Source organism: Curcuma longa, chromosome 16 (assembly GCF_044706935.1).
Source record: "Curcuma longa cultivar G26 ecotype Majalengka, Jawa Barat chromosome 16, ITB_CL_G26_1.1, whole genome shotgun sequence".
NCBI lineage: Eukaryota > Viridiplantae > Streptophyta > Magnoliopsida > Zingiberales > Zingiberaceae > Curcuma > Curcuma longa.
The window spans coordinates 339,787-483,965 of record NC_133876.1 but is presented as its reverse complement, the minus strand read 5'-3'; the positions used below and the strand labels follow the sequence as shown (position 1 = coordinate 483,965).

Sequence of the window (144,179 nt, the reverse complement as noted above, 5' to 3'; positions counted from 1 at the left end):
ATTTTTGTGTTTACAAAAGTATGGTAGGTAGTTTATTATGTCTATTTGACAATAGATCAGATATTCTATAATTTGTTAATTTGATGTCAACATTTATGTGTGTTCCAACAGTCACATTTCAGAAATGAAAAGAAATTTGAGGTATTTGAGAGAGACTGTTGGTTTAGGAGTGATATACCCAAGGAAAGAGAATGTGAAACTAACAGGTTTCACAGACACTAACTATGCTAGTTCAGAAGACGACTTGATGAATACATCAAGTTATTGCTTTATTTTGAATTTTGGAACTATTTGTTGGAGTTCAAAATGTCAGTGTTAGCCCTTAGAGTCAATTATGAAATGATTGACAAGAGAACTTTTGTATCATATTTTATTAATAAAAAATAAAGTTTAATTGACCTGCCATGAGAATGTTTTATGGATCATTATATGAGTGTCGTAAACATTCTCATAGTGACTATTAATATAAATAGTCTTTAGATCTGAAGTCACTATGATTCCCAACATAAGGAGTTGTGTAATTTAGTATCGACAAATGTCACTTGTAACAAAGTGGACTATAAAGTCAATCACTGGGTATGCAATTAGTTATGCGGAGGGATATAAATGATGTAGATGGAATCTATCCCTTCTATATGACGGAAATGATATCTATGGGCCCCTTGATTAAGTAGAACTACTAAAATGCATGGTCATGTTCAAATAAGTCAATATGAGATATTGAACTTATTTGGTTAAGTGAGTCTACTTGGATATCAAGAAATACAAAGATTGATAAGGGAATGACACGGTCTATGCCTCATGAATCAATCTAGATATCAAGAATAGATGGACCAAATTATACAAGATAATAGATACAGAAAGGTTAGGTCGAATCTCGATATTCTCATCACTTGAATAGCAATAATGCATTGCTAGATGTCACTCATTGCTTATGTATCTAAAATATTATTTTAGATACATTGCCAACGTTATGAAAACTTATTGGGTCACACACAAAGAACATGTTGATTTTGAGATGAATTTATTTTAGTTTGACTAAAATATGATGGACCCTATGATTATAGGGTTAAGTCTAATCCGAGTTAAACTCAAATAAATTCAACTATTGGATTATTGAATTAAATCTTACCCGAATTAGACTCATTGGATTAGACTCAACCACTAAAAGGATTAATGCCCATTAATAAAGATTAATGGAGCATTAATGAAAAAGAGAGCAAAAGGTAAAAACTTTTTGTATTCATTGGATGACCTTTTATATTCATTGGATGACCTTTTGTATTCATTAGATGAGTACAAAAGATATTTTTGATGCATTTTCGTGGATGATCATTCTTTATAGTCTCCTTTTCTTCTCTTAGCCGAACCATCTAAGTTGCTAGCACAACGAAGGTGGTTCTTCTCCGAAAGCTAAATTCGTGGGATGAACGAAAGACGTGTTCATGTGGATACCGAAAAGGCTCGGCCATTCTAATCGTGCTGAGATTTGCCGAATCAAAGTTGCTACCGAGATTGTTACGTTCACGTAACAAAGGTGATAACTAGATAACAAACATGTATACTGTATTCACATGAATCTCTGGAGGGATCGATTTTTTCACTGCGTTTATTTTTTATTTTTCGCATAAAATTACTACACAGAAGCAGGAAATTCTTGCTTATTCTACTAAATATGTTGAATATACTTGCTTATTCTACTAAATATGTTGAATATACTTGCTTATTCTACAAAATAGGCTGAATAATGTTGCAACTACCGCTACTGATCATGCTATTTGGTTCAAGAAATTGCTAGCTAATCTGAGATAAGAACAATCAGAAGCTATTTAGCTCTTTTGTGACCATGAAATTGCTATTGTTTTAGCTAAGAATCCTATCTTTCACACAAGGACAAAGAAAATCATGCTTAAGTATCATATTATGAGACTTGAAGAGAAAGATGGTGAGATTGTGTTGAAGAAAATATTTCTGAGGAAAATCTTGTTGATATATTCACCAAAGGCTTGCAGAAGGCAAGGTTTGGATACTTGAAAGAAAGACTTGTAATGTGCAGCATCGTTGCCAAGGAGGAGTGGCAAAATTATGACAACAATGATGCATAAATTTAAGGGTTTATATCATTTAATACTACAGTAGTCTAATGTCGATTTTTCTTAGCAGTTGATAGTTACTAGAATTGGGAGGTAGTTTCTTTAACTACCCAAACTTTCTATACTCTTCAATGAATTGGCTGATAGTTTGGTTGATTTTTTTTTTTTTTTTTTGCTTCTGTTCTTCTTATTCTTCATAAAGTTTGACAATAATTATAATAACCTAATGACTCTACGACATGAATCCTTATTAACTTCTCATCATTTGTACCAGTTCTAAATGGCCGTAGAGGGACAGACCTACTAGGCTGATATTTGATCAATGTTTATACAATAGGCTTTTTTACTAAGTCTCCCGGTCAAGCTTATAAAGAGCCTTAGGAGAATGTAAAATGCAAAACAAACAAGAAATGATGGGAAACTACCACAATGGAGATAATGTCTTGTAATGATGTACCAAGAAAATTTATCACTACAAGCAATCATCAGTAATCAACTAGAAAATTTATCACTACAAGCAATCATCAGTAATCAACTAAGTAATAGAATCCCATTGTGTATTTAAGAAAGCAAGCAATACCATCTCACTACCATAATACTGCACTATATTTGGATGCTGCAACCGACTCAGAAGAGATATTTCCTGTCAAAAGAAAACGACACAAAAGAGATGGTTGAAAATGAAAGAATAATAGACACACTGGGAGGATGGGAATTTTAATATAAAAAAGGTGTTCACCTGCCCTAAGTGTTTTGCGCTTTCCTTTGACTTGGCATCATCCATGAAGAGGGTAACCTCCTTCATTGCGCACATTTCACCACTCTCACTATAAACAGTGACATAAAAAATAAAAAACATGGAAAGTAAAACATGCCCATAGAAGTCTGAGGAATCAGTAAAATTCGTATACAAGGTAAAGATAGAAAACCAACAAAAATTTTAGGATGTTTGAGAAATTATGAGGATTTACAAAATGAAACTATTTTTTACCATGAAATAATTCCAAGGTGTTTCCATTGGCTCTACAAGTTCAAACTTACATGCAAAGTTATCCTTCATCAAACTAGTGGTTGATATTCATGAATGATCACCAAACACAAATATAAAGGTTTCCCTCAGTTTCAAGGTTGTCTGACCTTAACCCATATCCCTGACCCTAGTAGTAGTACTCCCCTTTGACTCAAATAGACTACTTGATTAGGATAGACTTGCTTTAAGAAGGTAATGGCTACGCTCCTTCCATATTCAATTCCATTACATCCTCTGATATGGGGTTACCAATAGATTTGCAAGGACAATTATATGAGCATCAGATTGTGAATGCATGTGGAAGTGTTTATTTAATAGACATGGGAAGAAATAGACTAAAAGGGGCAGTAAATGATGCTCATCTCTCAACGTTTATCTAGGACAGAAGTACGCTAATCTGTAATTGACAATAGAGGAATTAGCTTCTCACATAGATCTCTGAGCCTATTGAATACTAGATGTCTATGATCTCAAACCAAATTGTTCGCTAAAAGTTATTGCCAAAAATGTTGCTAATGTAGTCTAAAACTTGACCTCGGCTGAGAAAATATGTTGTATTTCAAACTAAGATCTAACTTTGAAGTTCCTTAATAATGACTGATTAATGGTACCTGTATGCAAGTAAACAGTTTAACTTCAATCCAAATTCAATAATAATATAGCTCAAATATAAAAAATGTCAACCAAATAATCATCCATCAGCAAGTATCGTATTAAAGAACTTTTTTACAAGCTTAATCATGGATGATGGCAGGTCTAATCAGAAGAATTTTAATAAGGTACAAGAAGTCAAAACTTATACCTTAGTTAATAGAAGGATATTACCTGTTAAAACCAGCATAAACATGTCCAAATGTACCACAACCAATCAATTTTCCCTTCTTCCACCGTGATCCTGGACTTGTAGGATTTTCTGTTTTTCCAGGACTACGAGCTATTGGCGTAGTAACAGCTGAATTACTTGGAGAGAAAGGAGAATTGCGAGAAACATTTATTGGTGGGAGAGGCAGTCTATGACGTTGTTTCTTTCCATCATCATTTCGACCTGTAGGTGATTCTGGTGCAGTTCCTCCTGCCCGTGGATGAAGTGGAGAGACAGTTCCACTATGTATCCTAGAACTCGGACCGGGACTTGTCATTCTTGGGCTAGGTATGGGAGAACATTCTGGACTACCTCTACTATGTTGCCAAAACTGCCCCAGCATATCTACACCCACAGAATTATGCCCAGATGTCTGCCCTGAGCCTGGGCTTGAGCACTGGCCAGATCCATTGAATGTTACATCATTAACAGTCTTTGTTGGTAAATATGATGATATTGGAACCAGATCAGGGCATAAAACCCTCATAGGACTTCTTGAAGGACTTGACATAGAACTATCTGGGGCACTTCCTATAGCACTGTTATGAGAAATTTGCAAATTAGACCGACAACTATTTGGAACACCCCACATGGGTGAAGATGTTTGGTTTCCAAATATAAAATTTGTTGGCTTAGTGATCTCTCTTGGGCACTTTTTCCTTGCAGAAAACTGATCCTTTTGCAGCAAACTTCAAAAAGATAAGCAACATTAGGTTGCATAGAAGTTGAAATAACATTAGCTAAAATTGAAAATCAAAATGCAGATGTAATACCACACCTGAAATGATTAACTACAATAGTTTTGTTGGAATTTTCAAGGTCATTGCCTACAGGACTTTGAAGTTGAGAATCGCATCGATCATCGCTATCAATCGAGCAATTACTAGAAGCTGAAGCAGTAGCCAATTCTCCATCAAAATCATCAAGTCCTTTTGGAATGCGATGAGGCTTTGGAAGTGGCAAACACAATGGTGGTTTTCCACGTTTTTCCAAGATTGGTCTTGGATTATGAACTTCAGAGGGTGTGCGAGTAATGCCTGACTTTATATCTGGAAGAGGAAGTGGTAGGGCATTTGGCCTACCAGCAAAACTTTGACAACGAGACACTTGTGAAGAGGGTGATGTAGATTGTGATTTTGAACTGGATCTGCAGTTTTTCTCTGAAATTGCATGGCTGCTATGCTGTTTAATCCTTCTTGAGCCTTCTTTATGCTCAGCTGGACTTATAAAACGATGCAATGTATCAATGAAATTTTCTTTCACGGTCTTCTTTTTTGCATCTTTAGATGAAAATTTCCCCCACAACGTAGGCATTTTGATTGAAATTCCTCGTTTGCTTGAGGATTACAAAATAGAAGCCACTATAGCAGAAAATTCCAAGTCATTAGCAGGTGGTTGGCTTGCCTCAAATAAAAGCCTCAATCTAATTGGTAGAATTCAGAAGAAATGGGCTTCTAGTTGAAGGAGGCTGGCAAGAGAAGTTTACTCGGAGATCAATACTAACTTTAAATAGAATCAACAACATCAACTACTACAATAATAAGTCTATGCCCCATTTAAACAAAAAATGAAATTTCAATACTGGAAACTTATAACCAAGTAAGAAAAACAAGAATTGCATTTGAAAAAGCTGCGTCCAGGTTGACAAGGACACTGTTCTTTAGCCATTTCAGGCATACAGACACATGAATTGGATTCTAGATTCATTGGTAAGTTGTGCCAAACAGACAGTATGGGAAGATAGCTTTAATATCAAAACAAACTAAAAGAGAAATTACAAGAAAATGAAAGAGAAACTTTAGGAAAAGCTTACCTGCTCCAATGAAATATGTGTTAGTGACCACAACAGCCTAGGTAGAATGATACTCCCAGGACAACCCGACCCAACTGTGCAACCCACAATGTGGAGATGAATCCAAAAGGAATCAGAACAAATCAAGTAGGATTATCATAGCTAATCACGTATGAGGATCAAAGTGAATCAAGTAGGACATTAAGAATAATATCCCATCTTTAACACTGCCGTATCTTCAGTTTGCATCGAGCATGGATGATGACCGTTAGACACTAAATGTTTTCAAATTACTGAACCTAGATCAAATAGCACACTTGGCCTAGAATGATCTACAAGCTTAGGGATGACGAGATATCTATGACATGTCCATGGACCCTGAATTATCACCAATGTTGATCAAATGATCTGTATGGTTCACAGATGATCGGCACATATGATAGGATGACAGGATAACAAAAGGAATTTTCAGATGATGCATGCAGTGGATATAGACTAATGCTTTAATTTAACAAAGAGCAATGATGGTGATGCAGATTGTAGTGACCTAGGGAGTCTCCAACGTGGCAATGCCAACTGCAAGGGAAACAGGATACAGGACCATGCATGGCACGAGTGATGATAAGGGATACAAGATCATGCATGGCAAGGATAGCCTCGGGCTCAATGCTAGCAACCAGTGGTTTTGTGATGGAAGAGGGCACGAAAGCGAATGTTGAAGAAGCCTAAGTGGGAGGTTGTAATGGTGTCAAAAGGGAAGGGAGCTGGTGTTGATGACCTCCTCTCGATGTCAATCTCTTGATTAAAAATTTGATGAGAGTCAGTAAATAACTATTGTATTTGATATGTTATGATGATGATATATCATTCTTCTTTTATATAGATGATAACATAATTATATGATTAGTAATTAACATAAATGGATAATATAGGGATGGTATTGTATTACAGCAAATCATCAAAAAAATATGAGGTTGATCAGGAAACAATTGGAGACAAATCCAGTAGCGATCACATAGAATCAGGTAGTAGGATTGGAGCGAATGGAGTAGAAGATTAATAATAATCTTCTTTCTTTCACAGCATTCACCTCCATCAAATTAGTAGGGTTGGAGAGAATGGAGTAGAAGATTAATAATAATCTTCTTTCTTTTACAGCACTCACCTCCAGCAAATTAGTAGGGTTGGAGAGAATGGAGTAGAAGATAAATAATAATCTTCTTTCTTTTGCAGAGTTCACCTCCATCAAATTAGTTAACTAGAGAAGAGGATGCTTGTTCCTTAAGCAACAGTAAAAAAAATTTATCCAAATGACTTACAGTAACAGACAAACCTGAATCCAATATTGAAAATATTTACATGAACGCCAAAGATGGGAAGAATAACACTCAAATTAAGGAATTTCACAAAAGAGCTCACAAAAACTAATATAATGTATGATGCAAAGATTTAAAGTAAGGTTAAAAATCGGCAACAAGAAAAAATCAGTGAAATCAGTATCTATAACGAAAATGTAAAATCAACAATCTTACCCTAAATTCAGGATCAGTGAGTTAGATAGCTGCAATTTAAATACTACAACAATTATATTAGTTCATTACGAAACCAAAGCACAACTTTCAAACCCCTACAAGATCTAAAAGCTCAGTTTTCCACTAGAATCAAGAAACCCCGAAAACCCAAAACACCGAGATTCTCACCACAAAAGAATTCTCTTACTCCGGTAGCTGAACGGATCCAGTTCGAACGAGATCCTCTCACATTTATCCAGTCTAGATATTTTATACGAAGAAGCCGGAGCTTTTGTACTTTCAATGAAACAATTCCGCCGAGGATTCGTTGCTCACTTCTCCCTCGATCCTCACTCACTCTCTAAGCTCGAGCTCACGCTGGATAGGAACCAGCGTCGGAGGGCACTGGAAACCCTAACAAAGGACCAGAGATCGCACCAAGGAAAGAAGAGGAGAACCAGAATCGGACGACGAGAGCGGCGACGGAGAGGAATCGATATCAAAAAGCAAGGCGATGAAACGCCGAAAAGGGGGTTGCACTTTGCAGTGGTAGCTCCTCCTCTCACTAAAAGCTAACAATAATAATGACGCGTCTAATTTGAGATTTGAAAAATCATTTAAGTTGCGCACAACTCATTAATGAGTTTCGATCCAACTTTTATTCAATAATTTTTTATATATTTTTTTCATCGTAAAAAAAAACTCTGATCTCTATTAATTTTTTTAAAAAAATAAATAATTCAATTTTTTTACTTTTTACACCGATCATATTTAGATTTTAGACGTCTCTAGGAAAATATTTAGATCAAGACCTCTCTTATTTATTTGGGATGGCACTAATAATTTTCTTATACTTTTCTTCTCATTTTGTCTATATTAAAATTTTAAAATATTTAAATCATTAATAAATTTTAATCAAAATTCATCATAAATCTAGATAAGTTCAATTTAATCCAAATCTTATCCAATATATTCCTTTTATTCAAAATTCATCATAAACCTAGATAAGTTCAATTTAATCCAAATCTTATCCAATATATTCTTTTTATTCTCACGAGTCTTATCATGTCAAAAAAAATTTGATTCATAACCTCTATCAATTTTATAAAAAAATATTTTAAAATTTTAATCTTCTTTACATTTAACACGGTAACCAAAACATTTTGGATTTACTCTAAAATAACACTCTTCTAATCATGGCGTGTTAAAGTTTCAAAATTTTAACCTAGATAAGTCAATTTAAATTCAAAGTTTATCCAACAGATTTCTTTCACTTTCTTGAATTTCACTAAAACTCTTGATTCATTGTCCTTATTAATTTAGAAAAATTATTTAAAAAATTAAATCTTCTTTACTTTTGATAGAGTATCATATCTAGACATAGATATTTTTATTTATAATAAAACAACATCAATAATTCTCTTATACTCTCTTGATCTTGTTCATACTAAAATGTCAGGATTTAAAAAGTATTTAAGTTATTAATAAGTTTTAATTAAAACTCATTAATATGGATCAAAAATAAAAGAAGACTACATTTTTTTGAAGACCAAAAATCAAAAGGGTACTCATCATTTGCATTTTCTTCAAATGGGCATCCCATTTCAATTTAAGTCAAATGGGCACTCCATTTAACATGAACTATCCAAAATACTCTTATATTATATGATTATTCAACTATGTAAAAGCGAACAACTAGCTTCTACAACAGTAACTTTATATCATTTTGATTTTGCTTCTCTAAGTGATGACCTAGTTAACATACTATTTCAATAAGCAAAACAAACAATGTGGATTTCATAACACTCACTATATTTTAAATGAATATTATTTAATCATGATCGATTATGTAAAAGATAGCATGCAACTTCTACAACATACAAAAGTTAGTTGAAACTTAGTTACTAGCTTCTACCACATATATAAGTTAGTTGCTAACTTCTACAGTAGTAACTATATATCATTTTAATTTTATTTTTTTGAGTGGTAATTTGATTAAAATAATATTTTAATGAGTAAAACAAATAATAGAAATTCTGTGACACTCATAATATTTTAAATGAAAAATCTAATTATGATCGAGCATGTAAAAGCTAGCATGTAGCTGTTACAAAAGAGTAACAGTAAAGGTAATTCAAGTAGTTCATGTTAGATGGGATGCTCATTTGACTTTAATTGAAAATTGAGTGTTCATATGATTTTAATTGAAAATGGGGCATCATCTTGATTTTTATCCTTTTTAAAATAATTTCTCTAAATCAATAGAGGGCATGAGTTTAGAGTTTTAGGGAATGGTGAGACTCAAGAGCATAGAAAGAATCTATTAAACTAGATTTAGACAAAATTTGACTTATTAAAGTTCATCAATGAGTTTGAGTCCAAACTCATTAATAGCATAAATACTTCTAAAATCTTGTCATTTGAGTCTGGACAAGATTAAGAGAGTGTTAGAAAAATATTGATGTTGTTCTAGAGTAAATCAAAAGTGTCTAGATATGACACTGTGCTAAAAGTAAAATAATTAGATTTTTAAATAATTTTTTTTAAATTGATAAGAGTCATAAATTAAGAGTTTTTTAATATAGTAAAACTCAAGAGAGTGAAAAAATCTATTGGATAAATTTTGGATTGAAATTGACTTTGTAGGATCGAGTTAGAGTACTGCTAAAAGGGGGTGAATAGCGTTTTATCATTTTTTTACTCTTAATCAATTCATGCATAAATCAGAGTGTGGAAATGTGTAAAAACTAGAAAGTGCAACAGAAAGAAGAAATAAGAACACTTTTATTTTTACTTGTTTCACAACCACAGGCTGCTACTCTAAGGCTCACGATCCGTGATCATTTTTGACAGGCAATTCACTACGAGAAGGAGTTTGTCGCTTTACAAAACGTGTTAAAATCGATAAACTTATACCATCCTAAACTCTTAAGTACAAAAATCAACAAAGTAATAGTTACCGACTGAGAGTATTAATATTGTAGTTGTCAGTGCAACTCCTCGACGTTACGATGGCATACTAAATCAGATGTTTGCTCTCAAGAAGTTGTCGTAGTAGCGTAGTAATTTGATATTAGGGTTCCTCCTCGCAGCTGCTTATAAAGCTTGATCCGAATGCCTAGAAGTTCTTTCGGGCGCCTCTATGTCATCCCGCTAATCCGCTTCCAACGCTGACTCGGTATCTTCCAAGCGCCTGTATCCCTTTCGGGCACCTAGATGCTAACGTGGAGGTTGCGAGATCAACTTTGACTTTACAATACCTTATCTAGATCTGGGCACTTGGAAGCTCTCCAGGCGCCTGGAGGCTGAGGTGTCCTGACTATTGGGACTCTATCACCTCATCCGCTTCGCTGGCCCGTTCGACTGACGTCTGATCACCTGGATCCCTTTCGGATGTCTGGACCATCTGATCATCTAGATCTAGATAAGGGTGCCCAAAATACAAAGTTTCAACTCCTCCTTTCCTGCATTACAAGTTAGTCTAGAACCAAAATAAACATGAAGGAAACAATTTTGATAAACTATTTGGTCTTGATTTTAAATTTTCATTGAAATCCTAGGTTATACCGATGCCTACTATTCCCCTCACCGAGAACGCGTCCTCATCCACTCTACTCGAGAGAAATTATCTCTTGCCATTGCTTGTCGCCCCCCACCCGCTAAACGCCGTTGTCACCTCCGACTCCAATGAGTCTTCCATATGAAGGCTATCAGTGTTCTTGTGCGGCTCCACTCATCGCCCACTGCCCCGCAGCTCATTGCCAGCCCAATGCTCGTTGTCCGCGCAAAGGGGCATGAACGACGCAGATAACTTCGGAATAGACAAAAATCTAAAAACATCGAAGGTAATACAATTCTAGACTTAATTTTCTAATTGCTAATGTTTCATGATGCGACAAGAATCAACGATTACTCGAGAATTATCTATAACCTAAACCAAATGAGGTTTTTATTGATAACCTGAGATGGATAATCAAGATTATCAAAAATAACCCTCAATTAACCGCCCTTTGAGTATAATGACATAAATTTAAAATATAATTAAACTATTTAGAGCCATGACTTTTGATTCAAACTGATTCATAGATTTTAAAAACTAAAAAACTAAAAATATATAAATAAATTAAGGAGGCTATTCGAAATAAATAATATTAATTTAATATAAACTTTAAAATTTTAACATCGTTAATAATTTTTATGATACAGTAACTAAGTTTTTATTTCATTTTATTTATTATTTATTTTCTTTTATTAATTGCATTTCACTTTTTCTTATTCTTATAATTATATATTATAATAAGAAATAAAAATGTATTTAAAAAGATTTTTATTAAGCTTCTTCTATTTGTTATTTGTTAATTTTTTTAAATCTAAAATTAAAAATAAAAATATGGATAAATTTGCGGAATCATAGTGAGTTTAATTACGTATTTTTTTTAAAAAAAATTGAGCGCTTTAGTATTATAAATGTCTTTGAATGAAAGATGAAATAATTAAATTTTTATTTTGATCCGGTTCGATTTAAATATTAAAAATAAATTTTTTATTTAATTTAAAATTGAAATAGAAGGGGAAGGATATTTCTATTTTTAAAAAAATGCAAATGGTGCATCTTTCGATAATTCTCAAAAACTGAGCACACCCTTGCACAAAAATGAGTTCAGTCGCAGTAGTAACCAATTACAAGAAGGTACAGAGTAAGTAAGAGAATTTTGGTATCTTAGACAATTAGAGGTCCCCCCGTGAAAATAGACTAAGACAAGAGTGGCGTTTTATGAGGGAGACTGAGAGAGGAACCCGGAAAAAACACATGGATGGTGACCCTACAAATAGTAAATGAGAGTGGCAATAATTAGAATGGTCAGACACATCAATTTATGGGACGGATTAACTTGTCAAAAATCTAATGATAAATCTCAATAAATCTCATGTACTCAATCTCTGAGGGTGACTGATCCGGTTCCACGAAAATTTTCCACTGACCACCAGAATAAATCGGGAAGCGCATATGGTGGCCAATCCAGATGCCCAACATCCTTTGATTGCGTTCCTCGTTTGGAATAAACTTGTCAAAAAATCTAATATATAATAAGATAGGATGGATTGACTTATCAATTTGACAGATTGAAAAATTTTCAATCTAATCCAAGATAAGTTGCGGGCCAATTCATGGACCTATAAAAAAATTATTAAAAATTTTAAATTTAGATTATAGTTTAAACGAGTCAATTTAAAATTTTTAAATTTGAATTATAATTTAAACGGATTAAATTAAAATTTTTAATTTTAAATTACGATTTAAATGGATAAATCCAACAATCCATTTAATTTTTTTATTTTAATTTTAAATTTAAAAAAAAATTTAACTCGCGAGCCAATTCAAGTCCACTATGGAGTGCTCTATGTGGATTATGAGTTTAAGTGGATCAATCCATCTGAATTCATCTTAATATACATAAAATTTAAATTCAATTTGTTTATATTATTCGATGAGATCGATTAATTTGATGGAGTTAAGTGTGAAATGAGTCATGCGTAATATAAATGAGTGGAGTTGGAGTTAATTAAAGCACTTGCAGTGCCTGCGCAGCAGTAACGTGTCTTATTTTTCCAATATTCTAAAAAAAGGGCAAAAGGCAAGACAACTCTTTTTTTAAATTAAAACGAGTTAAGGTTCAAATTTTACAAAAGATAAATAAATAACTTTTTAAAAAATCATTTTCAAAATTCTTTCAATTTTTTTTACTACTAGTTCATGGGATTTCTTTAATGGATACCAAACTCATTATCAATTGATAATAATTAACGGTTTAATAAAAATTTTGACAAAGTTGGTCTATAATTATTTTTTTCTTACAAATCCAACTTATTTCTAGAGGTGCACGACCCTCTCTTTTAGTTCATGTACTAGATAAATTTGAATATGCTAATAGTTAACCTCCTCCACTATAGAACTATATATGTTTATTAGTTCCTGGGGCAATGGTGCAACGGTAGGACATCCAAACTCAGGGATTCACGGTTCGATCCCCAGCTACGGTGTATTTGTAGGAATTTTCCTCCAAATAGGGAACGCAATCAAAGGATGCTGGGTATCTGGATTGACCGCCGTATGTGCTTTCCGATTTACCCTGGTGGTCGGTGAAAAATTTCTGTGGGACCGGCCAGCCACCTCCAGCGATTGAGTCCATAAGATTGACTGAGATTTATCATTTTTTTATATATGTTTATTAATTGTGTAATCGAACCAGGCGTTGTCTTATACAACTGCTCTATTCAAACGTACAGCTAGATTCAAAACTATCTGAGATTGATTGGCAACTAAATTGATATAATAAATTAATTAATTTAAAAATATAAATAAAATAAAAAAGTATGTGAATATTAATTTTTAAAAAATATGAAATAAAAATATTTAATCTTCAATACATTCAAAAGTATAAAGTAAAAATATTATTAAAATTGTGCTTTTTAATTTTTCTTTGAGTCAAACTCATTAATTATTCTATCATTATCAATTTTTTTAATTAACTCCCGTTCAATATAGATGATCATAGAATTAGTTAAAAACTCTTCTTCCATCTCGTTACACATAACTGTTTTAATCAGTTTCGTAGTTGAAAATGTTTATTTTGTTATTGCTATAGAAACGGGAAGAATTAAGACAAGATGAATCAACCTGTCTAAATAAATATATTAGATTCAATTTATTGCTATAGCAACTTTGATATCAATTGACAAGTGCCCTCGGGGCATAGTTAAGTTGGTTACGACGCAGCAGAATTGCAGAAGAGAGCAAGGGTTTGAATTCTAGAGAAGCTAGGCAATACCATCCTGCATCGTGATCAACTGCAGTTTCTTGATTTACCTCCTCACATATGATTGTGGGGCCGACCGTGTGGGGCTGCTAAGACGGCGGATTCCACTTTTGGCAGAAGACAAATGTCATCATAACATCATTTAGAAAAATGATATTTTGCTTTGATGTTCAGTAGTCTAGCAGTAGCTGATAATTAAAAATGACCGAAGGAATACATTCCCACTTCTCTTTCACTAGCATTTAACATGTCATATAATTTCTGGATTTCAAGTGTTGATGTTTCATCAACATATCTATGATCAAATGCATTCATCGTATCTAAATCATTGACTGCATTTATTATCATTAAATGATGATTCATGTTGAGCAAATGATAATTCCTATTGAGTAATATAACCATATGACGAAGCATCAGAATGTCCAATTGGTTAGATTTTTTTAGGTCTTAATAAGCGCCTTAATTGCTGAAGAATGTCCAATTAGCTCAAACACATAAGGTTTTACATGACAGTACCAGTTGTAATAATTTGGAATAAATTTATTTTTACCTAGATACACTTTTACATTATCCTCATCACAGAAAGTTATATTTCTACATTTGCAATGATTACACGGACACTGTAATTGGTCACCATTCATACACTCTAGATGATGCTTAGCAAATTCTATAAACTCTTCAACTCCATCGAAGTAATCTTCAGTAATAAATCTATTTTCTAATCATTATACATCTAAGCTTTATTCATATACATTTTAACCTAACGAGAAAACATTTACAATATTAATAAATGTGTAAAGTAAACATGCATTTAGACATACATAAACTTAATTAAATCATAATACCACTTAAACATAAACTAAATAAAATATTCTAAATTCAAAATTAAAAATACCACCAACAGAGTAGATCGTAAATAGACAGGAGATAATGCTCAGAATATGCAGTATACCCAAAGATAACAAAATAACATTACAAAATTATCATCAGTCACATTACATAATGTCTTAAATATAACAATTAAATTATTTCAATATACGCCTGTTTGTGCACCTCATCTCCCAAGCAAGATTGCACGTGCATTCGAACACGGTTGCACCTGTGTTCAACAGCAAGCATTTCTGCTGAGACCTATCTTACAACAGCCACGTAGCAGCCCTAATACGATATCGCAACGAGCCACATGGCTAACCCCCCCCCCCCCACAGCTCCGTCAACCACGTAGCCCCACAACCTGTAGGATCGGTGGACACGCTAAAGGGGAGTGAATAGCGCTCTTGTCGTTCGTTTATTCTATTAAAAACTACAGCGGATATTAGAATCACAAGCATAAGGGACTGACGAATTTACTTGGTTCCTAACCCTCAGGGTTAGTACGTCCAATGCCTATGCACGGGAAGACACCCGTCCACTAATGGTTTCATTTCCAGAACTTTTTCGAAGGCAGAGAAATTCATCTTACAGTCTAAAATATATAAATAAAAGTACAAAATGTAAGATTAAAATGAAATAACCAAACGTTCGTGTTAGTCGATTCAGAAGTCCTGAGTGCAATGCACCCTTCCTGGAGCTTCTCCAATCGCATGAGCAGGATTCGTTCACGTTCATCAGCACCATAGGATGAAGAGTATGGAAAATTAGAGATATCTTAGTGCTCCATGTTGAGGCTCCTTATATAGACACTTCTAGGCTCTTTAATTCAATTTGATCTCTTTAGTCTTTATCGGGGTCAATTCTTTTTGATATGAGCGCTTGGACCATCTGGGGCGGTTAGACCATCCGGATACTTGGAGTAACATTCAGGCACTGAATCTAATTAACTCATTTTTGACCTAAGTTGACCCGGGGATTGGTTCGGCTGTTTCGGTTTACTCCTCTTATGATTCTTAAATCTTGCTTCTTGCTCTTAGTTCCTGCAAGATTAGCATACAAACAAACAAACAATCTAAGCCTACCTGTAGTCCATCTGACTTACTAGGCTTACCTAAGCCTTACCCTATAGGTCTAATTTACTAGGCTTACCCTTGTCTAACTTTCAATTAGGACTAACCGCTTCTATAGATAGACTTTCAACTTGCCAAATATTCAATCACACTTGACCTTCTTGGATTTTCCTTTACTTAACCTCTAGTTAGAACTAGTCATTTCCATAGGTAGACTTCCCACCTGCTAAACATCAGGTCACCCTTGATCCGCTTGGACTTTCCCTTGCCTAACCTCCAGTAAGGACTTCATTGTCCAGCTTCACTCACTAGGACTTCTTGCCCAGCTTCATTCATCAGGTCTTCCTTGCTCAACCTCCAACTAGGACTTTCCTTGCCTAGTCTCCAACTAGGACTTCTCCTGCCTAGTCTCCAACTAGGACATTTTCTGTTTAACCTTCAATTATGACTTTCCCTGCCTAGCCTCAACTAGGACTTCTCTTTTGCCCAGCCTCAACTAGAACTTCTATGCTAGTCATCTGGTCAAACTGACTTGACTAGACTTTACTCATATTCAAATATTTGGTTCTATTTGGATCAACCCTTGGTCAAACTAATTAGACCTAGGTATATTGTCAAATATCAAAACCCTCAGGACAAACTAGTGCTCCTTGCACCAACAATCTACCTTTTTTTGATGTATAATAATTTCTTATGTTAAATCTCGATCAGGATTTAATAATTTGGAAGAATTCCAAATCATTAACTTAGGTACCATTCTCCCCCTTTTCATACATCAAAAAGTTATTATTTTACACCAACAATAAGAGTTTTCCCTGTGATCACAACTAAGCATATATACTTCTTGAAAGACCATAATAGATTACAAAAATAATTTTAAATAATTTTTAATTGATTTTTCAACACCAATTTTAAAAGGATTTTCAAAATAGTTTTACAAAGAAGTTTTAAAATAAAATTTCAATGTATTTCAAAAGAGCTTTTAAAAATATTTTTCAAAGAATTTTTAAAATAGATGTTTTAAAAAAATTCATTATCCTTTCATTATCCTTTTACCTAACACGTCCTTAGAACTCTTTGTTAACCACAAAATAACCTCCCTATGTGTCTTAGGGTTTGACCCAAATCAAAAAGACTAATTTAAGATAATTTTGAATATATTTTTAAAATGGATTTTCCAAGTATTTTTCAAATATTTTATAAAAACTAATTTTCAAATATATTTTGCTCTATTGATTTGGACCTTCTCTCAATCTAATACTTTCTTAGGGCTCCTTGTGACCCACAAGGCAAGCTCCCTATGTGTCTAAGAGGTTAATCCAAATCAATAGGATAAATAACTTATGATTATCGCCCACCAGCCTCAACACCAGTTACTTTCATAAATAAACGAATATACTGGAATCACATCGCCTAATTTCAATTTTGTCTCATTCTTCACTTTCTCTGGGCTCTACTTTTTGTAGTGTCCGCGTTTTTGCACTTGTAGCACATGATGTGTTTTTTTGTATTGTCAGACTTCTAACATCGATAGCTCCTTTGCCACCAGCGATGTCGTTTGAGTCTTACGAGTAGGGCACTGATTTTTGTAGTGCCCTCTCTCCCTGCACTTAAAATAAATTATATGTAATTTTTACAACGAACGTTTAAAATTATAACTTTCTCCCCCTCCATCTTTGCCTTCTTGCTCCCGTGGCGATTTGTCCTATCGAGAGCAGGTCTGCTCTGATACCAATTGTAGGGCTGGTGGGCAGACCAGAGCGGGGTGAATAGCGCTCTTGTCGTTCGTTTGTTTTATTAAAAACTCGTAACGGATATTAGAATCACAAGCACAGGAGACTCGCAGATTTACTTGGTTCCTAACTCTCCAGGGTTAGTACGTATAAAGCCTATGCATGGGAAGACACCCGTCCACTAATGGTCTTCTTTCTGGAATATTTTCGGAGGCACAGAAACACGTCTTACAGTCCAAAATATATAAATGAAAGTACAAAATGTAAGACTAAAATGAAATAACCAAACATTTGTGTTGGCCGATCCGGAAGTCCTGAGCATAACGCACCCTTCTTGGAGCTTTCTTGATCACACAAGCAAGATTCGTTCACGTTCACTAGCACCACAGGATGAAGAGTATGGAGAATTAGAGTTATCTTGGTGCTCCAATTCGGCTATAATATAATTTCTATGCTTAAAAACTGAGATTTCATGCTTAAACTTGGAATAGAGATTTCTAATAAATCTTAAAAACAAGAAACATGCCAAATAAATTCTAAAAGCATGAAAACGACTTCGAAACTACTCTTACTGCAGGTGAGCAGTACTTACCTTGCGTTCTTGGACTTACAGATGAAGATCTCTCTCTAGACTCTTAGAAACTCGCGATCTCTACGACCCGTTCGCGCCTACTCGTTCTCCTCGTCGTCGGGAACGCGAATCCACGAAGAGACCCTCAGAAAATCCCTTCCTCGGCCGGCCACATAGGGTTCCTAGCTTCTCTTTGGTGTTTTTCGCCCAAGGAGGCGACGGCGACGGCTGGGAGAGGATTTTAGGTCGTGGAAAACTAATTACCTCTTTAACTTATCATATTTATACTAAGGGGTATTTTCGCCGTTTATCACATATAACAATAATTCGCTTCCTATTCTTTCAAGCATACCCCTGCTGGGGCTCCTGGCTAGCACAAACTGCTTAAGGTTTATATCTGCATAAAGGTCCTGGGTTCGAGCCTCGGCTCTGTCTTTTTATTCGCGATTTTGTTTCTTTTGGTAAAAATACCAAACGACCTCCAAAAATTGCATAAAAATACTCTAAAAATTTCTAAAAATCTCTAGAATATTTCTATGACATTTCTAAATATTTTTAAGCACTTTAAGGACTTGAAATAAAGAAATTTGGGATGTTACAATTTTAAAGTAGATGAATTTTAAAAAACTATTTATTATCCTATTAACTAGGATCTCCCCCTTTTCCTGACACGTCCTTAGGACACTTTGTTAACCACAAAATAACCTCCCTATGTGTCTTAGAGTTTGACCCAAATCAAAAGAACAATTTAAAATAATTTTAAAATGGGGTTTTGAAATATTTTTTAAATATTTTTCAAAATTTATTTATAAAAATAATTTTGAAATAGGCTTGCTCTATTGATTTAGATCTCCTCCCTCAATCTGACACTTTCTTAGAATCCTTGTTACCCACAAGAAAAGCTCTCTATATGTCTAAGAGGTTAATTTAAGTCAATAGAACAAATAACTTATGATTTTTCAAAAGGTTTTTCAAAATATGAATTTTTTTATTGAACTTTCTCCTAAATCTGACACTTCCTTAGGGTTCCTTATTGACCACAAGGCAATCTCCCTATGTGTCTTAGGGGTTGTTCCAAGTCAAAAGATCAATTTACAAAATAATTTTATGAAACATGAGTTTTCAAAAGATATTTTTAAAGAGTTTTCAAATAAATTTTAAAAGGTCTTTTAAAAATAAGGTCTTTCAAGAATAACCTCCCCTCAACTAGACACTCTCTTAGGACATCCTTGTTAACCACAAAGAATTTCTACCTATGTGTCTTAGGGTTCTAGACATAGTGTTAACCTAAAGGTTTTGTGTCTAAGTGTTGGTCAACCAATTTTTCAAATATATATAGTTTTGAAAACCTTATAATATAATTACACACAACAATTATGAATTCTTAAGTAATTATCAAATTTTTGAAAAATAATTTTAGAAAATAGTTTTAATAGTTTTTGAAAATATTTTCAAAACTTGATGATTTAATTATCCTTATCATCTCACCCATTTTAAGTGTCTCAGTACATGACATACAAGGGTTGTCTTATGAGTTTTGTGAGATGTTTTGTCAATTTTATCTTTATTTATTTAAGTTAATTCTAATGAGTGTTTGACCTTGTGTTAGATTTAGGTTTAACTGTCAGTTGGTTAAGTCCACATTTCAAAAATCAGCTTTCAGGTCATGATAAGGCAGGGGCCTTCTTGGTTATCAGAACAACGACCACTTCCTTAGACAAAATCTTTTTAAGAAATTATGACCTTAATCAACTTCTTGAGAAATCCTGGTCTAACTAGTCTAGGATGTGGCGAGGTAGCTTCAGTTAGGTCGACTTAGCTAAGCAGACCAAGCAAGGTACTCCTTACTCCACTTGACTACCTAGACTAAACTTTCCTGATGTACTATCATCTCGCCCCACCCTAGTACTATGTTGGACAAGTGTCAAACAATCATTTATCCTTAATTAACCGTTCTACATTAAGCAATAAGTAAACATGATGACATGATATTTATGTGCATATAAAATAAAATATATGCATATACATGTAGGTATGCATGAGTCAAACAAGTCAAGCAATTTTTAATTTCTAATAATGTATCAAATTCTTAATTTGATACATTTCGTGTGGACTTGTGAATGTGTCAATCCACTTTGACATATTTTGAATTTTATTAATTTTTTTTTTGTTAGGTAATATTTTAATTAGTTTCATAATTATAAGTATTTTATTATTAATTATGTTTATGAATTTTAATTATGTTTTTTAATTTTAAATTATTAATTTATTTTTAATTTTTTTAATTATTAATTTTATTTTTAATTTATTTTTGATTTTCTAAGGATTTGATTTAATTTTAAATTTGAATTAAGTTATGTTCCATAATTAAATATAACTTGATGATAATTAATTTTATTATTTAAAATTAAATTTTTAAAATTTAAATTTGACTTGTTAAAATTTATAGAATTTATTTTCTTGAATTTTGAGATTTAATTTTAAATTTTTTTAGATTTAATTTTAAATTTTTAAAATTATTCATTATTTCATAATTAAATGGTACATGATTGTAATTAATTTTATTATTTAATTTTATATTTTTAATATTTAAATTTAAATAATTATTTTTAAAGTTTAAAATTTTATTATAAGAATTTTTAAGATTTAATTTTAAATTTTTATTGGTTAAATTATTAATTTTAGAATTTTTCTTGTTAGAATTTAAATTTATCTCATTATTTATATTATCTTGATTATTTAATTCTGAGTTATTAATTAAATTTGAATTATTCAAATTTTCTTGATTATTATGAATTTTATTATTATTAATTTTTAAATTTATTAAATTAATTAAAATTTGAATTATTTAATTATGAATTATCTTGATTGAATATGTTAAAAAATTAATCTAATTTTTTATTTATTTGAATTTAATCTAGATTATTTAAATTTAAATTATTAATGATTGAATTTGTTATATTTGAATTATTTAAATTAGAATTTAATTCGGATTTATCAATTGAATTTGTCAAGTTAGATGAATTTTTATTATTGATAATATCTAAGTTTAAAATTTTAAATTATTATTATTATTTAAAATTTTAGAATTAATTTACTTTTTGAAATTAATATTATTAATTATATTTAATTATGAATTTTTTGAATATTTGAATTGATTAAATTATTTAAATTTAAATTATCTAAATTTAAATTTGTTAAAGTAGATCATTTTGAATTTATCAAATTATTTACATTTTTATTAGTCAGGTTTAATTGATCAAATTATTTAAATTTGAATTATCTGACTATAAATTATTTAAAATTTTTAAATTAATTAAGTTTGAATTTTTTAAAATTAAAATTTTTAAAAATAGTTAAATTTAAAAATTTTAAATTGATTAAATTTGAATTTTATATGTTTAAATTTTTTAAATTTATTTTTTGAATTATTTAAATTACTAGATTTTGAATTAGTTAAATTAATATTTTCTAAATTTATCTAAATTTGTAAAAAAAAAATAACTCTATCATGTGAAACCCTAGGGGCATTTTCATAGATAAATGAAATTACCGAATCGCATCCCCTAATTTTGATTTTGCCTTCGTCTTCTTCTTCTCTGGGCACTGATTCTTGTAGTGTCCGCGGTTTTGGCACTTGAAGCACATGATGTGCTCTTTGGCCAGACTCCTAACATCGTTTGCTTCTTTACTGTCGATGGTGTCGTCCGAGTCTTACGAGTAAAATACTGATTTTTATAGTGTCCTCTCTCCTTGCACTTAAAACAAGTTATGTAAAATTTAAAATGAACTTTTAAAATTGTACCTTTCTCCCCCTCCATCTTCGTCGTTTTGCTCCCGTGGCGATTAGTTCTATCGTAAGCAGACCTGCTCTGTTACCAATTGTAGGATCGATACATGCGCTAGAGGGGGTGAATAGTAATTTCATTATATTGTTCTTTCATTCGTTCTTACTAACACAAAGGCTGACAACGGATATTAGAAAAATAAGCATAGGGACTCACGGATTTACTTAGTTCATAATCCCATGGTTAGTACGTCCAAGACCTATGCACGAGAAAATGCTTGTACACTAATGTTCTCATTTTTGAAACTTTTTGGAAGCAGAAAAACCCGTCTTACAGGCTAAATAATATATAAAAATATAAAAACAAGACAATAAGACTTTAAAAGAATTAACTAAATCTCGAGGAGGCTGATCCGGAAGTCCTAAGCGCAATGCACCCTTCCTAGAGCTTCCTCAGTCACATGAGTCTGGCTCCGTTCACGTTCAGTCGCACCGTAGGATAATGAATGAGGAATAGAGAAGTTTTACCTTGTGGTGCACGTTATATACCCTTATATAGACACTTCCGAGCGCTTAGATTCTTATCGTGGCGCTTGGATCCTATCCGATACGATCTCTACGATCTTTTTCAAGGGTTGATTCTTATTAATTCAGGCGCTTAGACTGTCTAGGGGCACCTGGACTGTCCTGGCGCTTGGAGTAACATCCGAGCGCACGGATTAGTCAACTCAGATTTGACCTAAGTTGACTCGGGACTTGGTTCGGCTGCTTTTGTTTGCTCCTCTTATGCTTCTTCAATCTTGCTTCCAGCTCCTGGTTCCTACAAGATAAGCATACATACAAATAAAGCAACCTAAGCCTATCTATAGTCCGTCTGACCTACTAGGCTTACCTAAGCCTTACCCTGTAGGTCTAACTTACTAGGCTTACTCGTGCCTAACTTTCTGTTAGGACTAGACAATTCTATAGGTAGACTTCCTACCTACTAAATATTCGATCAGCCTTGACCTGTTTGAACTTTTCCTTGTCTAACCTTCAATTAGGACTAGTCACTTTTATAGGTAGACTTTTCATTTGCTAAATATCCAGTCACCCTTGACCTGCTTGGACTTTCCTTTGCCTAACCTCCAATTAGGACTTCCTTGCACAGCTTTACTCACCAGGACTTCCTTGCCCAATCTCCAACCAGGACTTCCTTTGCCTAGGCTCCAACTAGGACTTTCCCTGCCTAACCTCAACTATGACTTTCCTCTGCCTAGCCTCCAGCTAGGACTTTCCTTACCCGGTCAATCTGACTAGGACTTCCTTGTCCGATCCAACTGACTAGGACTTCCCGCTAGTCTTCTAGTCAAACTGACCTGACTAAACTTTACTCGCATTCCAAATATTATATCATGTTTGAATCAAACCTTGGTCAAACTGATCAGACCTAGGTGCATTATCAAACATTGAAACTATGGGACAGACTAATACTCCTTGCACCAACAAAAAAGTCTATATATGGTCTGAAGCAAGCGTCAAGATAATGGAACATAAGATTTAATGAAGTCATTTTATCTTATAGTTTCGAAATGATTAATGAAGTTCATTGTGTTTTCTTGAAAAAGAAAGAAGGAAAGTTTTCTATTTTATCATTATATATTGATGATATGTTAATAGTTGGAAATGACATAAGTTTGTGATAAAAGTCAAAATGTGGCTTTTATAATAATTTGATAAAATATATATGAGACAAGTTGAGTACATCTTAAGAGTGAAGATTATAAGAGATCGATCAAAAAGACTTTTGGGTTTGTCTCAAGAGGCTTATATCACTGAGATGTTATACCATTTCAGCTTGTCTAGTTGTAATATTAAATAGACACCTATAACAAAAGGTATTATTCTTAACAAGAGTTTGTATCCTAAGACTCTAGAAGAAATAGACAAGATGAATAAAAAATCATATGTCAGTGTCATTGGTAGTTTGATGTACACTGTGTTGTGTACATGTCCTGATATCAGTTATACTATTGGCTTAGTTGGTCATTTACAGTTAAACCTATGATTGAGACATTGGAAAGCGGTGAAGAGGATATTAAGATATCTTAAAGGGACAACAGATTATTGTCTCTATTTTTAGGGATCTAATATGAGCTTGAAAGGCTATACAAATACAGATTGGGTAAGAGATCTTAATAATAAAAAATCTACATCTGGCTATACATTCTTACTAAATGGTGGTACCATCTCATGGAACAGCCAGAAATAAGCTTGTGTAGAGCTGTCGACAATGGAAGCTAAGTATGTAGCTTGTTCAGCGGTTATGCAAGAAGTCGTCTGGTTAAGAAGATTTTTGAAGTATTTGCAGATTGCTAAGAACAGTGGGAATTCTGTTATAGTATACTGTGACAATCAAGCTACTATAGCTTTTTCTAAGGATCCCAAATATCACAGCAAAGGCAAGCACATATCTATAAAGTATAACTTTATAAGGGATATAATTACTAAGAAAAAAATAATTCTTGAGTATATCCCTGCACGTGCTATGCTTGCAAATCCTTTAACTAAGTTATTGACTAGAAAGTCATTTTAAGGACATGTGAAGTCTTTGGGACTTCAGAGAATATAATATATTGTAAGACAATCAAATATTGTAAGATGATTGTTTATGAAGTGTTATGATATATTCAGTGTATATATCTTTGTGACAGTTTAGATAAATTCTCGGTAAGCATGTTGGCAGGTTGAGATTGGTCCTCTCACATGGACAATCATTTTTATTTGTTAAGTATAAATAGATGTAAGACTATACTTATGAAACAGCTAACGAAGTTATAAATGGAGACATACCTGTAAGTTGGAGTCACCTTGATAGTTGTATTAAGATGAGATTATTTATGAATTAATAATGATCGAAGTAGATGAACCCACCATTTACTAAACCTACAAGAAGTCAGATTAGAATTCATGAGTTGAATTCAGGATTAGACATTGGGATAAATCAAAATTTGTACGATGTTTGAGAATAAGATGCGCTATTTATTAGTAAATAGAATAATATCATAACATGTGATTCATACACATGTACAATAGCGACAATAAAGGTAGTAGGAAAATGAATCCTACTTCTATACTATGTGAGATCTTTAAGATTATGAGTTAAGTTCGATTTTATCCTAAGTGACTATTTAGTTTTCTTCTTGAAGTTTTAATCAGGATTTGTTACTTTAGCATATATCCTATTAACTATGGATGATTCAATCTATGGAACATGACTAGGAAAGTGACTGATTAAAATAAATATATTTTTACTAAAAAAAGGATTAAAATAGATTTACATCTATGATATTTATTTACTGGTCGATCAATTATATTTTTATTGAGTACATAAAATATTTATGAATAATTATATTGAATGAAGATATTGTGAACATGCTCTTGACATAATAGTCATTATGAGGGATTAGAGATGTTCTTGTTGATGTAAATGATTTAATCTAGGGTAAATATAAAATGTTAATGTCTTCAATTTATTTGGAAGAGCAGTTATGTAAGGTGTAATAACTTTCTTAGTATTAATAGCCCAGAATGCTTGCTGTCGCACAAACTATTTTTTCTGATGTATGAATTAGATGTTCTATTTGATCTTTGTAACTAATTAGTTTTTGTGGTTATATTTTTATCTTTATGACTTAACTTGAATGAGCGAAAGATATTGGAGTCACGTCTGCACAACGTGCAAACGTGATAACCGCTCACATCTACAAGTTGTACAGATTTGGGGGTTATTTTTTATTGCCTTTAAAAAGGTTGCATTCAATCAGTACATCCAAGTGAAAAAGGAGCATAGAGAGTGAGGAAACACTGTAGAATTTTTTCAGAAGCTATGTGTTTTGCGAAAATCTCTCTAGAAGAGGAATGCTCATTACCGATAGGGATTTGGTTCGTGAATAGTGAAGGATTGTTCGATCCGTAACATCCTTCCGACGACAAATATGAAGAACAAGATCGACAAAGAATCATTATAAGTATTTATAGTTTTATTTTTTTATTATATAATTCATGCATTCGAAATAATACTCTCTCCTTTCTATCAGTGGTCCTTTCTCTCTCTGTCCTTAGTGTGGCGGAGACGACAAGGCCAATATAACAGACTCGATTAATACAGGAGTTGCGTGATCATGCTTCAGGACTTGATCAACTTAGATATTCAGGACTCGACCAACCTAGATATCCAAAATTTAGCCAAAGTAAATATCATCAATCTTCGACCGAGTTGATATGATCGACCAAACCGATCCGACCTCCCAAGCCGATCCGACCAACTAAGCTGATCTGACATCCTGACCTACAGCGCAGAGCCGACTTGTCGACCTTCCGACTTGCCAATATTGTGACAATTGTGATTCGCAGCTAAACCACAAACTCACGATAACTTGGCCACAATTTGTTTCCAGGCCAAAGACACCACTATTGAATATAGTTACTGATATATGTTTAGTCCCACATGGAAAAGGAAGGAGAAATTTGATAGGCTTATTAAAAGATGTGTATCAAATTAATTGTATTTGATTGGTGGCTAAGTGAATCCACTTAGCTTAGCGCCATATTATGGCCTTGTGCTATCCTAGATTCACAAACACTTATAAAAAATTTATTCTCAAAGGAAATTTGTCGATCCATTTTTATTACAATGGAAGCCACAGGTTCAAAGTCTGTTTTCGATGCATTCAAGTTGGACCATTTCAATGGGACGAACTTAATTCACTAGAAGGACAAATTGTTCTTCTGCCTCACTAAATTGGGTGTCGCATATCTGCTGTTGCACTATCTGCCCATGATTCCTGCACCAACTGATAAGGATACTGATGAGATCGATCAAAGCAACTCGGAAGAAATGGGAAGAGGATGAAGTTCATTCGTTGTAGAGGATACATCCTAAATGTCTTATCAGATATGTTGTATGATCTCTTCCGTTTGATCAAATCCCCACAAGAAATCTGGAACGCCTTGGAGAACAAATATATATACATCTGAAAAACAAGATACGGACAGATTTCTAAGCATGAAAATTTTTCGAGTTTCACATGGTTCATAATATGTCTGTCATGGGTCAAGTCGATGAATTGCTTGTCCTAATTTCTAGAGTCAAGGATCTGACAATAGAAGTGTTTGATCCATTGCAAGTGGTTGTCGTAATTGCAAAATTGCCAACCACTTGGAATGGCTATAGAAAGAAATTGTTACATACTTCTGAAGATTTTACTATAGACCATCTCACAAAGCATATTCGAATTGAAGAAGAAACTCGCATTTGTGAGACAAAATTTACTTTAGAGTCTGGTTCTAAGGTTAATACCGTAGTTGAGTCTAGCACTAAGAAAGTAAGATATCGTGGAAACAAGAGAAAGTTTGCTAACATTTCATCCTAAAATTTTGCTAACAAAAAGAAAATCAAGACATGTTACTTTTGTGGAAAGAAAGGCCACTTCAAGAAAGAGTGCAAGTTTTACAAGAAACTAAAGGCAGAGGGAAATGTTATATAAAGAATTAACTGTGAATGTTTTTGAACATCCACCAAGTGCTCCTGATATTGTTTCTATGGTTATTGATCTTAAAATAAGCATGATAACTGAATGCAACATGGGAACAAATGAAAATTTTGCTGATTGGTGGTATGATTCTGGCACTTCAGTTCATGTTTGCAATGAGAAAAGTTTATTACATGGACTTAGACATAATGTGGTAGATAAATGTATCTACTCTAAATTTCCCAAAGTTGTTGGTGTCATTATATATCTTTACATTGATGACATGTTGATAATAGGAACGAATATACAAGGAGTAAATGAAACTAAATCTTATTTATCTTCTTAGTATAAGATGAAATATTTAGGAGAAGTTTACTATTTTAGGAATAAAAGTGATGAAACATAGTGGGGGGGTTTGCTCTTAATCAATCTCACTATATAAATAAAGTTCTTTCCAAGTTCAAACATCAAGGAATAAAAGAAGCTAATACCCCATTTAATGTTTCGAACAAATTGGCAAAAAATTCATGTAGATCAATTAGTCAACTAGCTAGACTATGTAAGTGTTATTAGAAGTTTAATGTATATTATGCATTTTACAAGACCCGACATTGCTTTTTCTATTTGCAATCTTGCAAGGTATGCACATAATCCTAGCACCGAACATTGGAGAGTGATTGGAAGAGTTCTTGGATATTTGAAGAAAATAAAGTCTCTTTCCTTGTTATATAATAAGTTCCCATCAGTGCTAGAAGGTTATACAATTGCTAGTTGGACAACTAGTATCACTAATAATAAATTGACATCTGGTTGGATTTTCACTTGGATAGAGGAGTTATTTCATGGGCTTCGAAGAAATAGACTTGCATTACTCATTCTACAATGGAATCTGAATTCATTGCTATAGCAACCACACAGGCAAAGAAGTCGAATGGCTAAGAATCATGTTGATAGACATAAAGTTATGGCCACAACCAATGCCAGCAATTTCTTTGCACTTTGATAGTCAAGCAACTATGTCTAGAGCACTTAGAGATTTACAATGATAAATCTAGACATATTGCCTTGAAGTATGAATATATTAGATAACTAATTTCTGATGATATTATAACAGTTGTTGTCCAATCAAAGGATGCTGGGCATCTGAATTGACCGTCGTATGCGCTTCCCGATTTACCCTAGTGGTAGGTGGGAAACTTCCGTGGGACCGGGCCGGCCACCCCCAGAGATTGAGTCCATGAGACTGACTGGGATTTATCATTTATCATTTTTTTTTTATAACAGCTGTTGTCTGTGTTAGGTCTAGTAAGAACTTAGTTGACCCATTAACAAAAGGACTCTCGAGAGATATGATAAAAAGCACTACAAGTGCAATGGGTCTAAAACCATTCTAATTTTTCATTAACAATGGGAACCTTACCTTTATTATTGCACAATAATTTTAAAGGTTTAACTGGTAACAATAAATTTTTAGTGACATGTAGCAAGTACTAGGATCAATACAGTACTTATAGAAGAGAGGTTGAATATAACGTATTCTTAATGAAGGTTTATGTTCGGTTATGAACAAGAAATCTCAAATGAGATTTAAAGGTCTTTCACCTATGCGAACACAAGAAGGGGTGCCGCTTCTATCAAAAGTTTGAGAACAAGACATTTGTAAGTGTTTGTGAATCCAGGGTAGCACAAGGCTATAATATAGTGCTAAAGCTCATAGTGAGCACATTAGAGAAATCAAAACTTTTATGTGTATGATATTTCCAATCTTGTCATATAGAAATTATGGTTTAAGTTAATTAACTACATAGATTTCGATGAGATTTTGAAATATTTATACTAATAGTAGGTTTAAGATGAAAGACACCTTGTACATACATATAGAACTTTGCATTTGAAGCACATATCACTAAGTGAGGGATTGTTGAATATAATTAGTGATATATGTTTAGTCCCACATGGAAAAGGAAGGAGAAGTTTGATAACCTTATTAAAAGATGTGTATAAAATAAGTTATATTTGATTGGTGGCTAAGTGAAGGGAAAAAATATTTATATTTAATAGTCAAAGATATGCCCTTGGGTCACAAGGGGCACGAAAAAATTCTCTAAATTGTCTTGGGAGAATTTATAGATTTATTGTTTATAAATTCTATTTTATTTTGAGTATCTTGGAGGGAATTTGTCATTAAACCCAACAACAAATATAGTGGGGGCAAAATTTCCTATTCCAACACGGCTACTAGCTCATGACCGCCACAAGCAATTTGTGATTATCACAAGAAAATTTAATATTATACTTAAAATTACAAAGTAATTAATAACATAAAATAACTAAATAAGTATATGAAATATTTTATATTCTGTAAATCATAATTTTCTATTCTCAACTAATTATTTAATTTATTTGAAGATATTTCATAAGATAATCTTCTAATTATGTGGCAAAAGGTGATAATATTCATCTCAAGTGCTTCTCCATTGTCAGCTCCACAGCATGTTATTCAAGGGATTGTGGGATTGTTCCCTCAAGATTCTCATATGGCAATCTATCACATGAATTCCAACTTAATTATGGGCGACAATCTTCTTAATTATGCATGTATGCATTGTCCTCAATTAAAAGACATATGCCCAAAAAAACAATCATTTTTATGTAACAATGTTATTTATTTAATCAATATTTGATAGGCATATAATCATAGGCTCTCGGTGAATAAGAGTTGATGATGTTAGATATCAAGTTTTATTTGTATTTAAATTTTATATCTTAAATGATTGTTTTAAAAATTTAGATGGCAGATAAATAATTTGAATCAAACGAAATTTAATTTGTTGGTTACGTTTTGAGGTGGAATTGAAGATATTGGTTGGGTTTGGAAGCTAAGGAACCAGATGAGTTCAAATCATGATATCAATTGAGACTCTTTTTAGATTCAATTAGTGGAATTTTTAAGTAGTATATATTTCTCCCTCATTTGCTCGATATATCCCCACTCTTAATTCGATCACCTGACTATCTCTCTTCTTCTCTACAATGTTTATTTGTTTCTTTATGAATTTTACCACTGTATGGCATATAGATCGATGATAAATTTTACTAAAACATCAAGTCTATCTAGTGGTGCAGAAATACTCAATTACATGTCAAATAAACATCTATCTGTGCTGGTCTTAAAATAAAAATTTATTGTCCCCGGGGCAATGATGATGCGGTAGGACATCCAGGTTGTCACACAGGCACCTACGGTTCGATTCTCGATCCTGGTGTACCGTCATGGCGTATTTGTGGAAATTTTCCTCCAAATGAGGAGCGTAATCAAAGGATGTTGTGCTGGCCGCTGCGTGCACTTCCTGATTTACCTTGGTGACCGGTGGGAAATTTCCGTCTCGGCCTTCCTGCATTGTGTGTCAACCTCCTGCTCCACTCTAGGCATGCTTCCTGCATTGTGTGCCGACCTCCTGCTCTGGTCTCGACATGTTTCCAGCATCACATGCCGACCCGTGCCACTAGCCCCGGTGTTCGTGTGGAATTCTTATCTTAACCTTATCATAAGGAAGATAAGGCTCCCATATAACTAGAGATCACAGGACCATCTCTTCCGGAAATATAGAAACATATCCACCAAACTTTAGCAAACTTATAAAAATTGAAAAGATCTTTTTAAATAAAAATAAGTATTTCGGAATGTTTCTTAAAACCAAATCTAACATCAATTACTATAATGGCTCATATCCATGGACACAAGTAAGCACACATCAACCTTAACTTGTCAAAGTCATTAAATTAATTCCTTAAATTCTTCACGCCAAATCCTAATTTTAGCATCGAAGTGGCTTCTCGGGATCCATCCCACATCCTTCTAACCTTCCTTTTTGAGTACTTTGCAGGTTCCTTTTTCTCTCTCTGCAACCCCATCTCAAAAGCGTGCACGTCGACAATCCTTAAGCCGGTGTTGAAACTATCCACAATGTATTAGCCGGAACAGCTACAAATGTGATAAGCCAATCTTTGGCTAATGCTAGTTACGTTAATCTATAACAACTGCGAACTATCGCGTGCAAAGGTTCTTTCGATCCACTTCCTTGGCAAAGTTGGCGGGAATGATCCTAGAAGCATAAGGATAAAGATCTTTGCATGCGTTCTTTATGGTGCCTTCTGCCACCCCAGTTGCCAGTGATATATCTGCACACAACAATAAAATAAGCAAATTATGACTCAAGATTTAATCAGCTAGCTGCATGCAGAACCTTTGAGGCTTTTTTTGTCATCATATTTCTGAATTATCATGTAGATAATAGCAGCTGCAATCGAAATGGGGCTCCTCCTGCACAATTTGCAATGTTAAAACGTTAAAAGAGAACATTAACCCGGATACAGTTTGTGCTACACTTTCTGGAGGATGAGAGCACTAAAGTTGAGTTTTAGGATTTAGTGGGAAAAAATAAGACTCATGTTTGATCAGCAATTTCTTTCATATTGCCAAAAAATGCTTTTAATTATTCTTGGATAAGCTAGCAAAACATGCTAATAGGAAGCACAGTCCCTTACTGTAAATGCAAGCATCTACCACTAACTTTTGGAAGAATGCAAGCAATTCAGCTCTAACAAGCCATTCTCAAGGAAGTATATATATATATACCTTATGTCAAGTTCCTCTGATTTTCGAACTGCTTCTTGAGCTTCTTTAACTATCTGATTTGGCATACCGAGACGGGAACAAAAACGTCTCTATAACCACATAAAATACACATCGATCGTCAATCCAGTGTTTTCAATTTGGTAAAGAAAAAAACAGTAGAAAAGATATATATGTGTGATGCTTTGACAAGGAATTCAAAGGTAATTAGCAGATATGTTCAAACTAACCAAGAAATCTCCTGCATGAATTGTACCCATCTCCATGGATTGTCCCATCTCAACTCCAAGCTGTTTTACGATCAACTCCGTAGCGCGTCCTATTTCCTTCTTTGTAGCTCCATTGGCAGCAGAAAAAATTTCTAATTGAATTGTAAATACATTAGTCGATCAGCAATGTGTGTTGGTGAAGAAACCAGAATGCAGAAGAAATTACAGGAAGATCACATACCCTTAACAGTAAGAGGTTTGTTCTCTTGCCGACAAGCAATATATAGACAGGCAGCTAAAATTGCATCTTGATTTCGCCTTCTAACAGACTTTAGGTCTTCAAGTTTCTTAAATATCTCATTGGCACGATCCTTTTAAAATGACAAAAGGAATTAAATACTTCAACAAATTAAAGGAACAAAAACATTCACAGATAACTGATTAAATTGGCATTTAATTTTAACTTATTAAGAACAATAATCATTGATTATGGGCTTGCTAAGAGTTATTCACTGTCGTCAACATTATAGACTGGTCAACTAAAAATACAGACAATCGAACATTATATTATGCAGAGCAATACATACGAGAAACAAAGAAAATCATGGTCTGACTATTTTTTTTACGAACTAACAAAGCATGCATCACAAACACAAACATCTTGACTTGTGTTATCAAATTTCAATATCTAGTGTTTCAGTCATTAGTGCTAGATGGTACTGCATAAGTAGTTGTGAAGCAGTTTCAAATATAGGAAATTATATATGTACCTTTATAGAGGCCACCAGATTCAACCTGGAAAAGAGATCACAACAAAACTTGCATTAGTCATCGATCGTGTTAAGTTAACGAAGCAGTTTCAAATATTATCAGGTGACAGCACATGCATAATCATATATATTCGTGGAAGAGGAGAAATATTGACCTGTCAGCCATGGACTCGATGCCCTTGAAAGCGTTGATGAGGTTCCGACCGGGGTCGGACACCCCTCGCCCTCGGTGCTGCCACCGTTCCAGCGAGGAGGAGAGGAACTCGCCCTTGGCGCCGTTGGGGTTGGAGATGATGGTGTAGAGACCGCAGGAGGCGAGGAGGGGATTGGTGGACTCGCCGACACGGACAGGGTCGTTGTCGCGGGACTCATCGGCGAAGGTCCTCCACTCGGCGGTCTCGTCGATGTAGTGAGACTCGAGCACCAGCCCGCACTCGGAGCACACCATGTCCCCCGCCGAGTGGTCGAACACCACCTCCGTGTTGCACTTGCAGTCCGAGCAATATGAGTCCTCCATCTCCCTCGATCTTGTTCCTTCTTTCCAATCGACTTGTCCAATTCCTCTCGCCGGCGCGCAAGAGCTAGCTGCTACTCGAGATCGAGAGATTGTAATTTGGTGAGTTAACAACGCTTATATTATATATATAGATACTTTGGTAACGGAATTTAGTGTTGATCGGAGAGAAGATCGAAACAGTATTCTTCCCTTTTATAAATTATTTTTCAATGAGTGGAACGGCATCAAGTTTAAGATATAAGAAATTTAATATTTTTTATGAGATATTTTTAATATACTAGAGGTTTTAGGAGATCTTTTACCATTGATTATGGATGCCTTGCGCAACAAAGAGGGCTAGAGATATTTCAATTTTTTTATCACCCAAGTTTAATTACCCTTCTTACTATCGGATTATCTCTTGAGGATATCTATTCGGTCCCACAAAAATTTCTTACCGATCTGTAAGGATAAATCCAAAAAGTATAGCAATAGTGCTCTGGCAGTTTTGCTTGTAAAGACAAACTCAGATTTTTTTCACCCATGTCTACTTTAGCCCACAGCCACCCAATCCAAATTTTTGCCACTAAATTTAGTGTCAACGTATGTCTCAGCAGAGGATCAAACTGCTACATTCTAATGTGCACATGTATCATTTTACCATTGAGTCTCATGGACTCAATCCCTGGGGTGGTCGGTCCGGTCCTAAAATTTCCGCCAGACCACCAGGGTAAATCAAGAAGCGCATACGGCGACAAATCTAGATGCCCAACATCCTTTAATTGTGTTTCCCATTTGAAAGAAAATTCTTGTAAATACGCCGTAGCTGGGGATCGAACCGCGGATCTCTAGATCACAATCCAAATGTCTTACCGTTGCACTATTGTCTCGGGGACTCTGTATCACTTTACCATTGCATCAAGCATGGGGCGCCAAGAGATATTTCATTGTGGCAAAAATATGAAATCGTCACGACCCCTCTAGAGTGGTCCCGCACACTCTGGAAGGGAGATCGATGCGGGTATAAATCATGAAGGATTCCAGAGTGATGGATGGGGGTATAAATCATGAAGGACTTTTGCCGTAATCCAGCAGCCCTTTTACATGAGAGAGGTCAAACACTCAATAAGGTATTTTGCACTTAAGCCCGAGGGCAACAAGAGATATTTCATGGCGGTACATGATGTTGATAAAATTAAAATTCCAACAAAACTTGTTTATTTGTCTAAGCTCACATTCAAGTCGATTTTACAAGTAACTAAACTATTCAATTGAATAAGATTCACATCTAGTTGACTGAATCAAATCAATGATGTCTTCTTCACTCGATTTATACCCTCATAAACTTTTGTAAAATCTTAGGGTCGAAATAAGTCATAGACTATGCTCTAGACCTATTATTCCTTGGTCGGAGTTTAATCAAGTCAGTCTTTTAACATCATCAATGTCTCTGTTGCCCTCTAATGGAGTTCTTTTCACTTAATCTACCTTTTTCTATTTAAAAGCATATCCTTGGATAATTTTGCTCGAAAACAAAGACTAAGATTACCATCACTCTTGTCATCTATCAGACCTTTTTTTTTTCTTATTGTCTTTTAACCTCATCAATGTCTCTGTTGCCCTCTCATGGAGTTCTTTTCACTTGAATGGGCTCCGATCCTCTCTCTCTTCCTTTGGAGCTGTGGTAGCGTGGACCCTTTGGTGTGCTCTGTCGAGGTCTTGCGAATCAAAACATGTTAGTCGAAGGCCAACGTTGTCTGCGTGACCCCTTTGACGATCATGCCAACGATGGACTAAAGGGAGAGCCTTGCATGCGTGCACAAGAGAGTAAAAGAGCTCAAAGAAGAAGAAAAAGTTGTCTTTGCGTGAGAGAAGAAAAATCATCCTTTCACTTGCCTTCGCAAAGGCTTATATATATAACAACGGAGGTGGAAGGTCCACGAAAGCCTTGAGCGAGTTACATGAACGATTGCACAAGCAAGGCCCCATCCATCAACCAACCACACGAGCAAGGCCCCATCCATCAACCAACCACATGAGCGGGCGTTGTGCCAAAGGTGACAGCCGTTGGTTCGTACCACTAGTTCTGTTTGATCGTTAGCCTGACATAGAGGTGAGCAACTTCGCTAGGGTCAATTTTGCGTCAAGGACCATCAAAGGTTGAGGTCAAAGAAAGCTCGCTCAATTGAGATTCCTCTTTGTTCCAGAACCACTATGGTCGTATGGGTAGAGGGAGTCCGGGCTTGATGGGACCCTACTGCTATGGAGGATGTCGATCGAATATACAAGGTTCTAGTAGGGAGATGACCCAATCGGGTTCACCAGGACTGCATCACATGTCCCCCCTCCAAGTTAAACTAAGGAGCAGAGTCAAATGAAGTCCAATAAGTCTAAAAAGTAGGATATTGTTAGTGAACATAAAAGGAGGGGAGTAGTCTTCCCGCCCGAGTATTACACAAGATATAAAACCTCCATTAAATCATATAGTCAAGAAGAGACGGATCTCTAACCGATCCGAGAGAGGAGCTAGATCTCGTGGCCATAAAGATATTAGTCCAAATGCCCAAATTGCCAACAGAATGCCTAGAATACCAGAAGTCCCTCCTGCCTTGCCTGGGGAGGAGAACTCGATCCCTTGATCATAAGAATATTGATAATAACAACAAGAGGTCAAGAATACCAGAAATTTGATCATGTCCCGACTAGGGAGAGGAGCTCAATCGCCGGTCGGGATGACGATAATAGAAATACTAAGAATTCTTGAAGTCCAATCTACCCCGACCAGGAAAAAAACTTGATTCATCAATTGTGAGGATAATACTAAGAATGTTGAAAATTCCAAGGGAAGCCCAAAATATCATAAAAAGTCCAAAATACCATAATGTTCATTTAGCTTGGACCATGGGGAAAGGAGCTTAATCCTGCAGCTAGAAACAATAATAAGAATGTCTTGAATACCATAAGTTCAATCATGCCCCTGACCGGTGAAAGGAGCTCGATCCCTCGGTTATGAGGAAAATAAGAGTGCCAAGAATTCCAAGGAAAAGCCCAGAATAGCATAAGAGAGATAAGAATATACCATAACGTTCACTTAGCTTGGATTGGGGAGATGAGCTCAATATCATGGTCAAGAACAATAATAAGAATGTCTTGAATACCAAAAGTTCAATCTTGTTCGACAGAGAAGAGGAACTCGATCCCTCAATCATGAGGATAATAATAAAATGTCAAAAATTCCTTGAGAAGGTCGAGAATACTAGAATATCTATTGAATATGGACCGAAAAAATGAGCTTGATTCCATGGTCAGGAAAATAATAAGAATGTCAAGTTTTGATTGGGCAAATCTAGCCTCGACTAGGGAGAGGAGTGATCCAACGGTCGTGAGGATTGTACTAGAATAAGGCATGCCCCACTTCGATCGGAGAGAGGAGCGATCCCGCAGTTGTGAGAATTGTAACAGTATAGGACAAATCCTATCCCGATCAGGGAAAGGAGTGATCTCATGATCGTGAGGATTGTACCAAAATAAGATAAATCATATCCCGACCAAGGAGAATAGTAATCTCACGATCGTGAAGACTGTACATAGGATAAATTCTGCTCCAATCAATGAGAGAAGTGATCTCATGCATGGTCGTAAGGATTGTACAAGAATATGATAAATTCCGTCCCGATTGAGAAGAGTAGTAAGCCCATAATCATGAGGACGGTATCAATTTGACGTCTCGTTATGTTGAAGACGTGGTTATTAATGATTAATTTCTCCAGAAGATGAACGTGCCAGCAATTTAACACGCGGAAGAGTGAAAATGCATTTGATGCACTCTCAAGGTCCCACAAAAGCCCAACAGCCGCAACGCTAACACTATCTCACAAGAGTTGAGGGAGATGGCCGAGGTGGCAAAATTGGAAAGAACACGATGAAGAAGCTTTTGTCAAAGGTCCACTCGAATTTATATTTAGCTATTCGCTTGAAGGATGGAATATACGACGGTCATTTCTGTAGAAAGTAGAAAAAAAAAAAGGATAATGCTCAAGCGGCGGTAGCGCATTACTTGGCAAGTAGTTTAGAAGACAGTTGGAGAGCATCGATCAAGAGGCCAACAGAAAAGAGCAATCAAATTTACTGAGAGGAGGGCACATATCATTCATCCACCAAAGCAGAACAAACTAACACAATGCCCATGAGTGGCAGCAGCATACATCTAACCAAGCTGTGAGGGCCGGGAGATCTTGGAGGGCAGTGAAACTTTATATGCAATTTGATCAAGAAGTCAATGTCGAAGGTACCAGAACTTCACAATTATATTTGGCTCAGTGGATGTCAACTTGGAGGATGCATAAATGAGACAAGGTTACTCTTGGGCAAAGTCTTTCTTGAGAATCAAAGTCACTGGCATATCATCTTTTCAATTGTGATATTAACTAATGAAATATAAAGGAACTATCTACATATAGCATGAAGAAGTTTAGGGGCTATGACCAATTTAGCTAAAACATTCATTGTATTAACTGCTGCGAGCTCAATTGCATATGAAATAAACATCTAATAGATTTATTTGGCAAACCATTTTTGCAATTCCTTCATCTTACTCAGACCAGCCTTTGCTCGTCTAAAATAGAAGATTTTCTGAGAACTGTTTTTCCCTTTAAATGTATGTGACAACTTGAACTTATCAGAGAATAATTCTCATGAACAAATAAGAATTGAAGGCTAGAAACGTGATAAGCCAATCTTTGGCTAATGCAGCATACGACAATCTAGTCAATCTAAAAAACTTCAACTCCTTTGTTTAATAACTTAAACTATGGACTGCAAAGGTTCTTTAGATCCTCTTCCTTGGCAAAGTAGGTGGGAATGATCCTAGAAGCATAAGGATAAAGATCCTTGTATGCATTCTTTATTGTGCCTTCTGCCACCCCAGTTGCCAGTGATATATCTGCGCACAACAATGTTGGCTATATAAGCAAATTTTGACAGAAGATTTAAACAGACTACAGAACCTTTGAGGGGTTTCTTGTCATCATATAGCTGAGTTATCATGTAGATAATAGCAGCTGCAATTGAAATCGGGCTCCTCCTGCACAATTTGCAAAGTTAAAACGTTAAAGGAGAACATTAATCTGGGAAGAATTGTCCATCTAATAACATTCAATAATCAATGATAAACAGTTCTCTGTACCCAGCTATACCAACATTTAGTGAGACCTTTAACTTCTTCCTCAAATAAGATACAGTTTCTGCTACACTTTCTAGAGGATGAAAGCATTAGAGTAGTGTTTCAGGATTTAGTGGGAAAAATCAAAACTCATGTTTGGTTAGCAAATTCTTTAGTATTGCCAAAATTTGCTTTTAATTATTCTTGGGTATTTTCTTCTCCAGAAAAATTCCTAAAAATATTTTTCTAAGATTTTGTTTCCTGTGTTCATAACAATTCAAGCACAAGTTCCAAAACAGGTTATGCACTCTATAGAAGCATGGAGTCAATAACCTAGCAAAGCATACTAACAGGAAGTGCAGTCCCTTGTTGTAAATGCAAGCATCTAACAACCTAAGTTCTAACTTTTCAAAAGTATGCAAGCAATTCAGCTCTAACAAGCCATTCCCAAAGTAGTATACCTTATGTCAAGTTCCTCTGATTTTTGAACTGCTTCTTGAGCTGCTTTAACTATCTGATTTGGCATACCAAGATGGGAACAAAACCGTCTCTACAATACAATATAATACAAATTGTCAACCCAGTGTTGTCAGTTTGTAAAAAAAAAATAAGGAAAACAGACAAGGAAAGCAATACACAACATATATATATATATATATGATGCTTCGAAATCAAATTGAAAGTTAATTAGCACATATGCTCAAACTAACCAAGAAATCTCCTGCATGAATTGTACCCATCTCCATAGATTGTCCCATCTCAACTTCAAGCTGTTTTACAATGAACTCCTTTGCACGTCCTATTTCCTTCTTTGTAGCTCCATTGGCAACAGAACAAATTTCTAATTGAATTTAAATATACATATCAGCAATGTGTGCTGGTGAAGCAACCAAAATGCTGAAAGAAATTATAGAAAGACCACATACCCTTAACAGTGCGAGGTTTGTCCTCTTGCCGACAAGCAATATATAGACAGGCAGCTAAAATTGCATCTTGATTTCGCCCTCTAACAGATTTTAGGTCTTCAACTTTCTTAAATATCTCATTGGCACGATCCTTGAAATGACAAAAAAAAATGGCAAAGGAACAATACCTTTCACAAATAACTGTGTAAATTGATATTTTAACTTATTGAGAAAAGTAATAATTGATATTGAGCATGCTAAGAGTTAAACATTGTCAATATTATATAATGGTCAACTAAGAAAACAAAAAATTGAACATTAAATTCTGTAGATCATATTGTGTCATCAAAAGCAACATATTTAAGAAACAAAGAAATCATGGTTTGACTATTTTTTTACTGACAAAGCATCGTTTCAGCAAAAGGTGGAATCCATCACCCTAGCGGCCCCACACGGTCGGCCTCACGACCATCTGTGAGGAGGTAAATCGGGAAGCTGCAGTTGACCACTACGGGGAAGGGCATTACCTCGGTTTCACCGAGAACAAAACATCATAAACATAGGCAACTTGTGTTATAAAATTTCAATATCTAGTGTCTGAGTCATTAGTAATAAATGGTTCATAAATTGTGAAGCTATAAAGAAAATGCCTTGCTGGTGGGGTATGTAGATCACATTTCAGGGGATAGCTATATAGCTTTGTGTTTCTTTCAATATAACTAAAAAGTAGAATATCAAAATCCTGCAGGCTGCAGCGTGCCAATATGATCATATAAATGAATGACAACTCATAAATTAAGTGAAAATATCTAGGAATTGTCACTTGGCCATGAAATCAACACAAGAAATGAAGGCCCCTAAAAAAAACTTGACAAGTTGATGTCATCCACATCCATTACTAAAGTTTCAAAAACTTGGAAGACTTAAAACTTTCCACTATTTTCTCCTATATCATGATTTCAAAATTTTAATACTGTAAGATCCTGTTATTTTCAAAGAAAAAAATAACAAAATAAAAAACAACGTAAGGAAATTATGTACCTTTATAGTGGCCACAAGGTTCAACCTGGAAAAGATAATATTAAATCTTGCATTAGTAATCATTTCCAAATTAATGAAGTTTCAAATATTTTCAGTGCATTTAGTTGCTAAACTGCCACTAGCTGTGCATCTGCAATTTTAGAAGTGAAAATCTCTACACTCTATCTGCAATATGAGAACAAAAGGTAGTTGTAGAACAAATTGCATCATCCCAAGCATTTCATTTCAAGCACCTAAATAAATCCACCAAAAGGGCATATTCTTAGTTTTGAGGTAGGCAAAGAGGGAACCACTATGTCTATATGTATACAAATGCAAATATTCACCAAGACATTTGCTCTTAAAATTAAGTTATTGTGGTTGTTGAACACTACATATTGTCATGGGTTTAGTTTTAGCACCACTTGCCCATCCATCATTTAGACAACTTATCCCCGGAAAGTCTAAAAGTTGCTAAGTCTAACTCACTGAAAACTCACACAAGAGAAGCTAAGAGAGATTGAGAGAACTTTAGTAAGTAAAAAGTGCTTATTATTAAGGATGATTTATAAGTGAAGAAAAGGGAGCTATTTTTAGGCATTGTCCTCCTAAATAGATGGTTGGGACCATCCAACAATGTACATTATCCATGGTTTAAAATCCCATACCATATTCGAAACATCCGAAACATATCATTTCGATACATTACCGAACTTCAATACCACTCGGCACATACAGTGTCACCTTCCTATGCTTCAAAATTTTCCTCCTTTAACCACCAATCTGTCACCAACATCATGTATCGGAACATTGACACAATACCAAAATAATAAGATTTAGTCAAAGATCAAAACTTTGACATGGCTTAAGATTTTGAACCTTGACATTATCACGAAATATGTAAAGTATTCTACAAAATATCTAGATATTTTCAAGATGAAAAGATTCTATAGAAATATGTAGAATGATCTTAAGAAAGATTCTAGAAGAAAAGTCATAGATTAAGACCATAAGCCAAGAGAGTGAGTCAAAGGGTAGACCAAGAATCTCTCTTAGGCTTAAAATTAGGTGGGTTATGATATTTTACCTCACCCAAGCTCGCAACATCCTTGATGCAGTCTCTTTCTTGTGGCGCTTGATATGCTTGGTGAATTGCCATAAGACATTCTCTCATTCCAGATTTATCTTAATATTCAGTGGATTCTTCCACTTTATCAAATATTTGATCTAGTTTGGATTCCTTTTCCTTCAAATGATTCAATTCTCAAGAATGAACTCCACATCTTTATTGAAGCAAGTGACAACAACTGTTGGTGCATGATTGGACTTATTCCTACTTGGGTCATAGATAAGGCTTGAGAATGCTCACATGGACTTGAGCTTTAGCAAAAGTTGGACTTAGTAAAATATCTTGCCCACACATTGGATGATTAGGAAGGAGGAACCTTCATATCTTCTTACCAACCCCTTGTACACTTTCTGTAAGAACTTGAATTGCTAAGGTAGGAGTTTCACAAGTACTATGCCGCCTTTGTTGAATTCTACATGTTCTCACTTTGCACCTCTGGTTATTGCTTCATGTTCTTCTTAGGCTTGTACTTGAGTTGGAAATCAAACTCTGTTAGAAATCTTGCCATCGAACTTGGTTAGGACAAGTTTCTTTTGAGTCTAAAAATAACTTGTGGCAATGTTATCGATCACGATGATGAAGTGAGAACTCATCAAGTGATGGCATCGCGTGCAAAAGTAAAGTATAACATTAGTCATTTCCTCCTCTTGCACTGTGTAGCGCCTCTCGATTCCATTCAACTTTCGGCTTTGAAAGACAATGGGGTGTCCCTCTCATAAGTACACTACCAATAACAAAACATCGGTGTGTACCTCAAATGAGTTGGTATGGTCGAGCAATAGCAACATTAGTTCCTCCAATGATAGCCTTCCTCAATTCCTCAGAAGCTTAGTGGCACTTTTGTCTATTGCCACGAGAGTTTCTTCTTAAGAAGATCAGTCAGGGGTGTGACTTTGGTAGAAAAGCACTTGATGAAATGTTGGCACAGTCTACCAACCTAAAGAATGATCTCAACTCTATAACCTTAGTATATGGTTGTCAGTCTTAAATGGGTTTAACCTTGGCTTAATCCATTAGAAGCTTCCCATTGCAAATTCTATGGCCAAGGAACTTCACTTCTTATCGAGTAAATGAGCATTTCTCCCTCTTGACATACAACTCATTGCCACGTGGCACTTTGAAGACTTACTTAAGATGTTGCACGTTATCTTCAAAAGTTATGCTATATACTACAATGTCATCCAAGTAGACTACCACAAAGCGGTCAAGATTGCCTTAAGTTCATCCCTTGTAGCAATCCACACTTGATAGGATCCTAACCGCGGATCTAGTTTGGAGAAGTATTGAGCTTTCCCCAACTAATTAAAAAAATTAGCTATCAAAAAAATAAGATTCTTGTTTCTTGATAGTAATCTTGTTAAGTGCTCGATAGTTGATGCACATGCAGAGAGACTCATATTTCTTTTGAAACAATAGTGGAGGACCGAAAGGAGTTTTAGAGGGACAAATATAACCTAGTACTTGTTTCTCTAACTCAATTTGGTCACCAAACTTACAATGCCACCACATGTGCACAATATCTTATAAGTAGATGAATGCACCATTGATTCTCAAAGCATCATCTCGTATGCCTTTAGAGTTGAAAAATCACAAGCATCATTGTAGATGGTTATTGTTGGTGATGAGATATAGTTGAGGTTGTTGGCACTTGAACACGTTGAGCTAGTCCCACATGTGTGCCTATGACTCTTCTCATGTCTGTGTGCTTCCATTTTAACCCGTAAGTCCCACAACTCTTTTCTTCACAAACGCCTTGAATTCGGCAAGCTCTTGAGTGATAGCTTGCAGTTCCATGGTAAACATTTTGCAATCAAGAATGTTCTTGGTGAAAACACCCATAATACTTTAATGTTGAATGGTGGGAACTTGGCTATGATATCAACTATTACAAGCTTAATTTTAGCACCACTCACCTCTATGACACTGATAACTTATCCCCGAAAAATTGCTAAACAAGCGTAACTTGTTGGAGACCCATACAAGAGAAGCTAAGAGAGATTGAGAGGACTTGAGAGATTAATAAGTAAAGAATACTTATTATTCTTGAGGATTGTCTACAAGTGAAGGAAAGGGAGCTATTTATAGGCATCCTCCTCTTACAAGACAATCGAGATCAATTTGATCCAACGATGTACACTACATGTCCAGAAATATAATATTATCAAACAAAATATCTATATATTTTCACAATAAGAAGATTTTATAAATATATTTAGAATGATCTTAAGAAGGATTCTAAAAGAAAGGTCATGGGCTAAGATTATGAGCCAAGAGAATGGGCCAATGGGTGGAACAAGAATCTCTCTTAGGCGAAGTTGGGTAGGTTATGACAATATGCATATATTATCAAGCATTAGCTTCCTATTGCACTTACAGAATTCACAATGTTGTTATCAAGAGATGATGAAAATGGACTTTTGCTTTTAGAGATGAAAACCAAACAGTCTTTTCTTTAGATTCTCCCAAGTTTTCTGATTCAAAAACTTTATGAAACTCAATGATCTACCTATCTAGCATCATAGAGTTATGCAGACAAGCCCCTTACCGTCCATAAAACCGAAGCCTTCCTTGATGCCCTTCTAATTGTTATCAGTTATTCATGTAATACAATTTCTTTCTAGATTACCCAAAATGATATAGGAAGTTAGGAACACCCCCATAAGAGAAAGGTTTTCTCCTGAAAAGCCAAGTATATACCAGAGAACAACAAGAAAGAAAAAAATAAAAAATCTAAAGCCCCCTTAGGAATCTATGTGAAGATCCAATTTTAGTTTTCATGAGAGGCCTTAAAATTTGATCATCAGGAGCATCTGATTATCCTGCAACCAAAGGATCGTTCCTCACCCAAGATTTGGCACCATTACCTTAAGAGTGAAGAAACAGCCAACTCCCTATTGATAGTAGGAAAAAAAAAATATGGAAAAATCTTCTCTGTTTCGAACACATTATTTCTCCTGTGTAGGAAACCTATATTACGAAATCGTGGGAAAGTATCGTGCAGGCCTTGGTTAAAGGACACAATCATATCCGCAGAAGAGGAGAAATAACCTGTCCGCCATGGACGCGATGCCCTTGAAAGCATTGATGAGGTTCCGATCAGGGTTGGACCCTCGGTTCTGCCACCGTCCCAGCGAGGAGGATAGGAAATCGCCCTGCGCGCCGTTGGGCTTGGAGATGACGGTGGAAAGACCGCCGTCGGCCAGGAGGGGGTTGGTGGGGCCGCCGACACGGACCGGGTCATTGTCGCCGGACTCGTTGGCGAAGGTTCGCCACTCGGAGGTCTCGTCGATGGAATGCGACTCCAGCACCAGCCCGCACTCGGAGCACACCATGTCCCCCGCCGAGTGGTCGAACACCACCTCCGTGTTCCGCTTGCAGTCCGAGCAATATGCGTCCCCCATCTCCCTCGATCTCGTTCCTTCCGATCGACTTCTTCGATTCCCTCTCGCCGGCGAGCAAGATCTGCTACGAGAGAGACAGAGTAATTGTAATTTGGGGTTGGTTTGGGTGAAAGGCAACGCTTATATAGAGGGAGAGTCACACCAGCCACACAAATTGGATCTCAACGCATAGATCGATTCCAGTACCGCATGGTCGAATTATGTGTCTCATTGATGGTGATAAAGAAGAACGACGCTGACCGAAACCGACTCGTGTTTGTTTTATGTTATTGACATGGCCAGATCAAATACTCCCAAAACTGATTTCATTATTTCTTCCTTTGCTATTTTATTTATTTATTTGAGAAAAAAATTTAAAAAACGGACGTTCTAAATTAAACGAAATATTAAATGAATATTTTTTAAACAAAATTAACTGATGTCTCAATAATTTTATTTTAAAAATACTCTTTATTTCAGTATTATTATAGTAATTATATTTTATCTTAAAAATACTTTTTATTTTAATATTATTATAGTAGCTATCGATAACTACTATAATGAAAGTCCGAGTAATTATTAAATTATTATTTTTTATTTTAATATTATTAATTGCTATATTGTGTAATACTTAATATAATACTATTATAGTGTTGAGTAGTTATTTCTATATTTTAATTAATTTAAAATAATTTTATTGAAGTTTAAATAATTTTGACTAAGTTTATAAAAAATATTTTTAATATAATATTATTTAAAATTTAGGATTTAGATTTTAAAATTTTTAAAATTTAATTGTAATATAATATGTAAAAGTTATTTGGTATAGTTAATTTTTATGAGATCTCTTTAATGTATTAGAGTTTTATTTGACTTTTCCGTTTGAATAGTTGAGCATATACGGATGCCTGGCATTACAGAGATGTCGCATGACAGCACATGATCGATGTTCATAAAATTAAAATCAACTCCACGGCACAGCGTTCACGGTAAATTTAAAAGTGTTTTGGATGCACACTAAAGACTATAATTTGATTATCTACTAGCTAGGGCATGAGTTAGTGTCAAATTTGATGAAAAATTTGTGTTAGGTGGTCTCATATAAATGTGCGAAAATTAAAAGATTGAAAGTTTATCTTCATAAATAAAATATTCACTTTAGTATTGGAATAGTTTTCTAAGGGCAGTTAAGACTGCGAAGATCAATTATCGATATATTACTGTGAGCTTTTTAGATGTACTTATAAATGGCAAATCAACAGAGAAGACCACCCATATTAAAAAATAATTGAACAAAACTTAAACAAGATTATCAAAAAAAAAATTTTAAATCAACTGTTAGATGAAGATATTTGAAGAGAAAAAGTGATGTTGAGAAATGTGTCCCCAGTACTAGAGATAGAGAAAGAAAATGAGCCAAAAAAAAAAAACAAAAGGGCGAAGAGCTTATATAGTGAAGAATTTGAGTGGAGTTTCTCAACGCGAAAGAACACAGAGATTGAACAAGTACTATTGCCAGCGGAAGGTTGCCTTGTTAAACTCTGAAATAACATGAGGCATCTAATAGCAAAGTAAATGCAGCGGAAAAGATTGTTTTACCTCTTGCCATCGAGTCCCTAGACGATTACCAGGCTGCGAGAAAATCTAATGCTTCTGGCTTTTGTCTCCACTTGAACTATGATGGTGTATTTTCCTCTCTAAGAAGAAGGCAAGCAGAGCAAAACCAAGGACCAAATTCGTAGCATCCAAAACTCCCCAAAAACTCTTCCATCATCAAGTTATTGGAGAGTAATATATGGAGTGGAGTCATGGGTGGTAGTTTTAAAACTTCCAAAACATGGACCACAACATGGAGTCATGGTTGCTCCATGGCCAATGAAGCCAAAATAACCAACATTCTCCCACTTGGTCTATGTATATCCACCATATGACGACAATAACATATGGATCATGGCGATAGTTCCTCTAAATATGAGTATTATCTTCCATGTATCACAATATATTACGCTTCTCAATGTCAACTCCAAACAATTAGAAATAAACCATATGTTTATTTGTGGTCCAAATATAATGATATTTCTCAAAACAATAAGTATATATACATTTCAAAAGGAGAAATATCTAAACTGAATAAGAGTTTCATTAAAGAAATATTACATTATGGAACCAAGTCTCATTCGCGCTACATGATCCTTGAAACCCTTTGGTGGCATGCCCTTAGTCAGAGGATCCGCGATCATTAATTCAGTGCTAATGTGTTCAATAACCACTTTCTTTTCTTTAACACGCTCTCTTATGGCTAAGTACTTGATGTCGATATGTTTACTACGACTACCACTTCTATGGTTCTTAGCCATAAATACAGCAGCTGAATTATCACAATACAATGTCAGAGGCTTTGAAATAGAGTCCACAACTCTAAGCCCAGATATGAAACTCTTCAACCATACACCATGCGAGGTTGCTTCAAAACAAGAGACGAACTCAGCCTCCATAGTGGAAGTAGCAGTCAAGGTCTGCTTGGCACTTTTCCATGACACAGCCCCATCGGCTAACATAAACACGTAACCAGATGTTGATTTACGTGAATCAATACAGCCAGCAAAGTCTGCATCACTGTATCCAATGACTTCCAACTTCTCAGTCCGTCTATACATGAGCATGTAATCCTTGGTTCCTTGAAGGTATCTCATAACCTTCTTTGCAGCCCGCCAGTGGTCAACACCTGGATTACTCTGATATCTCCCAAGCATTCCAACAACAAATGCAATGTCAGGCCTAGTACAGACCTGAGCATACATAAGGCTTCCAACAGCTGAAGCATATGGAATGGTTTTCATTTGTTCTTGTTCGAGCTCATTTTTAGGACATTGATTCAAATTGAATCTATCACCTTTCACAATGGGTGCTACACTTGGTGAACAATCCTTCATTCGAAACCTCTCTAGAACTTTGTTGATATAGGTCTCTTGAGACAAACCTAAAATGCCTCTAGATCTATCTCTATGGATCTTTATGCCAATGACATAAGATGCATTACCCATATCCTTCATATCAAAGCTCTTTGAGAGAAATTGTTTCACCTCATATAGCAAACCCTTATCATTAGTTGCCAGCAAAATATCATCCACATATAGCACAAGAAAGCAAATCTTGCTCCCACTGACCTTCTGGTATATACAAACATCCATGATATTTTCTTCAAAACCAAATGAAGTAATAACATCATGAAATTTCAAATACCATTGACGAGAGGCTTGTTTTAACCCATATATGGACTTATTCAGCTTACAAACTAAATTCTCACCATTACTAGAGGAAAATCCTTCTGGTTGTTTCATGTAAACCTCTTCCTCTAGATCACCATTAAGAAATGTTGTTTTCACATCCATTTGATGTAGCTCCAAATCAAAATGAGCTACCAATGCCATGATTATACACAACAACAACAACAACAACCAAGCCTTATCCCACTAAGTGGGGTCGGCTATATGGATTCTTTTACGCCATTGAGCTCTATCTCCTATTATATCATCATTTATATTTAAATAAATTTTATCTTGTTTTATTGTTGCTAACCAAGTCTTTTTTGGTCTACCTCGCCCTCGTTTGATATGCGTATTTGTCATAGTTTCACACCGCCTAACTGGAGCATTTATCGGTCGTCTAAGTACATGTCCGTACCACCTTAAACGTGTCTCACGGAGTTTTTCCTCAATAGATGCAACTCCAACTTTCTCTCTAATGCTCTCATTTCTTATTCTGTCCATCTTCGTATGTCCACACATCCATCTTAACATCCTCATCTCCGCAACTCTCATCTTTTGCTCATGTGCTCGAGTCATAGCCCAACATTCAGCGCCATATAACATGGCAGGTCTAACTGCCGTTTTATAGAACTTTCCTTTAAGTTTTAGAGGCACTTTACGATCACATAAAACACCTGATGCTCTCCTCCACTTCAACCATCCTGTTTGTATTCTATGTAAGACATCTCTCTCAATCCCTCCATCGGCTTGCAAAAATGATCCTAAATATTTAAAACTCTCAGTTCCAGACAACTCATCATCTCCTATTTTAATACTTGTCTCATTACGTTCAATATTGCTAAACTTAAATTCCATATATTCTGTCTTTACTCTACTAAGCCTAAAACCTTTCTCTTCTAGTGTTTCTCGCCAAGATTCTAATTTAGCATTTACTCCCTCACGTGTCTCATCTACCAATACAATATCATCTGCAAACAACATGCACCATGGTACGGTATCTTGAATGTGTCCAGTAAGTTCATCCATGATTAGTGTAAAAAGATAAGGACTTAGAGCTGACCCTTGATGTAACCCTATCTTTATTGGAAATGCTTCAGTTAATCCGCCTGAAGTCTTCACTCTAGTCGTTACTTCCTCATACATATCCTTAATTAGGTCAATATATACTACGCTAACACCCCTCTTTTCTAGAATTCTCCATATAATTTCCCTTGGGACTCTATCATAAGCTTTTTCTAAATCAACAAATATCATATGTAGATCTTGCTTTTGCCCCCGATACTTTTCAATTAGTTGCCTGAGAAGATGTATAGCTTCTATTGTCGACCTACCAGGCATAAACCCAAATTGATTAATTTAATGCCCCTATAATTTGTACAATTTTGTACGTCCCCCTTACCTTAGCTATTTTATAAATGTCTTTTTCTCCTTCTTTTGTATCCAATTTTCGATATAACTGCTCAAAAGTTGTATTTTTAACTTCATTCACTGCTTTTTTAGCCTCTTTCTTAGCTAATGTATATTTTTTTAAATTTTCTTCATTCTTGCAAATATATAATTTCTTATAGGCTATTCGTTTTTCCTTCACTTTTTCCTGTACTTTCTCATTCCACCACCAAGATTCTTTACTTGGTGGTACATGCCTCTTTGATTCGCCGAGTATACTCTTGGCTATTATTTTCAACTTTGATACCATTTTATCCCATGTTGTAGTAGGGTCACCGTATACTTCACCTAATACTTGTCTTTCTACCTTCTCCTTAAATATGTTTTGTTTCTCATCCTTCAACTTCCACCACTTAATTTTAGGAGTAGTGGATATTTTCTTTTTATGGATATGAAGCTGAATGTTGATTATGAAGCAAACGTATGAGCAAAAGATGAAATTCTTAGAGATGAAAATATTAAGGTGGATATACGAATATACGAAGATGTATTGATAAAAAATAAGAACTTTAGAGTGAAAGTCAAAGTTGCATCTCTCAATGAAAAACTCTGAGATAGTATGGATATGTACTTAGGCAACTAATAAATTCTCCAACGATGTGAGACCTAGACAAATATTCACATTAATCAAGAAAGAGGGAGACTAAAGAAGATTAGGTAAACAACGATAAAACATGATAAAATTCATTTAAATATAGATGATGATATATTAGGGGATCAAGCTCAATAGTGTAGGAAGATCTATATAGTCGACCTCAGTTAGTGGGATAAAGAGTTTGTTGTTGTTGTATTGATGTTACTTCTAAGGAAGACCAATCTTTTTCTCTTAGGGGAAGTTTAATTCTATTAGGGAAGATAAGTTAAAACATATACTCTTCCTTGGCCTACCCATCTCACAACCTTCTCATCTTAGTCCAAGTTAGAACCTGATGTTGTATAAGTCCAAAACTCCTACAGTTGAAAGTGAGGTATGCACTAATCCATTTTCCTCTCTTATTCCATGATTATGCTTTACATATTGCCTTAAGAAAACGGGATAAAAGAGTGCACTAAACATATAAGATATCTATTGGCTAAATTAGTGTTTTTTCATAAATTTCTCCTCATAGAAGTTTCTTAGCCAATTTAAATGCTATCCCAATTCTTAATATCTTATTTGAGGCTTTATCTGATGGAAAGTGGATAGAAGCTATGGCAGTAACGATGGAGGCACTTAAGAAGAATAAAATATAAAAGTGGAGTTGCCACAAATAAAAGAGCAGTGGGATGCAAATGAATATTTGTTGTGAAGTACATATCAGATGAGCACTAGAGAGATACAAGGCGAGGTTAGTTGTTAAGGGCTACACACAAACCTATGCAGTGGACTATTGATGTGTGTTAACCGCAAGTACATGGTTGTCGTCAAGTAATAAAATATCATTTCTGAGATTGTGTTGTTGACTACCAGTTTACGTACAAAGAAGGCTATCTAGACGAATCGAATTGAGGGGATTGCTGCGAAATCAAAGCAAACTAAGAAAACTGAATGGAAATGATGGGAAAATCTTATCTTAAGACAATTCTAGGATTTTGGTTTCACCGCGATGAATGTCGACAGTATAGTTATGACTCCCTCTGTTACACGTTAGATTATTCTTAAAGGTGATTTGTCCTAAGGTAATCGATGTTTTCTTTCAAAATACAACGATGTATCTATCTTAATGCAACTCCTAATCTCATGGTAATTGAATTAAGATAGACCCTTTACGCTCTGTAACAATCAATGTTATCTTCGAGAGAATTCAAACTACTTTCGTGATCAAAAACTTAAGTTCAATTTTATAGGTGTGAGATTAAAGTTCACCTCTCAGTTCATCCTTTAATCTCTAATTTATGCAAACGTACGCTAATACATTCACAATTAAGTATACTAAAACTGAATCAAGAAAGATCATATTATTAATAAACATCAATTGTTAACTCATCATCGGGCTACTCCCTAATCCTAGAATAAGGAGACTACTCCATAACGATGAAGATACAAACCATTGTCATAAAGAAAGCATTTTACAATCGAAAAATAAGATTAAGTTGTAGAAAGAACTCGATTGTAGATGCTATCGATATCTTTGGAGGATCTCCATGTGCTTTTCGATGTCTAGAATCTCTTGGCTCTTTGGATGTCTAGGAAACAACTCTCTTGTAGGTCTCTTATCACGAGATGTCTCGTAACTGCCGCCCTTTGCTTCCTTTTATAGGTCTCAAACCCTAACAAAATTTTCTAAAAATTAAGGCAGTGGCATCAAATAAACTCACGATCCATGGTCGTGGAACGCGCCACGAGCTGGTGATGTGCGAATATTGTAAGTGCACGGTCGTTGTCAAGTAATAAAATATCGTCCTCTGGGACTCGTGAAGTCTACTAGTTCACATGCAAAGTAGACTATCTAAATGAATCAAAATCGAGAGAATTTTATTATGAAAGTGAATGAAGTAAGAAAGCAAAATGAGAAGTTGCAATTCTAGGACTTCGGTTTCACCGCGATGACACTCTAATTATAATTTCCTCTTTTACCTCAGTGTTTGATATACTTGAAGGTGGTCTATCCTAAGGTAACCAATATTTTCTCTCAGACAATAATGATGTATCTACTCAAATGCGACCCTTACTTTCATGATAGCCATACTAGAGTGACCGCTTTCTCATGGAGGCTCTTGTTACGATATCCCACGATCTCCTAGATTGTTATCCCTTATTTTGTGAGGTTGAATTGGGGTAAACCTTTTACGCTCTGTGATAGCCAATGGTACATCCGAGAGATTTTGGATTACTCTCGTGAATAAATCCTCAAGTCCGGAATTTATAAGTCGGAGAATTATGTTCACCTCTCGGTCCTTCTCTTTTTTCCTATGATATTTTAATGTACGTTAGCATCGTTAACATGTAACCATACTAAAATCGAATCAAGTATAAAACACATCATGCGATAAAAGATAAGATTACAAAATATAAGTGTCAACTTTACATTGGATTACTTCCTAATTCTAGAATTAAGGAAACTACTCTATGGAGATGGAGATATAAGTCAAAGACATCGAATAAAACATTTTACAACTCAATGAAATAGAGAAGAGTAAAGGAAGCTCAATCGTAGATGTCGATATTGTCTTCGGAAGATCTCTTTGTCTCTTTGGCGGACGGAATCTTTTGCAGTTCCTTAGAAGACGACTCTCTCCTAGGGGTCTGCCATGGGGAAACCCTTGATAAGGAAGAGGAGATTTCCTTGATCTCAGATACCTTAAATTGATGCCCATTGGTTGCTTTTATAGACAAAAAAATTACCAAGTTATAACAATTTTTTTTTATTTTCCGCAGGGGCATCGCCAACCAACCCTAGCCCGCCACGATTGTGGTAGGCACCATGGCCTAGCCGTGGTGAGCTCTGGACACCTCACCAATGAATAGAGGGGAACACAACCGTGGTGGCCAACACGGCTTGACCGTTTTTCTTGTTGAAATTTTCGGACGATGCTCTGATGCTAGTTCTGCCTTCAAGGGTGATGCATGACTATGTTTGGAGACATAGTTGGTGCATCATGCTGGAACATGTGCTTCCAAGATTTTCGTCTTAAATGAGTTCCAACTTCACGTCCTGTCAATAAAACACACAAAGTGCAATTTCTCAAACTAAAATGATGAAAAGAGTACGAAAGTTAGGAAACTATGCAAAATATGCTCATGTAATATAGTAGATGAATGCTAAATAATATTGAAAATATATGCATGAATTACATACATTAGCTGGCTGTGGATGGTACTGTGGTGAATTTCCTATCTACTCAGTAAGATCCACGACCATGGTGGCTACCACAGCCTAGTTGCAGATCATTCTGCTTTTTCCCGGCTGATGCTCCGCAGACTATAGATATCTTGGATGGTCTACAGCCGTAGTGGCTATCATAGTCTGGTCGTAGATCATGCTGCAATACTGTTCCTTTAACTTTGCGTCTCCAAACATGCTCCAACATCAAAATTTTCACGTTCTGTCAATATAAAACATAAAGAACAGTTATCCGAACTACAAAGATAGAAAATGGATGCAAATACTAGAAGTTAACACAATCAGGCTCATGTAATGCAGTAAATGTATGCTAAATAAGACAGATAACTTATGCATGATTCACACACATCAACTATCAAGAGACATTTGTGCTGGTGGATAAGATGAATAAAGTGAGGGTTTTATTGTCTTTGGCCATAAATTTCAATTGGGATTTACAACAATTTGATGTGAACAATGCCTTCATGGTGACTTAGAGGAAGAAAGATATATGGAGATTCCATTAGGCTTTAGAGGAGAGATATAATGAAACAAGGTTTACAAAATGAAAAGGCATTATATGGACTCAAATAGTGACTGAGAGTTTGGTTTGGTAGGTGTACAAAGGTGATGCTCAATCTCGGGTATAAGCAATATCAAGGTGATCATGCATTATTCATTAAACATACGACTTTTGGAGGAGTTCCTGCTCTTCTTGTATATGTTGATGATATAGTTGTTACTGGGAACGATGAGAAAGAAAAGGAGGCCTTAAGAAATTGGTTGACAAAGGAATTTGAGATAAGACTTGGGAAGATTGAAATAGAAGTAGCTCGATCTTGGCAAAGTATCTTCATTCCCAATAAAAGTATGTGGTTAACCTCTTGAAGGAAACTAAACTAGTAAATTAGCATGTAAACCTGCTTCAACTTGGATTGATCCCAATCATAAACTTGGAGAGCTGAATGATAATAAGGCAATAGATAAGGAAAGGTTCTAGAAATTAGTATATTTGTCACACACTCGGTCGAACGCTGCCTATGCTATGAGTGTGGTAAGTCACTTCATGCACAACCATAAAGTTCACCTATAAGCTACAAACTAGATATTCCACTACCTAAAAGCTAATACACGAAAAGAAATTTTATCCAAGAAAAGTGAGGAATTGATTCTTGAAGCTTACACTGATGTAGATTATGCAAGATCTCCGATTGTTAGATATTCCACTTACTACACGTTCTTAGGTGGTAATCTAGTCACATGGAAGAGGAAAAAACAAAATGTGGTAGCTCAGTTAAGTACAAAAGTAGAGTTCAAGATTATAACTCAAGATGTGTGTGAGCTATTGTGGTTGAAGATCATCCTTGAAGTTCTCAAGATCAAGTGGGAGCAACCTATGAGACTATATTGCGATAACAAGTCAGCCATTGATATTGCTCATAATCTGGTATAGCATGATAGGACAAAGTACATCGAGATCGATAGACACTTTATAAAGGAAGTTACACAACAAGTTGATTTGTACTCCCTATGTGCTTATGAAGGAACAACTTGTGGATGTGTTTACAAAGGGACTTAATGGTCATGATTTCTTGATGATTATAGCCAAGTTGGGAATTGATGATCTTTGTTCACTAACTTGAGGGGGAGTGTTGAAAAACTGCTAACTATTTTAGGATAGTTTCTGATTATTAGGAAAAGGATAATTAGTTGTGGAAATCCCTATGGGGATCTAGTTTAGGAATAGAATATTTTAGTTTTATTCTTTTTTTTTTTATTTCTATACATGGTCAATGTCAATGTATATATACTTATTATTGTGCATAATGAAAAAAGTGAGAGAATTTCATTCCACTGACATGCTGATTGTTTTTTGTTGATTTATGTTGTGAAGTTGGTCTCACAAAGACATGGCACTCATCAACTTTGATCAAGGGTTATATATTTATTAGCAGCAGGCGTTGTCCTATCTGAATAAACGAGTGAGTGTAATTTAATTCAAACTCTGAAGTCCTCTAAACATGACAATAATAGCCCATAACTCCTTTTACATAAGCTATAATTCATTAATATTTTAATGTATTTATAATTCAAATTTCAGAATAGCTTAAACAGGAAGAACAGACATGCTTCTACTATCCTAACACAAATTCAGTTTTGTTCAACTTAAATTATTTGCAGTCCTTATAGATAATGTAGGTATGGATTAATTGTCCACTAATGTTAATGCATAGTTAGGTTATTTCTCTTGCCTTCTTACATATATGTACCACTCTATTTTCTTTCTAAGAAGCTTGTAGAAGAGAGGTTTAACTTGAAAGTTTCTGGCTCCTTGCAATTCCCACAGGAAGGATCTTGCAAATATTGTGAGGCGGAGAGGATACAAGGCAATTACAGAGCTTCTCCTAAATTCTAATAGAATAAACCATTTTGATAAAACTTCAGAAGGAAATAAAGATGGTACGTTTTTGGATTCATTTCAATCTGAAGGTTTGCAAATATTTTCAAAGTTCACTTTGGTTCTTAATATAGTTGTAACACTGATGTGATATCTGAAACTTAGGATAAAAGAGAGAATCATAAAGGTGTCTCCTGATCCTGACTTACCGAATCATTAGGCAACCATTCGCCCTTCGATTTGGTTAAATCAAATGGTGTAATACTAGTTGAAAGTATGGTTTAAAATCTCGATCATTTTGGAATTTTAGTCTATGATTGGAACGATACAGTTTTGATACCATATTGTATTGTGCCGATATGATTTCGATATTTTTTAAATATAAAATATATTAACTAAAAATAAAAAATTTAACCTATATATTTAAAAAATTAAAAATTAAAAATTAAAAATATATATTTTTAAAAGGAAAAAAATAATATGGGATCGCGTCCCATATAGTAAATAAATAAATAAATTTATTATATATTTTCTGAATTAAAACAAATAATATATATATGTTACCCTGCGTGCCTGATCCTACGCGCCTCGTCTACGATAGAAGATTACGGGTGCTCGAAAGCATTTCGGGCTTCCGAGTGCCCAAAATAGGAACAATGCCATTATTTATTTATTATTTATTATTTTTATTTCTGGTTAAGTCATTTAAGATTTTTCCTTTTAGGGTTTAGGGATTGGGTTATAATATTATGCACAAAAAATTTCAAAACGAAAAAAATTTAGTTGCTCACGGGGTGTGTTGGGTTGTTATCCTGCACACCCAGTGAACAACTAAATTTTTTTCGTTTTGAAAATTTTTTTGTGTTTGATATTATAACTTAACCCCTAAACTTTAAGGGAAAAATCTTAAATGGCTTAACCAGAAGTAAAAAAAAAAATAAAAATGACACTATTTTTATTCCGGGCACCCAAAACATTTTCAGACGCTCGAAATCTTCTATCGCGCACTGCACGTTCAGGATCAGTCACGCAGGGTAACAGAATGCTATATATATATATATAGGGACCTGATATGTTGCACATCTTATGCTAGACATCCCGTGAGCACCTAATATAAAATATATATATTTAAAAATTTTCACTTCCTTTAGTTTAAACACTTAATCCTAAACCCTAAATCCTAAATCCTAAAAAAAAAAAATTTTTATACTAGGTGCCTCACGAGGTGTGTAACATATCATTTGTGTATATATATATATATATATATATAAGTTAATGAGATCATTTTATTAAGATTTAATTTAAACCTATTTAGATTATCCCTATTATAGATAGGAGTTCATTGAAATTATTAATACCTAATTTCAAAATTTATAATATCGAGTCGTGCCGATATAGTTTTAGTATTTTTAAAGTATAAAATATAAAATATATATAATTAAAAATAAAAAATTAATCTAAATATTTAAAAAATAAAAAATAAAATATTTTTTAAAAAATAATAGGATAATTTTATGAGACTTTAATTAAGCTTATTTAGATTATCTCAACTATAGCTAGGAGTTTATTATTAAACTAAAGTTAAAAAAAAGATTTCGTGACCGCGACGGGGCATGGGTGGCCGCGCGACCAGGGCGGGGTACGACAGCCCGCATGACACCTTCGGAGGCGTCATCGAGCCTGCGCGCCTTTGGACGCCTTCAGACCCGCGTGATGCTCTGGAGGCGTTGTCGGACCCGGGAGACGCCTTCAGACGGTATCCCGTTCGGAATGTTGGTGCCGATGTTGATGGAATGAAAAATTTTGCCGGTATCGAGCGAAATGGCTTGAGATTTCAATCTTTGCCTAATTTTAATTAAAACCTAAATTTCCTGCCTCACCCGCGTGCCCGCAATGAAAAATTTTGCGCCCCCTTGCCTAATTTTAATTAAAACCTCGTCCCACTGCCAACACCACCCTTCTGTTCATGCGAGCAACAATGCACGTCGGCGCCACCTTCCTGTTCCATGTCGCTAGTGACTGCGTGGCTCGTGTGATGCCTTTGCAGTGGTCGTGGGGCTTGCGCAACTCCTCCGCGGCGGCTGTGGGGCATGCGCGACGCCTTTACGACAGCCGCGAGGCTCACACGATGCCTCTGTGCCGGCCACGGGTCGTGCCGGTGTTGGTGTCGTGTTGGTCAACGGGTGAAACGAATGTTTTGCTCGTGCTGTTCGATATGGTATGGTACGATATTTTAAACCATGTACTTGAAAGTCATCTCCCACGATGTGAAGATTCAGAGTCTTCAACAGATTCCTTGCATCTAAAGGCAATAAAATATTTACAAACTCGAGAATTAGATACAGTAAAAGGTAACTATATAAGGTAAATTTGCTCGTTATTTCCAATTATAACTATATGAAAAAAAATATTGTAGTCATTAAGAAAATAAACAATAATATAGATTTTCACTAAGATTATAATAAAAAAAATACTAATATAATAACATCTAGGATATTTATATAATTGTTAGTATCATGAAGTTCACAATTCGTATCATATGATCCGTTACAATTCATATGTAAAAGATATGATTTTACATATAATTGGAATTTAAAAGAATTACTATAGTTTGGTTTGATCCAATGCAATTTGATATGCATTTTGTTTTGGGTGTTTCTATATAAGAAAAAAATTATTAAAAGTTAAATTCAACCAATTATTTAAGAGTAATTTAGCCTAAACTGAATGAATTAGAAATTAAACCTAAGTAATCATACAACAAGAAAAAAAGAATAAATCTTATCTTATATCATGGAACAATAAAGGTTGAAGAGAGTAGAATCTCAAGGTCAACAATGACAGGAAAAAAAATATTATCATGTGACAACAAAGTTGTTGGTAGACAGAGGCAGATTTAATGTCTAACAACAAAAAAGAACAAGTTTTGGAATGTCGAAAACAAAATAATGATTTTGGATGCCATGTCGCATTCCCCTCTTCGCTTTGTATGACCATTGCTTGCTTAAAATAATGATGATGTCTAACAACAAAAAAGAAGAACAAGTTTTGGAATGTCGATAAACAAAATAATGATGACTTTGAAGTCATGCCATGTCAAAATCATCTTGCATTCCCCTCTTCGCTTTGTATGACCATTGCTTACCTCTCTCTGTTTAGCTGTGTGAATGCTACTGGTGTTGGGACATTAGTTTTGAAATATCAACATTTAACCTACACCAGATATTAGAACCAAAATGAGACAAATATAAACTCAACAAAATTTATAAAAGACGACAAATTAGAAGGATAATCTTTGATTTTTGTATCCACAATCTCTTTAGATCTAATAAATATACATAAGCCAATAGTTGATCAAAATCCTGGCAGTGCAAAAATGTTGCTCTCCTAAGGAGTGTTTTCTGTTCCATACATGTCAGTTTGGCAGAAACCAACACCTTATGGACACGACCGGATCCCCTTTGTGGACATGACCATGAGGAGTGTGATACAGATTTCAAGTTCCATGTCCAGCAGCACCTAGTGTAATCAAATATAAATATGATTTTAACACGAGAATAATGCAAGAGATAATAATATGAACCCGAGAAATAAATGAGATTTTTCTAAGTATTCCATGATACCTCTCTTTTAATCACTAGTCATTATTCCTTTCTCTTAATTCCATCTCTTCTCTGATCCTTTTTCTTCTCTATTTTATACCTTTCTTTCTTTCTACTGAGAGTAAGCTTTTACAGAGCTTGGTCAAATAGAACTAATTTTACCTATTAAATATAACTAATTGAATGCATTGAAATTTGGTGAATTTGGAACACTAATTCAAGTTAACAAAAATATCAATTATACTTCTAAATTTTGATCCACCTAATTAAAGATAGTATGGAATTGGATAATTAAATATAATTATTTATTTTAAGTTTCAGTAACAATTGTGACTTTAAGTCTACAATGAGAGTAGAGTTTACAATAATTTCTCTATATTATAAGCATTTGGCAAATGAAACTTTCCTTTCCTTTTTGAACTGAAATAAATTTAGAAACTGAAAAAGGGTCAAACAGTATGGTGAAGTTGACATCAAATATTGATTAATTTTAAATTTGGAGATTAGTTCGAGTTAGATTTTATATTCGGAAACTGATTGCTTCCAATCAACTTATGAAATATTGTAAGTTTACACCAAAAGATTTTTATTTATTTTTATCAGTATGAACATGGAAAAAATGTCTTTTTTTTGGATAAGTAAAAATTGTATAGCTTGTATCAAAATGTACAAAATGAGGCTTTAGGAGCTATTCACGTTGTATCAGATCTGAATAGAAAAAATGTCTTTGTTGTTATGGTCCTACAACCATTGTCGTTCCTAGTCCTTATCCTGACAATTGGCAATCTAAAGTCCATATGAGTTAGACCTCTGTAGATGTTCCAGGAGAATGACAGTTATTACAAGTACGACAACTATGACAGGATTTGCAGCACTATGTCCTTTGTCACAAATGAGTTGCAGTGCATGTGTTTGAGCTGTGACAATCAACATCAATGCTTCGAGGAAACTACCTAAAAGCCCATACAACTGTAAGATGGAATTCATGACTTTTGTTAGATGGATGATACCTCCTGATGTTGTCAAATCTGTGCTCATCCTATCTCTCATCTACATGATTAATCAAGCACCTTGATGCTGCTTTAACCTAAAAAGAAAAAAAAACACCTAGTTGCATGTACATTCAACACAAGATGCTGGTAGGTCACTCTTGATTGGTTCCACTTATAATGTATCCACCAAAATGCAGTTTGGTGAGACCTACTGTTGTTTGATGGTGTTGACAATCTACAAGCATATACGTGACATTAATCTCTCTCTCATACATCATAGGCTAGTCAAAGAAATCCTGGGAGTGTATCCAATCATTAAAAAAGTAGCAGAAGCTGTATGACTTGATGCAATGACTAGGCAAGTAGGGAAAGATGAGAAGGAACTTTTCTTTCTCAGTAGAAAAGTGATGCGCATGAGGCGGTCAAGCACTATTCCACCGCAATGTTAGCATTTATATTTTTTTGGGTTGATGAAGAAAATGCTAGAAAGAAGTTGAAGAGAACTAGGTGATCCAGGTAACAAAGAAAATTGTTTCTAAATTTAAGAGCATTATCGAACTGCTAGTACAAGATGAGCACTTATGGTTTCAAATTTCCTTCTTTGCTGGTCGGCACAAGACAACTTGACAAGGCCATGAAAAGCACTCTGTCTTCCTCCTCCATGAGTGACGAAGTAGAATAGAATTCCCATGCAATAAGATTTCTTCTTTCTCTGTTTTGTCCACCTCCTTCTCTACCTCATACTCTTCTTCCTTGGAGTGACCAGCAACGGAATCATATTGGTCTGAAACAGTGTCATTTGTCTTGGGCTGAAACTCCAAATCAGAAGACTTTAAACTATGCTCATGCTAGTGTTGCTCGCCAATGACCTTATTACACTTAAGGTGATGAACAAGTGACAAACTATTACTGGCTTACAGACATTAAGTTTATTTTCTATGTAAACTCTCATTTACTTTTACTTGCTGATGTAGTTTCAGGGTTCTTTACCCCCATACATTGAGAACAGTGCAAGGACATTGGAAACATCACTTCCACCCCTTCATTGGGCATCCATTGGTTGATGGAGTTTGATTGAAAGTGTAAAATAATTTGGTGGTATAGATAAATTAGTTGTTTGAATTGATGCAAAATCTATGTTCACTGCAAGCTTTAAATTTTGTCAAAATCCACATTAGGTACATAATGTACATGTATAATTTTGTCTAAGCTTTTGATTTCTAATCAAAAGCTTACTAGTTTCTGCTTGTTTAGACTTAATATGGAAGATATAATACAATCATCAATTAATGAACTCTTATTTGATAAATGATTCCTCAGGTGAAGGCTTTGCTTTTAATAGGGCTTTTCCTTCAGAGGTTGTTCCTTGTTATCTATACTCATATACCGGTAGTTTAGTATCCATCCAATTGTATAATTGTTCTATTGTGTCCTTTAGGCTATTGAAGGAGACAATTTCAACGACATTAATCATCTAAAGAGCTTGATGGTAAAATATTAGCCTGTTTCCTGCTTAAGCCTTTTGTTGTGTTATTATTTACTCTGTACTTGTATTGTCGTAGTGCCAAAAGGAGATGGAACTCTCCGAATTAAAGAAGCAAATTGAAGATGAAAAGGTACTAATGATTTTTTCTTTTGATAATTACAAACTGATGCTTATTCCAGAGAATAGTTTCAACATTTTTCCGGGAGTCATATTTGTCAAATTATTTAAAGTTGAGTGTTATTTACAACCAAACATTCTGAAATTCATTGCTTTATAACACTATCAATGTGAATTATAAATTCTTTAGGTATGATAAAATTCTCAATGGAGTACATGTTAAGTGTTTAAAGATTAAGTTATACAATAAACATATGACACTTGAATGAGATCATGGTTTAAAATTTCATACTATGTTGGACGAATAGTCAAAATTTATCATTCCGCTTGTTGTCCGGCATTGACATTGTGAGCCGCCGGGGGGTCACGAAGGTGTCGTGATCCTATGGCGACCTCCGTTGGGTCATGGATGTGTTGCAATCCCAGGGCGACCTCGGCGAGGCCATGAAGGCGCTGCGATGGGTCGCTGTAGCCTCTGTGACCCTGCGGAGGCGCCGTGATGGGTCTCTGTAGCCTCTACGACCTTGCAGAGGTCATTGTGGGATCGCGACACTCCTGCGAGTTCCGGAGGTGGCTGTGTGGGCGTCGTGATTTTGTATTTTTTTAAATTATTTTATTATTTTTAGTATTTAGATTAAAATTTTTATTTATAGTTAATATATTTTATATTTAAAGAATATTTTTTTAGATAAGTAAAAGTGGTATATCATGTATCCAAAATGTACAAAATGAGGTTTTAGGGTGTATTCATGTTTGATGTAGTATCAGATCTGAATAAATATCTAAATACCTATATCTATATATATATCTGTATGCTCCTGAATATCCTTTTAACATCTAATCGACCCTCACAAAAAAACTACGATTTTGGGCCCTCCACACATGTTGTGATTGTGCTGCAACAATAGTAAAGAATTCAACGAATAAAACGCAAGAGAATTGAAAAATCAGAGAGAGAGTGAGAGAGTGAGAGAGGAGAGAAGGTAAAGTTTAAAGTGGTTCGACGATGTGCCTACTCCACAAAACGACTAAGAAGACTCTAATTAAAATTCTCTATATATGTTTTAGGGTCACAATGATCCTATTTATAGAATCGAAGTAATACATGGTATTTGGGATAAAAAATACCAAGTAATAACAGGAATCCCACATTAGTCGGTGCCTCTAGTATTGGACATGGTCTGGCTGTGTCTAGGAACACGATCGTGTCGAAGCCACGCCGGAACATTCTGTTTTTTGCTTTTCCAAGAAATAAGGTTATCTCCGACAAATATACAAAAATCATAAGTAGATTTCTTATCAATAGGAGATCCTGCCCAATCTGCATCAGAATAGCCTACGACTTGAGTATGCCCTTTGTCTCTGTACAAAAGACCTTTTCCTGGAGCACCTCTAATATATCGGATAATGCGTGTCACAACATCCCAATGTTCCTTGCATGGAGAGTTGAGAAACTGACTTACTACACTTACTGCAAAAGAGATATCCGGATGAGTAACAGTAAGATAGCTTAATCTCCCTACTAATCGTCTATATCGTTCAGGATCTGGAAGAGGCTTCCCCTGATTTGGCATGAGCTTGACATTATGATCCATAGGTGTGTCAATTGTCTTTGAGTTTAACATGTCTGTTTCTTCTAGAATATCCATTGCATACTTCCTTTGGGATATGATAATCTCATCTTTGGACTGTGCTACCTCTATCCCCAAACTATATTTGAGTTTACCGAGATCTTTTGTCTGAAAATGTTTGAAAAGATACTGTTTCATCTGTGAAATCCCGAGATGATCACTACCTGTGATAACAATATCATCAACATAAACTACTAAGTAGATGCAACCAGTAAATGAGTGACGATAAAAACAGAATGGCCAGCCTTACTCCGAGTCATGCCAAACTGTTGAATTACAGTACTAAATCTACCGAACCATGCTCTGGGAGATTGCTTGAGGTTATATAAAGATTTCCGCAGGCGACATACAAGACCAGAAGACTCCCCTGAGCAACAAAACACGGAGGTTGCTTCATGTAGACTTCCTCGAGCAGGTCACCATGTAAGAAAACATTTTTGATGTCCAACTGATAAAGAGGCCAATGTCGAATTGCAGCAATGGACAAGAATAAACGCATAGAGGACAGTTTGACAACAGGAGAAAAAGTGTCTCCATAATCCAATCCGAAGGTCTTGAGTATATCCTTTAGCAACGAGGCGAGCCTTAAGCCGGTCAACTTTTCCGTCTGGACCAACCTTCACTGTATATATCCATCGACAATCGACAATTGACTTGTCACGACCCGGAGGTGTCGTTCCCGCCTTCGGGAGGTACCTCACTCGGTGACGAGATAGTAAAGGAACCATTTACAATAACAAAGATATATCATAAAAGAACCATCCATAGTTTTATTAGATAAACTAAAATGAGACTGAGTTCGTACAACCATTTATTAAATCTAGGGACAACCACTTGTACTCATAAAGAAAAAGAAACTGACATAACCCATCAACAAAAGTAAAACAAACCGAACGCAGTACGTCAAAGTCTCTGAGCAACTCTAACACAAACTGGACCAGGATAGTATTAGATCTGTGCCTGCAAATCTGGAAGCCAAATAATGTAGATAGTTAGCCAAAGGCTAAGTGGGTAATCAGAAAGGATGTGCATGAATGTAATCTTAATTAAGAAGCAAAGGAATTAGAGTGGATCATAAATTCATATTGTCACTTTCAATTCTTGTACAGTTCTCAATTGGTACATAGTATAATATATATATATATATATATATATATATATATATATACCTCTATTCATCATTCTCTTCATTTATTATCATATGAAAATCAGGTTGATTACTATTATTTATCATCACCAATAATCTCAATATGCTCAAATATTATGAACAGTATCAATTGTTATATCATTAATTAAAAAGTGTATAACAGGAGCCGATATCATCAAAGTGTAGTAGTAACTCATGTATATGTAGGCTAACAACCTCCTCAGAATATACTGTCGCATACGTTATCTAACGGACGGGCTTTCTCTCTAGCCCTCACCGGTGGAAGACAAGGTAAACACTGACCGTGGCCTCTGCTCTACCACAATAATATGTGATCGGTCAGTGCTCTGGACCGAGGGCTACATCACGCCACCACTCCTCAGGTGTACGGTCCAGTACTCTGGTAAAACTCTGGTATAAAGCTAGGCTCTTAATTAACACCTTTTAATATTTAGTATTTTCGCTTATCTCATTTCTTGTTATATCTTTTTCATCAATTATCATCGGTATTACAGTCTCAGTAAGTAATTTCATCATTTGGTCTAAACGACCAACTCGAATCAAATTACATGTTGTTCATTCAGTTAGGTATCATAATCAAATTTCCAGGTAAAGATAAGTATCAACAGGTAAAAGCTAAGTATCAACAGAAGTGAAATATTGCAGTAAGAACTAAAATAGATTAAGCAATGTTAATGACAGGTGTCAACAGACAGAGTAAGTCAGAGTGAATATTAAGATTTTAAAAACACCCTTTCCCATTTTAATTACCTCCAGATGAATCCCATGTGTGAACAGAAAGTAAATCCATTATTTTTACCCTTTTATGATTTAATTATTTTAACCCTGTTTCAGTATTTTAATTATCACTTTAATCCCCTTTTTAAAAATAGGTGTATAAATATACATGATCAATTTTAATCTAGTTATTCATGCACAAAGATATATACGAGTCAAAGGATAGAAAGTACCCACTTTCGTATTGACCAAGCTCCGAGTGTTAGCAGATCAGCGTGCTCCACTCGAACCAGTATCTACACATAATACAAATAATTCAAATACTCAAAATACTATCCCATACGATTAATAATACAAAAGTTCTAGACATCGTTTACAACTCGAAGTCAACTAGTCATTATTGATCCTGCTTCCTCGTCTATCTAGCGAAACTAGATGCCCACTTCATTCGGCTTATTTTACTAGAAAAAGATAATCTATAAATTTAACAATCTTAATAATCTACAGGTTGAGCATTAAACATTCCTTAATTCAAAAGCCCTGAACTTCAGCAGATGCCATTTAACATCTATGTAGAGAAATGCCTTCTGTATACATAAGGCTTTATCCTTTGACAACTAACTCAAATAACCTAGTGGCCACCCTTTTCATCACCGTTATTCACTTTTGTTGCCTTTGTACTCTTTAATAAAATCGGGACAGCAACCTAGTAGGATGCTAGGATTTCAATTGCAAAGGCAACATAAACAAAATAAAGATGCACTGATAACCTCAGCCTCATTCTCAAAGTTACTAGAAGAAAAGACAGAGACAGGATAAACAGAAAGAGATCAAGAAACCTAGCAGCGAAATCGCAGGCGCGGCAGCAGCGTTCGGCGATCACGGCGAAAGGCGGCAACGTCCCAGCGTCGGCAGCGGCGTTGGCGGCGCGGTGGAGGCGTCGCAACAACGGCGTCGCAGGGAAAGAAATCGGCGGCAAGATCCAAGGGAGGGAGGTTGCTGCTTGGCGACGAGAAGAAGAAGTGGGCGGTGGTATAGCGAGGCAACGTAGGTGTGGGAGACGGCGGCTGCGGTTAGGGAAGAAACAGTAGAGGAGAAGGGGCGGCGTGGGAGAGATTTTTGGCTAGGGTTTTCACTCGACCCCTTTAAATCACATCCGCGATTTATCCACCGAGGAAAACGGAGCAGAGGTTGCGAGACGTGTTCAGCGATTTTATTTTTTTTATTTTATTTTATGAATTCTAACATGACTTTCCTGGCGGTAGAAGAACGAGGTCCCAAGTCCCACTGCTCTATAAGACACATTTCATCGAGCATAGCTTGTTTCCATCCTGGATGGGCAAAGGCATCACCTACAGTTTTTGGAAGAGAAACAGACGACAAGGAGGAAAGACAAGCAAAATAGGAAGGAGAAATACGATGATAACTCAATGAAACATAATGAGGAGAAGGATTATGAGTGGAACACACACCTTTCCGAAGTGCAATGGAAATATCAGACTCAGGAGATGGGACCGGAGGACGAGGTGAAAGACTTGATTCCAAAGATGTGTCCATGGCAGTGTCAGTGGTGGTCGGCGGTAAAGCAGGACGAGGACGACGCTGATAAACCTGCAATGGAGGAGATGTCTCCGGAGATGACAGAGACTCTTCCGGAGGATAAAAGATAGTCATTGGTGCAGGCGTAGAAGGAGAAAACTCAGACGGAGATCCATTAGGCCCAAAAAATGGAACCGAATCAAAGAACGTGACATCAGCAGAGATGAAGTACCGACGGAGAGTAGGGGAATAACACTTGTACCCTTTCTGAGACCGTGGGTACCCAAGGAAGACACACTTATGAGACCAGGGAGAGAGTTTGTCAATGCCAGGATCGAGAGCATGAGCAAAACATATAGAACCAAAGACCCTAGGTGGTAAAGGATGAAGAGACTGATGAGGATAAAGAACATGATGAGGTATTTGACCTTGTAGAGTGGAGGAAGGCATGCGATTGATGAGATAACACGCAGTAAGTACAGCGTCACCCCAAAACTGAAGAGGAACATGAGAATGGAGAAGAAGAGTCCGGGTGGTCTCAAGAAGATGGCGATTCTTGCGTTCAGCAACTCCATTCTGTTGAGGGGTATGAGGACAAGACGTCCGATGCAACACACCATGAGACGCCAAGAAGGTCTGAAATGGAGTAGATAGATACTCACGTGCATTATCACTCTGTAAGGTTCGAAGAGAAATACCAAATTGAGTTTTAATTTCATAGAAAAAAGATTGAAAAAGAGAAAACAACTCCGAACGATCCTTCATCAGATATAACCAAGTGCAACGGGAAAAATCGTCTATAAAGGTAACAAAGTATCGTGACCCCAATGTAGAAGAAACACGACTAGGACCCCAAACATCGGAATGAACCAAAGCAAAAGGTGACGTAGCCCGACTCACAGTGCGAGGAGAAAAAGAACTACGAACATGCTTTCCTAATTGACATGATTCACAAGATAAAGAATCTAAGTGAGAAAGACCAGGATGTAATTGTTTCAACTTATCAAGACCTGGATGTCCCAACTGAGCATGAATAAGAAGGGGAGATGCTGCCGCCGAACCAACAAGAGAGGACTGTTGAAGCCGATATAGGCCATGAGACTCATATCCGAAGCCAATCATCCTCCCCGTACTCCGGTCTTGTAAGGAAACAGAAGATTTAGTAAACGAGATGACACAATCAAGAGACCGAGTAAGCTGACTAATTGATAATAAATTAAAGGGAGCACCGGGAACATAAAGAACATTATGAATAGAAAGAGACGGAGAAGGATGAACAATACCGACACCCTGGGACTGAATTTGAGAACCATTTGCCATGGTGACAAAGGGTAAATAACCAGAAGTAGAGAGAGAAGAAAAAAGTGATCTATTACCAGTGATATGATCGGTAGCCCCGGAATCAAGAACCCAAGAACTTGAAGAGCGAGATATGCCAGCAAAGGAATTACCAGTGAGTGCAACGGCAACAGGGAAATCAGAGACCTTTCGATCCTCATACCATTTCAGAAAGTCGTTATAGGAAGGCGGTGGGGTCGGATTTGGGGGCAACAGTGAAGTGGAAGAAGCTGAAGGAGCAACAGAACTCTGAACGATCTGCGTAGCACAGGAAGGTCGACCATGTAGACTCCAACATTTATCAATCATGTGTCCTGGTCGGTGACAATGATCACACCAAGGGCGTCCTTTGCCACCCTTACGAGGTGGAAGTCTGTTATTGTTTCGAGAGACCAAAGTTGATGAGTAGGGAAGCGTACCGAAGGCCTGTTTTGCCATCCAAAGCATTCATGCGCTGCTCGCTCTCTTTTGTATTTGCTCTTGGCGGCACTGTGGTTGTTGAGCGTCTTGCGGCCCAATGTCGAAGCGGCGGATAGAGGTGCCGCCTGAAGGATCACCTCTGTTGATTCGAAATTGACGGCCGGAAGTATTGAGCCGAGAGGAGAAGAAGTCGCCGGCGGAAGAGGGATCGCGAGAGAAGAAGTCGCGATCCGATCGATAAAGACGGCGAACAGAAACGCACGCGAGGAAAACGCGTGGCGAATAGAGAGAGAAGGAAGAGGATTGGTTCGGGCGGATAACCCTAAACCTAACCTTGCTCTGATACCATGTAAAATAATATGGAATCTTACTTTATTACAAGATATAAGCCCCTATTTATACATGAATATAGGGACCTATTCTAAGAGAATTATTCTATAAAGAAAAATAGAATATTTATCCCTAACAGAATATTTATCCTTAACAGAATATTTATCCCTAAATATTCTAACATCGAAGGTTGAACTGGGCTGTACCTTGTGGAATTTGTTGCATATAAGCTGTCCATTTGCTTTCGATGAGTGGCATAAACGTTGCATGACCCACATGTTGAAGAACTTGAAAGGGCGTGGGATACAGTTGCCACCATATAATATTGATATTTAAAGAATATTGAAACTATATTAGTTCGACACGATACGATACCAAAACCGTCTCGTTTTAGTTGGGGATGAAACGTTGAACGGGTCGAAATTTTAAATCATGAATGAGATAACTACAAACAGAATTAACTCAATGAAGTAGTTAAGCTAATAAAACAAGTGTCACTCCCCAAGCCTAATGATTGAGGAAAGGCCTCAATCATTATTTTTTTGAAATAACTGCACCATAACAAATCAATAAAATAATAAGAAAGATAATTACTCAACATAATAAGTAGTATATGATATTGGATCTGCCCAAACTTGCTTAGTTTTTCTCCAGAGAGTGTATATGCTTTGTTTTGAGTATGACAAATGGCACATCCAAACTGAATTGAAACACACACTTTAATCTATAGAAGGTATACTGATAATAATTTCTTTTCCCCAGCTTGCATTAGTTAATCTGCGAGCTCGTGTGAAAACTGAGCTTGGTGATATACAACGTACGATAGCTGACAAAGATGCAGAACTTCGTGTTGCCAAGGAATACTTAAATGGCCTAAAAGAGGTATTTGCATGCTGTTTGATTATGTATCCTTGTCGCATGCCCATTTTTTTTCTTGCAGATTTAACTTAAATATATCGTGGAAATGATTAACTTGTCATACTTTTGCACTGCATGTTATATGGTCTTTTAAACATATAAAAGGTTCCAACATTAGCCAGATAAGATCATGTAATTGCTCATTCATCTTACTTCTAACAGATTACGCTGATGAAGGGAAAATCTAACTCCAAAACTTTTAACTACCAAATGTTGCTATAGAGGACTATCCAATATCTATGCTAAAATTGTTACTATATTCACTATTTTCTTACAAATTTTATACGGAGTGGTAGCAAATCATGATTTTGTTGAATAGGTACATATTAACTATACGACAAATGGTCAAGTAGTAGAAGTTGCTGGTAGCTTCAATGGTTGGCAGCATAAGATCAGGATGGATTTGCATCATTCATCTGAATGCATAGATTCACCTGCTTCCAGGTTTGTAGTGAATTGTTATTCAATTTACTTGTATTCATGCTGATGGTTGATCTGTTTTAAGCCCTTGATCTTGGACATCTTATCACTTTAGATTTGTTTATTGTCGCTGGAGTATATTTTGCAGAAATCATGATCAATAGCTTTTGATTTACCATTTTGGCTATTAGGAACTAAAGTGCCATATCATATTACCTTTGCTTTGTTGTCTCTCTTTAGATTTCCATCGAGAATCTGTAGGCCATATGAAGATTCATTGTTAGTATTGTTGATTGATTTATCTTTGTATTATCACCCCGAACAATATTAGTGACTTGATTTTAATTCAATATCCATCAGGGAAGCTCTCATCTTATTGTGTTAGAAATCTTGTCGATCCTTTCATTGACTATTTTTCTTTGATACATAATGGTGTAGCTATAGTCACCTGACTCGATAATTTAATTCCTATGTTTTTATAAAGTCCTTCTCAATGGTACACATGTTGGGGGGTTATTGTGGCACTGCTATTTGACGTCATTATATTTATTGCAAACTTCCAGTTCTACTCTATTATCTGAAAGGTTAAGTGTCTTCTATTTGATGAATTCTTCCTCTCCAATAGCGTGCAATGGGCTAATAAGCAAGATGTTTATAATTGGGATGATTACAAGAAAGACTTGATTATAATTGGGATGAAAACCCAATTGCTATGAGTGAGATGAAGGTCGAGAGAGTTTTACTTAGAATGGAAGCAACGATTAGTTGTCTATGGATGAAAGCAAAGGACATTGTGATGAGGCGTCTAAGGTCGCTGCTTTATTTATTAGATATTTTTAATCCTAACTCTTAATTTTTAATTAAGAACATAGTTTTAATTTTTGAAAACTAGAGGACCTTTTTACAAAATTTTCAATTAAACTCGTAGCCTTCCTGTCCTCCCTAGTACTTACTTCTTCCTTCTCTTTGTGATGTGGCAGCCATCACCCTTTGGGTCTTGATTAGTGCCCCTTTGCTGAGGAGATTTGTGTGACCAAACCTCTTCTAACCATCTCCATGGCTTGAAGAGTTGGCCCTCATCCTCCCTTGTTGATCACATTGTAGTTGCCACCCTCACTTCCGAGATTCAATAATAGTTGTCGTTATCTCTTCGTGTAGCTTTGCATTGCTCGTTAACTAGCCTTTGAGTGATCTCTGCCAATGAAATCTCTTGGAGAAGACAATTATTAGTTGTATATTATTTGTATATATTAGCTAATATATCTGTATATATTAGTTGTATATATCTGTATATATATTGGCTAATATAATTGTCAATTAACCTAATTTATAGTTTTCTAAGATAGATTCTGAAGATAGATTCCTAGCTTTGTATATAAATATACCTCACTCTTCAATAAGATGATATATATATTTTCATCTCAAATAATATGATATCAGAGCGATTTAGAGATTCAAAATTAGGGTTTCAAAATTATGATTTCATCTTCGCCGCTTCTCCCCATGTACATGCGCTCACAAAGCTGTTGCTAGGGATTGGGCTTAGGCCGTAGCAAATTCTTCATCGTCTCTAGCTGGACGTGCCTCCACCTTCTCAATCTTGCCCAGATCCGATTCAAGAAGCTAGCAGAGATCCCAATCACGTGAGATCTAATGAAGACACCTTACTATATTGTGGAGAGTGAAGTGACTTCGATCTCACACACTCAAGAAGGGTCCATTCCTCTCGCTCTCCCGTCGACGTCACTTTGGTTGCCACTATGACTTCCTCTTGTCCCTTTGTCGGATGGTAACATCTTGTGAGATTGCTATGGAGGCAAATTTGCAACAACACTAGTCTTCAAGTTGACCACAGACTCAGCTTCATCAACACCTTTTTCGCCTCCAGTCCTACTTTCCTCCTCGTTGAGCAGCCATAGTCACTACATCTTGATTGATTTCCCTCCTTTGGTATAAAGTCTTATAGTTAAAAATAAGTTTTCTATTGTGACGGATATAGTGTCTGGGATGTTTAAAATCATGGATCATAAATTAAATGGTTCGAACTATTTGGATTGGAGTAAGACTATTCGTCTTTATCTACGAAGTATTGATAAAGATGATCATTTAACTGATGATCCTCTTAAAGATGACTTGAAGCAGACATGACTTAGAGAGGATGTTCATTTGTTCCTTCGGATTCGGAATTGTATTAATAGTGAGGTAATTGGTTTGATCAATCACCATGAATTTGTTAAATAACTGATGAATTATTTAGAATTTTTGTACTCTGGAAAAGGGAATCTCTCCCACATGTATGAGGTTTGCAATACTTTTTACTATGTGGAAAAACAAGATCAGCCTATTATCAATTATTTTATGGCGTTCAAGAGAGTAGATGACTATCATGAGTTTCCTCGCTGATCTATTTTTTGACTTTGAGTCTGTTAAATCACAAGTTCTCTCTAGTTCTGAGGTCTCCTCTTTACAAAATGTATTTAGTCATGTTCTCCGTACAAAAAGTACTGCACCCGTTCCACTTAGTGGTGCTTTGGTAAGTCGTAATATTAAGTATGTACCTAAAAGATCAACTATTCACTGCGGAAACAGAGGAGGCTCACAAGACTTTGAAACTCGTACGTCAAATTCTGGTGGTATTATATATAACTATTCATGTTGATATAATCGTTAGGGTTGAGATAAACTTTCTATGGTTGATTGTAGATATGATTAGTTTGGTTGATAAAAATATTTTGAGCTAACCCTCTTGATTCAGAGAAACAATATCATCTCCTAATTGATGATTATGATTTAGGTTCCCTTTATATTCCACATTATCATGCTTTGATATTTATATTTCATGTTAAAGTTCGTGGCATATGTATAAGTTTCCTCTTACATGTTAAAGTTTGTGGCACTGTAGTAACGTATCTTGGATGTGCCTAGTGAGTTCTTCCATGATTAGTGTAAAAATAAAGACATATCGTTGATCCTTGATGTAACATTATCATTATATCTTCATACATATCTTTAATTAGTTCAATATACGTTATGCTAACATCTTTCCTTATAAGAATTCTCCATATAATTTTTCTTGGGACTTTATTATAAATTTTTTCTAGGTTGATGAATATCATATATAAATCTTGCTTCTGTTCTTGATATTTTTCAATTAGTTGCTCGAGAAGATGTATAACTTCTATTGCCGACCTTCCAAGTATAAATCTAAATTGATTTCTATCACCGTGGTCTCCTTAGTCTTTTTTCTATTACTCTTTCCTAAAGTTTAAATCCACCAAAGTCGGTCCCAAGCCTGGTTGAAAAAGGGCGAGGATTGCGTGTTAAGTTGCTAGCCATCGTGGACTTTTAGGCAATGTTCAATGAATAGATCCATCAAACTATTATGATAATGATAAGATTTCCCTGTAAAGAACGCGTTGTAGGGTTTGAGTGTAACGTCTTGACAAGGACCGCTATATCTCCATGAAAAAAAAATTAAAGAGACCGCGGTGATCGAAAATCAATTTGGATTTATACTTGGAAGGTTGACAATAGAAACTATACATATCTTCTCAGGAAACTAATTGAAAAGTATAAATCTTGACAGAAAATATTAGAAGTGGAAGGTTTTAGATTTAGTAGAATAAAGACAGAATATATGAAATTTAATTTTAATAATATTAGACGTAATGAGACAATTGTTAAAATAGGAGATGACGAGTTGTCTGTAACGAAGAATTTTAAGTATTTATGATTATTTTTGCAAAAGGATAGAGGGATTGAGACAAGATGTCTTATATAAAATACAAGTAGGATAATTGAAATGGAGGAGATTGTCAGATGTTCGTTGTGATCAAAAAATACCTCAAAGACTAAAAGGAAAGTTTTACAAAACGACGGTTTGACCTGCTATGTTATATGAAGCTGAATGTTGGGCTATGGGTATAACACATAAGCAGAAGATGAGAGTTGTAGAGATGAGAATGTTAAGGTGAATATGTGAACATACAAGGATGGACAAGAAAAGAGATGAAAATATTAGAGAGAAAGTCGGAGTTGCACTTATTGAGGGAAAACTCCATAAGACACGTTTAAGATGATATGTACATGTATATAGATGCTCCAATTAGGCGATGTGAAACTATAGCAAATGTGCATATCAAATAAGGAAGAGGAAAATTAAAAAAAACTTGGTTAGTAACAATAAACAAGATAAAATTTATTTAAATATAAATGATAATATAGTAGGGGATAAAGTTCAATAGCGTAGAAGGATTTATATAGATGACCTCACTTACTGTGATAAACTTGGTTGTCGTTGTTATTCATATGGTTAGTGACATTGGTTAGTAGTTGACACAATGTTGTTCCATTTGTTTATTGCATACAATGCTAATATCATGTTGCATGAGTTGTGTGATGGTGGTAGGATTTGGAGATAAAGCAACATTGATGGAGGATTTATGGCATAATGGGAAGAGGGAGTACATGTGCCCTTGTCATTGGCTAAAGTGGTTTACCTATCTTTCAAGAAAGATTGACACAGGCGATCTCTTACGGACACTTTTTTACAATACCATCTCTTCTTGAGCACTGTCATCCAAGAACCAAAAGAAGTCAAATTCCCTTAATGTTCCCTTAATGGAGGAGGATCCTGTTTACCATTTATGGCAACCTAAAGATGTGGATTTAAAGCTTGAGATGATTATCCCCTTTAAAGAGGTATCCCTAGGTCATATGAAGGATCGTTGATTGAACCACACTGTCGTTTACCATTTATGCCGTGTTACATTGACGTAAGGAATCAAAATCAGTGGAAAACTAAAAATCCCATTGCTTATCATCGATTACAATGTTTGTTTCCTTAACCAATCTTTTGTTTACACATTGGTAACTTATTGAAAAACACATGTTTTAATGCTCTCCACAAAAGGTAAACACAATATTAGCTCCTCAAATGTCTTTTTTATGAGACATTCCTATGCAATATGTGTGAAATACTTTGATAGGGTTCATCGTGTGTTGACTTGCACCAGGAGATAATGTTGTGGGCAATGTGGCTAGTGCAAGTCAATTCACCACCAATAGTTCAAGCATTAGAAGGTTCTTTTATGACTCAGCTTTCCCTTGTGAATGTAATGACTTTGCATTCCCTTGCACCACTTTCTCCTCCAGCAATCCACCTATTGTCTTATCCCCTTGGAGTAGAGAATCTTTTGCGACACCTTAGAGAATGGTGCAAAATAAATAGTACTAATTATATTGGTTAGAGTTATGCACATTAATGGTCATTAGGATTGCTTGCTTGCCTTTCAATTCTTGTAGCTACACGTGTAGTTGGGATATGTTTTTGGTCGAATTTCCATCTGAGGACTCCCTTGTCAGTTTCTTACAACATTTATCATTGACTTTATGCAATCTTAGTGTTGCTTGTGAATCCTTGGGATCTAAAAGTGGAGGATGAGGCAAAAAACCTTGATTAGGCTACCAACTTTTAGTTCTAAAACCTAAGGTTCAAAATCTCGAACCGCACCACAGTTTTACTTTGAGTGGAACGACATTATTTTGGTATTGTATTTTGACGTATAATGTTGATGGAGAATTGGAGGGGGAAGGAGGAACAAGATGAAAAAGAAAAAGAAGAGAAAACAACTATATACATAATTTGAGATTTTTTTATCCTATTTAGAATGGTACAAGTTGACATTGTATCATATGAACAAAACCTATAAAAAAAAAAAATATTATTTTAATTTATCTTGATGTGTTTGTAGCATATTGTTAAACGAAATAACTAAAAGAATTCTCACTCTATATATCTTCTTTACATACGATGAGGTCTATTTATATACAAACTAAGAATTTTTCTAAGGAAAGAATCCAACTAAGGAAACTATAATTAGGCTAATTGACAACTAGCTAATTGAAGATATATTAACTAATATATACAGATAATACTTTCCCTCAAGTTGGCGCATAAATATTAATCATGCCCAACTTGTTGCAAAGATAATTAATCCGGATTCCATTTAAAGCTTTTGTGAAGATGTCCCCTAGTTTTTCAGTCTTCACATATCCTGTAGTGATCAAGTCTTGTTGAATTTTTTCACGAACGAAATGATAATCAATTTCAATGTGCTTAGTTCGCTCATGAAACACGGAATTTGATGCAATGTGAATATCGGCTTGATTATCACACCACAGTTTTGCTGGTACTAAAATTTTAAGTCCTACTTCAATCAACAATTGATATATCTACATTATCTCACATATAGACTGTATCATTACTCTATATTCTGACTCTGCACTGGATCGTGACACAACATTCTATTTTTTTACTCTTCCACGAGATTAAATTTCCTTCAATAAAAATATAATAACTTGAAGTAGACCTTCTATCTATTTTAGAACCTGCCCAATCTGCATCTGAAAAACATTTAATATGAGTGTGCCTATGATTTTTATATACTATACCCCTTCCAGGTGCTCTTTTCAAGTAACATAAAATTTGCTATAACGCTGCCTAATGATTAACTGTTGAAGATGATATAAATTGACTAACAACACTAACTCAATATGCAATAACTGGACAAGTCACAATAAGATAATTCAACTTCCCAACCAACCTTCAATATCTCTCAGGATATTTAAATAGTTCTCCATCTTCTGTGAGGTGCATGTTCTGAGTCATTGGAGTACTATAAGGCTTTGCCCCTAATTTTTCTGTCTCAATTAATAAGTCGAAAACATATTTTTTCTGAGATAGAAATATACCTTTTTTGCTCCTTATAACTTCAAGACTTAAGAAGTACTTTAGCACCCCTAAGTTTTTTGTATGAAACTGAGTAAAAATGAAGGATTAAAGAGATGAAATTCTCATAGTATCACTTTCAGTGATAACAATATCATTCACATGCACAATTAACAGAATGATACTAGCTCCTGACTGCTTATAGAACACAGAATGATCAGACTTGCTTTCATCATACTAAATTTTTTAACAACTTGACTAAACTTTCCAAACCAAGCACAAGGACTCTGTTTCAAACCATACAAAGATTTTTGAAGACGACAAACACGCCCTGTTACGCCCCGGGAGATAGTTTTCCAGAAATTTCGGCAGCATCTCCCCTGTAACAATGGACTTTTCCTGAATACATACACATATATAAGGCCCACACGGCCAATCCATAACAGGCTATGGATTTATACAAGTAAAATAGAAATAAATGTGACCCACACGGCCACTCAACACATCCTACTATAGTATCACAACCACGCATGTATATCAAATCCGTCCAGGAATTCGATAAACAACTCGAAATGGAAACAAAAATATCGAATCAGCGGAAAAACCAAGTACTGAAGGAAAAACACATCCAAAAGTCTAACATGTCCAAATAAACCGAAACACCAAGGTTCGGGACTAGCAGTGCAGCTCTCCAGATGGCATCAACCTGAAACGGATACAGGTAAACGGGGTGAGTTCCAAAAGAAACTCAGCGGGTATCTAGCAGATATGTGTATAAAGCTATCAACAGTAATAGACATGCTGTACAGTCTACTGGAAGGTAAATAAGATAGCAAACTGAACAATAGTAGATCTGTACATACCATAGTCCGATAACCAATAGTAAGGTGAAAGGGAATCCCCAAACCAACACATAGGTATCCTGTGCATGCATGTCATCCAAGTGCATCAAACAAGTGCAGCAATCACAAACAAATGCAATAGTGCAGTATGCACATGGTGCAATGCATGTCCTGGTCACCCCTGAAGGTCGCGTGGGAGCCAAAACCCGTCAGAGTACTCATCCACAGTGGTGAAGTCGTCGAGTGGGTAGGGCTGTGACCTCTGTGCACTCTGCCGTCACTGCTCCTGCGTGACCGAGTGGACAGGATGTCCTCGAGGTGTACACCTATCCTGGTACCCAAATCATAAGTGGGCGAGCAAGCTCTCATCTCCTGGTCACAATGACAGAGGAGGGATCCCTGTATGCTACCACGCTACGAAACCACTATCCTGGGTGGCCTAGCGGAGCTGCTGTCAGGGCAAGTATGCACCAATCTAAAGGTTTCCACTAACCCATGAGTGGATTGTGTGTGTAAATCATACACAAGCGACGGACTCACACCTGTGCTGCTATAATAGGAGCGACTCGACTAAAATAGGAACAGGACGCCAATAATCGCTAGGCATGCAATTACACACACCCTTTGATTGGTAGCCCGCATGTAACTGACGTCGGACTCAACAACAATGGAATCCCGCACGTCAGTATGCAATATATGCAAGCATGATGTATGACACTAGTCCATGCATCATAATCCAACTACATATCCATAAGTATGGTCCATGCACCACCTATCCATCTATAGGTCTATCATATGCTCCGATACGAAATAAGATAAACCAAGCTAAAGCATATGAACAAGTATCCGATGGTATCAAAATCAATAGGTATCAGATAAACAAGCATGGCAAGGTATCATATGGTCTTAAGAAATGACTAACTGATATCTACAACATGAATAAGTATACTATACTATCAAATAGCAACACTGTCTGATATCAAAAGCAGATCAAGGTATCAAGTGAAATAAATATGAACCAAAACATGAATTACTGATAGCTAGCAATTACACATATCGTAAAGACCTATCTATAAGGATAAGTCAAGGTACCCGCCTGCCAAGATAGGTTGCGTGTAATCTCCGAGAAAATCCAATAATCGAAACCTACCAATAGACGGATCCAAGTCCTGCAGTTAGGGTCACTGCCCATAAATACCAGAATATATAACAAAGTCAAAAGAAAACCCTAACTGACATTTAGGGTTAATAATCCATCATAATAACTCAATCCCATTAATCCATACTTCTATCAATTCCATTGCTAATCATTAAACCTAATAGAACATCACAGAACACTTACCTTACTTCTGTTCCCAATAAATCCCTAGATCCGGTTGCTTCCAATCATTTTCTTCCTCCTTGCTGCCAACAACCAATTAACTCCACCGATCCAATTTCCACTCAAAACAAGCTGTGAATCCATCCAAAATCAGGAATCAACATCCCAGATCCAAAGATAACGAGAAATCCAACAAAATCCATAAGTAACCATGCCCCTTACCGATCCTTATAGAATTTGTGCCCTAGCTCACGGCAGCGACGACCGGAATCAAAGAAACAAAGAATCACCAACTACTGAGGTGTAAAGTCGGTGAAGGAAATCGAGGTAGAGATCTCAGCTTCGGCACCAAATCGGCCGCGCGGAGAAGACTGCTCGGCCATGGATTGGCGAAGGGATGATCGACCGGCATGAATTGAACGAAGAAGAAGAAAGACCAGGCGGAGGAGTCGGCGGCTCAAAGTCGCGGTGGAGGGAATCTACCGAAGGAGGAGGAGAACAGCTCGGGATCGGAAGCCGAACACCCTGCCGACGGCGGCGGCCAGGGCACGTCCACGATCAGCTGCGTCCAGCTGCAACCGGCGACGAGCACGGCGGCGTACGACGACTACGACGGTCGGCGGCGGCTGAGAAGGGCTCGCGATAGGAGGAGGGCGAACGGCCGGTGGTACTGCACTGCCTCGCTCCGCTTGCGGACACCAGCTCGCGCTGTGGAGAAGATAACTCACGGCGAGATCCCGATCGGAATCGCGGCGGAAGACACGAGGAGATGCTACTGTAGGTTTCTTAAAGGGTGGTTTTAGTTAACGGGTCGGTTTACTGGAGATCCAATACCCATTAACCCTAACTTAACAATCGAACCCAAGTCAAACCAACCAACCCTGGCTAAACCAAACCAGCTCAACTAGTACTGTAGCAACCCGGATTTAAGTTTGGTTCACTTGGTTCAGTGGCCAAACGACCTCCGATTTGGTCCAAACAAGTTTCGTTTGGTTCGTCTCCGCGAGACGATTTTTTTTTCGTATCCATGTTGATATTATTCGGTATCTTACACGCCCTATCCTCCCTAGCAGCAAAACTAGGAGGTTGCTCTATATATACCTCCTCTTGAAGATCACCATGAAGAAAAATATTCTTGATATTAAGTTGATGTAAAGGCCAATGATGAGTAGCAACCAGTGAAATAAATAATCGAACAGATGTTAACTTTGCAACAGGAGAAAAAATATCAGAATAATTCACACCATAGGTCTAAGTATAGCCCTTAGCAACAAGACAGACTTTTAGTTTGACAACTGACCCATTCGGATTGACTTTAACTATGAATATCCATTTGCATCCAATAGCCCGTTTACCTAAAGGTAGATCAACCAAGTCCCAAGTGTCATTGTCATCCAAAGTTTTCATTTCCTCTATTATTGCTTCTTTCCAACCAGGATGAGATATGACCTCACGGACATTTTTAGGAATGGAAATAAAGTCAAGTGACGCAATAAAAGAGCAAGAAGAAGATGTTAAGCCGTTATAAGAAACAAAAGAAGAAATATGATAAGTACACAAACGCTTACCTATACATAACGCAATAGGAAGATCATCACTTAGAGTTGGATTTGAAGACAAAATAGTAGGTGTAGGACAAAAATCAAGAGCTTGACGCCTGGAGTATACTCGAATCATAGGAGGCTTGTCAAGAGCCAGTTCCGAGACAGGTGCGGAGGATGTGATAGAATATACCAATAAATCATCATTTTCCTTTTGAGAAGTCGAGATAAGTGAGGATGGGAAATAAGGTGTGTCTTCCATGAAGGTGACATCAATTGAGACAAGATATTTATTAATACTGAGATAATAACACCTATAACCTTTTTGAAGACGAGAATAACCGAGGAAGATACATTTCAAAGACTTGAGATCTAATTTAGTGACATGTGGACGAACATCCCGAACAAAACAAGTGCTACCAAATATCCTAGGATTAATAGGAAACAACGACTTATTGGGAAACAGAATTTTGTAAGGGATCTCATCATGAAGAACAGATGATAGCATGTAGTTAATGAGAAAACATGTTGTAGAAACCGTATCTGCCCAAAAAGATTTGGGAACATTCATTTGAAATAAAAGGGTCCGTGCAGTCTTAAGATGTCTGTTCTTACGCTCAGCCACACCATTTTGGGATGGAGTATCAACACAAAAGGTTTCATGAAGCATACCATTTTGACTCATGTAAGATTGAAATAGACTGGATGTATATTCTTTGGCATTATCATTTCATAAAGTACGGATGAACGTATTGAACTGAGTTTTAATCTTGGCACAAAATGCATAAAATAGAGAAAATAACTCAGAACGATTTTTCATTAAATATAACCAGGTTACACGAGAATAATCATCTATAAAAGTGACAAAATACCTAAAATCATGTTTAGACAAAATAGGACAAGGACCTCAAATATCAGAATGAACTAACTCAAAAGGAATAATAACACGTTTATTTATTCTTGTACTCAAACTAACACGGTGATGCTTTACAAACTGACATGACTCACAATCTAATGAAGACACCTTATTATATTGTGGACAAAACTTCTTGAGCAAAGGAAGAGATGAATGACTTAACCTACAATGAGCCTCGAAAGGAGAAGTTACACTTGAGCAAGCGAAGGATCTTGCGACAGGTGGGTTAAGAATGTAGAGGCCTCCAGACTTATGTCCTTTACCAATAATCTTCTTCGTCAAAAGATCCTGAAATAAACAATGATCGAGAAAAAATGAGATGTAACAGTTAAGATTACGAGTTAATTGACTAACAGAGAGCAAATTAAAAGATAAATTAGGTAAATGTAAGATAGAGGATAAAAAAATAAAGGAGTAGGATTGATAGTGCCAAATCCACGAACACAAGATGGAGATCCATCAGCTAAAGTAACAATTGGAGTGTTAGATTTGAGTGAAAAAGTAGAAAAGAGATTAGAATTACCTGTCATATGATCCTTGGTCCCAGAATCAATGACCCATTTAGAGGATGAGGAAACAAGACATGTGTTATAGTTACCTGAATCAGCAATAGCAGTGACAGAGGAAGATGCAGATTTGAGTGATTTCTGATATTGAGAGAATTTGACAAATTCATTTGCAAAGATAAGAATTGATTTATCAGGGATATCATTAGTGGAAGCAATATGAGCCAAGTGTTTTTGTTGATTTTTTTACTGAAGCTTTCTGCACTCAAACTTTGTATGGTCCGACTTACGACAATAGTTGCATATAATACTATTAGAATTTAACGTTCGAGTTTCAATGTCTTGCGAGCCTCCTCCTTTGTTTCCACTGTGAGTAGTTGATTTTTTAGGCACATAATTAGTGTTGCGACTCACCAAAGCACCACTAAGTGGAACAGGGGTAGTATTTTCTATATGGAGAATGCAACTAAATACATCTTGTAAGGAGGAGACCTCAGAACCAGAGAGAATTTGTGATTTGGCAGATTCAAAGTTAGGAGATAAGCCAGCGAGGAAGCTCATGATAACCATTTGCTCTCGTTGGCGTTGTTGAACCTTCACATTAGGGCTAAAGGGCAGCAACATATTAAACTCCTCATATATCTTCTTGAATGCCATAAACTAATTAATCAGTGGTTGATCTTGCTTTTCCACGTGGTAAAAAGCTTTGCAAACCTCATACATACGGGAGATATTCTCTTTTCCAGAATACAGAAATTTTAAATAATCCATCAATTCTTTAACAAATTTACATTAATTAATCAAACCAATTACCTCACTATCAATACAATTTCGAATATGAAGAAACAAGCGGGCATCCTCTCTCAACCATGTCTGCCTCGAATCATCTTGAGGAGGGTCATCAGTCAAATGTCAATTTTTGTCAATATTTCGTAGGTAAAGACAAACAGTTTTACTCCAATCCAAATAGTTTAAACCATTTAACTTGTAATCCGTGATTTTAGACATCACAGGCACACATCCGTCACAACAGAAGACTTATTTTTATCCATGAGATTTTATTCCAAAGTATGTGAAATAAGAGACAAAGGAAGGAGCACGGCTGAAAGAAGACCAACTTATCTGTAGGAAGGTAGGTGTGATACCAAAAAATCACGGCTTTCGTGATCGCCAAGAACCGCGGTCTAAGGATGGTTTCGCTGGCCCTCAGATCGCAGGGTGAAAGATACGTCGTCTTTCAGAGCCGCGCCTACGGGTGTCGGGGAGGACGCTTGTGATCGCGTCCGAGGAAAAACTTAAGGAACGAAGCATCGACGAACGGAAGGAACATAGGGAAGCTTCGAGGCGTCTGGTTGGTGCGCCAGCTTCAACGCGAATGTAGGGAAGCGGGCGTCGGTTCGTCGACGATCGGAGCTGCTGTGATGCGATGATTCAACTGCGAGAACAATGACGATGGCGGTGGCTTGCGGTGTCAACAACGGCTGTGGCGGATTAACAAGCGGCCGGTAGGGAACGACTCGCGACAGGGACTACGTTGGCGAGTTCGCTGCAAGTGGCTGGTAGAGACTACCGGAAGAGATCATTCGCTTGAACAACGATCGGACCAAAGGAAGACATCATGGAACGAAGGAGGCTTCACAAAAGCACGGAAGTCGAGGAAGAGAAGGAGGCTTCACAAATTAACATTTAAGTAGCAGAAGAAAAGAAAAATTAGGGTGAGAGAAAGGTATTGGCTCTGATACCATGTTAAATGAAACAACCAAAAGAATTCTCACTCCATATATCTTCTTTACATACGATGATGTTTATTTATATACAAATTAGGAATCTTTTTAAGCAAAGAATCCAATTAAGGAAACTATAATTAGGCTAATTGATAACTAGCTAATTGAAGATATATTAACTAATATATACAGATAATACATATAAAAGGGTGTTGAATGTCATTACGACACAATACTCAATGATATAATTGACAAAATGACACAATATAGATAGGCTGTGGAGCAATATCAAGTGTTGATTATTTATCAAAAAGATACATCTCAACTGTGCTGCATGGTAGAATCTGCAATCAATCACCTAGAATTTCCAAGTGATTAAGTCCATGATTTCGAACTTGAGATTATGGATGACATTGATGAAAATTATGAGGAAGAATTGCATTGTGATGACTAGTAGTTCCCCATCAATTGATTGTTGGCAAGGGATATCCCTCGAGAAATTTGCCTCTTATTATTGGTCATTGTTATCATTCTTTATCAACATCATCTCCTTTGGGGGAATTTGACTACAATCCCTTTTAGTTGATAGTTCTCCGTGCAGTAATAATCACAGGAATAACTTTGGCAAGTGACATAGAGATGAAAAGAGCAAGAGGGAGCTTCAGTGACATTGTGGTTATTCAAAATGGTTGGGTGGCCCGCCCTAACCTGTATCGAGGAACTACCTTGATGACTCTTCAAGTTTGATGGACACATCAACTGGCTCTATCTCATTGTTCATTCTTGCTTAGTTGGAAAAGTCAAATGTTGTAATGAGAAGTGGCACTGAGATGAGGAGAGGGTAAGGAACTTTAGTGACAATGAGGTCATTCATAATGGCTGGTGGCCTGACCAACCTGCACCAATGAAGTTTGGTGACTCCTTAAACTTGATGGACACATCGGTTGGCTCTATCACCTCCAGCATTCTGCCTTGGTAGTTGAAGTAAACGGCTTAATGACAAGGATAGTCAAGTTGGTGGAGGAAATGATCACTTGCAGCCCTATGACGTCTTTGATTTATTCTATGGCTGCAGTAGATGTTTTCTGGAATTAAGTCGACTTTATATGGATGCCCCTTCATGGCTGCGTGATTGTTGTTGGTTTCTGGCTTCCTCATCTTGAAATGTCCCATGGCTATCTCTGGAAACATGTGGATTTGGTCCAGTGGTTGGCCTTTCTATTTTCCATATTCCCCTCCAAATGGTGCATCATCTCGCCTTACCGTCAATGAAGAAACCTGTTAACTTGGTCCCTTTGTGCCACCTTCCCTTTTGGTGCAATTGCTATATATAGCTTCGCCAAATGTGCAAATATTAGGCTATTGGGTGGTTCAGTTTTACACAAAGGGGAATTTGGGCTTTCTCTCTATGGATTGGATGGGTGTTCACTCTATCAGTGTACTTGTGAACTGGTAAGTCCTATGTAATTGAATTTTATTCAGCATAACGACATGGGCAAGTTTTGCCAAAGTCAAGTAACTAATCTTTTTGTTGTGGATGTTTGGTATGCTTCCTTGCCCTTGTTGGGCTTGAGAGTGTCTGGTGGTGAGTTCCCACTTGAGTGACTCTCCCACAAGCTCAGGAGGTCCTAGTGTCCTACTGTTGTGCTTTAATAAAGAAACATTATACTTTTGATGTGAGAGCTATCATTAACTTGAGTTTAAGGATTTTGGATCAGGGACCTGATATGTTAATGAGATAGTAATTTTATCTAAGTGGGTCGTGACCATTAGTATTTTAACCGGGTTAACTATGACTAAATACATGAGATGCAATTTTAATAAAAAAAGAAGTGAGGATATTTAAGTTAAATGATTAAAATTTATATATTTCTAGATATCTTGAAGCTATTGTTCAACGATATTTATCAATATATCATTAATAAGGAAAAATCGTGGTTAAAATGAAGAAGATTAGAGTTTTTGTGCAATTAAGATGTGCTTGTTAGACTAAAAGAAAAATTATAGGTCTGGTATGACCAACCGTATATTATAAAAATGTTGGGCAATTATTTCAATACAAAATTAAATTTACCATAGATAGAATAATAATATGAATGAATAGAGTTACTAGAATAAAATACACCGTGTAGGACTAGTTAGATGTAGCTCAATTTTGTGGTGAAATAAGAGAAAATTGTTAAAAATTATAGATTTTTTAATTACATAAACTGAATCAATTGAGGTTGAAAGTAAGAGGTTGATACTTTAAATATATACAAGTATCTCACATGGGTATGCATCTAGATGTTTAACACCTCATTTTCTGAAAGTTTTACATCTGTTCTGTCAATGACGATGCTAGTGTCTTATACAACTCATCATGTTTTGTCAAAGTGCATCATTTTAAAACCACACCCAAGCAATCGATTCAATCCTCTAAATGGATAACTGTAGGCTAACCCATATTGATTTCTATAAAACCTGGAAAAGAATTGGACTATTTTAAATCGTTATAGAAGCATTGCATTGGTGTTGGCTGAGAGAATCTCTGATGAAGTGGTAGGTTTAGCTTTGAATCCTCATGGCAATATTTTTTTTTAAAAACTAAGTTATCTTACCTTTTATATAGTTAATATTTGTAAAAATATCATTCATGTCTATGGTGTCATAGTCCAGGCCAACCAGTTCGATAGGTTTAACCAGTTAACCATTGCACTGATTGCTGGTTCTTTATCCATTCTGATTCTGAGAACAATGTCAAGAGTGTTAGGTCTAAAAGGGTATGTAGGTAGATAGTAGAACTATATTATTACATAGAGTTCATCCGAAGGATAAAATTCATGTAACTGACAGCTGGGCACAAGTAGTTAGGCTCTGACTTTTTTATATATGCTGCTAAGTCTAAGTGGAACTTCAATAATGGTTAAATTTGAGAGCTGGTGGCTTGCAGCTGCTAATATAGATAGTGTTTATCAAATCACCACTCTAGCTCTTACTCTCACGCTTCCTCGTTGATGCTAAAAAATGGCTTATTTTCACCACCTTTGTCTTATTCATGGATGGTGAAATACTTATCTCTTGTAGGTGATAAATAAGATTATGTTTCAGTCATGATCAAAATTTATTGTTCCCAGTTATTATGGAGGTTCCAATTTCAAATTGTTATCATTAACTTCTGTGTTTTCATCCTTTCTAGAAGTTGGTCCATTCTGATATTGTTTTCATTTAAAGTGCGAGAAAATATTACTCTTTATTCATATTGATGGGGAATCCTAAGTTCTTTAACAACTTAAATGTCAGATAGCCTGTCAAAGGTTGCACCGCTTTGCAATTTTCCCTCGGACATTTGGAAATATGTGTGCATCTTATTTGTTTGAATTCAGTTATCCTTTTGCTAGGAGGTAGATCAAGTCAGAATTTGGATAGGAAATGTCATCAACAGTGCATGTGTGTTTTGTTTATTTGTGAAGGATCCATGCTGTCTATGATTTAAGGAAAAGTGTTAGAAGATGGCACATTTTAGGAGTAAACTGAATTTTTCATAGTCTACATAGTTTTGGGAGTAAAATTTTCCTTCAAAAAACATGCGAATGATGTTGGACCAACGATATCAGATTCAAGAATTTTTATCTTTAATGAATTAGACTCGAGTATTGCCACATTACAATGTATAGTTTGAACATAGTGATATACCAATAAGGATCTAGTAATTTAGTCCAAAAGGATTGTTTCTTGCAATCCATTAACAAACAACAAATAAGGCCAATGCAGCCTCAATTATTTTTGAAAATTATACTGATGTTCTTTGTTCTTAATGGGCTACATTATCCAATTTCCCACCGGCCACTTGAAGCGCACGAGGAAGTAAAATAGTTTTTTATTCTAGAAAAATACCTATTTATCAGAGAAAACACTTTCCTTCTACAACATTTTTTTTTCAAAGAGGATGAGACCAGGAATTTCGTCCAGTGTCAAGTTACACAATGGAATAACGTATCAAGCTACTTAGTGCCCTTAGAAAACCACATTAAAATCTCGTTATTAGTACCAAATCATTATGGTTGCTGTTGCCATTTTTTTTCTATTAACTTTTGATAACTGGTGAATTTTTATTGGAATTCTCCTTATTATATTTATCCAATGTTAAACTTTGCAGGAAGTTGGTGCTCTGGTCTACGGTCTTGTGGCTTTATCCTGGAATTTATGAGGTAACTGAAGTAGAACATATGCTTGATTGAAAAGTGATATTTCATTGTATGGAACTTCTAGCCTCCGTATATTGACACTAGGAATGTAGACTAGTCTAAAAGTGTTCTGATTGCATCACTCATCCAACTATTTTTTTTTCATGTATACTGGGTAATCATTTTACTTGAATCTAATTAGTTTATCTTGTACTTTGAAAATTAAACAATATTTGAAATTACTATGTCAATGTATAAATGATATGCTGACCTATTCCATTTGGTGCCATGTGGAATTGCTGGATGAATTTGAAAAATATCTTTAGGAGTTTACTGAAACGAACTTTTGTATAGATTCATTGAAACCTCCAAAATACACAAACATTTGCCAAACCCAATGAGGATTATGAGAAGCCAATATGTACAACATAATATGTTTCAGCTTAAGCCCACATTTTCTATGACAGAAAGAATGAAGAAAGGAAACTAATGGTGAGAAAGGCAGGTGGTATCTGCCTGTCTGTTACCTTACACAGAACAAAAAAGAACAACAACAACAACAACAACAACAACCAAGCCTTATCTCACTAAGTGGGGTCGGCTATATGGATCCTTTTACGCCATTGAGCTCTATCTCCTATTATATCATCATTTATATTTAAATAAATTTTATCTTGTTTTATTGTTGCTAACCAAGTCTTTTTTGGTCTACCTCGCCCTCGTTTGATATGCGTATTTGTCATAGTTTTACACCGCCTAACTGGAGCATTTATCGGTCGTCTAAGTACATGTCCGTACCACCTTAAACGTGTCTCACGGAATTTTTCCTCAATAGATGCAACTCCAACTTTCTCTCTAATGCTCTCATTTCTTATTCTGTCCATCTTCGTATGTCCACACATCCATCTTAACATCCTCATCTCCGCAACTCTCATCTTTTGCTCATGTGCTCGAGTCATAGCCCAACATTCAGCGCCATATAACATGGAAGGTCTAACTGCCGTTTTATAGAACTTTCCTTTAAGTTTTAAAGGCACTTTACGATCACATAAAACACCTGATGCTCTCTTCCACTTCAACCATCCTGTTTGTATTCTATGTAAGACATCTCTCTCAATCCCTCCATCGGCTTGCAAGAATGATCCTAAATATTTAAAACTCTCAGTTCCAGACAACTCATCATCTCCTATTTTAATACTTGTCTCATTACGTTCAATATTGCTAAACTTAAATTCCATATATTCTGTCTTTACTCTACTAAGCCTAAAACCTTTTTCTTCTAGTGTTTCTCGCCAAGATTCTAATTTAGCATTTACTCCCTCACGTGTCTCATCTACCAATACAATATCATCTGCAAACAACATGCACCATGGTACGGTATCTTGAATGTGTCCAGTAAGTTCATCCATGATTAGTGTAAAAAGATAAGGACTTAGGCTGCGTTTGTTTCCGGAGACAGGGACACAAATACAGAGACAGAAATAGGATTTCTGTCTCCGCCCCCGTTTGATTTTGAGAGACAGAGACAGAAATAGGATTTTGTCTCCGTCTCAGATAGAATTTCTGTCCACTTTCAAACTGGGGACACTGAAATGGAGACGGAGACAGAATTTCTACTCATCTCCGCTTCCGGCACCGTCACGCCGCCGTCCGGTCACCGCCGACGGAGACCATTGTAAATGCGTCCCTGTCTCTACTGTCTCTGTATTTCTGTATTTCTGTCTCTGTATTTCTGTATTTCTTAAACCAAACGCAGCCTTAGAGCTGACCCTTGATGTAACCCTATCTTTATTGGAAATGCTTCAGTTAATCCGCCTGAAGTCTTCACTCTAGTCGTTACTTCCTCATACATATCCTTAATTAGGTCAATATATACTACGCTAACACCCCTCTTTTCTAGAATTCTCCATATAATTTCCTTTGGGACTCTATCATAAGTTTTTTCTAAATCAACAAATATCATATGTAGATCTTGCTTTTGCCCCCGATACTTTTCAATTAGTTGCCTGAGAAGATGTATAGCTTCTATTGTCGACCTACCAGGCATAAACCCAAATTGATTTTCGGTGACCATAGTCTCTTTCCTTAATCGTTTTTCTATTACTCTTTCCCAAAGTTTCATGGTATGACTCATTAATTTAATGCCCCTATAATTTGCACAATTTTGTACGTCCCCCTTATTCTTATATAAGGGAATTAGAGTACTTACTCTCCATTGATCTGACATTTTCTTTGTTTTCAATATCATGTTAAATAATTTTGTAAGTCATTTAATACCTTGTTTCCCTAGGCACTTCCTTACCTCTATCGGGATATCATCTGGTCCAACGGCTTTTCCATTTTTCATTCCGTTTAAAGCTTGTTCTACTTCTGAAATTTGAATTCTACGGTAAAAATTTAAATTTCTATACTCATTTGACCTGCTTAACCTAAGTTAAGTTGATCACCTACACCTTCATTAAAAAGTTGATGAAAATACCTCTTCCACCGCTCTTTTATTTCTCCATCATTTACTAATACCCTATTGCATTCATCTTTAATACATCTTATTTGACTAATATCTTTTGTCTTCCTCTCTCTCACTATAGCTATTTTATAAATGTCTTTTTCTCCTTCTTTTGTATCCAATTTTCGATATAACTGTTCAAAAGTTGTATTTTTAGCTTCATTCACTGCTTTTTTAGCCTCTTTCTTAGCTAATGTATATTTTTTTAAATTTTCTTCATTCTTGCAAATATATAATTTCTTATAGGCTATTCGTTTTTCCTTCACTTTTTCTTGTACTTTCTCATTCCACCACCAAGATTCTTTACTTGGTGGTACATGCCCCTTTGACTCGCCGAGTATACTCTTGGCTATTATTTTCAACTTTGATACCATTTTATCCCATGTTGTAGTAGGGTCACCGTATACTTCACCTAATACTTGTCCTTCTACCTTCTCCATAAATATGTTTTGTTTCTCATCCTTCAACTTCCACCACTTAATTCTAGGAGTAGTGGATATTTTCTTTTTTATGGATATTATGCTTAAGACATATATCCAATACTACTAACCTATATTGAGTAGTTAAACTTTCTCCAGGAATGACCTTACAATCTTTACAAATCCTTCTATCCCTCTTCCTAACCATAAGAAAGTCAATTTGCGATTTATTATTCCTTCTATCAAAAAGAAGTGACATGGAAATTTCTTTTCATTTCAAAATGGTTTTTTGCCTAAGTTGTGTCAAATGCTCCTATTTAGCCAATCCTCATTCATCTTGACCTAACAAAATTAAACTATAATTTTTTTGTTTAAATAGTTTTTAATATTTTTTTATGTTTTTACAAAATGAAATTCACAAAATTAAGTTTCCCTTGTTTCTTCCCTACAAGGAAATTTGGGGATATTCTCTTGTTGGTTTTATTCCCTCAGAGGAAACAAAACAAGAATCATTATCCTTATTTTTTCCTACAAATTTCTCTCTCACTTGTCTCCCTCCTACTTCTCTCCCTTGTACCCTTATTATGTCTTCTTTTTTTATATGTTTTAAGTGAAGATTTAATATTTTAACCTAGGTTGTCTCCTATACCTATGTATGGATTATGGATGAGAACTAAGATAGATGGTTGCTTTTGGATGAGGTATTGGAGGAAGGACAAAAGAACAAAAGGATAATTCAAACCTAAAAAGAAAGAAGAGGCGAAGATAAAGTGAAAATGTGAAATTGTATTGGGCTTTGTACTGGTGTACCTTGTGGAAGAAGCTAAAGCATCAATGGGTGGAATGGCCAAGGCGATCTTCAATTATGAACACATAAGCATAAGCTAATATGCAATAATAAATCCCAAATAAGCATATGAAAACACATAGCAAAAGGGTATTAGAAGGTGCTCACCTCTAGAGTCCTACAAAAGGGGAGCTCTTTGATCATCTAGGCAACTTTTTTATAATTCCTCAAAGTTCTTCAACAACTCTTCATAACATTTTTAGAGCTTTTAGTAGTAGCCTTTATTAATTTTAACAGAGAGATTAGACATGAAGAAGTTGAATGCCCCTACCCCTACTTCGAATTAAGCTAACTCAGATGATCTACTTGACCTATAAAATGATCCTATCTCAACACTGCCAAGTGACCAAACTATATTAAACTCAGATGAGTGTTTCACCACTAACTGATTCACCATGGTTGAGTTGCATCCTATTTAGGTGAACCTTAACTAACACTCTAACTAGTTTAGCCGAACTACATCCACTTTAGGTGAACATGATGAAGACATAAATTGATAAACTTAAAGATTGGTTAGAGGGGTAAATAGATGAGGAAAATCATGCATACTCACAACTTTTCAAACAGTTTGAAATTAAATTCATGTGCATGTGTGTGACATGTAGTGTATAAAATTATGTGCAATGACAAAAATAATATATAATTTGCAATAACAAAACTAGTAACAATAACAACAACATCCAAGTCTTATTCCACTAGGTGAGGTAGGCTATATTGATTCTTCTACGTCATTGAACTCTATCTTCTATTATATCATCATTTATATTTAAATAAATTTTATCTTGTTTATTGTTGCTAATCAAGTCTTTTTTGATTTTTCTCTTTTTCGTTTAATGTGCACATCTGTCATCAGGGTTTGAAATTTCGAGCCGTATCGCACAATATCAGCAAATTTTTCATTCCGTTGACAGACCGGCACCAGCACAGCACCAGCATAGCTGTTCCGGCCGGAAGACGCCCCCGGAGGCGTCACCCGGGCGTCGTTCCGCCGACAGACCGGCATCGGCACAGCACCAGTATAGCTGTTCCAGTCGGCCTCAGGAGGCGTCGCCCGGGCGCGGCGACGCCTCCGAAGGCGCCGCCCGAGCCCGGCAATGCCTCCGAAGGCGCCGCCCGAGCCCGGCGATGCCTCCGAAGGTGCCACCCGAGCCCGGCGATGCCTTCGCGTCGGGCCGCGCGCGACGGGGCACGTTTTTTTTTTTTTTTTTGGTTTTTTAAATTTAGGGTTTAATTAAGATTTTAATAATCAATTCCTAACTATAGTTGGGGATAATTTAAATAGACTTTATTAAAATCCATAAAATTATCATATTATTTTTTAAAATATTTTATTTTTATTTTTAAATATTTAGATTAAATTTTTTATTTTAATTAATATATTTTATATTTTAAAAATGCCAAAACTATACCGGCACGGTACGATACGGTACCGAAACTGTATCGTTCGGTCCGGGACCGAAACCTCGGCACGGCTCGATATTTTAAACCTTGTCTGTCATAGTTTCACATCGCCTAATTGGAGTATTTATTGGTCGTCTAAGTATATGTTCGTACTATCTTAAACGTGTCTTCTGGAGTTTTTCCTTAATAGGTGTAACCCGACTTTCTCTTTAATATATCATTTCTTATCTTGTCTATCCTTGTATGTACGCACATCCACCTTAACATCCTCATCTTTACAACTTTCATCTTCTACTCATGTACTAGAGTCATAGTCCAACATTCAACTTCTTATAACATAGCAGGTTTAACTGCTGTTTTGTAAAACTTTCCAACTACTTTTTCATTTTAAGCCATTTAATACATCCAACTACTTTTTCATTTACATCCCATTTAAAGTTTGTTCTACTTCTAAAGTTTGAATTTACGACTAAAATTTAGATTTCCAAATTTTACCTACTTAAATTACCTAACTTAAGTTGGTCACTTAAATCTTTATTAAAAAATTGATGAAAATATTGCTTCCATCGCTCTTTTATTTTTTTATCTTTTAGTAGTACCCTATTGCATTCATCTTTAATACATCTTATTTGGATAAGATCTTGTTTTCCTCTCTCTCGCTTTAGCTATTCTGTAAATATACATTCCCCTTCTTTTGCATCTAATTTTTGATATAAACATTCAAAAGTTTCATTCTTGGCTTCATTTATTGCTTTCTTGGTCTCTTTCGCTACTATATACTATTTTAATTTTCTTTATTTTTACAAGTGTATAATACCTAGGCTATTCATTTTTTCTTCACTTTCTCTTATATTTTCTTATTCTACCATCAAGATTCTTTACTTGGTGGTGCATGCCCCATTGACTCATTGAGTACATTCTTGGCTACTATTTTCAACTTTAATGTCATCTTATCCCATATCGTGTTCAAGTCGGTATGTGTTTCTTCTAATACTTGTACTCCCACTCTCCCCTTAAATATGTTTTGTTTTTCATCCTTTAACTTCCACCACTTAACTTTAGGAGTCATGCATATTTTTCTTTTATTGATACTATATTTGAGATGCATATCCAACACTACTAACCTATGTTGGGTAGTTAAATTTTCTCCAGGGATGAACCTTTACAAATTTTTCTATCCTTCTTCCAAACCATAAGAAAGTTAATTTGCGACTTATTATTCCCACTTTTGAACGTGACCAAGTATATTCTCTTTTCTTGAAGAACATATTAGCTAGTGTAAAATCATATATTATCGAAAAATCCAATATAGTTTTTCTTTCTTTATTTTTTATTCCAAACTCATAACCCCCATGCACTCTATCATATTCCTCATTTTTCACTCCTTGTGGCTATTTAGATATCTTCCTATTAAAATCATTTCGTTTGTCAGAATATTTTGTAATACCGCATCTAGGTCGTCCCAAAACTTAGATTTAATGTTTTCATCTAATCTTATTTAAGGTGCATATATATTAATTACATTAATAATTTCTTTCGCCACCACTATCTTAACAGTTATAATCCTATCTCTCTTTCTAATTACTCCTACTACTTCATCCTTTAACGAACTATTTACAACAATACATACTCCATTTCTTATTTTACTCATTCCTGTGTATCATAACTTAAATTTTAATTCTCTATCATCTTTGCCTTTTTTCTATCTATTTTGTCTCTTGTACACATAAAATATTAATTCTTCTCCTAGTTATGCTATCTACTATCTCTATTGCTTTATCAGTGAGCCTTCTTAGTTTCCATATTTTAATCGTAGATAATTAGTTTTCTTATAATATTTGTTTTTATCTAGCTTATGGTATGAGAATTCTTGCATATTTAATACTATATCAAAATTCTCATAGAGATGTAGTGGTCCTTATCGAGACATTACAGTCGGACCCTGCAGCGCGTTCCTTCCGAGAAACAACCTAGCATTAGCATAATAATTTAATGGATCCATCCATTAAACATTTGTCTAAAAGTCAACATTGGTTGATAACCTAATGCACCCCTCACCCTTTTTCATACGGGCTTGGGACCGACATCGACAGGTTTAAAAACAAAACTAGCAGTTATAAAAAAAATTGCACGACACAAAAATGTAAATTGCAACACTAGAACAAAATAAAGTGTGGTGAGAAAATAAAATAATGTATAATGAGACAAGTAATTTGCATTAAGAAGAATAATTAAATTAAAAAATAAATAGATAGTAATGAAAAATTAAAAAGAGAAATTAAACAACATAAATAGAGAAATTTAACGTAGTTCTAAGATCTCTCCTACTCCATGGCCCATGTCACTTTGGTGCAACACCTTCCCAAAACAAAAATTTTTACTATGAGAAATGGTTAAGCAAAAGTACTAAACAAGATTAGTGATCCAGATCACTTTGAGTATAAAAATATATCTCACAATTGTCTTGAGAGGATGATAACTACTAGAACAAATTTTCTTGATCTTAAGATTTACCAAAGAGGATGAATTAGATCAATCTAAGATCTACAATCTCTCTTTCACAAAATATGAAATAGAATGCAAAAGATAAAGTAAACAAAGGTGAATAGTTACCTAGAGAACCTAGTGTGCATATACGAAGAAAACATACACAAGGCACTGTAGAGGCAATTTTAGCTAAAACAACACTTAGTAAAATAATGAATTTTGAGATTTATGAGTTGAGTTTGAGAGAAATCCTCTAGAGCCTTTATATAGAGGATTCTTGGTGGACAGAACACATGATCCGTCTTATGAAAGAACTTTGGTCGACTAAAATTTAACCTTGTTCAACCAACATTGCAAGATAAGTGTTGGGTAATAGCTAACCATCATTCAATAATGATTTGTAAATGCTATTTACGAAAAGCAAACATAGTCGACCAACATTAACAAAAATACACCTTAGAAAATTAAATTTTGAAAAGTCAGTGTTGAATATTTAGTTGACCAAACTTCCACCATGGTCGATTAGCTATCACAGGAAGTGCTCCTAAATGATATTTGATACTTTGAACCTTTCTAAAGTCACTTGTAACTCAATATTAGCTTTAGTTAATCCCAAACATATCAATTCAAAATTTCGTAACTCGAGCATTGGTTCTTCCTCGATTATGGTACTTGGACATTGATATAAAGTTAATATTAAGTGTTATGGGATTGAATGAACTCCTAGGAAACTTATCTTCTACCTAAGTAGAACATTCACATTCAAATACAATTTTACCTATTGTTATTGTTAAGAAATTTTACCGTCAAAGTGTATTGTTCTGATAAATTTTCAAAATTTGATAACACTCAACATAGATAATGCCTTCTTTCTTGTTTCATTTCCTTTCTCCTTCAACCTCCAATCCTTCACTGCTACCATGTATCTGAACATCTGCATGATATTGAAATAAAATGGTTCCTGTCAAAGATCTAGCCTTTGACACGACTTAACATATTGAACCATGGATATTAATAACACTAAACATCATATCCAACTATAATAATTGTTATGATATAATAAGATTAAGTTAGTAACAACATCACGAAGCTATTATGAAAATAAAATGGCAAGATCACAAATGTATTACATGAAAGCATGTACTAAGGAAGAATAAGAGCATGCTAAATAAAAATTATGCTAACTTAATTACTCATTTTTACTTGGTACCAAAAGTTTGATACTAGAGAAAAGTAGATAAGTAAGAAAGTATAAAAGCGAACATGTTTATAAAATCAACATATATCACGTATGCAATAAACATAGCCAAAATTGCAAAAACAAAGTCATTGGTAATTGTAAAAATAAGGAACTATAAGCGCCATAACTCATGTAAACAATCTCAAAAATTGGCATGTCATATTAACATGCTAAGTAAAATATAAGAAACAATGAGCATATAGAAAATAATATCAAAATTCATATAGAAAATAATATCAAAATTGCAAAAATAATAAACAATGCAATCATAAGAATAAGCACAGCATAAAAATAAACATGTTAACTTAAATTCATCTACTCTTCCCCCTTTGACAACTAGAAAAAATATAACACATGAATTGCAATAAGACACCAATAAAAAGCATCATAAGCATCATAAATAACAAAAAGAGAACATTGCTAAAAATAGAATATCTAAATAATCAAATATGTAGTTAGTGTGATATAGTTGGAACATAAATAACAACCAAAAGAACTAGTGGAATATCAATTGCACTCAAATATTCATAATATCCATACATGATCACCAATAAGTAAACTAACAATGCTACTTCTCATTCCACCATCATGTCAAAGTGACACATGAGTTAGGGTTGACAATAATCCATTCTAACCATTCTAGAATCTCTATGAGTGTGTATGTCTCTCATCTCAACTTGAAAACTCTCCATCTGTGTAGCAAGTCTATCAACTCAAGGATCATGCGGAGGTCGGTCCTCTTCCTCTTCTTCATCTTGATAATCCTCAACTTCTTTAGAACCCCAAGCCTTTTGTGAAGATCCCATCTCAAAGCATTTCCACTTGAATTAGTCGAATAAGCTACATGTTATGCATGCCAATAGTGTTTTTTTGCTTTGCTCAACATTCTCACCAGAAGAGATAGCCTAACTCTCATGAAATCAGTGAAAACATGATATTATGGCGACTCATTTTAGATTTGGCAATGTTAGTGATGTATCTGTACATAAAGTAGCCTATATTTATGTCTAAATTGTTCAGAAGAATGCATACATGATAAAAAAATGAGTAGGTGGAATTTTGGCTTTAATCCTAGAAGAAATAAGAAAGTCACAATCATCACAGAAGGAACACAGAGGGACATATTAAGTCTTTAAGTTCCTAGACAGAATCCTAGCCTTTTTACCACTAAGATCTGAAAGAGAAAGAGAGGCAGAATACTAAGAGTGACACCTCGAAAATAAGGAGCAGTAGTAGTAAACCTAGGATGGCAATAAAATAATTATCAGAATCATTTGCTCAAAGATACTTGTTAAAGATAGCAAGAGTGAGTTGAATATGTCTGCCTCTAATAAAAATATGAGATTGAGCAATGAATTCATTAACAATCCCTATATTCTGGAAGAGTTCATGAAACCTACCTAAATTAGTGTAGTTGGTACAATATACAAGTTTTTCTGACTTGTAGGTTCCAATGATTGATTTAATAGATCAAGCAAAATCACAGATGAATGTGGAGTCCATTTGTGTTGTGCGGCCATTGTCTTGAATGGTTTTATTCCACCTACTTGATTGGGTTGTGTTTAGAAATCTAATGCTAGTCTAAGATGCTGGTTTAGGTGGAGAAATACTAGAGGATTGAGATCTTCCAAGGATGAAGAAACACCTTCAGCCATATAAACAATAAAAACAAATTAGATAATAAATTAGAGTTAGGATTTATTAAAAATCAAAATTGGAGAGAAAAAAGAGGATGAAAAAAGGTGTATACCTTTCATGGATTTCAATATTGAGCTGTGCCGATTGACATGGGTGGATTTTACCATTCCGTTCTCATTGACCAATATGCTAGATGATTTCGACATGATGGCATGTGGCGGAAAATGACGAAAATAGTGGGAGAGAAAAGAGATCGATCGAGGGAGTGAAGGGAGGAGAGGTGATTTTTGATGTTGACTTTACTGCTCCGCTCATTGATTGACATGCTAGATGTCTTAGCATTGATGGCACTTGGCGGAATGATGGAAGCAAAAGGAGAGAAAGAAGGAGAGGGGAGAAGGAGAGGAGTTTGACAAGGGGAATCAGAGGGAGAGAAGGGAGGAGAGGAGAGAAGAAGACTACTAGAGATGGACGTTGTTGTAGGAGAAGAATCGAAAAAAAGGAAATGCATGGAGAGGGAAAGGAATATAATTAAAATATCCTAATTTTTTTAGAAATATCACTAAACTAATTAAATACAATTGAATCATACTATCGTATATATAAACATAGTTCAATTTTAAATTAGCCAAAATAAATTTAGATTGAGCCCGATTTGAACCAACTTGATCCTAATCATTACCATGTCTACTCGACGGACTTCATTAATCTTAAACCAGCTTTCACTTGATCCCAATACTTAAAATATTTATTAACTTTAACTTAGTCATTTAATTTTTTTTTGAAAAATAATTTAAAATGTAAAAAAATTAAATAAGATAAAATTTGGTATCAACATTAGTGAAATTTTTTCCGTGGGCTGAATTTTATAACATTTGAAGATCGTGCGAGCAAGTGACAAGAAAACTTAGTTCGATAAGATCATGTTCTCCTTTTGTTATCTCAACTTTGGTTCATGAATCAAGAAACAACTAGAGTTTGACGTGATATTTTAATTAAATGAATTTTTTATTAAGTTTAAAAAATAAATTTTTTATTTTCTTTCACTATTTTAAATTCATTTCATTATAATAATTACAGTAGTTGTGCAATAAGTGAATCACATAATTTTTTTTTCAAACAAAATCTATCCAGGTATATAATATTTTCAAATTTGAGTTGGGATTTCTTATTTTTCATTTTTATAGAAATTTTATAATTATAAAATTATTTAAATAAATTTAATTACAAATTTAAAATCTAACTCAATCCTAAAATATAATATTTTACATTCAAAATGACCTATAGTTTTTTCAATGTAAAGAGTTTCACTTCCAGTTAATTTTAATTTTACCTTTGTACCTGGTCACTATAGATTTTGTATGATTAGAAAGATTCGCCTAGACCTTGCTGTTCAATTTCTCTTGTTGTATTCCTACATCAGATGTCATATTTATTGAGCCATATTCTGCATTACGTAGGGATATCCATTTAATGCCTCTTTTAACAGGATAACATGTTCAACACATTGATTTTTTTTTTTTCTTAGATAAAGTTCATCGTTGATGGTCATTGGGAAGTTGACCCTGGGCAGGAGATTATCACCGGTGGTGGCTTTACCAATAATGTACTGATTGTAGATGGTGAGATGGCAATTTTTTCACAGTTATAATATAACGGGTATGATTGTTTACCTGAACCAAAATAGTCTTTGGTGGTTAATGCCATTTGGTCATTTGGATTCATATTTTCATTCTCTTCTGTTTTCTCAAATTTTTTTGTCTGTATAATGCATAGGCTAACTTCTAAAGTAATAGCTGAGCCAATAGGTATAGACAACTATATATAGATAACAGGGTATATGGGCCTTTATGGGCCTTAACACCCCCCTTCAAACTCAAGGTGGAAGTGGAGGTTCTGAAACATTGAGTTTGAGTAAATGAAGCCGATGTTGCTCTCGAGTTTGTGCTTTAGTGAAAAAATCTGCCACTTGTAGTTCTGAGGGCACATACTGAAGAGCAATTGTTTTCTGATGACAATGAGACCGAGTAAAGAAAGCATCAACACCAATATGCTTTGTAAGTTCATGCTTCACAGGATCATTGGCAATCTGTATGGCTCCAGTATTGTCACACAGAAGAGGTGTAGGAGCATCACAAGAAATACCAAAATCTGCTAATAACCATCGAAGCCATACTATCTCTGAAGTGGTAGTGGCAAGTGCTCGAAGTTCTGCTTCTGTACTAGAACGAGATACAGCCACCTGCTTTTTAGACTTCCATGCAAGAGGAGAAGAACCAAGAAAAATGCAATAACCTGTGACAGAACGACGATCTGTTGGGTCACTTGCCCAGGTGGAGTCTGAGTAAGCATGAAGCTGAAGTGGACTATCACGAGCATAGAACAAACACTGAGAAGATGTCCCCCTTAAGTACCGTAGTACACGAAGCAAATGTCCAAAATGAATGGAAGTAGGAGCACTCACAAACTGACTCAGAATATGAACTGCATGAGCAATATCAGGTCTGGTAACAGTGAGATAGACAAGGCTGCCTACAATACGCCGATATCGAGACGGATCCTCAAGAGGTGTACCATCAGTAGAACGAAGTTGTAAATGAAGATCCATAGGTGTCGCAGCTGTTCGACTATCTGTAATGCCAGAACTATGAATAAGGTCTTGTATGTATTTGGACTGAGAAAGATAGTAGCCATCTGCCGAATGTAATACCTCAATCCCTAAGAAATAACTGAGTGGACCCAAATCAGACATTTGAAACTGCTCACTAAGTTGCTTTTTCACACAAGAAATGTGTTCCACATCGTCTCCCGTAATCAACATATCATCAACATATAGAAGAAGCAAAGTGCGTCCACGTGGAGAGAGATGAATAAATAGAGCAGGGTCATGATCACTAGGTAAAAATCCAGCAGCTTGTATCACAGATACAAAGCGCTCAAACCAAGCACGAGGAGCCTGTTTAAGACCATATAGAGCACGACGAAGACGACAAACATGACCAGGAGGAGCATCAACACCTAGGGGTGGTTGCATATAAACTTCTTCATGCAAATCACCATGAAGAAAAGCATTCTTAACATCCATTTGAGAGATGGTCCAAGAAGAAGTAGCAGCCACAGCAATAAGAGTACGAACAGTAGTCATATGAGCAACTGGTGCAAATGTCTCATCATAATCTCGTCCTTGAGTTTGCTGAAAACCTCTAGCAACAAGACGAGCTTTGTATCTCTCGATAGAACCATCAGACTTGGTCTTAATTTTGAATACCCATTTAGATGTAATTGGCACTGCATGTGATGGTAGTGGAACAATATCCCAAGTGCCTGTACGATCAAGAGCAGCAAGCTCCTCAGACATAGCAAGTTGCCATTCCGGAATAATAGAAGCTTCTTGGTAAGTTGATGGCTCGACACTCACACATGTAAAACCATACTTGGCAGCGGGACCAATAGTAGCACGATCTCTTAAATTATATCTTGGACCAACCTGTAACTCATCAGGAGCAGTATGAGACTCATCAATATTATTAGAAACATCAACAGCAGGTGAATCAGGACTGGCCGTGGTGGTAGAACTAGATGGAGACACTGTGAGATTTGTGGGACGACGATGGAATACATGTGTGATAGGTGGTTTAGGATGAAATGGAAGTGGTACAGGAGGAGGTGTAGTCCCCTGTGAAGGTGGCGTGATGGAAATAGAAGGAGCATGAATGGGGGTAATATGATGAGGAGTAGTGACATCATCAGAGGATGAGATAGGAGGTAAACACAGGAATGATGTAGATTCTGTGGGAGAATATGAGGGCTGAGTAGAGGGGTTATAAAAGAAAGGGCGATCCTCAACAAAGGTCACATCGCGAGAGATACGTATGCGACGAGAAGAAGGATCATAACACCGATAACCTTTATGTTCAGGACTATATCCTAGAAAAACACACTCAACAGATTGTGCAGTCAACTTAGTTCGCTCACGAGGTGCAAGCAAAACATAACAAGTACATCCAAAAACTCGGAGATGATCATAACTGGGAGAAGTACCAAAAAGAACTTCGCCGGGACATTTGCCAGACAGTTTGGATGAGGGTTGTCTATTTATGAGATAGACAGCAGTAGAAACAGCTTCACCCCAAAAATGAGAAGGCACAAAAGATGAAATCAAAAGTGTGCGGGCAGTCTCTATAATATGACGATGTTTGCGTTCAGCAACACCATTCTGAGCATGAGCACCAGGACAAGAGAGTTGAGCAAGAGTACCCTCAGATGACAAAAATTGACGAAAAACATCAGACAAATACTCTCCCCCAGAGTCAGAACGAAAAACTCTAATAGGAGTAGAAAATTGTGTGTGAACCATGCGGACAAAAGACTGATAAATAGAACACAACTGAGAGCGATGTTTCATAAAATAAACCCATGTATATCGAGAATGATCATCAATAAAAATGACATAATATTTGTGACCACCTTTTGAAGGAAAAGGTGCAGGACCCCATACATCAGAATGAATAAGATCAAAATGTCTAGCAGAATGAGAAATACTAGATGAATATGGTAGTTGTATTTGTTTTCCAAGTTTGCAACCCTTACAATGAAAATCAGACTCAATAGTTGTATGACCTAAACAACCTTTATTTATTAATGTGGACAGTCGAGACCCACAAAGATGACCAAGACGATGATGCCACTGGGCGAAGGAAGAACAAACAGAACCCGATGTAGCGGATGACACACGAGCAGAAGTTTCAATGGAAGAAGGAAGACGCAAAGTATCCAGGATGTAAAGGCTAGGAACACCTTTACGGCGATGGCCAGTCCCAATCACTTTCCCGCTTCGACGGTCCTGAATAAAACAAGATGAATCATCAAATCCAACAAAACAATTTTGGTCGGTAACTTGACCAACCGAAAGAAGATTCATGGATAACTGAGGTGCAAAAGAAACATTAGGTACAGAAAAATAAGGATTGCAAAGTGAACCCTGATGAGTGATATGACAAGATGTACCATCAGCTGTCCGAATAGAAGCTCCATCAGTGACCGGCTTGCAAGCGACCAACTGGGACTGATCAGATGTCACATGAAAAGAAGCCCCTGAATCAAGTACCCAAGACGACGAAGGAGCAGTAACAGGTGAAGCAGCAGCAATAGACACTGAACCTCCAGGAGTGGAACTAGTACCACGACCACGAGCACCACGGGCAACTCCACGGGCAGCACGACGTGCACGATAGTCAGCCAACTTCTCTGGATGAATAGAAAAACAATTCTCTGGAAGATGACCAGTCTTGCCACAATGCTTACAGGGCTCTGAAGGGGAGCTTTTCGGTGCACTGATCCTCTGAGAAGCTGCCAACACACTATGAGAGACAAATGCAGAAGAAGACATAGACTTGAGACGTGTTTCTTCTGCAAGTAAATCAGACAATGCCTGTGCCATAGTGAGATCAGACGAATTGTGAAGTAATCGTGTACGAAGAGAATCATATTCAGCCCGAACTCCCATAACAAATCTGTAAGTGAAAAATTTTTCAATAAACTTGTGTGTTGGACAAGGAACAGTTGTACATTCTGGTATCATGGAAATCAGTGATCCCATCAAACGATCAAAAGCAGAGTAGTACTCATCAATGGACATATCATTCTGCATAATTTCATGAGTTTGCTGCATGAGATTATGTAAAAGAGCACCACTATCCTGAACATAGCGCTTCTTCAAGTTGTTCCATATGTCCTTAGCTGTTTTGAACTTAGAAAGACTCATAATCATGGATTGTTTAGTACTATTGACCATGGCAGCCATCACTTTTCCATCATTAATATGCCATTCTGTTATTGCAGCAGCATTACTACCATCATTCTTAAGCACAGGTGGAGATTCATTTAAATGAAAAAGTAAACCATAACCCCTTAATGCAGTCTCTACACAGAAAGCCCACTCTGGATAATTCTGACCATCTAAGGTGATATTAATAATTATTGCATTTACATTTATTGAAGACATGTTGAGAAATGCTCGTGATTATTACCAAAATAAGCTAGGAAGAACCTTGGCAGCGGATCTGTTGAGATTGGTTGTCCGGCAGCAGATCGGTCAAAATGGCAGCAGAGGGGCGGCTGCAATGGAGGAACTCAGAGGTCGAGCGGGCTGCGGCGGAGGGGCTGGAGAGACCCTCTTTTCAGCACTTGGACAGCACCTGAACAGTGCGACAACGGAACCAAGAACCGGATGCCTCGGCAGCAAAGGTTCCGATAAACACAAACCTAGGAACGTCGGACCACGTTGTTGTCGGTTTGCCGGAAGATGCTGAGGACTATGCTCGATGGCTGAACGTTATTCCTTTTGCTGGAACCAGAGGTGGCACTGAAACCAAGCCCGGATTGCAACCTAGTGCAGAAGCTGGCAGAGCCAAAGCTCGATCGACTCGAAGTGGCTCAAGTTTAGCGTTGCGATCAGCGGGAAGGCGGACAGAGGAGGCGGCGCGCGCTGGTCTCTGTTCGCGGCGGACGGAGGAGATGTCGCGGCGCTTCTTCTGATCGGCGACGCTCTGGAGGGGGAGACGCCGTGAGAGAGGAAGACGTCTGTTCGGCTAGGGCGAACGAAGTCGGCGCCCTTGCTTGCTTGCTCCGAAGCAGAAAGTCGGCTTCTCCTCTGTTCTTCTCGCGCTGCGGCACGCGGCGACGGAGACGACGGAGACGGAGACGAGGCGCGCGGCACGCGGCGAAGAGTCCTCAGCACGCGGCGACGGAGACGCGAAGAAAGTCGGCTGCGGCACGCGGCGACGGAGACGAGGCGCGCTGCGCGGAGACGAGGCGCGCGTAGGCGACGGGCTGTAGGCGACGGGACAGCCGCGGCGTGTGGAGAAAGAAGAAAAGAAAAAAAACGAGAAAGGACGGCGGCGGATAAACCTAATCCCCTGGCTCTGATACCATGTGACGAAAATAGGATTTGGAATACCCATCCAATAGTTACATACAACTATATATAGATAACTGGGATTAATATGGGCCTTAACCCTAATATGTATATGGGCTTTAACAATCATTGTGTTGCTTGATCAAGATTGTGCCACTTCTAGCTTCTTCCGCACATACCCCCTAAGACTCATATCGGTGCAACTTCTCCATGTGACACTCTCAACACAACTGTAGTTTGCTCTGTACCCTCTTCCATTTGTGGTCCTCATAGGAGGGAAACTACTTCCTCTTGGTCACCCGTTCCGTTGCAAGTGACCCTACAAGAAGATGCAATTGTCTCTTTTGGAGTCCCCTTTATGCATCTTTGTGGATCACTAGAGTTGATCACCAGAGCACTTACTCTTGGCTCTGGATCACTTGGCATTTCCAAGTCTGGCCTCGTTGCTAAATTAGCCTTACATCTGGATTATATTGTTGTTGCCATTGTGCCTCAGGCTCTGATTTCTTCTTTTTAATTTGGCTGACCCAATATTTCAGTGAGAAGCTAAGCCAACTTGTTTTGGGCTGTGTTGTTGCCTCATTTAATTGCCCCAAAACTGAACCTATCTAATTGCAGGTTTAAGAATTTATAAAAGGATAACAAAATGCCAAATTTCCAAAGAGGTCAACAGTGATATCGAGGAGATTACACTTTTGGTCATTCATTTCCTGTTGTAGATCAGTCATATACTTTCGTGACAATTCACTAGAGCATTAAACTGTTCTATCATCTTTCACATTCTTTTGTTTTCAGACAAACACTCTGTTCATTCACAATTTATGCACACAAAAGGTAATTGGTATTGAACATGAGGTTTGTTGGCTGTACTAAACGTGCCCTAATTGTCTACAGCTCTCTTAACTACACCTACACCCCACCTGCTTCATAGTCATCTTGGTCATCCATCTTTCTAAAGCTTGGAGAAAATGGTTCCTGATCTGTCTGATCTTCAAGATCTTAAGCTCTTGAATGTGAATCCTATTAGCTAGATAACCCCTTTTCCTAGCGGTGCTCTAAAATATGCTTTTGTGCTTTTGCTTAGTTCATTCGTGATTGGGGTCCAAGTTGACTAACTTTAGTTTTAGTTTCCTATATTTTTTTTTCACTTTCATCTATGATTATTCTTCAAAGAAATGTTGGTGGGTTTGAAGTTTTATCTATCTTTCCTTTTATGCAAAACACAAAAGTCAATTTGACATCTCTAATAAGTGCCTATACATTGATAATATTAGGGAATACTTATCTCGCTCCTAGCCATTTCTTTAGTCATGGTAGATTTGATGTTCTTATGCACCTCAACAAAATGGTAGCAGAACGAAAACATCGACATCTTATTAAGACTTCTCGTACTTTACGCTTGTACATGCATGCCCCCCTTTCTCTTTGAGGTGATGTTATTTCCGGATCGTATATTATTTCATCAACTATATATCGTCCTTTACTCTTCATGGGAAAATCCCTTTCAATATTGTCTTTCTATAAGATGTATATCTAATCATAAGTCTTTGGATGCAATTGCTTTGTCCACCTAGTGGCCCTTGGCCTAGATAAGTTATCTTCACGGTCCATCAATTATATTTTCTAAGGGTATGGTTGTCTATAGAAAAGTTATCTTTTGTGTCTCTCTTAAGGCACGTTGTGTTCATCAACTATATACGTCCTTTACTCTTTATGGGAAAATCCCTTTCAATATTGTCTTTCTATAAGATGTATATCTAATCATAAGTCTTTGGATGCAATTGCTTTGTGCACCTTGTGGCCTTTGGCCAAGATAAGTTATCTTCACGGTCCATCAACTATATTTTCTAAGGGTATGGTTGTCTACAGAAAAGTTATCTTTTGTGTCTGTGCCTTTTATGTTGCTTGGTGTAATCTTTTTCAAGTCCACTCCTTTCCCTCTGCACCATCTTTATTTAAGTTAATGTAGAAAGTTCTTTATGCTCTTACTATATCGTCTTTTCTACCTCTGTTTGTAGATCTCCCCATCCTTTGCTACTATTGATCTGTCACCTAAGGTGCCTCCCTTGTGGGTGTGCAGTCGATGACCACACCTTGGAGACACTCCAACAAGTCCCAAAGACTCTCCTACTCTCCAATCGCTAGTCGTCATCCTGGATCTCCTAATGTGGATGTTCCCTATTGCTTTATGCACAAGTACTCATAGTTGTTCCACTTCTCATCTACTTTTTTTGTGTGTTATATCCTATGCATCTTTATTTCCTAAATGCTCTTGTCTTTGTGTTCTCTTTATCCGCAGTGTTTTCTTTATCCTCATAGTCAATTCCACTTCTCTACTCTAATGGCACTCAGGAGTTAAGTTTATCTTCCTCCTGTGAAGTCCATCATGATTATAGATAGATTTTCTCTATTAACTGTTCGCAGATGACGCCGTTGGCAAAAGGGTACACCTAGATTTATAGTGTTAACTACTTTAATACATTCTCCACAATGGTCAAGATCGCTTCAGTTTGCCTCTTCCTCTCACTAGTTGTTGTCTTTCATTTGATCCTTCATCATCTTGACATCAAGAATGCTTTTATTCATACTGGTCTCTCAATGGAGGTCTATATTTGGAAAATTTAGCTCAACTCTTTTAAGTATGACATAGTTGAGAATATTGTTCTTAGTTACCTCATTTCATAATATGGAAGACATTTTCTTATTATATATATATATAGATATATTATCATCATTAGTGATGACTTCATTAAGATTGCAAAATTGAAAGATTATCTTGTTTAACAATTCCAAAGTAAAGGTAACTTAAATACTTCTTTCACATTGAAGTTGCTCGCTCAAAAGAAGGTATTTATATCTTATAGTGTAAGTATATAATACTATATGCTTGAGAAGGCAAATAGGCAATCTGTAGATTCTTTTATAAATCCTAGTCTCAAATTAGTACTAGGACATGGGAAGCCACTAGTTGATCCAGGGAAGTAAAGAATGCTAGTAAGAAAACTTTACTATACAGAATGCTAGCATGAAAACTAAACTATCACATAGTCATTATTTTATTTACAGGTACTATGTAGTATGATCAATCAATTTCTAGAGAATTCATATATCTAAAATGTGCTTCAGAAAAATATATCTTATTATTTCATGATTGATGTTGTCTTTAGGTAGGTCGTGGGTACTTGGATTTGAAATCCTTATTTTTCATTCACTTTAATAATTATAGTTAGGAAACAAAATCAAATTAAAATCCAAAAAGGTTTTATTTAGGTTTGATTAAACAAAAAAAATGACGGTTAATACATATTTTTCTATTAGATGCTAATCAATAAATTCCAATCACATTTAGTTAAAGCTGTACATATATGCATTCATTTAAACAAAAATTATATCAAAATCTCTTGTGCCTTTAAATCTAAAATTATTCCAATGTTACAAAAATTTGAAAGTAAAAGTGCTATAGTTTGTAGAGGAGTAGTGAAGGATTATTTTCTTGTTGCGCATTACAACATTCTACCTATAAAAGTTGAATATACTGTGTAAAAAATCATTATGGAACAAAAGAATTAAAAAATTTACAAATGACTAAACTTAAAAATAAAATTTAATTAATTGCAAGTATATTTAATTTGAAGACTAAGACTAAGGTGATTAAATTAATAAACAAATATAAACAAAAAAAAGGATTAACAATCTTTGCACGACTTCAAAATTTCTATTTACTTGGATAGAGTTTAGAGTAGAAAGGAAGTTGGGCATAAAAACATAAACTTAGCAATCCAGTCATTCCACGAGTGGGAAGAAAGTGAAGGAGCAGGAAAGAATAACAACTGAAATGAACTTGTCTTTTTCTCTATAAGACATGAACAATATCATGGATAAATTGTATTTTTAATCATTTTTTATGTCACTGTCTTCTCTATTTTTTCGCTTAGTAAAATAAATAACAATACAGAAATTTGTATTCTCTGCATTTCTTTCAATAAGAGAAAAAAAAAATCTCATACTTTCTATTTCTCATTGTGTCTGTCTTCCCTAATTTCATTTTTCCCAAGTAAATGAAGTCTTATTAATTATCACATAATCTTGTTTCTGCATGGTGCACTAAAGTTATAATGGCCTGTGGTTTCCCTATATATTCCTTGATAACGAACATTTTCACTTCAAAGAATTCTGAACATTTCCCTCAAAACCTAGTTTCCTTTTAGGGTGAATTCTTGGTATTGTAGCTGTAAATCTCATGCGATGTGATGCTATCTATGTTTTTGTCACATTTATCCCTCTCGGTTCATGCTTTTTTCATGATCGTAAGACACCATATTTTTGAGTGGTTGATGCTAGAACTTGTATATTTCATGTTTTGTCTTCATGAATATCTAGTTATAATTAGAGGGATAAAATTCATGTGTTCGATGCTAAATAGTCGGGACAAATACAGGTTAATCTTGATGACAATGATTACCTATTTAAATTGGTCTTTCCAAGTATTTTAGGTCTCACTTTTGGATGAAAGATACGAAGGGTGAAGGGAAAGTGACACAAAAGATATACATAAATGAAGAAGTTCCATATGTAATTTTATGATCCTTTCTCTTACCCTCGCGACTTTCCATCCAAGTAAATGAATTCTTCTTAAATGCCAAATTACATATGTTTTATACTCACTGTACTTTCCTTCATATGTATGGCTGCCAGCTTCGACAAGGTGCCTTCCTTTTCTTACATCCCTGGCTTGTATAGATGGGCAAATTAATAAAGCTTTAGAATCCTGCTTACCTTCTTCAACGCTTGAGTATATCTTTGAATAAATAAAGTAGATTGATCGCGGAGTTGCCACCTACCAATGAGATGTAAGCTTCTTGTCTATTTCTCCAGTCCAATCTAAAACACATTGTACAAGATAAATTTTTGCCCTAATAATTCTTGTCTATCACTGGCAATTTTCTGTTTAAATTTTCTTGTTTGAATCTAAAACCCAATGTACAAGTCTAATTGTGTTTGTGTGCATTGCATATTTCTTTACATATATATAATGTACATGTTCTGATAAACTCAAAACTTAGAAATTTGTTTATACACAGATGTAATCATTTTGTTGAGGACTCAAAAACTATTGGAATTGCTGAGTCTTTGTTTGGTTAGAGGTATTTCACCTACCTATAATCCATGTAAAAATTGCAGGTCCTAGATGTTAGATCCATGGATAAAACAATTAATTCTCTGAATGCACAAAAGATTCAAACAATTAATTCTCAAGATTCAAATAATGCTATAGAATGATAGAAAAATAAGCACAACTCAATTAAGCTCATTAGCATTGACTTGAAGATTGTTGAGGTAGTTTTACAACCATGGGAGGTTGAGAATAATCATTTTGGGTTCAAGTTTAGTACCTAAAGAATCAATTTAGCATATCTATAGTTTATTATTATATAGCTTATTATTATTATTATTATTATTATCAAAATCAAACTTTGAATTGAGTCAAATTGTATATCAATGTCCCTTCTTGCCTTGGAGGTGTTGAATAGGTAGTTTATAACGCTTATTCATGTGTACTTAGATCAAACACTTGCATCAATTGTAACTCTAATTATATTCGGCAAACACTCTTGGACTTCTTGCTCTTTTAGCTCCATTATGCACTTTATGTGAAGATTTCTCCTTTTATTCATCTTGTTGCTAAGAATATTATAACAAAAAATAAATAAATAATACAAATCTTAGGACAATAGCAACACTTAATTTGCTGCAGTGATCACCCAGTTCAAGAATTAGAGCTTGACAAATCCCCTCCTTCATGCCACTTTGATGTCATTGTCTTTGTCAGTGTATCAATTTTATTTAGGTCAGAATGGATTGCAAATGTAGATGTTCAGTGATCGATGTTGGATTTCTCAGGTGTTTTCTCAAGCTCCACAATCCTCTTGTTCCTCCTTTAACTTGCAAGTTCTTGGCAAGGAAGAGCCCTCCAAGTATATTTATCTACATGAGCAAATAGAGCATCAACTGTAAATCATACAAATTTACTTCACCAAGTAGGGAGGAGAGAAGTAGCCCTAATTTTGTAGAGCTTTGGGTATTTTGTGGTCGCCAACTTATGTGGAATTTGACCACGTGGTCAACCATCTCATGAGCATTTTTAGCCTCAATAAATCTTGGTCATGTGCAACTAATAATATTATTTTAATATAAAATTTTTATTTTAAAAGAAACCTTGTTCAAGATTAATATAGTCAACCTTATTATTATTATTGTTATTGTTATTGTTATTGTTATTGTTATTGTTATTGTTATTGTTATTATTATTATTTTTTTAATTTTTTTATTTTTCTAGTCTCACTAGGAATCCTTCTTACAGGATTTATCACACCAATTCCAATTTAATTGATTTTACTTATATGTTTTAGTCAATTAGCATCTACCAAGATAGCATGGCTATTGTGGAAATATTGGCTTTAAATTGACAACACCCTTTGAATGGTCAATCAGTATGTAATTTAATCCCTTTGTCACCTAATATCTAGATTGAACATAGGGATCAGATATATTATTATAATTTAAGAATTAACTAGGTGCCATATTTTTTATTATTATTATCAAGTGTTACTTTTTTTTTTATTAGTAGATGTGTGAAGGGGAGCCTTGGCGCAACGGTAAGATGACCTAAGGTCACGGGTTCAAATCTAAAACAGCCAGGTAAGACTGCGTACAATGGATCCTTTCCCCGGACCTCGCATGGCGGGATGTGCATGTCTTTTTTTTTTTTTAGATGTGTGAATGTATATATGATTTAAAATGTACAAAGTAGGTCTTGAGTGTCACACCATCATGTCCAAGTAAAGAGTCAAAGACTGAAATACATGCACCTACACTCTTGAAAATACTCTCTACAGCTAACTGAACCCCTTAAACAAACAACTATTCCTCGTCAATCATACATAGTGTATTATAGAAGAAACAACAAGATGATGAATCTTCACCAAAACCCATGTCCCATAATAGGAATGTCTGAAGACTCGAAACATCCTCTTACAGGTGGACATGCTCTGATGTATATGTAATCACTCTTTGATCCATCTCCATGGCTCTACAATGGGAGCACATCCAAAGAAGAGGTGCTCTTGTGTCTCCTCTTAAAGGTCACAAAAAGTGCAGCTCTGGTCTTCCAAGTACTTCTATTGGGCTTAGTAGGGAGCCACCCATGTGCGTCCATCCAGAGTATCATCGTGTAGCTCCTCCATTAAAAGTGTTACTCTCAATATTATTAGATGTCACTAGTTTGATCTTGTATTATTTTTTTCTTTTCCAGTGGTGAGTAGGTATCATTATTACTATATTGGAAGGCATGATTTAGTGTGACTAAGTGGTAGTTCAATGTTTTCAAATGTCATGTTTATTGTTTAATGTTTTACTAATAATGTTTAGGTGCCACAATATTGAATGTCACAGTTTTGTGTAAGTGGATATCACGGTTCGATATTACAAGGTGTCATCGTTTATGCTTTAATGTTTCATTCATTTTTTGTTTTGATAATCTAGATATTCAAGTTTTTACGATTTGACTAATTTTAAAGATGACTGATTCAATTCTATAAAAAATTTTCACTGACGATCAAGATAAATTAGGAAGTACAGATGTGTCAATCATCTAGAAATTAATGTTTGAATGGATTTGAATTTAATATAATAAATTATATATTATTTATTAAAAAATATAATAAATTATATATATAATTTAAAAAATCATTACATCATTGTATTGTTCAGTAGGATTAAGATTGCTATTGATTGGTTGAAAAATAATAAAAGGAAGGGAAAAAATAGGACTGCTGCTCTTGAAAAGATGAAGAAACGAGAGTTGTTGGAGGAGAAGAGAGAAATAACTAAACTATGATTGGAAAGAAAAAAATAAGGAGAAAGAAAAGAAGATAAGAAGAAAAAGTCAGTGGATTGAGACTTATGTGTGAGGTGGTGAGAGCGAAACTACATATGTGGATGAGAATAAAAAAGAAAAGAGAGGAGAAAACAATTTATTTTTTAAATTCTCAATTGAATCAGTTTAAGTAAATTAAAATTAGTTCGACTATAACTTAACCAAATAAAATTTAAATCAATTTTGATTTGGACTAGCATACTCCTTATTTTCATGCCTACTTGATGAATTTTGTTTGACTCAAATCTGATTTTAAATCAATAATATCTTCATTTCATTTCAGTTAGATGATTCAATTTATTTATTTTATTAAAAATTTAATACTTAATAAATTTATATAGATATAACTCAGATGAATATTTTTGGAATGAAAGCCCAAGTGAGGTGTTACGTAAGGGCTGGGCTACAACCTAGAATTGCCCTTATGTGGCTTCTCTAGGTCTAATATCATAAGTTTTTAAAATTTAGGTGTATATGTCCTGAGTGAGATTTAAACATTCATTGCCTAGCGGCTTTAATGTTTCATTCATAGTGAATATGTGTGTGGTTTAATATTATCAACAATAACGGTACGATATTGTCCATTTTGGGCGCACGTCCTCATGGTTTTATTTTTGGATATTACCCAAAAGACCTCGTACTAATGAAATATTTTTCATCTTATAATCCAAGGATCTTTTCCATATATTTTCGATGTGGGACTTTGATTATATTTCAACAATCTACCCCTCAAACAAAGGACCATTGGGAGCCTCCCCTTAACGGTCCTAACAAACCCCTTATTGGTATGGATCTCAACGGACCCGACCCCTTAACGGTCCCAATGGACCCCTTAATAGAAACTCCCACCACATGGATCCGCTCTGATGCCACTATTAGCCCCCCTTAATGGTCCCAACGGACCCCTTATTGGTACGGATCCCAATGGGCCCGACCCCTTAACAGTTCCAACGGACCCCTTAATAGGAACTCCCACTACATGGATCCGCTCTGATGTCACTATTAGATCCGATGGAATCCATATATATCTCCATAACGGTACGATATTGTCCACTTTGGGCTCACGTCCTCATGATTTTGTTTTTGGGTATTACCCAAAAGGCCTCCTTATTAATCCTAGGATCTTTTTCATATATTTTCGATATGAGACTTTAATTGTATTCCAACAGATTTTCCTGTGCATTATAAATTACAATTTTAAGATTTGTGTAAATCTAAATGATATGTGTCACGATGTAGTGTACTTCACTAATTTGGAGTTAGTGAGGACCAAAATAATATTTCTTTACATAAATATTCCAAATTTTTTAAAAAATTTTTAGGAGTTGGAATTTTATCAATTTTGACAAATAAAGATATCATTGGATTTGTGATATTGAGATCGATCTATATAAATATACTTTTTTGAGTTAAAGTGGGTTATTTTAGTTCATAATTTTGATCAAAATTAATGGAAAAGTAAAAATGTCTTAAAATTAAGGATTAAGATCTTATTTGAATTCCTTAAGCTCCTAGGAGTCCATATGAATATAATTTTGCATTTTAAAGTTAAAATAAATTATTTGAGCTCACCTACTAGTGCTTACCAAAACTACTTAAGTTAACTAAAATAGTCTCAAGTTAAATATTAAGGTGATTCCTCAAGTATCCAAGAATTTACATTTGTTGGTACAACGATGCTCCTAAATGATTGAGTTCGACTGAGTAATTTTAATATGTTTGGTAAAAAAAATTAAATTCGATTTAACATATATTGCGTTGGTGTATTTAATAATCTTGATCCAAACTATTAGGTGAATCCAAATATTTCAAATCAAAGATTACGGTTAGTTTGAATTCCTTAAGTTTTCATGAACTCTTATTTGATCTTATTTTGCATTTAAGAGTTAAAATGACTTGTTTGGATCGACCTAATAGTGTTGACAAAAATATTTCAAAATAAAAAACTTTAGTGAAATTTAAATTCTTCAAGTTCTCAAAAATTAATATATGTGATTGTGATTTGAAGCTACGGAGTACCACAAAAATTACATTTTTAAGAAATAAAATTATTTTTATATAATTTTTATAATAAACTTTATCATTTTGACAAATAAGTGTATGGATTTATGAGTTCAAGTATGGGAATATTTTTTTTTCTCCTTTGGTAGTTAAAATAAGTTATTTTGGTTTATTAGGTGGAACCAAAATATTTTAAATTTAAAATTAAAATAAAGATTTGAATCTCTTAAAAATCTATATATTCGGTTCTATTTTGTGATTCTCCGTTCATTTTGTCTATTAAAAATAACTTTGAAATAATATTACATGATAAGAATATTAATAAGGATATTTTAGAAAAAAAAAAAAAGGAAAAAAAAGATCGTATATTCAAAAACAAATATGAAAAATCTCATAAAAACAAATGAAATACATTCCTAATGGCAAAAGATAAGAGTTTTTTTTCTCACGGAACTGAGGTTTAAAACTCACTCAGTGCATGTGAATACATGTGACGTCAGGGGTCGTCAGGAGTGAAGTCACCCTTGATTAGAGTGGGCTCCACTCCATTTTTTTTAATTAATGTTTTTTAATTTTTTTTAAAAAATTTCATGTCATTTCCAAATAGTCAATTTCAAGTAGTTGTCCAACCTCGAATAATTTTGAATTTTAATTATGTCCTTATGTGACATTTAAATAATTAGTGACGTTGAAGCGCCATATTAAAAATAGAATAGTTAAACAAATTAATTCATAGTGAAATAGATTAATTTATTAAAAATTTATCATATGATAAGGTGGGATAAATCAACCTATCAATTTGATAGGTTGAAAAATCTTTAATCCAACTCAATCTAAAATGGATTGCAAATTAGGCAGACCAAATTACGGATCTATCAAAAAAAATAAAAAATATAAAATTTTTTAAATTTAAATTATAATTTAAATTAATCAAGTTGAAAATTTTAAATTTTTATTATGCTTTAGACGGATCAAACCTACTAATTTATTGAATTTTTTATTTTAATTTTAAATTTTAAAAAAATAAATTTTCTCAAATGAATCACATACTTAGATGGGTTGACCAATTCAAATCCACCATGGATCAATTCAGATGGGTCATGGACTTAGATGGATCGATAAATTTGAATTTATTTTAAAATAAATTGATAAAATTTTAATTTTATCTGTTTAAATTATTTGATGGAATGGATTAATTGGACAGATCCAATTCAAATTAACAGTTATAATTAAGAATTATCCTTAATTTATTAATTTATTTGATGAATGAAATATAAAATTCAAAATTAATCGGCGTGATATAAAAAAATTATTAAACTTATCATTTTCGATTTCTTTTTCTTCACGAGATTATCTCGCGACTCGAGACGGGAGATGATGACGTGGCACCGTCAATCCACATCGCGAGACGAACGTTTTAAGTGGGCGCCGTCGACGTTTGGCTGCCTCCTACACCGCCCGCTCACCCATCCACATCCATCGCCATACATGACCATGTATCCACCCATCCACCATGGATGCATATGATGATGATCATCATGATTCATGATGATGATGCGTGTAGATCCGAATCCGATTTCAAATCTGGCCGGGTCGGGCACCAATCTCCTTCCTTCCTTCCCAGTCCTCCCTGCCCGACTGCGAGTCTATTTATACGCTGCCTGCTACCAAACACCATTTCCTCCTCTTCCAATTCCAAGAGCAAGTTTGGGTTTGAAGAGAAGCGAGAGGAAGAGGGCGATACCTGAGACGAAGAAGGAAATGGGCGAGGTGCGAAGGCAGCCTGCTTTCTCGATTCCGTTTCTGTTCATGAGCAAGCTTTCGCCATCACCCTGCTTAATTACTAGTTCGTTTCTTTGTGATGTAATGGCAGAAAAAGGAGAAGGAGAAGAAGGGGGATGGCGAAAAGAAGGGCGACGGGGAGAAGAAGGAAGAAAAAAGCCGACCCCCGTCGAGGTCAAGCTCGATCTGCACTGCGAGGGCTGCGCCCACAAGGTCAGGAAACTCGTCAGAGGCTTGCAAGGTACGGTACCCTTTCTCTTCCTGTTTTGGCATCGATCTTTCTTTTATCAATTTCGGGGGTGCTTTTCGTGGATCGAATTTCTTGTCGAACTTAGGGATTGAGTCGTGATGCAGGGGTGGAAAGCGTGAGCGCGGATCCGGCGACCGGCAGGGTTAAGGTTATCGGGAAGGTGGATTCATGGCAGCTTAAGGAGCTCCTGGAGACCAAGACCAAGAAGAAGGTCGAGTTCATCTCCCCCAAAGACCCTCCCAAGAAGCCCAAGGATGAAGACCAAAAGAAGAACAAGGACGAAGACGGCAAAGACAAAGAACCTAAGAAAGAAGAAGCGAACCTCCCTAAACCTGTAAGCCATTGCTTTGCCACCGCAAAACAACAAAGGAATCTTCAATCATTTTGTTCTTACCTGTCGTCATTCTTTTCATCAGCCGGAAGTGACCTCGGTGGTTCTTAGTATTCGCCTCCACTGCGACGGCTGCGTCCACAGGATCAAGAAAAACATCTACAAGATTCAAGGTGAAATTTGATTTCTCCTGCCATCGTCATTTGTCAGCCGTCTTCATCCGATTCGATAACAGAAAAATAAATTAGGGATTTTGATGAGTGTGACCTCTCAGGCGTCGAGGAGGTGACGGTAGACGCCGCGAACAACTTGGTCACCGTGAAGGGCACAATGGACGCCAAGACACTCCCGGACGTGCTGAAGGAGAAGATCAAGCGCAGCTTCGAGATCATCCCTCCCAAGAAAGAGGAAGGCGGCGGCGAGAAGAAAGAGGAGAAGAAGGGCGGGGAGAAGGACAAGGCCGGCGGTGAGAAGACAGAGGAGGAAAATAAAGGAGGCGAGAAGGAGAAGAAGGATGAGGTAAAGAAGCAAGAAGCTACTGTATCTCCTCCACCGCCGCCACCGCCGCCGGTGGCGGCGACCACCACGACAACAATGACGACGACGGTAACGGAGGCCAACGGGATGGATAACTACCCTTCTCCGTACGGAGGATATCCGGGGTATGGTTACCGCATGGAGATGGTGCATGCCCCGCAGATGTTCAGCGACGAAAATCCCAACGCCTGCTCCGTAATGTGATGGTAGTAGTCGCACCGCCTGGTGTTTGTAAACTAATGTAACAGATTAGTGTAGTGCGGATTGAAACGAGGAACGTAAATAAGCGAAAACATCGGAAGAAAATAAAAGAAATTTATCGAGAATTAATTTTTCTTTATTCAAAATTTGATTTGTGTTATTGGTTTTGAAATGGAGGGATGGTTTCATGTGTTGACTCAAATGCACGAATAATAAAAAAATATTATAAATATTTATAACGATTATTTGTCGATTTTATTCTTGTGTTTATCCTTTGAAGGATGATTATAAAAATCCAGCAATCTTTCAGATTCTTGAATTAAATTTTTCTCTGTATTGGATGTTCTTCTCTCGTGGAAATCTTCACATTCAATTTTTCAACAGCTTGGTATGCCTTCCCCGTTTTGCTTGGATGCACACACATGTGTATGAGTTCAGTTTTCCTAATCGCACTATATGCAGCATGTAGCAGTCTCTGCACTATACGGTAGTGTGTGCAGTTATAGAAACGGTCAATATCTCTCACTTGTCGAAGTAAGCTACAAAGATAAAATAACTACAAACATTAGATAGCTACAAAGACCAATGAGAACATCTAATTTATACTTAAGAAAAAAATAATTCATGCGATAGCAAACATACTGAACGATTAATGCCAAGAAAGTTGTGACACTTTATATAGCCGCTTTTCAAAAGACATCAATATTTTGTATTTACTCCAAATTAAATTTACATCAATATGAACATCTCTAATATCTTATAATGACTATTATGTCAAGAGCATATTCAATACCTTCATTCAATATAATTATTCACAATTATATTTTATGTATTCAATAAAAAATATAATTGGTTGACCTGTAAATAAATACCAAAATGTAAATCTATTTGAATCTTTCTTTTTAGTTAGAATCTATTCATTTTAATTAGTCACTTTCCTAGTCATGTTCTATAGACCGAATCATCTATAGTTAATAGAATACGTGTTAAAGTAGTAGACGCTGATTAAAACTTTAAGTATATAACTAAATAGTCACTCAGGATAAAATCAAGATTATCTTATAATCTCAAGAGTATCACATAGTAAAAAAGTAAAGATTAATTCTTCTATTGCCGTTATTGTCACTATAACATATGTAATATGAATCATATATTACGATGTTATTCTCTTTACTAATAAATAGTGCATGCTTTTCTCAAATATAATATCGTACATATTTCAATGTAGATATTCTCAATTCCTAATTCTGAATTCAACTCATGAATTCCAATCTAGCTTCTAGTACGTTTAGTAAATGGTAGGCACATACACTCCGTTTATCAATTTCTAAATGATCTCATATTGATACTACTATCAAGGCAATCTCAATTTATAAGTGTCTCCATTCACATCTTCATTAGCTGTCTCATAAATAATGATCTTACCTCTATTTATACTTAACAAATATAGATGATTGTCCATGTACGAGGATCAATCTCAACTTGTCAACATGTTTACCAGGACTTTATCCAAATATAACAAAGATATGTGCACCCAATAGATTATGATATTTCACATATATGATTGTCTTTACAATATATTACGTTCTGCAAAGTATTAAAGACTTCATATGCCCTTAAAATGACTCTTTAGTCAATAGCTTAATAAAAGAATCTGCAAGCATAGAATATGTAGGGATATATTTAAGAATTATCTTTTTCTTATCAACAATATTCTTTACAAAATTATATTTAATAACTATGTGCTTGCCCTTTATTGTGATATTTGGGATCCTTAAAAAAAACTATAGTAGCTTGATTATCACGGTATACTGTAATATAACTCCCACTGTCCTCAGCAATTTTCATATAATTCAGGAACTTTCTTAACCAGACAATTTCTTGCACAACCACTGAACATGCCGCATACATAGCTTCTATTGTCGACAGTGCCACACAAGCCTATTTCTTGTTGTTCCATGAGTTGACACCACCATTCAGTAAAAAGGTATAGCCGGATATTAATTTTATATCATCAAGGTCCTCACCCCAATCTGCATCTGTGTAGCTCTTCATGTTTATATTAAATCCTTTGAAATAAAGACAATAATCTATTGCCCCTTAAGATATCTGAATATCTTGTTCATCAATTTTTAGTGTATCAATCTTGAGTTTGATTGGAAACAATTAACTATGCTAACAACATAACTGATATCAGGATACGTACACAATATAGTGTACATTAAACTACTATTAACATTCGCATATGAATTTTTCTTCATCTCAGCTATTTCCTCAGTAGTTTTGGAATACATACTTTTGCTCAGAATAGTACCTCTCGCTACAGGTATTTGTTCAATATTGCAATATGACATATTGAAGTGTTGTGGTATTTTATTAATATAAGTCTCTTGAGATAAACCAAAACTCTTGTTAATCGATCTCTTATGATCTTTAATGCTAAGATATATTCAACTACTTTCATATCTATATGTCAAATTATATGATAAAAGTTATGATTTAACTTCTATCACAAACTTTATGTCACTTCCAACTATTAACATATCATCAACATATAATGATAAGATGACAAACTTTTCTTTTTCGTTTCTTATGTAAACACAATGATCCTCAGAAATCATTTCAAAATCATAAGATAAAATGATTTTATTAAATCTTATGTTACATTATCTTGACACTTACTTTAGACCACATATAGACTTTTTAAGTCTTCATACTTTATTCTTTTGGCCTTCAGCAATGTAACCTTTTAACTGCGCTATATAGTTTTCTCGTCAAGTTTACCATTAAGGAAAACTATTTTTATATCCATATGATGTAATTTCAAGTTAAAATGTGCTACTATAGTTAAAATGACACGAATTGACATAAATTTCACAATAGGAGAAAATATCTTTTTAAAATCAATACTCTCTAGTTGAGTATATCCTTTTGCAACTAAACAAGCTTTGTATCGATTAATCGATATATCAACTTTCCTTTTAATTTTGAGAATCCACTTATTCCCAATAGCCTTTCAGCCTAGAAGAAGATCGACTAATTCTCAAACTTAATTTTTTTTTTCATAGACTCCATTTCTTCATTCATTATAACTTTCTCACTTTTCTCTAACTGGGTATCTCAATGCTTTCACAATAGTTTAAGGTTTTTCATCGTCAATTGGAAGAATAATTAATGCCTCATTCTCAATGTCAAACCTCTTCCGAGGAATAATCTTACGATTACTTCTACGTAGTCTTGAGAAATCAACTCATTACCTGGCAAAACATTCCCACTAGGTTAACTAGACTCAGAGCATCTCTTGTGATACCTTGTTCATTGATAAAATACCATCCTCCTCATTTATTGCAAATAGCAAAATAGTTTTATTAACATTACCTTTCACTGGGAATTTAATTTCAAGAAAGGTTGCATCTCTCAATTCTATTTCGGAGATGGTTCCATCTTGTTGCCCACTAATGAAACACAAAACCCTTGGAGATATTAGAATACTTTATAAAGATACATTTTTTTATCCTTAGGTCCTAATTTTTTATATTTATGAGTTTTATCATGAATATAAGCAATTGACCTCCAATGTCTCAAATGATTTAAATATAATTTTCTACCTATCCAACATTCATATGGGGTAGATGGAATAGATTTAAAAGACACTTGGTTAAATATATAGGTTACTGTTAATAATGCATCTTCCCAATAGGAAATCGACAAATTAGCTTGAACCATTATATATACCTAATTATATCTAAAAGAGTTCAATTTCTCTATTTCAGCAACCTCATTTTACTATGGAGTTTTTGGGATTGTTATTGTCTAATAATCCCTTTATCATTGTATATTATCTTGAATTAATCAAATAAATGTTCACCATCACTGTCAGCATGTAAGATTTTAACCTTATAATTCAATTGAATCTCAACTTCATAATACTTCAAATTTATAAATCAAATACACATGATCAAAACATTTGAAGTCATTAATAAATATAATGAAATAAAAATTTCTATATCTAACCTTCACATTCATTGGACCACACATATCTAAATGAATTAATTATAATAGATATTCAACTTCAATTGTCTTATCAAATGATTTTTAATTAATTTTTTAGCAAAATAATACTCACATATAGATAAATTTATTTTAATATGAGTGTTTAGTAGATCCTTTTTAATTAATATATTCATGTGTTCTTATTTGATATGCCCTAATTTAACCTGTCAAATTTTATTTTTAATATGGGCATTATTAGTGATATAAGTCTTTCGAGATGACCACCACGATACTAATGGCGATGATGACAACGGAGGCCAACTGGATGGATAATTAGTATAGTGCGTATGAGATGACCACCACCCTTCTCCGTACCGAGTATATGGGTATGGTTGTCGCATCGAGATGGTGGACGCCCCGCATATGTTCAACGACGAGAATCTTTCCATAATGCGATGGTGGTCATCGTACCGCCCGGTGTTTGTAGACTAATGTAGTTATGTAACGGATTAGTATAGTGCGGATGCAAACGAGGAACGTAAATAAGCGAAAACATTGTAATAAAATAAAAGAAAAGCATCAGGAATTAATTTTTCTTTATTCAAAATTTGATGTGTGTTATATTGGTTTTGAAATCGAGGGATGGTTTCATGCTCCCGACGTTTATTTTGCTCTTTATGTGGAGTTTATTTTATTATTGGAAAATAAAAAAAACTAATTGTAAACACTACTGTACATTTAAATTGCACAGAATTAAATAAATATAAATCCAAGCAAAAGCAATCCATTCCAGTTTTTACAGGCTAAAAATAATGCTATGTATTCATAGTCTGTTGTGACATTTTATTTTATTTAATTTTCACTGAAATTAGTTCTCTATTGAAAAGGCCATATTAGGTAGGGCAAACAGGTAAGAACAAATAAACTGACCCTTATAACTTTAAAAGGGCAGCACCCTTTTGATAATGATAATAATAATAATAATAATAAAATTACAGGTTCTCAACAATATTATAATTTTTTTCCGTGGAAGAAAATTTCATAAAATTTTATAATATACCATTGCTTATGTGGAGCTGACATAGACTCACTTATTTTCATTAAATTAATTTTGTTGTGATAGTGATTAATATCAACCTTAATTAATTCTTGGGCAATAATATATTTAACACCCATCCTTTATTTTATTATTTTTTTATTTTTATGAAAATATGATTACATAAAAAACATCAATGATTGTTTGATCAATCCACTCAATTGATTAGTTAGTATAGTTCAAATTTGTACCCAATTAAGCATTGTTAATAACATGGAGTCAATTGAAAATATGCCACCGTTTTAGGCATGAACAATGACGAGAGGGAATGATTATTTTATTTTAATTGATTAATTTAATTTTGATTAATCAATTCTCAATTAGATTTTATATTTATAGCCTAATTTTAGGATTTTAAAAATCTATTTTTTTTTACGATTGCACACCCTTTAATGGTCCCACGAGAACTAACTCTTCTGTCCCCGAGGCATAGCTGAGTTGGTTACGACGCAGTAGACTTGCAGAAGAGGGCAAGGGTTCGAATCCTGGCGAAGCCATGTTATACCCTCCTGCGTAGTGACCAACTGCAGTTTCTCGATTTACCTCCTCACAAATAGTCGTGGGGCTGATCGTGTGGGACCGATAAGGTGGTGGATTTCACCTTTTACAGAAGAGAACTAACTCTTCTAAGTGTTCGCGGTAGTGTTTGTGCATTTGCATCCATAGACCATGTTAGTGTTTGAGCCAATGCTTTCGTCCAATCAAATCAGATCAATCTTTTATCATTCAAATAGTCTTTGATATTATTTTTTCATTCACTTAAGAAATGACTTTAAGATGATCTACATGTGAAATAGCTCATCTATTTCTCTATTTTAGTAATTGGTTACTAAAATCATGAATGAAAATTATGAACAATTAGTAAAAGTCTCAATTAAGAGTTCAATTGGAAAATTATTGTATTTAGAAAGGTAGTTTGTGTCTTTGAATCTTCTATAGTTAACATGATTGAATTTACTTAGCTAGTCAATGAATGTTATTTCTAATTGTTCAGCCATTAGTACAAATTTTTGGTGTAATTGAGCTTTGGTAAAGGTTGATTAGGTCGACCAAATTCAAATTGGATTTTGATGTTTGATCAATATATTTGTTGGATGTCAAGTAGGTTAAGGTCGATCAGATACTTGACAGTTAATCAATATATTAGTTGGTTGAGGGAGAAGTCCAAGTGAGTCAATGGTTCACCGAACACTTGACGATCAAAAATTCAATAAGGAGTTGGTAAGAGAAAAGTTCAAGTGGATTATGGTTGATCAAAAACTTAGCGATTAGAAGCCCAACATAGTCTTGACATGAGGCGTGAAGTTCTATAGTAGGTCAAAATTGATCGGATGTTAGGTAATGATAAAGTTTTGGCAGGTCAAGATTGACCTGATGCTAGGCAATAATGGTCCCGACAGTTTAAAATTGATTAATTGAATATTAGACAAAGAAAGTCTTGGTACATTGAGGTTAATCAGATACCAAGGCAAGAATTCAGCTTTGGTAAAGCTGAAACAAGTGTATTAATTGGCTTAATAGATACTAAACCTCAAAAATAGGGCTTGTTACAATAACTGTGAACAATACTTGATACATTAGCTATGAATAATAATCTGCTACAGTAATAGTTGTTAGTACCGATGGAATCAAAATATCTCCACAATGGTATGATATTGTCCACTTTGGGCCTAAGCCCTCATGACTTTGTTCTTGAGCTCTCCCCAAAAGGCCTCATACCTATGGAGATACTTTCCATCCTTTCAACCTCATGATCTTTTCCATGTGCTTTAGATGTGGGACTATGTTTGCACCCTTGCAACCCAACAATCCCCCCCTCAAATAAAGGACCACAGGTCCCCTCAACGTCGTTTTTGATGTCTGAATCCTCGACCCACCAGGACTTTTTGCCCCTCGGTCCACTCGACCTACTAGAACTTCCCAGCTAGTCGCAACTAGGACTTTTTGCCCCTCGGTCCACTCGATCTACTAGGACTTCCCACCTAGTAGCAACTAGGACTTTTTGCCCCTCGGTCCACCCGACCTACTAGGACTTCCCACCTAGTCGCAACTATGATTTTTTGCCCCTCGGTCCACCCGACCTACTAGGTCCACTCGACCTACTAGGACTTCTCACCTGGTGTCTGGTCCTCTTGATTCAGACATGGGAGCACCCACTTCCTTTGTTTAAGGTTCAAACCACATGATTAGATCTGGATCATGGCTCATCCGGCGGTTAGTCCGGTGAAGAGCGATCTCACTCTGATATCACTTGTTAGTACCGATGAAATTAAAATATCTCCACAATGGTATGATATTGTCCACTTTGGGCCTAAGCCCTCATGACTTTGTTCTTGGGCTCTCCCCAAAAGGTCTCATACCAATGGAGATACTTTCCATCCTTTTAACCCCATGATCTTTTCCATGTGCTTTAGATGTGAGACTATGTTTGCACCCTTGCAACCCAACAATAGTGAATAGTAATTGTTACAATATAGTCGACTGATAGTTTGATTAATTGGCTGTTCATGTTATTATACAAACAGAGAGTTAAAAATCAATTTAATTGTAATTAGTCGATTGACGAGTTTGATCATTCAACTGATAACAATGTAGTAGCAAATATAAACAAATTGATTTGACTAATCGATTTGATTGATGGCATCAATCGATTGATTATATATGGCAATCAACTGATAATGGTCAAATTATGTGGAAAAATGATCTGCATATTTAAATAGTAAGATTTGACATGATAGTCGACTAGTGGAAGCTAACAGTCGACTGATAGGCGAAAATCAATCTAAGCAATAACTTATAAAAGAGGGGTTCAAGATGTTTTGAATGCGCTAGTTCTTAAGAGGTTAGAGATGAAGTACTAGTGCATTTCCGATGATCAAGAGGCTATTTCAAGCAATACGAAAGATCTCAAAGTAAAGTTCTCAATCGTAAAATTAATTTTTTTGCTTTCATTTATATTTGCATCTTTGTTTCTTGTTGTGTTGTCTTATAAGAGACTTCTCCTCTTCTAGAAGGTATTCGAGAAGGAGAATGTTTAGTGGTGATAGTATCACTAGGATTATTTTTATATCCATTGATGATTTTTGAGATCATGTACTGCTGCAATAACAATTAATACTTGATTTGACATGATCCTCATTACAAGTGAGTAGTACAAAACAATGAAGACCTTCATTTGTTTTTAAACCTTGGTTACAAGTCGGGTCTTGTATTTATCGATAGATCCATCAACCTTGTACTTTTAAGAATTCATTTTATAATGCAATGACTTATTTCCTTGTGGTAGATCTAGTAATTCCAATTTATTTTTTTAAATTATGGATTATATTTTGTTATGTATAGCTTTCTTTCAAAATAGAGCTTTTGGAATCAATAGTGCCTTCTTGATTGTCTTTGGCTCATTCATATATGTTAGAAAGTTATCTAAAAATTTATCACTTTATCCTTCTTGTTATGTCTTGGTTCTTCATTAGCTTGATGAATACCAATCATAGTTCGTAAATTTTTTTCCCTTAGAACTTACTTTTTTTCTCATGTTTATATAGGTTGATCTCTTCGAAGAGAATTGTCTTCCTTGCTTCAATAATCATACCTACATGCAAGCCTATTATTTCTGATTTGTGTTCTAAAAATTGGTAAGTATTATCATTACTTGCATATCAGATGAATATGTAGTCGACTATTTGAGGCCCAATTTAAATTTATTTTAATTTAACTACTTATACCTTAGTTAAACACTCAACATTTATATGTAACTGAAGGAAGGTTTGTGACCTTTCCACAACTCATAAGGAGCTTCTTCCCTATCTTAATAGGGTACCTTGGTCAAAATATAGTTAGTCGAGAAGATAACCTCGTAAATTTTAGGGTAATCTCAAACTTATCAATAGAGCATTCATCATCTTTTTTAGTATATGGTTCTTGCACCCCACCACACCATTGGATCAAGTAAATATAGGTAGTTGATTAGTAAATGATGCTCAACCTATAGCAAAATCCCTCAAACAATGCTATATATTTTCCTCCTTGATCACTACTGATGATCTTGATGCTTTTGATAAATAAATTTCTCGTTCTTGTAGTGTTTATGCACATTAAGGGCTTCATGTTGGAAATCTTGTTTGCTAACCACATGAATTTTAAATAAGATGAACTCGATAAAAGAAAACAAGACATGCATAAGGATATAGTTTCATCAAGTTTTATAGTAGAAAATAAATGCATAAATTGAAATAGACGATGGACCTAAAGTATAGAAGCATCAAGATAGAAAAGAACAACACTACAAGTGTACCAACAATGATTCGGAACTTGAGCACAGTGTCAGTGTAGTGTCTTGACGTCACAGTAGTGTTTCTGGAGCATAGAGCACTTGAACAGGAGTAGTAGAATAACTGTGAAAAAGTGTCTGAAGCTTCTGTGCAAGAGTGCTTATATGAACCAATCTGGGTGCTTGGATCCCCTTTTGGGCACCCCCGCGTGGTCTTTCCAATCTGATCTCATGACTGAGTTAGTCATCCTTGGGCGCCTAAATCCCATCTAGGCGACTAGTATGCCGATGTGGCAATTACTGGATTAGAATTTACTTCGCTGCATCTTATTCTTCTCTGGGCCTTGGAACTGATTGAGGTGCTCAGACCATTTGGGTGCCTAGATCTAAAAGGGGCACCCGAAGTTTTCTTTTTTGATTTTCCTCGAGTTTTCTTTAAGTTTGATTTCTTACTATCACAGAGTTAGAAGAACACAAACATAGTACAGAAAATTAAGTTTTAGATAGTTTTACAACTGTTTGGTCTTGACTTTTGGATTTCTAATAAAATTCTAGGTTAGACTGAAGCTTACTATCCCCTTCAAGAGAATGCGTCCTCATCGACTCTTCTCAAGAGATTTTACCTATCTGTCAAACATTCGATCCTTTAGACCTGTTTAGACTTCCTGCTTAGTATCCTATCCTCTGACTCTCAAGACTTTCCTTTTGATGTACGCTCCTCGTTAATCCATCGACCTACTAAAAGTCCAATCTACTGATCTGCCTAGACTCCCCGTCTAGTGTTCTCGATCTGTCAAGTCTTCCTTGTCCAATCCCACTGATCAGGATTTTCTTGCCTAATCTCTAGTTAGGACTTACCTAACTTAGCCTCTAACTAAAATTTTTCTATGTTATCTGCACACTTAGATCAACGCATCCACAACATAATCTTGACTTTGAACCATTTATCATTATCAAAATATACGTTCGATTATCTGATGCCCCCTGCATCAACATCTTCTTGTTTCTCTAGCCTTGTACTCTGATAAAAGTTAATCCGATAAAGAGTGACCTTGCTCTGATACCACTTATTAGGACTCGCGCGAATTAGAGAGGAGTGAATAACTCTAATCTCTTCATTTTGATTGTGTGCTCATCTTTTGAATGTGCAACGGAAAATTTGAATCAAACTCGACACAAAAACATAGCATACACAATCTCTAACTCGGGTGGTTTACTTGGTTCACCACCTCCCAAGGTGACTACGTTCAAGGCCTAGTCCTAATAACTACCATCACTAATCCTTTTCCTTCTTGGATATCTTCTGGAGGCAGAGAAGCCTCTTACAAGTTATTTTCACACAATACAAAAAGAAACAAGCATATAAATACAAATGCAAGCTAAAATGACTTTATAATGAAAACTTTTCTTTGCTTGCTTCTTTGTCACTTTTGATTATCTCTTGATGATAAGAAATGTAATAACACTTCATCTCCAGCCTCTCAAGAACCAACATCTTTGATCTTCATCGAAATTCTCTTTTAAAGGCTATTGTTAGGGTTGATTTTCACCTACCAGTCGATTGCTAGACTTTATCAATTGACTACCACATCGGATCCTACTATTTAAACCTATAGAACAACTCTTTCCACGTAGTTTGATTGCTATCAGTTGATTGCTAAACCGTAGCAATTGACTGATAGCCTCTAATCAAATCGGTTAGTTGAGTTGGGAACCTTCTGTTCTCTTGAACACTACAACAATCGATTAGTAACTAGCAGTTTAACTGGGCAATTGAGTGCTATAGTGTCAAGAATCAATTGTTGCATTTCAGCTATCAATTGTTGGGTTCTAACAAACTCCCTTTAGTTTCTCAAATCTAAAATTCGAGATTTTAGGGTTTAGCAATCAATTGTCACTTTCTAGCAATTGATTGCTACCTATGTTTCAACATTTCCAAAGCTAAAATCTCATCTTGCTTAGCATCTAGTTGATCTCAATCTATTAGGACTTCCTTTGCCCAATCATTCGATCAACCTTGACATATTGAGACTTTCCATTATTCAACATCTAGTTAACCTTGACTTGTTGAAATTTCATGCGTCTAGCATTTGATCACCCTTAACTTATCAGGACTTTTCCTATGCTAAACATCTGGTCTTTCTTGACCTTCTTAGATTTCATCATTCATTCTAAGTGTTTGGTCTTTCATGACCCACTCTGACTTCTATCATCTCTAATTATCAAGTGTTTGATCAATCATAACTCATTTAAACTTGCCTCTTGCCAACTCCTTATTGGACTTTCGATTACTAAGTATCTATTCAATTATGACATACTTGAACTGTCTGTCTCGTGTCAATTCTATGTTGAACTTCTGATCGTCAATGTCTGGTCACCCATGACTCACTTAGACTTTTGTATCTTATCAAGTATCCAATCAACTTTGACCCACTTGACATCTCACTCGATCAACTAATATATTGATCAAATATCGAAATCCCAATTCGAGTCAACTCTAGCTTGGTCAACCTTGATCAAAGGTCGATTACATCAACAATTATGACTATAGTAGTCATAACTAAATATTATCCTAAAATTGTGATCGAAAATCTTGTCAGAGTAACCTAATAGGTTTAGGGACAGTCAATCAATTTGTTGATTAGTTAGTGGCTCGAACTAATAGGGTGTTAGTATGGGAGATTGTGAGTCATGACTTATTGATCGTCACACCCCTTTAGGCATGGTAAACATATCTCTTTATGTATTGCCCTCACCTGCTTAGTATCGTTGATCATTAAGTTCCCTTGCGGATATTGATACATTATTTCAGGTAGAAGGACTTCTTCAAATAAGAGCTTAAGGTGAGGAAAACATTGGATGTTTTTTCTTATACTTTTATGAAAGTTTTCCACTAGTCATTAGGGTAAATCAAGAAGCGCAGATTAATCCTGATGGATAGTCCAACGCCACAAAAATTTTAAACTCCCTAGGTATAATATACTATAGGTGAGATTTATACTCTTATTGTTAAGGAAGTCCGTTTCACCTCTTACCATCATATCATATCCCTAGGGCAAAATTTATAAATGTTAAAAAAGAAAAGCACTTCAAATAAGTACTTACAGTTGATTAATGACTGTTGACTTAAAATATGAGCACTTCAAATTTTGATTTAGTAAACTTTTGAAGTATTGGAACTCTTTATACCCGATTTACTCCAAGGTGTCTTAGTAAACGTTTGAAGTATTGGAACTCTGAGGTGTGGATTGGAGAAGGAATCTAAGTTGGAAAAAATCTCTACTAAAAAGGAAAGTAAAAGAAGGGAAAAAGAGAGGGGGGGGGGGGGGGGGGGGGGGGGGGGGGGGGGGGGGGGGGGGGGGGGGGGAGGGGGAGGCCACAAATTCGTAAAACCTAGTAGCCGCGAGTGAGGCCCCTGCGAGACTGCTCACGGCTTTGTAGCCATCTACGACCTCACAACCACGAGCGAAGCCCCGAGATCGCCCGTGGCTTTGCAGCCACCTAGGGCCTCGCAATCGCGAGTGAAGCCTCGTGACCACGAGCTATCTCTAGTGTGTGGGAGAGATTCAAGTGAAAGGGCAGATTTAACGATAAAGAGAAGGAAATTTCATTCAATCCAATTTGGACGGACAAAAAAATGATCTGCAAATGATCTATCTGTCTATTATTTTACGATAGACAAACGAAGAAAAGCATATATAAATCTGTCTACTTATTATTTTATAATAGATAAATAAAGGAAATGCTATGCAATCAATCGTTTCTCCTCACATGCACCTCCAATCAAATAAGGGTTAGAGATTGAAGAAGGAGAATAACTCCAGACAGGAGATTGCAATTTGGGTTCTGAGTGGAGTTATTTGATCAAGATCAAAGTGAATATCCTTTTATATAGAAATGACGGCCTCTCTCAAAAGTTGAAAAGAAACACACTTTAGGGTTCTGTCTTTCTTTTCTTGAAAAATTAAATTTCCTTAATTTAACATAATTAAGGAAATTAAATCTAATTGTGTTTGATTTTTCTTCCTTATAGCGTTCTATGCCACGAGATCATTGAACACTATTGTTCGATATTTGAGCATGAGCACCCACGATTTGGAGTAACTATTGTCGTCTCACACAAAAATTGACAAGGCACGTTGAGTTGAGGAGGTGGTTGATGCACAAGTGGAGATGTCATGTTAGATCTCGATAAGGGCAGCTTGGTAAAAATTGAAAATTGAATTATTAAAAAAATGATTTTCAACTAATTAATTGAATTGAGATCGATTTAGTTAATTGGCATTAACTAATTAATTTATTTTGTCATTATCAATCTCGCACCGTGAATCGAGCCCATACAAAAGGCTGACAAAAGAGGTGCATCTTTATTTTTTTTTATTTTTTTATTTTTTTTGTATTCAATCAGAACCATTTTAAGCGGCTGCACCTTTTGATGAACACCTTTGTTTTCCTTTTTTTTATTTTAAAAGTTCAAATCATATTTTCTTTATTTTTTTATTCTTTATTTTTGCTCTTTTTCTTTTTCTCCTTTTGTACCTTTTCCATGGTACATCTCATTTAGCTTCCCAAAAGCCCTCGTGAGGCAATGATGGCTAAATTAGCATCTTACTCTCATCATTACTCTCTCTCTCTGTTTCTTTTCTCGACGAAGAAAGCATTGCTAATATTTTTCATATACCTGTTATTATTAGGAAGATGAAGATATTAAAACTGGAGATACCGACATATAGGAATGTATATAACGCCAATGTATTCTTGGAACTATTATAATTTTGACCCTACTAAAAATTTTAAAATTTGATCATTGTAAGATGATGATCAAATTTTTAGAATCATCAGAATCAACCTAAATTAGGACTAATATATTCCTAGGAGTCTCTTAAGTCTCATTATCCTCAAATATTAATTTTATAATTTATATAACATGTTGTGAGTTTTTAAAATTTAGATAATTTTATATAATTTTGATACAAAATCACTATTAAATTTAGATATATCATATTCACTCAACAACAATACTAATATATTCTTGGAACTCTCTTGACTTTGATCATACTCAAAATTTTAAAATCTAGACAATGTATAGGCCCAAAAATCTAAAATTTTGAGCATAGTGAGATTATCAACGAGGGTATGGTGAAATTAGGAATGCATGATCCTAATTTGGATTGATTCTAATGTGGTTAAGATTATCAATATTGAGGTTTGACCAAAACTTACTAATGATCGTACATCGACTAGATTTTAAAATTTTAGACCTAGTTAGAGTCAAGATAGTCTTAGGAACACATTAGTGTTGTGGTTAAGTGAATATGATAGACCTAAATTTAATAGTGAATTGTGTCAAAATTACACTAAGTTATCTAAATTTTAAAAATTCACAATGTATTATCTAGGTTGAGGGTATGGTGAAATTCAAGAGGTTCATATGAGTCCATTAATTTTGGTTTGGATGATTTAGATGTGTTTAAGGTCATTAGTAAGTTTTAATCAAAATTTACTAATGAATCATTGTTTATGAGTGTGATCATACCCTCTCATCATTTCAACAAAAGATGAAATTCGTCACCCCAATGGTCCTACACGATCGGTTCCATAATTATACCCTTTGATCATGATTGTTTATGAGTGTGATCATACTCTCCCATCGATTTCATTTCATATTTAATTAGTCTGTTGTGAGATTTTTATGAACTTAACATTTTTTTTATAGAGAGAGAAATAGTGCTTTAAAATCCACTATAACGTGATCACTTTAAAAAATTTTAAATGTGAATATAACGTGATATATCATTTTAAAAAATTTTAAATGTGATTAAGTGACTCGGTTGTGTCAAATAAATATGTGTACATAGGTAGGGAGAAGTATTTTAGAAAAAATATATACTTTTATAAATATGAAAATATAGTGCATAATTTAAAAATTAATAAAAATTAAATATTTGGTTCAGTAAAATATACCATTCATATATAAGAACACCCCCAAAGGAATATGCCTTCCCATTAGAGCCATGCAGGAAGAAGTTAAGGCACATCAACAAGCTAAGAGATGGAGTGGACGCAACCTAATCAACCACCAACTGCCTCCTCCTTAATTCAGTACTTGCAGGCTTGTTTCATTTTCATATTGAGTAGGTCTTAGTACTGCCATACCCTGCCCCGACCGGCTTTAATTGGAGTTTCTCTGTTTCTGCAGGTTGGTGGTAGCTTATAGCTTCTAAGTTTATACATTATACACATTACACAGGATTCTTAATTTGCTATATATATATATAGGACTCGTTAAGTGTACTAAACCTTACTTTTATGCCAAAAGTTGGGGATGCTCGCCATGATTAATTTGGGGGATAGGTTTCAAGGTTGGTGCCACAGTACGTCCTTATATACCAACTTTGGGTTTGGGGGTTTTGGGTGACGAGCTAGAGGTTCTACGTCAGAAATGAGAATGTATATTATGCTTATAGTGTTGGGATATAATAATATATGTAGCGAAAAATATAATTATTTCTAATGATCCATACAAAAAATTCATATAAAGTTCTAATTAAGAGCTATATTTTTGTTATGTGCCCTTAGTATATCCCGCTAGTCCTTGGTTCGTCGAATCTCTACACGATTAAAATGGTTGTGCCTCTAATAGTATCTATACGAACACAATCTCGATCTTGGAGATGAACCACCTTAGTTGTGCTAAGGACACAGGAGAAGATGAAACACCTTGTATGTTTTGGCCAAGAAGAATGAGAAGAGGGATGATGAGCACTCACTCTCATTCAAAATTACAAGAAGCCTTTTTTGTATTCATCCAATGAATACAAAGAGTTTTTACCTCTTGAGCTTCCCCTCCTTTTAATGCCCATGAATTACAATGAATATCAAAAATTTTTGGTATTTTTTTGGCTCTTCATCTTCTATTCAGCCAATGAATAGAATGTCTCTTGGCCTTCCTTTTTAATAATGTTTCATTAAACCTTTTAATAAACATTATCTATTATTAAGTGGTCGAGTCTGATCTAAATAAGTCTAACTCGGATCAGACTCAATCTCATAATCTAATTGGATTCATTTGAGTTTAATTTAATTAATCCAATTTCGGATCACATTTTAGTCAAACTAAAATCAACTTATCTCTGAAATATCATGTTCTTTGTGTATGAGTCAATAGGTTCTCGTAATGCTGACAATGTATCTAAATCACTTTAGACACCTAAACAATGAGCGACATCTAGCAATGCATCATTGCTATCCAGGTGACAAGAAAATCGAGATCCAACCTAACGTTTCCGTGTCTATTATAATGTATGACTTTGTCCTTCTATCCTCGATCAAGGGGTCCACAGATATCACTCCCGTCATATGGGAGGAATATATCCCATCTACATCACTCGCATCCCTCTATATAATTCATTACATACTCAGTGATCGACTTTATAGTTCACCTTGTTATGGATGACATTTGATGATACCAAAGTATACAACTTCTTATGTAGGGAACTGTAGTGACTTCAGGTCTAAGGACTATTCATACCAATAGTCACTATGAGAAAATTTATGACACTCATATAATAATCCATGAAACTTTTCTCATGGTGAGTCAATTCAGTATATAATCTCTAATATATACACATGTGTCAATGTGATATCCCATATCCATGACTTGTGAGATCAAGTCATCAATCGACCTACATGCTACTCTCAATGCATTACTATTGTCATTGTATATTAATGCTTGACTAGGAATAGTTAAGAGTAGTATTCTCTATATCATCTCACTATCAATTCAACCAATTGATATGATATAGATTAGAATCTACTACGCTCAAGGACATTATTATACTTATTCATGTGACACAAATATGAAGTAAATATAATAACCAAAACTTTATCTTTATTAATAAAATATGATACAAAAAGTTTCCTAGTCAATCATCTCATGTTTGACTCTAGGGCTAACACTAACATATAGTGTATATCTTGCGTCAACTATAGGATTCCAGTACAATTCCTTCTCTATTTTTGCAACTAAATCAGGCTGGCTTATTTGACTTAAGTTTAATTTTTAGTTTAAAGTTGTTGATCATATTATGAGATTTTGAGAATAACTTGAATATTATTGATAATAATAATAAGATTATATGCATGCCCATCAAATCTAAATAAGTAAGAAATAAATTCTTAATTTAGATAATTATTTACATGGAATAAAATTAACTAAAGATGATGACTAAATTAAATCAAATATTCATATCTAATCTAATATGCCCCCTCAAGATGGAGGTTTTGGAGAACGACGATCTTGAATAACAAAAATCGAAGGCAAGTATTAGATAATGACTTGGTTAGAGTATCAACAAGTTGACCCCTTGATGAGACATGAGAAACACGCAACTTAGCACCTTGGACAAGTTTGCGAATAAAATGGTAGTCCAAGGCAATATGCTTCATACGAGAGTGAAAAAATGAATTAGTGCAGAGATAAATGGCTTCAATATTATCACTATATACGACAGGTATAGACAAAATGAGAATACACAATTCTCGAAAGAGATTGGATTGGAGCCAAAGAAGATAACATATGGTTCAGTGGAACAACGATCACCAAGAATGCCACTCCAATTAGCATTATTAATGCCATGAAGAAATAGTGACGTCTTAGAGTGAATATGAAGACCATAAATAAGAGTACCATAAAGATAGCGAAACAGACACTTGACTGCACCCCAATGGTATTCAAAAGGGGCATGCATGAATTGGGAGAGGTGATTAACAACAAAGGCTAGGTCTGGGCGAGTGACAAGCAGGTATTGAAGACTATCCATAGGATGCCTGTAGCGAGTGACATTTGTGTGACAGACGCTATCATGAATTGATAACTTAATAGTGGTGGTAAGGGGTGTTTAGACAGGCTTCAAGTTATGCATGTTGAATCGACTAAGAAGATCAAGTGCATAACACCATTGAGATAGAATAACCCAAAAGAACAATGAAGAACCTCAATACCAAAAAATATGATAGGCATCCCAAGTCTTTAATAGAAAATTATGACGTGAATTGCTTAACAATATCATCAATGAGAGGCACATGACTACCTGTAAGAATCAAATCATAAACATATACTAAAAAATATACTATGTGCCCCTGACGATGTAGAATAAATAGAGAAGTATCAAATTGAGAGTTTAAAAAATCAAGATGAAGGAGAAATTTGTGTAACTCCTGAAACCAAGCAAGGGGTGCCTGCTTAAGACCATAAATGACCTTATTTAACTTGCAAACATAGGTGGGATAGTTGCGATCAAGAAATCTCGGGGGGTGAGCCATAAAAACCTCTTCATCCAAGGAGTCATGAAGAAAAACGCTATTTACGTCAAGTTGTCGCAAGGGCCAACCACGCTACACAGCAAGGCTCAAGATAGTGCAAATGGTGACCGACTTAATGATAGGGTTGAAGGTGTCATGAAAATCAATCGTGGGATGTTGATAAAAACCTTTTGCAACAAGACGAGCTTTATAGCATTCAACATACCTATCAAGTTGATTGATTTAATTTATAGATTTAAGTTTAGTTGATTAGATTGATTAATTTTAAATTATTTTCTAAGTCCATCTTATCCATTTCTAAATTATCAAACAATTAATCCTATAGATTGTGTGAGATGGTTGTCAATTTTAATCTTAATTAATTAATTATGAGATTCTAAGATTTGATTGACTTGAGTTAGATTCAAGTTTAATCATCGATCAATTAAGCATACATTTCAAGTTTTACTTCTAGATCATGACGAGGCACAACGGCCTTCTTGCCCGGCTATATCTTTTCCGAGAACGATTAGAATCACCATCAGTAAGTCCTCCAACAATTAGTTTATGACCCCCTAACGGGATGTAGATTTTGGATGGGTGAGCCCCTCTTGAGGTGGTACCACATGCTGATTTTGAGGTGACAAAGCTGAGCAGGGAGGAGCAGGACGACCTTGTCTCGAAGGATAATGAAGGGGTTATCCTTGCTGGTAAGGAGTTGGACCAGTCAATATGTTTCTCATGCAAGGATAAGTTGTTGGGATCGGCCTGATACGTTGCGCGTGTTTATGCGTTTCAAAATGTACACAGCGGAAGAAAAGTAAATAATAAACTAAGTTATTACAACACTCGAATGATACGATCCTTTAATGGACTTATTCAAATAAGTCCATTAAACTTTATCTTTAATTCTATTTTTTTAATTAAGTTTTCTTTTAGACTTTTTCTTTTATTTTTTAAATTTTCTTTTAATTAATTATTAGACTTTGTCTCTTGAAAAGGTATCTTTGCGTGCCTATTTAAAGAGACGTTATGTAATCTTTGAAGACATGCAAGTTATTTTAATTAATCAATTCTTTTGATTATTGGAGGTCGATCCCCTCGAAGTGATCGTTTATCCCCTTCTAATTCTTTTCTTTTATTTTCCGCGAGATAGGACGCGGGTTCCTATCAACTTGGTATCAGAGCACACGCCTACTCTAACAAGCGCATGGTTTTAACCCGACTGCAAGAGAAGAAGATCCACTCCGACATGACGACGGGAGGAGGTCAACCCGACAACAAATGGGTTACAGAAATTGAAGCCAAGCAAGAGGCGCGGATGGATAAATTTGAAGCCAAGCACGAGGCGCGGATAGATAAACTAGAAAAAACTGTGGCATCCTTGGTCGACATAGTACAAGAATTGAAAGATCGTTTTGACGAGGACTCCAACTCAAGCAACCCCATCAAAAGGTGGACCAAACAACAATCTCAACAACAACAATACAACCGCAGAGCTAACTCATATGAAGATCGAGAGCACAACTTTCCACGTATGAAGGTGGAATTTCCCCGTTGGGATAACGACGATCCGATTGGATGGATTTCAAGGGCTGAAAAAAAATTTTCGCTTCCACAACACCTCAGATTATGCAAAGGTAGAACTAGCATCTATAAATCTTGAAGGCGACGCCATCCAATGGTATGACTGGCTTGAGGCATGCCATGGACCTCCAACATGGGAGAATTTTAAAGAAGAACTCCTCAATCGTTTTGGTCCCTCTGAATATGAGAATATTGATGGAGAATTGGCCAAAATTCGTCAGACTACAACTGTATTGGAGTACCAAGGACGATTCGAGCGACTCTCTAATCGAACTCGTGATTGGTCCGAAAAACAATTATTGGGCACTTTTATTGAAGGTCTTCGCCCTGACATACGACGAGAAGTGAAAATGAATCAACCCCGTACCATGAAGGCGGCCTTATCCTTTGCACGACTACAAGAAGAAAAGATACATGAGGAAGGAAGAAGAAATAACAAGGTAATTCGTGAAAACACACCTCGATCCTCAACAACTCGCAAACTAACAAAAGAAGAGATCAAGGAACGAATGGCAAAAGGACTTTGTTGGCATTGTGATGAAAAATGGCATCGTGGTCATCAATGTAAGCAGAGGAGGATATTAATGATTGAACCAATAGAGAACTCTGAGGAAGAAGGTAATGAAAGTGAAACGCAAGAAGACATCAATGAAGTACAAGATGATTCTATGGCCATATCAGTTCATGCCTTAGAAGGGCTTCAAACTCCGCAAACGATGAAGGTAAAAGGATTCATTAAAAAACAATCAGTGACGATACTTATAGATTCAGGAAGCACCAATAATTTTCTAGACTCAACTTTAGCAAGAAGGCTTAAACAGAAGGCAGAGCAAGCGTCTACATTTGATGTCAAGGTGGCAGATGGAAGATCACTTATAAGTCCGGGTAAATGTGATAATGTTAAAATTTTCTTGCCTAATTATGAATTGACCACAGAGCTTTTTCTCCTACCACTTGATGGATGTGATGTCGTACTTGGAGCACAATGGTTGAGGACATTAGGAGACATTATATGGAATTTCGCTGAGCTAACAATGCGCTTCCAAGATCAAGGAAAAGAAGTTTGCATCAAGGGCAAGAAACAAGATACAATCACATCAATCAGTAGTCATCAAATAGAGCGATTGTTAAAGAAGGATTGCTCTATATTTCTCATGCAACTCTCCGTCAAGAAGGAACCTAAAGGTACATCACATAATTCCCAAGAATTAGAGACACTTCTTTCAAAATTTTCCAAGTTATTTGATGAACCAAAGGGACTTCCTCCACCCCGTTCACATGATCATCGTATACATCTAATACCGGGGAGTGCACCAGCAAATGTTAGACCTTATCGCTATCCTCACATTCAGAAGGAGGAAATTGAGAAAATTGTACAAGAGATGCTACAAGCTGGTATCGTCCGCCCAAGTGTAAGTCCATATTCCTCTCCAGTGTTGCTTGTACGAAAGAAAGATGGAAGTTGGCGAATGTGCGTGGATTATCGTGCGCTCAATAAAATTACAGTGAAAGATAAGTATCCCATCCCCATCATTGATGAATTACTTGATGAATTAGGAGGTGCCTCATTCTTCTCGAAGTTGGATCTTCGCTCGGGCTTCCATCAGATAAGAATCCATCAATCAGATATTCCGAAAACAGCTTTTCGGACTCATGATGGTCATTATGAATTTTTAGTCATGCCATTTGGCTTAACTAACGCACCTTCCACCTTCCAAAGTTTGATGAACGATATTTTCAGACCTTACCTTCGTAAGTTTGTGTTGATTTTCTTTGATGATATTCTTGTTTATAGTTCGTCATTCAAAGATCATTTGCACCACCTTTATAAGGTACTCACACTTTTGCATGAGCATTCTCTTTTTGTGAAAAAATCTAAGTGCAGCTTTGGGACAACTAAGGTAGAATACCTTGGTCATATTGTAAGCCAAGAAGGAGTAGCTGCTGATCCCTCCAAAATACAAGTTATGAAGGAATGGCCCATCCCAAAGAATATTAAGGCATTACGTGGTTTTCTGGGTCTCACAGGTTATTATCGCAAATTTGTAAAAAATTATGGAAAGGTTAGTGCTCCACTAACAGCTTTATTGAAGAAAGATGCATTTAGATGGTGCCCTGAAGCAGAAGAAGCATTTCAAAAATTAAAGGAGGCTATGATGACAACACCAGTTCTTGCATTACCTGATTTCAATAAACTATTTGTCATTGAAGCTGATGCATCCGGAGTTGGAATTGGAGCGGTTCTTATGCAAGACGGACGTCCATTAGCTTTTACTAGTAAGGCACTATCTCCCCTACATCAACAGATGTCTATTTATGATAAAGAAATGTTAGCTATCATACATGCTGTTACTAAATGGAGACCATATCTCCTTGGTCGACGCTTTCAAATACGGACTGATCATAAGAGCCTTAAGTTCATCTTAGATCAACGTGTCTCTAACATGGATCAACAAAAATGGATTAAGAGGCTCTTGGGATATGATTATGAAATCATTTATAAGAAAGGTACCGAGAATACAGTAGCCGATGCTTTATCTCGCCTTCCTGACCAAATGGAGTTTGCCGCTATATCTTTAGTGACTTGCAAGAACTTAGACAATATAAAAAGAGAGGTAAAGGAATGTTCATCTGCTCAAGCTCTCATTCAAAGCATAATACAAAATTCATCATCAGAACGCCACTATTCTTGGGATGGAGAAATTTTACGATATAAAGATAGAATCTTCCTTCCCACCAACTCAATGGAAAAGAAGGTAATATTAGAAGAATTTCATTCTTCATCAGTTGCTGGACATTCTGGTTTTCTACGCACATATAAACGAATTTCAAGGGCTTTCTATTGGAAGGGAATGAAAAGAGACATCAAAAATTTTGTTGCTGAATGTGATGTATGTCAACGAAACAAAGGAGAAAATATAGCAAGACCGGGTCTTCTTCAACCCCTCCCCATACCTGAACAAATATGGACAGACATTTCCATGGATTTCATAGATGGGTTACCAACGTCACAAGGACAAACTACTATCATGGTGGTCGTAGATCGCCTCACAAAATATGCTCATTTTTGTTCGTTATCACATCCTTATACAGCTGCCCGTGTTGCTCAAGTATTCATTGATCACATAATCAAACTACATGGGCTACCAAGATCTATTGTCACTGATAGAGATCCGGTATTTACGAGTAGATTTTGGAAGGAATTATTTCACATGCAGGGCACTAAACTTAATTTTAGCACATCTTATCACCCACAATCGGATGGACAAACAGAGGTGGTTAATCGATGCTTAGAGAATTATTTACGCTGCTTGACTGGTGATAAACCAAAGGAATGGGTTCGTTGGCTTCCATGGGCAGAATGGTGGTATAACACAACTTACCACTCAGCTACTAAAATTACACCCTTTGAGGCAGTTTATGGATGTGCACCACCCTCGATCAACTCGTATACACATGGATCAACAAACGTGCATCAAGTAGACCAAAACTTACGTGCCAGGGATCAAATATTGCAACTTTTGAAAAATAACTTATGCGATGCACAAGCAAGAATGAAACAATTGGCAGATAAACATCGTTCAGAGAGAGAATTTGCAATAGGAGATTGGGTTTTTCTAAGACTTCAACCATACAAGCAGGCTTCTATCCGTACTTCAAACTCTATGAAGTTGTCACCAAAATTTTATGGCCCTTATAAGGTGTTGGAGCGTATTGGATCTGTTGCTTATCGCCTAGAGCTTCCACAAAATTCTAAATTGCACCCTGTGTTTCATGTGTCTTGTTTGAAGAAGAAATTAGGCGATAAATTTACTCCTCAACAACATCTCCCTGACATGAATTCTGATGGTGAAATTAAATTTCAACCTCATGCTATTTTAGAAAGAAGACTTGTGAAGAAAAACAATCAAGCAACGGTCGAGTTATTAATTCAGTGGGACAATTTATCTATTGATGATGCAACATGGGAGTTATATGACACAATTCAAGAAAGATTTCCGGAGTTTATTGCTAATCAACCTTGAGGGCAAGGTTAATTTGAAGGGCGGAGGAATGATACGATCCTTTAATGGACTTATTCAAATAAGTCCATTAAACTTTATCTTTAATTCTATTTTTTTAATTAAATTTTCTTTTAGACATTTTCTTTTATAAATTTTCTTTTAATTAATTATTAGACTTTGTCTCTTGAAAAGGTATCTTTGCGTGCCTATTTAAAGAGACGTTATGTAATCTTTGAAGACATGCAAGTTATTTTAATTAATCAATTCTTTTGATTATTGGAGGTCGATCCCCTCGAAGTGATCGTTTATCCCCTTCTAATTCCTTTTCTTTTATTTTCCGCGAGATAGGACGCGGGTTCCTATCATGTGATTTCCCTCCTTAACCGCGTGATGCTGGCTGATCGGGGTCTCTTTCCCAATTTGCTTGCAGGCGGCAGACGGCGGAGGCTGAGGGAGAACGATGCGATCACGTATTTGTGGAAGAAAAGGGGCGGACTGGGGAAAGCTTGAGGTTTAGGGTTTTCCTAGACCCGGTTCAATGCTTTAGGGTTTGCTTGAATTTGGTTCATAATCAACCAGGTTGTTTGATTCAGGTTAACAAAACACCTTTGATTCAGCAATCAAATCAATTTGACCCAAACAAGTTTCGTTTGTTTCGTCTTCTAAGACGAAATTCATCATCGCTTCCATTCTGCCAAATATTTTCTATCACGAACCAAACCAAGTTGGTTCAAT

The 144,179-nt window shown here is 35.6% G+C and overlaps 4 protein-coding genes and 1 pseudogene across 4 annotated transcripts in view; 2 read left to right on the top strand and 3 right to left on the bottom strand.

The window, feature by feature from the left end:
• The window catches only part of LOC141847518 (mitogen-activated protein kinase kinase kinase YODA-like), a 22,317-nt gene extending 14,472 nt beyond the window's left edge, over nt 1-7,845 (bottom strand). The window contains exons 1-5 of the mRNA XM_074735576.1: nt 7,478-7,845; nt 4,764-5,453; nt 3,949-4,674; nt 2,833-2,920; nt 2,674-2,736 (exon numbers count right to left, since the gene is read on the bottom strand). Coding sequence (XP_074591677.1) covers nt 2,674-2,736; nt 2,833-2,920; nt 3,949-4,674; nt 4,764-5,299 — 1,413 coding nt within the window. The 5' untranslated portion in view covers nt 5,300-5,453; nt 7,478-7,845. The remainder of the gene's footprint in view (nt 1-2,673; nt 2,737-2,832; nt 2,921-3,948; nt 4,675-4,763; nt 5,454-7,477) is intronic.
• Nucleotides 7,643-33,785, bottom strand: LOC141847517 (transcription initiation factor IIB-like). Its single transcript, XM_074735575.1, has 9 exons — nt 33,424-33,785; nt 33,269-33,293; nt 32,740-32,869; nt 32,520-32,650; nt 32,293-32,381; nt 31,901-31,977; nt 31,703-31,835; nt 31,518-31,611; nt 7,643-7,702 (listed from the first exon to the last, which is right to left on the bottom strand). The coding sequence occupies exons 1-9, from the start codon at nt 33,783-33,785 to the stop codon at nt 7,643-7,645; spliced, it is 1,101 nt and encodes a 366-aa protein (XP_074591676.1).
• A 4,595-nt stretch (nt 33,786-38,380) lies between these two features.
• On the bottom strand, nt 38,381-45,449 carry LOC141847615 (transcription initiation factor IIB-like). The gene is made up of 7 exons (XM_074735670.1): nt 45,028-45,449; nt 40,872-40,896; nt 39,852-39,981; nt 39,636-39,766; nt 39,387-39,475; nt 38,771-38,847; nt 38,381-38,706 (listed from the first exon to the last, which is right to left on the bottom strand). Exons 1-7 carry the CDS (start codon nt 45,378-45,380, stop codon nt 38,573-38,575), a joined length of 939 nt encoding a protein of 312 aa, XP_074591771.1. The 5' UTR covers nt 45,381-45,449; the 3' UTR covers nt 38,381-38,572.
• A 10,882-nt stretch (nt 45,450-56,331) lies between these two features.
• LOC141847984 (protein PTST homolog 3, chloroplastic-like) lies at nt 56,332-113,663 on the top strand. Its single transcript, XM_074736091.1, has 9 exons — nt 56,332-56,337; nt 62,190-62,227; nt 62,308-62,358; nt 62,432-62,485; nt 70,378-70,497; nt 70,853-70,977; nt 88,672-88,723; nt 100,766-100,859; nt 113,192-113,663. The coding sequence occupies exons 3-9, from the start codon at nt 62,356-62,358 to the stop codon at nt 113,215-113,217; spliced, it is 474 nt and encodes a 157-aa protein (XP_074592192.1). The 5' UTR covers nt 56,332-56,337; nt 62,190-62,227; nt 62,308-62,355; the 3' UTR covers nt 113,218-113,663.
• A 4,128-nt stretch (nt 113,664-117,791) lies between these two features.
• On the top strand, nt 117,792-119,320 carry LOC141847809 (heavy metal-associated isoprenylated plant protein 3-like; annotated as a pseudogene).
• The last annotated feature ends 24,859 nt before the right edge of the window (nt 119,321-144,179 follow it).

Bases quoted from the DNA above. Each gene is read 5' to 3' on its own strand.
- LOC141847517 (XM_074735575.1), bottom strand. From the start codon at position 33,785: ATGGAGGACTCATATTGCTCGGACTGCAAGTGCAACACGGAGGTGGTG. The intron at 32,651-32,739 runs GTATGTGATCTT...CAATTCAATTAG, and splicing joins CAAACCTCTTACTGTTAAGG to AAATTTTTTCTGCTGCCAAT. The intron at 31,978-32,292 runs GTATATATATAT...CAAATTGTGCAG, and splicing joins TCAGAGGAACTTGACATAAG to GAGGAGCCCCATTTCGATTG.
- LOC141847615 (XM_074735670.1), bottom strand. From the start codon at position 45,380: ATGGGGGACGCATATTGCTCGGACTGCAAGCGGAACACGGAGGTGGTG. The intron at 39,767-39,851 runs GTATGTGGTCTT...AAATTCAATTAG, and splicing joins CAAACCTCGCACTGTTAAGG to AAATTTGTTCTGTTGCCAAT. The intron at 38,707-38,770 runs GTTCTGTAGTCT...TGTTGTGCGCAG, and splicing joins TGACAAGAAACCCCTCAAAG to ATATATCACTGGCAACTGGG.
- LOC141847984 (XM_074736091.1), top strand. The intron at 70,498-70,852 runs GTATTTGCATGC...TTTGTTGAATAG, and splicing joins ACTTAAATGGCCTAAAAGAG to GTACATATTAACTATACGAC. The intron at 88,724-100,765 runs GTAACTGAAGTA...TTTTTTTCTTAG, and splicing joins TTTATCCTGGAATTTATGAG to ATAAAGTTCATCGTTGATGG.